Below are 144,179 nucleotides of genomic sequence, written 5' to 3'. Positions count from 1 at the left end.
TTAAAGAACAAGATCCAACAATTTCTTGCCTCCAGGAAACACACCTCAGCCCCAAGGACAAACACAGACTCAGGGTGAAGGGGTGGAGGACAATACTTCAAGCAAATAGCAAGGAAAAAAAGGCAGGTGTTGCAATTCTCATATCAGACCAAGTGGATTTCAAAATAAGACAGGTAAAGAGAGACACAGAGGGGCAATATATAATGATCAAAGGGACACTTCATCAAGAAGAAATAACGCTTATAAATATCTATGCACCCAACACAGGAGCACCAAGATTCATAAAGCAACTGTTAACAGACCTAAAGGAAGATGTTAAAAACAACACAATAATACTAGGGGACCTCAACACCCCACTCACATCAATGGACAGATCATCCAGACAGAAAATCAACAAGGAAATAGTGGAGCTGAATGAAAAACTAAAACAATTGGACTTAATAGACATATATAGATCACTCCACCCTGAAGGAGCTGAATACACATTCTTCTCAAGTGCACATGGAACATTCTCTAGGATAGACCATATGTTTGGAAACAAGACAAGCCTCTACAAATTTAAAAAAATTGAAATAATAACAAGCATCTTCTCAGATCATAGTGCTATAAGGCTAGAAATTAATTACAAGAAAAAAGCTGAGAAAGGCACAAAGATGTGGAGACTAAACACACTACTGAACAAGCAATGGATCATTGAAGAAATTAAAGAAGAAATAATAAAATACCTGGAAACAAATGAAAATGATAGCATGCCATACCAACTCATATGGGATACAGCAAAAGCTGTATTAAGAGGAAAATTCATGGCAATACAGGCACATCTTAACAAACAAGAAAAATCCCAAATAAGCAACCTTAAAGCACACCTAACTGAACTAGAGAAAAAAGAACAAATGAAGCCCAAAGTCAGCAGAAGGAGAGAAATAATAAAAATCAGAGCAGAAATAAATACTATTGAAACGAAAAAGGCAGTAGAAAGGATCAATGAGACAAAGAGCTGGTTTTTTGAGAAGATAAATAAAATTGACAAACCACTAGCCAGACTTACAAAGAAAAAGAGGGAGAAAGCTCAAATAAACAAAATCAGAAATGAGCGAGGAGAAATAACAACAGACTCTGCAGAAATACAACAGATTATAAGAGAATACTACAAAAAACTATATGCCAACAGAATGGATAACCCAGAGAAAATGGATAAATTCTTGGACTCCTACAGTCTCCCAAAGCTCACTCAAGAAGAGGCAGACAATTTGAACAGACCAATCACAAGGAAAGAGATTGAAACAGCAATCAAAAACATCCCAAAGAATAAAACCCCAGGACCAGATGGCTTTCCTGGGGAATTCTACCAAACTTTCAGAGAGGATTTAATACCCATCCTTTTCAAGCTATTCCAAAAAATTAGGGAAGATGGAACACTTCCTAACACATTCTATGAGGCCAACATCACGCTGATCCCAAAACCTGACAAGGACACCACGAAAAAAGAGAACTACAGGCCAATATCACTGATGAACATAGATGCAAAAATTCTAAACAAAATTTTGGCAACCAGAATTCAGCAATTCATCAAAAGAATCATACATCAAGATCAGGTGGGATTCATACCAGGGACACAGGGATGGTTCAACATCCACAAATCAATCAACGTGATACACCACATCAACAAACTGAGGAATAAAAACCACATGATCATCTCAATAGATGCAGAGAAGGCATTTGACAAGATCCAACAGCCATTTATGATAAAAACTCTGAACAAAATGGGCATAGAAGGAAACTACCTCAACATAATAAAGGCCATATATGACAAACCCATAGCGAACATCATACTCAATGGGCAAAAACTGAACGCCATCCCCCTGAAAACAGGAACGAGACAAGGATGCCCTCTATCACCAGTCTTATTTAACATAGTACTGGAGGTCCTGGCCAGAGCAATCAGGCAAGAAAAAGGAATAAAAGGAATCCAAATAGGGAGGGAAGAAGTGAAACTCTTGCTGTTTGCAGACAACATGATCTTATATATAGAAAACCCCAAAGAATCCATTGGAAAACTGTTAGAAGTAATCAACAACTACAGCAAAGTTGCAGGGTATAAAATCAATTTGCATAAATGAGTAACATTTCTATACTCCAGTAATGAACCAACAGAAAAAGAACTCAAGAATACAATACCATTCACAAATGCAACAAAAAGAATAAAATACCTTGGGGTGAATTTAACTAAGGAAGTGAAGGACCTATATAATGAAAATTACAAGGCCTTTCTGAGAGAATTGGATGACGACATAAGGAGATGGAAAGACACTCCATGTACGTGGATTGGAAGAATAAACATAGTTAAAATGTCCATTCTACCTAAAGCAATCTACAGATTCAACGCCATCCCAATCAGAATCCCAATGACATTCTTTACAGAATTAGAACAAAGAATCCTAAAATTCATATGGGGCAACAAAAGACCCCAAATTTCTAAAGCAGTCCTGAGAAAAAAGAACAAAACGGGAGGCGTCACAATCCCTGACTTCAAAACATACTACAAAGCTACAGTAATCAAAACAGCATGGTACTGGTACAAAAACAGGTGCACAGATCAATGGAACAGAATTGAAAGCCCAGAAATAAAACCACACATCTATGGACAGCTTATCTTTGACAAAGGAGCTGAGGGCATACAATGGAGAAAAGAAAGTCTTTTTAACAAATGGTGCTGGGAAAACTGGAGAGCCACATGTAAAAGAATGAAAATTGACCATTCTTTTTCACCATTCACCAAAATAAACTCAAAATGGATCAAAGACCTAAAGGTGGGACCTGAAACCATAAGGCTTCTGGAAGAAAACGTAGGCAGTACACTCTTTGACATCAGTATTAAAAGGATCTTTTTGGACACCATGCCTTCTCAGAGAAGGGAAACAATAGAAAGAATAAACAAATGGGACTTCATCAGATTAAAGAGCTTCTTCAAGGCAAATGAAAACAGGATTGAAACAAAAAAACAACCCACTAGCTGGGAAAAAGTATTTGCAAGTCATATATCTGTCAGAGGCTTAATATCCTTAATATATAAAGAACTATCGCAACTCAACCACAAAACATCAAACAACCCAATCAAAAAATGGGCTGGAGACATGAACAGACATTTCTCCAAAGAAGATATACTGATGGCCAATAGGCACATGAAAAGATGCTCATCATCGCTGATCATCAGGGAAATGCAAATCAAAACTACACTAAGATATCACCTTACACCCGTTAGAATGACAAAAATATCTAAAACTAATAGCAACAACTGTTGGACAGGTTGCGGAGAAAAAGGAACCCTCATACACTGCTGGTGGGAAGGCAAACTGGTGCAGCCACTATGGAAAACAGTATGGAGATTCCTCAAAAAACTAAAAAGAGAACTACCATATGATCCAGCCATCCCACTACTGGGTATTTATCCAAAGAGCCTGAAGTCAGCAATCCCAAAAGTCCTGTGCACCCCAATGTTTATTGCAGCACTGTTTACAATAGCCAAGACGTGGAAGCAACCTAAGTGCCCATCAACAGACGAATGGATAAAGAAGATGTGGCACATATATACAATGGAATACTACTCAGCTGCAAAACAGAACAAAATCATTCCATTTGCAATAACATGGATGGACCTTGAGAGAATTATGTTAAGTGAAATAAGCCAGCCAGAGAAAGATAATCTGTGTATGACTCCACTCATACGAGGAATTTAAAACTATGGACCAAGAACAGTTTAGTGGATACCAGGGAAAAGATGGGGTGGGGGGTGGGCACAAAGGGTGAAGTGGTGCTCCTACAACATGACTGACAAACATTAATGTACAATTGAAATTTCACAAGATTGTAACCTATCAATAACTCAATAAAAAAAAAATTGGAAAAAAAAAGTGCCATGGATGGTGCACAGATTGAGGGAATCAGGTGAGACTAGAAATAGGTCACTGGAGGAAGGTTTATGTACAAAAGGATTATTTACAAAAGTGTGGGTATAGGAGAACTTCAAGGCATGATGCATGGTGACGTAGAGAGAATAATGGTCCCAATGATGTCCACCTTCCAATCCCCAGAACCTATGAGCGTGCTACCTTCCCACGGCAAAGGGGACTTTGCAGGGGTGATGAAGGCAAGGGTCTTGGGATGTGAAGAGTTCCCTGGGTGATCCATGTGGCACCAATGGCATCACGAGGGGCCTAATAAGTGAAAGAGGCCGGTGGTAGGGTCATAGAGGGAGATGTGGTGACGGATAGAAACAGATATCACAGATGAGAGAAGGTGCTGGGTGGCTGGACATGAAGATGCAGGAAGTGGCCACAAGTCAAGGATTGTAGGTGGCATCCAGATGCTGGGAAGTCAAAAGGAGACTCCAGAAGGCACTAGCCATACAGACATCTTAAATTTAGCTCAGTGAGACTGATTTGGGACATTTGTCCTCCAGAATTGCAAAATAATAAATTTGTGTTGTTTCAAGCCACCAGGTCTGTGGAAATTTCTTACAGCGGCAATAAAAAACCAATAGGTAGTAACAAGGGGTCCTTACAGCCCAGTTGTCACCACCTACAGGCCTCAAGTAATCAAGAGAAGAGAGCCCAAGGAAGAGAACCATGCTGAGTCAGCCCTTGAGAGGAGCTGGGCCTCTAGCCACAGACGGAGCCAGTGCAAGGCCATCTTTTCAGGAAGTAGCCAGGAGGTTCAATGCTTGGGCTCACACTCCTGCCTCCCTCCAGTCTGTTCTTGGGCTTCCCCATTGGTGACTCCAAAGGGAGCTGGAAGGATATGAATCTGCTTGTGGCCAACACCCTACAGGTCGGCAGCAGACAGCAGGTGGAGAAGGACAGAGAGTGGATATGAAAGGACATACTGATGACATCTTAGAACAGGAGGTCATGAGCTGTCGGAAGCGAGGGACCCAAGTGCTGGATCAGAGGAAGGCACAGGCCCTTTCAACATAGGCCTAGAGTTGATGGCTTACGACAATGTAATTCATCTTTGCCATGCATCAGAACCCTGAGAGAGACTTGCACAAAATACAAATTTTGGGGTCCCACCCAAGAGCCACTGAATCAGAGCCTGGCAAGGAGGGGCCCCAAAGGAGAAGGTCACTACCTCCCTATCTTCCTCCTTGTGCAGTCTTTCTAGGAGCCCTGTTTTGGGCATAGAACTTCATGACTGTCCAGGGTTGCATTTGGATTTAGATTGAAATCATGCTGTCTATTTTCTCATGAGCTTGTATTTTTTTTTTAAATTTTGCACTACTGTTTGGAAAAGTTTGAACTCATGCAAGGTATTAGTTTGGTGGCCATCAAATTTCTTGTCAGAACTGGAGCCATTTTATGAGTGAAAAGGGGAGCTATCCATAACATGCCAGGCACCCACCAAGCACTGCCTGAGCTGTCCAGGCTGCACTGGGATGTGTGCTCACCCTTGCCGTCCATGACCCAGAGGCAGGAGACAGGGGGCTGAGGGCAGGGGTCAGCCGCACCTTCATCACACGCACGTCCAAGCCTGGCTTTGTTCTGGCCCTGCCTGGGTCATGGGTTAAAGAGTCTGCTGTGTCTGCCGAGAGGAGGTCAATGGGAGGATGCATGGTGACCTGGGCCCCATAGGCAGGACAGTCAGCAGAGCGACAGTGACCCAGGCAGGAGACAGAGTGGTGGTCTGTACAGGAGGGTGTTGGCAGAGATGGAGAGAACAGAGGGAGTTTGAAGGAATAATCTATGGACTGCCCTATGCATTGCATGGAGAGGGTGAGGACGAGGAACAGGTCAGGAGGGGTTCCCAGGTGCCTGGGCTGTGCGAACCGGGAAGGTGGAGCTACCGACTGACTAGGGCATTCTGGAGGTAAAGCAGGTCCTCCATGGCTGGCTTCCCCAAGAGTGACCCCAAGTGTTTGGTTCCTCATGCTCCTCTGAAACAGGACATGAACTTGGGACAGGACCCATCCATGGGAGATAGGAGTGTTTCAGAGGGTAATTGGGGGCAGGTCACTTGCATAAGTTCTACCTCTGCTCTCCCAGGCTGTTTGGAGCTTCGCGTCTGTGCCTGGGCTGAAATGTGGCCAGAAATGGTGCTTCCCCCTTTATCTTTCCCACACTTTTCCCCACAATCATCTCAAGATCCTTGCTATTCTATGTCCAGTCCAAGCATGGATATCACTGGGGAGCAGGGCAGTCTCAGACCCACTCAGGACCTGATGAACTGGGATCTGCCCTGTAACCAGATCTCCAAGTGATTCCTGTGCCCCGGAAAGTGTGTCAAGCACTGTGGATAACTCCTTTTCCCTCAGCATTCAGCTCAGGGCCACCTCCTCCAGAGACCCCTCCCTGACCTCCCACCCACCGCCCAGCCTGCTGCAGGGACAGTTAGAGAGCCGGGCACAGCGCCTGCAGTGGGTGCACACGCCACCTCCACGAGCACTTCTAGTCCGTGTGTCTTCCTCTTCCACTGGCTCTGCGCTCTGCTGGGGTCCACTGAGTGTTCATCTTGGCATCTCCACGAGCAGCATCGTATCGGCTCCACTCAGGGAGCGGATGCATCACCCTTGGGAATCCTCACCGTGCCCTCGAGCCCCTTCCGGAGCTGCCCTTGGAGCCCCTGTTGTGGGAGCGCCTGAGGGGTGAGACGCTCTGATCCCCAGGGCCTTCAGGGATGGTCGAAGCCTCATGGATGTCCAAATGGGCATGACTACTCCCTACTCTATTCCTTCGAAAAATAGGCTTCTCACTGGGTGTACTTCATCTGTGCCCAGCTGCCTTCTTTTCAGATTCCCCTGCAGAGACTGTACAAAGGTGTCCTTAAAGTAGCGCAGGCAATACACAGGTTATCAGAAGCGTTCTCAGTCTTCCTTCGTTCCTCTTCTCAGACCCCACAACAGTCACACACACTCCTCATCTGAATGACAAACACCCCAGTGCCAGCCCCAGGGCTCCCTGCAGACTGCTGTGAGACCCCTCACCAAAACGCTGCGCCTCTCCCCCGACCCACATTCCACTGTCTCCACAGCCACAGACATCTGTGTAGAAAGCACATCACACTATGTCCCCAGCCACCCTGTCTCCCCTCCAGGTCTACACCCTTCCCTGGTGTCACTCCCCTGCACTACAGAGACATCTCTGCTGTGGGCCCTGCTCCCTGCCCACCTCCCCTCCCCCTCATCTTAGTCCCATTTCCGCTGCCCCAGAAGCCACCTCTCAGGCCTCTGTACTTCCTCTTCTGTCTGCCTGGAACATTCTGCCCATGATCTCCCAGACTAACTCCTCTTACCTTTCATCTCAGCATAAATTTCACCCACTGAGTGTTAGCCTGTCACCGCCCTTACCATCCCCCTATAGGAATCGTCTGTAGAGCACGTATTTCCCTCCTTCATCTCTTTTTCTTTATTATGTGACCTTGTCCCTTGCTAGAATGTAAGCTGCGGGTCCCCAGGCCTCATTAGACCGTTTTGTCCATCACTGCATCTTAAACACCTGGAACAGCGCAGAAGACATCACAGAAGCTCCACATGTAACAAAACAATGGATGGGAAGGAAGGCAATGAAACCCTCGCACTTCAGATTCAGCAGAGTCAAGTGTGCTGGTCGCTCTCCAGATTCCTTCGGGGCCCCTCTCTGGCCGGTTCTGTGCCCAGGCTGACTCCTCTGCCTGCGCTGCCCGGGCCTCTGGGGGGCTCGCAGGCTCCAGCAGGAGGTGGGACGACAGGAGGGCAGAGGGTGGGGGCAGTCTTCCCTGTTCCCCTGACAGCCCCTCATGGGCCCAGAGGACACCACTTCCCCTCCTCCCTCCAGCCCAGGGCTGGGAACAGCTTCCCTCTCGCTGGCCCCTGGGAGCCCCGCATCCCTGGCCCTTCCCTCCTCCCTGTCTCAGCTCCAGAAACGGCTGCATCTCAGTCTCTTCATCTGCACCATTGGGGTGAAGTGTTTGTAGTGGGAATTTTGTCGGCTACATCAGGCACCTCTCCTTTTCTGTGTGCAGGACTTAGGATTCTTTTGTGTACATCGCGGTGGATTGCATGATCTTTTTCTTTTATTTATTTTAAATAATTTTTCAAAATTGAATCTCTTAATTTTACATTTTCCTTAGGTACTGAAATAACAAAGTATTCTACATCTGTACTGTAGTTTGTGCATGTCTGTGTGTGTGGGTGTGGGTGCATATGTGATTGCCACCAAGGGAAAACTGCATAAAATGGACTACAAAACATTGAGAAATGTTTTGGCAAGAAACACTATCTTAAACAATACAACAAAGATTTAAAAAATTACAGAACAAAAAACAGAGTGCAAATTATCTAAAATTACCCTCTAAATTAATCTATAAATTTAGGAATAAATCAAAACATTATGAAATGTGAACAGGAGTATGTTGAAGTCTTTTTTTTTTCCTGCTTTTCCATTGGTTTTTACTAACAATCTAATTCATTCAGGCAAATATTGTCACTTCGCAGATTCCTAATAAGGGCTCAGAGCACACAGAAACAGTCTTTATTGTTTTCTACATCTCTATGTCCTACTCTAATGATGGCTTAATGAATAGTGACCTTTCATTTAAATCTAAACTCAATCCTTATACTGTCTTATTCTAGAGGGTCCAAGGACAGAGAATGCAATTGATAAGCAATGTATTAAATGAAACTTTATTTGAAAAAATATCTTACACATTAGAATGCTTTATCTACTTGAATAAGAATAATTAAGTAAGTAATAGGAGCTAAACTAAAAACAGAAAAAATCAAAATTCCTTTGAAAAGAGAACACCCGTGCAGATGTCCTGCTGTGGCTGGGGTGCTGAAGGCCCAGCTGCTGTGGATGCTGAGTCAAATCTGCAGGTGACCCCAGGCCCCTGAGGCCTCATGGCAGGGCCATCCTCCTTCCTGGGGGGGTCCTACCGGCCCAGGGGATCCCCCACACTTCTGGGCCTCTGGGGACCGTGGGAGGAGCAGCTGGAGGAAAACTGCCTCTTGGCAAAGGCTGGAACGAGGCCTCCAACATGGCCAGCCTTTGCCTGTTGTGCTCGTTTTCTCTTCTTAGCTCCTCGAGCTTTCTCTCCGCCAACACGGCTGCCCTCCCGCTTTCTTTGGCTCTTTGCATCTGGAAGAGGTTCTCCTTGTGATAGTAGGAAGTGCACGTCTTCACTTCTTGGGCCAGGTCTTCAGCCATCTTCTTGTAGAGGTTGCGAAGCTGGTACGTGGAGTTCATCTCCCAGCACACGTTGAGGAGCTTCTTGTTCAACTCGGAGCAGACCCTTTCCTCCTCAAAGAATTTTCTGTAAAGTGGCGCAACTTCTTCATCATGTAGCTCATGCAGAATTTGAAGTTTGAGCTTCAGCTGCTGAATCTCACCTTCAAGCTTGGTGTTTTCGTGCTGCAAAGTTGCTTCCTCGGTTTGGAGGGAGAGGATTTCTCCTGGAAGCTCTTCCTCAATTTGCTTTTGTTGCTGCAACCATCTGGCTCTTTCCTGATGTTCCTCTTCATCAGTTGCTTTGGAGACTTTAACAGGCAGGCTCTTCAAAGCCTTTTCCAGAAGGTCGACAGTGTCCTGAAGTGCTGATGTGCTCAGGATTGTATTCATCGCTGCCAAGCACAAGGTTCGTAACGGGAGAGGACTGGCCTCCACCCGAGGGCACTGAAGGGCTTCCACGGCTCGGTTCTCAGGTCCGGTATTCTCCCCACATTCTCCACTGACTTCAGCGCGGGCAGAACACCTTTCGCCTGGAGACTTCCCTCTCGTGAAAGTGTGTCCTGTCTTGACTATCAAAGCCACCACCACAGTACATACCAGGATCTCCCAGGGGAATGCAGGGAGACCTGGACCCTGGCTCAAGCTTTCCGAAATCACCAGCAGAGCACCCCACAGGTGCCCCAGGATCAGCTGGAAAGCAGACGCGATGGCAGGCAGCAGGCCCTCCATGGCTGGGGAGAGCTCCGCAGCTGTGCCTCTGAGTGCCAGTGCCCTGTGGGCCACAACTGACGGCTCGGAACCCTGAGGAGTGTTCCATCTCCAAAGTAAACAGGTGGCTGGAACCAGGGTGTGTCAGTTGGTTGGGGGAGGGGAGGCCAGCCAGGGTCTAGGAAACAGACTCCTAAGTGAGCTCTGAAAGTGGAAGGGGTCTTACTTCTCCAGGCACTGGGGGAGGTGGACAGGGCTGATGGCAGCCTGGCTCTGCCAGTCGAGGCCCACCTGGCCCTACCACACCCCTCAGGGGGCAAAGCAGGGCCAGGCCATGTCCCTTTCATGCACGAGAGCAATTCAGGGCAGAGTGGTGGGGGCCCTCCCTGAGCCAGAACCGGTCTCCTGTGTTAAAGCTCCTTTCTGCACAGGCACACCTTGAACTGCCCGCAAACCTCCCAGGATCTTCCTAGTCTGAGGCTCCCTTTCTTCTCGTGCTTGGTCACTGGGGCCCACGACTGAAGGGTGTCCCCAAGGTTATGAACTAAGAGACTAGGATTCCACTCCAAACAACTCAAGAGTCATTAATGGGAAGTGGCAGTCTTAACATTTGATGGATTTTGGTTCAGTCCAAGTGTTCCTGGGTATGAGTGACTCTCTTGGGGTGACACAGTGATTAGGGCTCCTTTTCTCATGTGACCTTGCCATTTTCACCACAAGCCTCCCAAGGTGGCCCTGAGGAGGGTCCCGTCTGCCACATGGTCTTCAGAAGTGGGCCTCTGGGGAGAGCCCGGGTCCTCTTCTGGCTCTCTTGCCATCTTTTATTTCATCACACCGCCTCACCGGGCCGGGCTCAGACCCTCTAGTCCATCCCTGGGATTCTGCCGTGAGGGGCTGGTCCGTACTCTCATTAGTCCAAGGGAAGTCAGAGAATTGTCATCTGAGTCCTATTTAAAGGTGTTGAGGGTATCAGGGCTCAAGAGCTCCATGGGACACAGAGTGGGCTTGGGGAGAGTGGCCCTTCCCAGGGGATGTCAGACTCCTTTCAGGGCAACAGGAGCCAACTCTGCTACTGCAAGTGGTTGGTCTTTATAAAGGATCAAAAATGGGTCAAAGAAATGATAATATTCTCCCAAAGGCCGTGCCAGTCCCAAAGAGAGTGAAATGGACTTAAAACAGTTCTTATAAAGAGGTCCAGGATATGTTATGACGTCAAACAGGAAGATGCAAAATAACATGTGGACATAGGATTGCAGAAAAAATTCCGGAGGCGTAGCCCATCCACAATCCCCTATACTGGAAACATGGAAAAAGGCATGTTTATGTTTTTAGGGGGTGACAAGGTGGCACTTTGGAGGAATATCAGAAAGCTGCATTCCTTTCCTATCCCTGCTGTAGCAAATTACCCTCACGCATAGCTTAATGGCGGGGTACGTACGTCATTAGGGGATTTCATTTTTGTGCAAAAATCACAGAGTGCACTTACACAAACCTGGATGGTATCGCCCACTACACCTAAGCTCTATGGTACAGCCTATTGCTCCTGGGCTCAAACTTGCACAGCACGTTACTGGACTGAATACTGGAAGGAATCGTAACATAATCGTTAAGTATTTGCACATCTAAACATATAAAAGATAAAAAATGGTGCACCTGTGTAGGGCACTGACCGTGGATGGAGCTCACAGGACCGAAAGTTGCTCTGGGTGAGTCAGTGAGTGAGTGGCTAGTGGCTGTGAAGGCTAGGACATTACTGGACACCACTGTAGACCTTATGAACTCTGTACACTTAGGCTACACTAAATTTATAAAAAAATTTTCTTTCTTCAATAATAAATTAACCTTAGCGTACCATAACTTTTTTACTTTATAAACTTAAATTTCTTTAACTTTTTGCCTCTTTTGTAATAACCCTTAAAACACAAATACATTGGAGGGGTGTAAAAAATATTTTCTTTCTTTAGATCCTTATTTTTAAAGATTTTATTTTTTTTTACTTTTTCTCCCCAAAGACCCCCGTTACATAGTTGTATATTCTTCGTTGTGGGTCCACCTAGCTGTGGCATGTGGGACGCTGCCTCAGCATGGTTTGATGAGCAGTGCCATGGATTCAAACCAACGAAACACTGGGCTGCCTGCAGCGGAGCGCGCAAACTTAACCACTCGGTCACGGGGCCAGCCCCTTTAGATCCTTATTTTATAAGGTTTCTTTTACTTAAAAAAATTTTTATTACAAGGTTTAAAAAACTTTTTTATTAAAACTTAAGAAACAGGGGCCGGGGCTGGTGACGCAGCAGTTAAGTTCTCACGTTCCACTTCAGGGGCCTGGGGTTCCCCAGTTCGGATCCCGGGTGCAGACATACACACTGCTTGTCAGGCTGTGCTGTGGCAGGCGTCCCACAAATACAGTAAAGGAAGACGTACAAAGATGTTAGCTCAGGGCTAATCTTCCTCAAAAAAAGAAAAATTAAGACACAAACACACTCATTAGCCTAGGCCCACACAGGGTCAGGATCATCAATATCACTGTCGTCCATCTCCACATCTTGTCCCACTGGAAGGTCTTCGGGGCAATAACACGCATGGAGCTGTCATCTCCTGTGATAATAAGGCCTTCTTCTGGAACACCTCCTGAATGATCTGTCTGAGGCTCTTCTTGAGAAGGTGTCACCCTTTTTGGAAATATGTCCATGATGCTTTGCTTGATTTGTTTTTTTTTTTCACATCGTAGAATTGCGTGTAAGCAGATACTCCACCATAAACATTCCTCTCTATTAATAAAAACCTTTCAGTGTTGGGGCCCATGTTATCAAATTTTTAAGGAGCCTATTGAGGTCTGCAAAAGTGTCTGCGAAACCCTACCCTGCAAATTTTCTTGGGGGTTCTTCTTTTTCTTCTCTGGTAGTGTAGAGAAAAGGTTCTCTTGCTTCTTCTTCAGCCATGCATTCCTGTTTCAGGTCCAAGAACTCCTCATTCATCAGTCCCTCAGGAACCACCTCTAGGAGCTCCTCAATGTCATCCTCATCCACACCCAGGTTAAAGTTGTTTGCCATCTCCACCTCAGCCTCATTGATTTTTGCAACCTCCTAATACTTGGCAATCCCTTGAAATTACGACTGAATGTCTTCAGCATCTTCTTTCAGATGCCAATCATACACTCCTTGGTGACATTACTCCAAGCCCAAACAAGGTTCCTGATGCAGCCATAGAATTACATAGTGGTAATTCTCCCAGAATTGCATCAGTGTCTTCACAGCATCTTCCTTAGTTGCAGTAATAGCCTGGGCAAAGGTCTTTGTCAGATTGTAGGCCTTATAACTCCCCGATCCATTGTTTGAGTCAAAGAGGTGGTGTTTGGAGGGAGAAACACTGCTTTAATATCAGGATAAAGATCACCAAGAAAAGGAGGATGTCCAGGAACATTATCAGCAATAAGCAAAATCTTGAAAGGGATGTTATTCTCCAAATGGTACTTCTCCATTTTACTCTCATAGTAATTGAAGAGGGCCTCTTAGAAGAGCAGCTGGGTCATCCATGACTTCTCATTGCTCCTGTAGTACACTGGCAATGTGTCCTTATTGATATGCTAGAAGGCCCTGGGGTTCTCACTGTGCCAGATCACAAAGGGTTTCAATTTGTAGCCTGCAATAAGCAAGACTGTTATCCTGTCCTTAAAAGCTTTGAAACCTGGCAAACTTGGCCTCCTTATGGATGAAAGTCCTTTCAGGCATTTGTTTCCAGAATAGGGCGTTTTCATCCATATTGAATATCTGCTCTGACAAGTAATTTTCCTCCTCAATCAGCTCATCTAGAGTTTCCAAAAATTCCTCAGCTGCCTTCACATCAGCGCTCACAGACTCACCGCTCACTTTCACATTATGTGATGAATAAGGATTCTTGAATTGTTTAAGCCGCTCAGAGCTGGCAGTAAATTCAACATTGTAGTCAGGTCCAGTCTTTTCTTTCTACATCAAAAACAAACTTTTTGCTTTGGCTATGATGGTCATGGTGCTGACAGAGACTTGCTTCTCTGTCTGGTCTTTAATCCAGGGCATCAGAAGTTTCTCCGTGTCTGATGTGGGCCCTTCTCAAAGTTGTTTTAGTCTCTTTGCCTTCATAATGCAGATGCTTTAACAGCTTCTCTCACTTTGTTCTTGTTCTTCACATAGCTATGGAGGAAAGGGATATGCCTGACTGGTGAGCAACAACCTTGACTGAGTTTCAGTCTTTGTAGTACTTAGTCACTGAATTTTGTTTCCAGGCTAGTCACTCAATGTGGCTTCTTACTCGCAACATTAGCAGTGGATTTTGTATGCTTAGGGGCCATGATGAACAAAACAACACTAGATTAAAGTATAGTATAGCAAATATGTAAACCAGTAACATAGTCATTTATTATCATTATGAAATATTGTGTATTGTACATAACTCTATGTGCTATACTCTTAGACGATTGGCAGTGCAGTAGGTTTGGTTACAGCAGCATCACAACAAACATGTGAGTAATGCAATACACAATGATGTCACAATGATGTCACAATGGCTGCAACATCACTAAGTGATAGGAGTTTTTGAACTCCATTATCATCTTGTGGGACCACCTTCTTTATTTACTTTTTTTATTGCAGTAACATTGGTTAATAAGATTATATAAATTTCAGGGGTATATCATTATATTTCGATTTTTGTGTAGTTTACATCATGTTCACCACCCAAAGATCGATTACAATCCATCACCACACACATGTGCCTAGTCACCCCTTTTGCCTTCCTGCCTCCTCCCATTCCCTCTAGTAACCACCAATCCGATCTGTTTCTGTGCTTTTGTTTGTCGTTGTTTTTATCCTCTACTTATGAATGAGATCATACGGTATTTGACCTTCTCCCTCTGACTTATTTCACTTAGCATAATACCCTCAAGGTCCATCCATGCTGTCACAAATGGCTGGATTTCCTCATTTCTTATGGCCGAGTAATATTCCATTGTGTATATATACCACATCTTCTTTATCCATTCGTCCCTTGATGGGCACCTAGGTTGCTTCCAAGTCTTGGCTATTGTAAATAATGCTGTAATGAACATAGGGGTGCACGCATCTTTATAAATTCGTGTTTTCATCTTCTTTGGATAAATACCCAGCAGTGGACTAGCTGGATCTTAGGTAGTTCTATTCTTAATCTTTTGAGGAGTCTCCATACTGTTTTCCATAGTGGCTGCACCGATTTGCATGCCCACCAGCAGTGTATGAGAATTCCCTTCTCCAAATCATCTCCAACACTTGTTTCCTGTCCTGTTAATTATAGACGTCCTGACATTGTAGTTTTGATTTGCATTTCCCTGGTAGTTAATTATGTGTAACATCTTTTCATATGCCTGTTGGCCATCTATATATCTTCTTTGGAGAAACGTCTGTTAAGATCTTTTGCTCATTTTTTAATTGGGTTGGTAGGTTTTTTTGTTCTTGAAATCTGTGAATTCTTTGTATATTTTAGATATTAACCCCTTATCAGATATATGATTTGCCAACATCTTCTCCCAATTGTTAGGTTGTCTTTTCATTTTGTTGATAGAACAAAAAGAAGGATAGACAATTTGGCTCAGAAAATGGGTAGGAACCTGGGGAAGGCAGAGGTTAGAACTCCAGCTAAAGAGATGATCTTTAAGTAAGCAGTGCAGTGTGTTGCTACATCCTCACCTTGACACTGGGCACCACTCATGAAGCCCTCACCACCACCACCCGTCTACCCCCTCACCACTCCTTCCATCAGAAAGAATTCTGAATCATTTCTTTCTTTGCCTCATTAGTTAAAGATTCAGTGGGCCTGGGGAAGCATCTGATTGGCAGAGTTCATTCTATGGCTCTGAGAAAGCAAGTATCTGGAATTTTTGGTTTTGGGGGCAGTAGATGTGGCCCTACCTTTCACCAAGACACAAGGGCCAACTGCCCAAACATAGGGTTCAGATAGTGGGCTGCACCCACCCAAGAATACAACCCCTAATACATACAGTACAAAGTGTTTTTTTCTAGAAATTGGCTTTGTTTGACAACATTATTGAAAGAAAATATGCAGTGGATATGAGTTTCAAGAAAGACTTGAAATAAGGGCAGAGAAATCTAGAACATGCAAGTAAGATTATTTAATGGCCAAGTGTACGGCCGTACTTGGCAATAGTTACACAAAGAAGGAGATAACACAAAATGGTTCTGGAGACGTCTCATCTTCCCAGAAGTTGCCATTTATATGCACAGCTGTGGATAATTCCATTTAAGTGGAATGAAGATTCTGCAATGTTCAAGAAGTGTGATTGCCATTCTCAAGGGTGCTTTTCCCCACCAATGTCTCCTACTCACTAGTCTCACTGTTATAGAGACTCTGCCTATGGGACTCCCTACTCATCACATGCAGATAATTGGTTCAAAACAAACACAATAGGTTCGTGATCTTTTACTTCAACTTTCTACGATGCAAAGGGAAAGCTAAGGTCGTTTTTAGTGCCTTCATTCAGTAGGCTGGGACCTGAGGCCTGTGCTGTCAATTACTTCTACTTCGTTCGTTCTCCAAAATGCCACCTTCTCTGTGAAATCTTGCTTCATTTTCTCAGACTGAGTCCATTTCTCCCTCTGACTTCCAGTAATTTGCAAATAAATTTGCTTATTAACAGCTCCTATTCTGTTGTTGATATTCCTGATTCTCATACCAGATTGTGAACTGTCAGAGCAAAGATGTCTTCTTTAGGCAGGGTTAGAGACACCCTATTCCTGGTTTCCTCATTTTCTTGTACGCTAGGACATTGTTTCTATAGCTGACTCCCCACCAGGCTGTATGCTTCCAGGGGGTAGAGAGCATTTGTTTTATTTCCGACTTTGTCCATGGTACTGAAATTTGAAAGAGCCAATAGGGTGGGATCATTGGTTTGTTTTCAGTGGACTTGTCATAAACAAGATGTATGCTAAATTCCATTTATTTGGTAAAATTATCATACTTTTAAAGTTCCAATGAAACTCATGTGTGTGTGTGTGTGTGTGTGTGTTTCTGTTTTTTGGAAGTTAATCCTAACACGCCAGATGAAAAAGAGTTAGCATTACATCACTTACTCTTTGAAGATGGGAAAACATAAATTTGAGGATTGAATATAAGCCTTTGATATAAGAATGCATATCATCTTCATCTGTTACTGCTCTCCTGACAAAGATCTGCATAAGTGAGAGCTAACTGAATACCACCATGTGCCTTTTTGAATTCATTTTGAATACTCTTGGCAAATGAGGCATGTTGCAAAATCCATTACCCTTTTAAATCAGCATATGCCAGAGCTAAGACACTGAACTAGGAGTCAGAAGACCTGACTTCTTAATTTTTTTATTTGATAAATATTTGCTGAGGTATTATGCTAGCTACAAGTTTTAAAACAATCATATATTTGCTGTGTACTGTTGGCAAGTCATTCAACTACTCTGAGACTAGGTTGCCACATTTGTAGAACGGATATAGAGTACGTCCTGCCTTGTCTCATAGCATAGTTAGTGAGATTCAAATGAGACACTCTGTATATTAAAGTGATTTATATATGGCAAAGCATTTAAATAAATATAAAGTTATGGTATTTATTATGTTAGTTATAACACATATATAATATAGCTATAAATTATATTAGCACAATAAAGTTATATTTATTAACTAGCACTAAGGTTATCTCTCAAAGCCAATTCCTTACTCCCATAATTTCATAATTACAAAAATATTATAATAAATTATAACAATATCATACATTTGAATTGCCTTTAACCATTTTCAGAGTACTTTCAAATAATTCATCTTTCAACAACAAAGAAGGTGGTTTCACACATTTTCATCCACACAGTTTTAGGGTTCTACTTTTCTACATGATAATTTCTAAACCTAGAGCTAAACTGGCTTTTAAATGGCACTTGGAGAAGGAAGAAATTTTGATTCAGTTTACTGTATTTCTACCTCACTTTCTCGAAGGATCACAATAGTGATGCATGACACCTGAGAAACATAAAGAGCTGTCAGGTCAGTTTTATTTCTGGTTCTTGCAAAATGCCTGATGACAGTGGAAGTCTACAGCAGTGGGTCTCAACATTTTTGGTCCTAGGACTGCTTTATAGTCTTAAAAATTATTGAGGACCCCCATGAGATTTTATGTCTGTAGGTTACATCTATTACTCTTTTTTGTACACAAAGTTAAAATGGAGAAATTTCAAAAATGTTTATTATTTCATTTAAAAATAAGAAACCCATTATGTTTTAACATAAATATTACTTTTATGAAAAATAACCATACTTCCCAAAACAGAAAAGATTAGGGAGAAGAATGACATTGTTTTACATTTTTGCAAATCTCTAATATTTGGTTTGACAGAAGACGATGGAATTCTCTAATCTTCTGTATTCTATCTGTTATCATACATTGTTTGGGTCGAAGTATACAAGGAAAATTTAGTCTTACATAGACATATAGACTGAAAAGGGAGCATCTTGGCAACCCCTGAAAGAGTTCTGGGGACCCCTAGAAATCCATCAATCACACTTAAAAAATGGGTGGTCTACAGTGCAGGGGGTTTAAATTCAGAAGCTTTGAAGTCAGACAGACTTCCTTTCTGGGTTCAAACGTGTTTAATATGTTTGGGTTGTGTGTCCTTGGGTAATTACTTAAACAATAAGCCATAGCTTCTTCCTCTGTGAAAAGAGTCTAATAACTCCAGCTTCATGGGGTTGTGGTAAAGATCAAATTTCTTGAAGTGTAGAGTGCTTGGCACAGGTCCTGGGACATAGTAAGTGTACACGAAATAGTGGCTGGCTCTGATGTATCACAGACTGTTTCCCGTACGCCTCTCAAAATAGAAGGCCTACAAGAGCCATCCCAACTCACCTGACATAAGGCCAGTCTTAGAGGGAAGGTCCTGAAATTGAAACCAGTAGGATCTAATTTTAAAATAGGCTATCCTATTTTCACTTATACAGGATTTATTCCCAGTCAGTACTCCCATACAGTTATGGGTGTTTATAACACGATAGCTCAAACTTAAAGCTGTGGTAGATTTGAACAGAATCGTTTAATAATCTTCACATAAAAAAATTCCCTGTATTGTTCTCAATGAGAAACAGACCAAACTAATATGCTGAGACAATAGTCGATTACTGTATATTTAATTTTATAAGGTGATAGTAGATATACTGAATATACTAAAAACATTTTCTGAAAGCCTAGGAAGTAGGAAAGGAGGTTTTTAAAATTTGCTTTTATTTTTGTTTATAAATTAATTTTAATTACACTTACTAAGCAACCATTCAGTATAAAGATTTGGATTCTATGCAGAATCCAAAATGAATAGCATTTCTGCCTAATATTTGCATTTTTGGTTTGTTTCTACTTGCTAATAGTTTCATTTATCAAAAAATCAATTTCAGGCTTGCCATATCTCTAGTACGTATTTTTTAAATGTAAAGACATTTACTTCTGAACTTTGCATCTTTTCTACTATCCAAGAGAGAACACCAATAATCACCAAGGGTCTGAAGCTAGCAATAAAGCCTAGGAATAACTAAACAAGTTCTTTTGTACATGATTTGATATATGAAACTATCACAGAAATGTCAGTGGGACAGCCCCTTCTTAGACTGGCAGATTTTGTAAACTGACCTCACTTAACTCAGCTTCTTGCCTTGTTTTCCTGGACACAGAATATTCAGTCCAACCTAATTCTTCTTCATGGTCATTTAATGGTTTTAATTTCTCAATTTATAGGTCAAAAGGAAGCCCTAATAATAATAATAGCATGAACTTGTTCACATTTATTACATACTTACTTTGTGCCTTACAGAGTTCTAAATATCTTACATGTACTTAATCATTTAATCTTCAAAATAACCCTATATTATTATTCTCGTTTTATAGGTGACAGAACTGACCCAGAGAGCATAAGTCAATAATGCTCATGTCAGAAAAATAGAATGCACTGTAAATATTTAAATCAAAGGATACCGAAGAATTGGTTTTACAGGTAATGGAAGACGTCAAAAGGGGCAGTGAGTTAAACTAGGGTTTAGCAATAGCAAGAAATTGTTATGACTTTTAATTTGGAGGGGCGATGGAAGGAGGCAAGATTTCCAGAGCTCAGGGAACTACCTCACTGAGAGGACCCTGAACCAGCATAGGCCAGTCTGGTGAGAGCTGGAACCACCAAAGAGATACATATGGATCCTCGATTCACAATGGGATTACATCCCAATAAACCCATCGTTAAGTTCAAAGTATCATAAGTCGAAAATGCACTTAATACACCTAACCTACTGAACATCATAGTTTAGCCTAGCCTAGCTTAAACATGCTCAGCACACTTACATTAGCCTACGGTTGGGCAAGGCCATCTAACACAAAGCCTATTTTATAATGAAGTGTTGAATATCTCATGTAATTTATTGAATATTGTACTGAAAGTGAAAAATAGAACGGTTGTCTGGGTGCAGGATGGTTGCAAGTGGATTGGTTGTTCACTCTCCTGATCGCGGGGGTGCCTGGGAGCTGTGGCTCGCTGCCACTGCCCAGCATCATGAGAGAGTATCATACGGCAAATCGCTAGCTTGGGAAAAGATCAAAATTCAAAATTTGAAGTACGATTTCTACTGAATGCATATCACTTTCACATGATCATGAAGTCAAAAAATGGTAAATCAGGGATGTGCCCTGTGGCCGAGTGGTTAAGTTTGCGTGCTCTGCTGCAGCAGCCCAGGGTTTCGCTGGTTCGAATCCGGGGCACGGATATGGCACCGCTCATCAGGCCACGCTGAGGCGACATCCCACATTAGAGGGACCTGCAACTAAGAATATACAACCATGTACTGGGGGCCTTTGGGGAGAAAAAGGGAAAAGTAAAATGAAGTCTTCTTCTAAAAGATGGTAAATCAAACCATTGTAAGTCAGGGACCACCTGTATAGCCCAAGGAGATGCCACCCAAGGGGAGGAGGAGAAGGAGAAAGCAAATAGCCTGGCATCTCCCTTTGTCTAATCCCCCAATCCCCAACCTATGCCTCTCATTGGCCAAATCCATTCTGAATCCAGCTGATCTGAGAGCATGTGACATGCAGGGATAGTCAGTTTCTGATGTGTGGGTTTCTCTGTCCATGTATGTCTTAGGGTAATTTCAGGGAAACATGTGCTTACCACTATAGAAGGGGAAGAAAGGTAAGAAATGAGGAAGGGTCTGGGGACTTTAAACCATTTTCAGTGTCAGAGTATGGCTTTGGGCACGTTCAAGGTGAGGGGAGCAAACGATCCAAGAAATCTCTTCTTTTGCGCTCTTGCTTGACAAAGTGTAGCTTTTTCTCTATGTAGCCCTTGCTTTCAAAGAAATCCTTATAAAGAAATAGTTCACATGAGACTAGATTCCTTTTTCGATTCACAGAACTCTTTCCCCCAAACTATTCCAATTGAAAGTGTCAATATTAGCAGAAAATGTGGAGATACTATCCTTTAACACGTTAATGCATCTCTTACGAACCTAAGAGGTTATGGGACGGGGCAGGAAAAAAGACAGTTGATGGCATTTAGGTATGAAGTGGAGGATTAAGTAAAGCAGACTGAACATCACTGTCGTGGGCTGAATTGTTTCCCCTCAAAATTCCTATGTTGAAATCTCAATGCCTAGAACCTCAGGATATAACCATATTTGGAGAGAAGGTCTTTAAAAAGGTAAGTTAAAATGAAGCTGTTAGAGTGGGCACTAATGCAATCTGCCTGGTGTCCTCATAAGAAGAAGAGACCCCAGGCCAGTGTGTACAGACAGTCAAACATCTATGAAGGGCAGCAAGAGGGTGGCATCTGCAAGCCTAGGAGAGGGGACACGGGAGAAAACAACCCTGCTGGTACCTTGGTCTTTGACTTCCAGCCTCCAGACTCGTGAGAAATTACATTTCTGTTGTCAACACCACCTAGCCTGCGTTAGTAAGCTAATCAACTGACCAAAGAAGCGACATCTGGAGACTCAGTGTGTGAGGAACCACTGATGTCTGGAGATGCTAATAATGATATCCTTTATCATATAAAACAATATGGCTGCCAGGACCACAAAGCTGTTCCAGTTGGAATGAAAAGCTGGAGTTAGACATGCACTGTAAAAGCATAAATAAACTTGTTTTCTCTCCTTCATGGCTGCCCATTTAATTCAATCTGCATTGTACTGTGCATGTATTAGGCAGATAGTTCTCTTACAGGTTCTCATCTATGAACACCTTGTCACTGAATGACATCTCTATCACAATGGTGACATCACAGCAACTTCCTCTTTGAATGATTGCTTATGGTTCCCTTATTGGTGGAAATAAAATTATCCCAGAATGTCAATATACATAAAGAAGGAAAATAATTCTGGTCCTCCTCAAAGTAGATTTAAAAACCACTCTTTTGTCATGGAAATTGTTCCAATCTACACTATGAATTGAATGTTTCTCTCTTATTTATGTCTCACAAATGTGCTTTAGCAACATGTTAGACTTTTGGTGTCCAGAAATGGATTTTTCAAAACTTTCTAAATAAAAAGAAATGAATAGCCAAGATAGAAGAATACCAGTTTCCTTGGTTCACATACAAGGCACACACTGAATATTCTTAGAAACATCACTTTGATCCAAAATAGAAAAATAGACTTGGTGTTAAGAACTATATTTTTAATTTTATATGAGATCTACCACTTTACCTGTTTACTTGAGTGTCAACAACCTAGAATAAGGCAACAGTTTAGGAATTATTAAGTAATGTCCTGAGAATAAGTGATTCCAACAGCCATACATATTAAGACTGACTCATGAGCAGCAAAACTGACATTGCTGTCTGGCAATTAGGATATCTGGCAATGGGTCTTATGTACAATTTTATCTTAAATTCCCATCCTCAATTCATTCCAATTGTACACGTTCTAAAAAATATTGTCTACAAGGAAACTTGAAGTTTTCTCCTCGAAGTGTTACAAAAGAACAGTTAATATTAAAAAATAAAAATAAGTAGAAAATCATTAGAAGCAAGCTGGGAAGGTATATCAATGTGGGCAAGTATGACTACACGATAAAGTGCTTTATTTGATGATTATGTAGTGAGCGTTGAGAAGTAGTTTTTTTCATGGAACTAAAAAATTTAACTCAGAGGAACATTTATTGCCAAATTCTTGAAACTAAACTTTAGCATCTGGCAATATTTTTTTAAACCACACTACTAGATTTTTACGTTATATTTAACTTTCTTAAATTCAAATGTCATGAACTGGATAGATCTTTTTTTTAAACCTAAAATACAGAGAAACGTGAAGCGATATGTTGGAAAGAACTTTGGGCTATAAATGAGAAAAAATGGACTGTGGTATGCTCCCTTTGACAAGTCGCCCTCTTTGGGTCTCAGTGCTCTCATAAAAATTTGTGCATTCTATCACGAGTGTTGCATTATTCCTAAAATTCTGGGTTTCCAACCATTTCACAACTTTACAAATTCTTCTAGCAAAGGCATAAGGTATCGATAAAATAAAATTTGCAATTTGTTAAAATCAAATGAAAAAGGTCTTAAAAGGTGGTTGAAGATATCTAGGGTACACAGCCAAGACGGCCGTAAAGCGCACAGATTTGTTACAAAGCCTTGAGTTACAATGATCCATGAAGATTAAATAAAGCCAGACAATATTTCAATGATCATTTTCTTAGCTTGCTTTTCTTGTCATCAGATTAAAAAATATACCTGGATTAGCATATGTGATATTGTATTTGTAACAATGTGCACTGATTATTCCGCCCCTCCCACAGCCGCATCCTCACCTCCTATCCCCGGACTAGCTGTGAAACTCGAGATATTTTTGAGGCCAGAGATTGGTTTCTTAAGGTTAGGTTTTCTCTATAATTCCATATAGAGTCAAATATTCCATGCGGGGTGGTTAACTGATAATTGGCAACTGGGAATTAGAATTCTGTACCATCTAGGCAGTGAAACTTTGTAATGTTGCCTGTTGTATAGACCATATTTCACTTGTATCAAATCTCCGGGAAATAAATCTTATTTCCCCAGAGCCTACCAGTGACTGGCACATGTTTGAATGAATGAAGTAGACGGAGAATGTCAATATTCATTTATGTAATAATTAGTTAAGGAAAAAAGTACGTTTCAGCATAAGAACTTCGGACAGCCCTTTGCATAAATCGCACTTGACTTTTCCTGTCAGGCAAGTTGATGGCTTGTGAAATTCCTAGAAAAGCGAGGGGAGAGGACTCAGAGACGAGCCTGCGTTCCGGACCCAGCGAGGTCTGGGGACCTTACTGGGCCTGAAGGGAAACATTTTGTCGCGGAGGAGTTCGGAAAGCCAGCGATCCCACAAGTCCTGGGCACGGGGAAGAAGCCGCTCTCCAGCCTCGGGTTGGAGCTTCGGGGAGTCAAGCGCAGGCGTCGCGCAACCGGCCGCAGGGGGGGGTCCGAGGCCGGACCCGCGGGGCTCGCCCTCGCCCCACCGCTGGAGCGCCGGGCCCCGCGCGGCGCGGGGGCGGAGCCGCGAGCGGGTGGCGGGGCCCCGAGTCGGCCCCGCCCCGCCTCCCCGCCCCGCGGGTCACAATGTAGGGTTAGGGCGGCCGGCGGGCGGGCTCGGCGGGGCTCGGCGGGGCTCGGCGGGGCTCGGCGGGGCGGGGCGGGGCGGGGCGGGGCTCGGCACGGCTCGGCGCGGCTCGGCGGGGGCCGAGCCGGCGGTTGGGAGGGAGGAGGAGTCGCGGCGGCAGGAGGACAGCGCCGTTCCGGCCGGCCGCTCCCTGCGTCCCCTCTCCCTGCCCCGCAGTGGCCCGCGAGCCGCCGGCGAAGGAGCGCGCGCCTGACGCGGCCCGCCCTGCTCGCTCCCCGCCGGCGTCCGCCGTCCGTCCGCTCCTGGCCCGGGCCGCGGCCAGCGAGCCACTCTGAGGCGGGCCGCGCGGAGTCGTGGGGCCGCCGCCGTGGCCCTCGCTGTCGGCGCCTCGCCGCCCGCCCGCGGCGCCGGCGCACGCCGGCCGCCATCGTCTTCGCGCCTGGCTGGCGGGGGCGCTGTCCTGCCCGGCCGTCCGCGCCGCGCATTGGAGCTCGGCGGAGCGCGGCAGCCAGGGCCGGCGGAGGCGCGAGAAGCCGGCCGCCGGCGCCGCGGGGGCCATGACCGTGGAGCAGAACGTGCTGCAGCAGAGCGCGGCGCAGAAGGTGAGGCGGCCCCGGCCCCGGCCCCGCCGCCAGGTCCTCCTCCCCGCGCCCCCCGCCCCGCCGCCTTTGGGGCGTCGTTCCCAGGGCGGGCTGCGTGTGGGAATCGGGGTGCACTTAGCGGGCTTCCATCCGCTCCCTTCTGGCCGATTGTTTTCCAGGAGCAGACGGTGCCGGGTCTTTATTGGGAGCGACCCTTACATTCCTACACTCCTCTGTCTGGCTGCTTAATTAAACTTCCTGCTCCTCCTTCCTTTTTAAAAAAATAGAATAGCCACTGGTCATCCCTGCTGAGCACGGTTTGTGTTTTGAAGGTGGGAGTCTTCTGGGCCTGCTCTTTGCAAAAGGGTCTCCAGCAGGACCGAATTGCCTGCCTGGCGGGGCAGGTCCGTTTACCAGGTGACTCTCTGTGGAAGTAGAGGGTTCGGTTGGTTCCTTTTCCTCTTTCTGTTTCTTTTTCCCGTTTTCCCCCCCTTGAGTATAGAAACTGTCCTTAAGAAGGGAAACCTTTCTGGCCATGTTTACTCCAGGAATGTTTTGTCCCCTGAGTTTGACCTTGTTCCATCGTTTACCCTTTGCTCTTGACTCAGCCACTCATTCGAATGGTCACTCACCTAAGTTAAAAAAAAAAAATCTGTTTTTGAAGCTTCAAATCTTTTATAGTGAGTAATGAGAAATGCTCATTTTGTTCTGGATTTTGCTTTCAGGATGTCAAGTGCACTATCATGGCTTGCACCATATCCTGAAGAGTAGTTGGCTATGACTTATTTGTCTTTTGGGTGAAAAGCATTTTGGGCAAAAGGATAACATTGCTTTAGTCGTGTTGGGGTTACGGGGGTAACTGGAGTTTATTGTGAGCAGCTCCCGAAGCCGTGTTGGTTTATTGGTGAGTAACGAGCGCCCCACCCTGTTGTAGTTTTGGCATAGTTATCTCCTACCTGTGCTTGGTTTTCGAATAGGGTCTGCTGTCCTAAAATGGACTGTGTATATACTCACAGCCTGCTAACTTTCTGCTTTGAGATTATTTTTAGAATTTTATGGTAGTACTTGAGGTAATTGAAGATGCTCAAGAATTTTGGAAAGCAAGGATAGTGCATTGTTATTTTAGGCACTTTGGGAAAGTTGATTTTGGAGCTCTTGTGTGTTAGTTAACTGTTACTGGTTAAATTTAGAAGATTATTGCAGGCTGCAGTTTATTTACAGGGAAATAATTTTGGATTTAATATTGGGAGTTAGAACAGTTTATCTGCTAATCCCCTCTATTCTACTTTGAATACCTTAAACTTTAGTTTTTGATGTTGAGTATGTGATAAAGTGTTAATACTTAAAGCAGGATCTCGTGGTCATATGTATACTAAGCAATATTTAATAGATTTGGTATCATTTTTGTTTATAGTTGTCTTCAGTGTTGAGTATTTATTCCACACAGCCAATTTGTTTCAAAGTGGGAAAAGTAGCTCATATTTTTCGCATCTCTTAAATGTGAACAGTGGAAAGAAGTTTGTGAGTTTTTTAAATTGGTTTTGACTAGAGTACTTCTTTAACATAGAATCAGATAATGCAGATCTGCCTGCTTCAGAAGTTTAGGCATAAAATTGTAGGATCGAGAATCAAATTACTGAAAGTGGTCTTGGCCATCAAGTTTAATTTCCTAGTTTAATGAACTCCTCCTTACACAAAGGCAGTAGTTGTTAATCCAAAGTATTACCATTGTGCTGCTGTTTTCAGTGTGTGTGTCAGATCGTCTCACTGGTATTGGGGAAATTTTTTTGGTGAGGAGGATTGGCCCCGAGCTAACATCTGTTGCCAGTCTTCCTTCTTTTGCTTGAGGAAGATTGTCGCTGAGCTAACATCTGTGCCAGTCTTTCTCTGTCATGTGAGATGCCACCACAGTGTGCCTGACCACCGGTGCTAGGTCGCCGACCACATAGGAACCTGCAAACGCCTGGCCACAGAAGGAAGTGGAGCCGGAACTTAACCACTACCCCATGGGGCCAGCCCGAGGGGGGAAATATTTTTGGAGCAGTATAATGCATGTATTTTTATACTTCCATCAAGGTATTCATGTGTTTTTTAAAAAGAAACAATATATTTGTTTGCTTTCCATATTAACATAGTATTATATTTTTACTCATATTGGAACTATTTAAAAAATATTTGTATGGGTATAAATACTTTAAGCCATCTACTTCAAATAAGTTGGTAGATTTAAATCCACCAAGCTAGTAACTAGGAAGTGGACTTAAGCTAGTAACTAGGAAGTAAACTTCAAACTTTAGAAGAAACAAAAGTGAAACACTCTGTTTTCACTTAGAAACTTTATGAATTGTCAGTCAAATGAGGTAACTAGTGCATATTGCATAACCAAAATTGAGCCTATTTTCTGCTCTCCTCAAAATACTTGTGTGTGTGTATGTATGTGTACAACATTAGTTTCATGTGAATAGCTGTGTTCTGGGGATTGGAACGCTTCCCTATATTTTCAAGATTCTTTTTTTTTCCTTCCAGAAGGATGACTCTTTCATAAAATAATATAATAATCCTTTATTTAAAAAAAGCGTGCCGCAGAACTTTCATAGATCCCTTTTCACCTGCAAGGTAGCTTGTCACAGTATATTTGTAAGGAGAGGGGCTGTCTTTTCCTCTGATGTGTTCTTTGCGTGATGGCTGAAGTTTGGCCGTGGCCGGGCGTTGTGACATGTAATAAAACTGCAGAGAGCTGCTTTTCTGAGGTTTAAAGGAGACAAGTGAGGTGGAGTTGGGGGGAGATTAGCTGCAGTTAAATCCTGTCAGAATTTTGGTCTTGAACATGTCTTCAGCCTTTGAGCTTAATATTTACCTAAGTGCAGGATCTTTAGATCTCAGAAATTTGATACCTAGATTCAGGTCCCAAAGAGGATTCTTGAGGGCAGCAATAGATGGCTTCGTCCCAGGGACCAAATTAATTTATAGCGTGAAGTGAGCTGGATACCATTTACATTAAATGTATCTTTCTGAGTTGAATAAAATATAAAGTTCCTAAGGGCAGGTATTTTGCCTGTTTTGTTTCACCCTGGTTCCTTGCACATAGTACGTTTCAGTAAATATTTGATGAGTGAAGCAGTGTGTGAATGTTTTCTAAGAAGAATGAGAAGTGCAGCAGTTATTTTAGTTCCCTAACTGAATCTCAGATTTAAGATTATTGAGAAACGGTGAAAGCTCAAGACTGCGGACAACTGTTGGAATTTAGGCAGTGTAGTGAAAAGATGGTTGGATCTGTATCACCTTTCTGTGACCTTGGACAAGTCATTAAATGCCTCTGAATCTTCTTTTAAAGCCTTAAAGTTAGTGTGATTAGACATTAGCAACTTTTTTAGATCTGCGTGTTCGGTGGAGCTAAGCATGCATTTATTCCAGACAGGGACTTTAAAAAAAAATAGTAGGGGATGGCAGCAGAAGGAATTTTATGGATCAACAATTTTCAGTTAATTACGGGTGGGGGGGAGGGAGGGGTTAGGTGGGCAGGATTAACCAATCACAGATTAACCAAATTAAGAGTTTAAAACAAAACTTGAAAAATAATACAAACTGGATTCAGAGTAAATTTCTTAGTTAAAATAATGGAGTATTTTCTAATTGAGGTTATCATCTAAAGTTATAGAAATAAAGTAGAGCCTTTCAAGGGACAGTTAACATTTTGTAAATTGCTGTAAACATTATATACAACTGACATTCGGTAGTACTAAATAGTTGGTTATCTTGTTATCAGCATATGCCTTCGTTTGGGCAGAGAGATGGGGAGCCAGCTGCTTATTCCCACCTATTCCTTCCCTTTCTCACCTCATTTTGATTTGTATACTAACATTGTATGCAGCTGCCTTAATGAATTCTCATCAGATGTGATAAATATTCTGTGAGTTTTCTTTACTTTTCTGTGTATACAGTCCATATCATTTGTGAATAATTATCATTCTGACCTCTTCCTTGTCAATATTCAGATTTATTTTTTCATTTACTATTTTATTGCTTTAGCTAAGATTGCAGAATACTACTAGGATTGATGTTAGTGTCTGTATGTATTGTTTCATTATGATATGGAAATTTCCCTATAGTCCTAAGTTTTAAAAATATTTTGAAATCAGATTTAGATGTTGACTCTTTATCAAATGTCTTCTTTTGTTGTTGTTGCAATGACTGATGTGGTGTTTTATGTGTCAATAAGAACAACAATTGTAATAGATAGCATTTATGGGATATTTACTACGTACTATGTTAAGGAATTGTAATAAGAGCAACAATTGTAATAGATAACGTTTATGGGATATTGACTATGTACGATGTTAAGGAATTGTGCTGAGAGTTTTTTAGACTGTTTTTCATTTCATCTTCCTAACTGCCTTATTAGGTGAGCACTATTTTTTCCCTTCATATTGTGATTGAGGAAACAGTACCAGAGAAGCTAAGAGCTAAAGCAACATTTCACTGCTGGTGTGTGTGAAGGGTGGGCTTTAACTCAGGGCTGTGAGACTCTCGAGCCCCCCATTATGATGGATTGCATTCTGGTAAAATCTCATGTAGTCGTGATGCCTCCAAATTCAATATACTAAATTTTAATCTGGAATTTAATATCTGTATTCTTAAATGAGATTGGTTACACGGTTTGCTTTTGTGTAAGTGGGTAACAAGGTAAAATTAACTCATAAAATTATTAGAAAGCTTTTTGTGTTTTCCTATGTTTTTGGAATTGTTTAATGTAGGATTGGGTTAAACCATTCAAAATTGGGGATATTTAAGCATTTTTTGTCATTCAATCTAAGTACTTGCTACTTTGAAAGGTTGATGAATATGACTATATCAGGCTGACTTTTATTTAGAGCAAATTTTAGATGAACTTTCCAAATTTTATCTTTTTTTTAGGTTTTCTACCTCTTCCAGTGTCAATTTTAAAATTGTTTTTTAGATGTGGATTTTATTTCATTTAGCTTTCTCTCCATATAGATATGTATATGGATCTGATGTTTTCTCTTAAATCTGTGGGTATATAGATAGATCTCTTTCTCATTCCTGTTAGTTTTGTTCTCTTCTCAGTGGTGTTTGCCAGAAGTTGATCTATTTTATTGGTCTTTGCAAAATTCAGCTCTTTGTTTCATTTATAACTTTTGTCTTCTAATTTACTTTTATTTTTCTTTAGTAATTCCACCTTTCTACTCTTTTTGATGGTTATTATTCTTTTTATACTTATATTCAACGTTTAGTGAATTTCCAATCATGTTTAATGAAAAACATTTTGGGCTGTGGATTTTCATCAGTTTTGTTTTGAATTTGAATTTATTTTTTGTTCACTCTTTAAAAGATTTTTTTTTGGTTTACTTTCCAAGATGTTGCATTTTTAAAATTGTTAACTTTTAGTTTCCATCTACTGTGTTTAGAGAACATGATTTATAATAGTTTTAGAAATTTATTCAGATTTTCTTGGGGCCAGCGCCGGGGGCGTAGTGGTGTTTGTGCGCTCTGCTTTGGTGGCCCAGGGTTCGTGGGTTTGGATCCTGGGCATGGACCTGCACACTGCTCATCAAGCCAGCCTGTGGCAGTGTCCCACATACAAAATAGAGAAAGATCGGCACAGATGTTAGCTCAGGGCCAATCTTCCTCACACACACAGAAAAAGATTTTCTTATGTACATGAGGTTTTAAGGAGCATATGAAAAGGATGGGTATTCTTTGAAAGTTGTAGAGTTTGGGGCCAGCCCCGTGGCCTAGTGGTTGAGTTCGAGAGCTCTGCTTCAGCAGCCCAGGGTTTTGCCAGTTTGAATCCTAGGTGCGGACATGGCATTGCTTGTCGAGCCTTGCTGGGGTGGCATCCCACATGTCACAACTAGAAAGACCCAAAACTACAAATACACAACTATGTACTGGGGGACTTTGGGAGAAAAAGGAAAAATAAAAGTAAAATCTTAAAAGAAAAAGTTATAGAGTTCTTTATTTGTATATTAAATGAACACAGTGTGATTTGAATGTTTCATGTTTTTTTCCTTTATCTCTTAAATTCTGAGGGATGTGATATCTCTACTTTTAATATAATTTCATCAAATTCTCTTTGTATTTCTAATGGATCTAATCCAAACTTGTGTGTCTTTGCTGGTGTTTTAGTAGAATTTCATCATTTACGTATATGGTGATAATTGGTAAATTTTTTTATTGTCATCTGAGTTTCCGTTTATTAGTCTTGTTTTCCCTACTCAGTTTTTTTTTTTTTTAAAGATTGGCACCTGAGCTAACAACTGTTGCCAGTCTTCTTTTTTTTCCCCCCTGCTTTTTCTCCCCAAATCCCCCCAGTACATAGTTGTCTATTTTAGTTATGGGTCCTTCTAGTTGTGGCATGTGGGACACCGCCTCAGCATGGCCTGACGAGCGATGCCATGTCTGTGCCCAGGGTCTGAACCAGCCTGCTCAGTTTTCATGGATTGATCAGATTTTCCTTGTGTCACCTCCCTTACCCTTTCTTTTTTACAGCCTGTCATGATTTGGAAATCGCTTTCTCATTTCTGCTCTTTTAATTTTAAACAAATATATCTAAACGTATTTTTCTGGTAGAGTCAAAAATTGATAATTAGCTTTCCCTCCTTCCCTCTACTCTCAGTAAGATAAAACTTTTTAGCTTATTTTTATTTACAGCATTCCTGATTTTGTTGGGATAATATTGAATGTGATTCTGAATGATGACTTCTTAAAAAAGCAATTCTTTTGTTGAGGTCATATTGGCTTACAACATAGTGTAAATTTCAGGTACACATCACTCTGTTTCTGTTTCTGTATAGACTGCATTGTGTTCACTGCCAACAGTCCAGTTTTTATCCATCACCATGTGTACGTGTCCCTTTCCCCCTTCGGCCCTCCTCCCACCCCCTTCTCCTCTGGTAACCACTCATCTGTTCTCTAAATGATGACATTTTAAATTTCTTAGGGTACACCTTGTGTCAAAAATATTACTTAATTGTGTTACACATTAGCAGTTAGTTTTTAAAAATTATTTTATTTTAACTATGTTTTTCTGTATAGTATAATACTGTTTCATGTTACTCTTTGTTTTTATTGTTGACTCTTTGTGGAAGCTTGTATCATTTCCCCTTTGGTTTTGGAATCCAGAAATTTCACTGTGTGTGTGTGTGTGTGTGTGTGGTGTGTGTTTATCTTTTTAACAGTTCTGCCTAGGATTTTTGATCTGAAAATGTTAGTGTTCTTCTCAGTAAAATTATTGCTTCTACTGTATTCTTTTTTTTCCTTCTATAACTGCATTATTTGAATATTAGATACCATTCATGTCTTTTCCTTGCTTCAAATTTTATTTTATAATTTCTTTCTCTCCCTTTTTGTCCTTTATGCTCAGATAACTTTTCAGTTTGATCATCTATGCTACTTCTATATTTACTGCCTCCATAGGTGGTCAGATCTTTTGGGGGTTTGTTTTAATAGTATACATTTTTAGTTGGTTCTAAAGTGCATAATAATAATAATAGAATTATAAACATTGGTTCATAATAGCTGTCCATGAAAATGTTTATTTATGAAATTTCTTATCAATTTTTAATAATAAACACACATGAACCCCCTAGTTAAAACAAAAGCTGCAACTTTGAAGGTAATCTATATCTAACCATAGTCCCCTTATCCCATCCTTCTCTTTTAATTTGAGATTTTAATCATCTTGAATCCTGCGTTCATTCTCCCTTTGGTTTCTTTTTACTGCATCTCTATATGAGTTCTTGAAGGTATATATTTTTAATTTTAGTTGTTTTAACTTTAGGAACGTTTTTTACCTCTATATCTAAAAGATATTCACCTCTGTTTTCTACTAAGAAGTTTAAAGATGTGTTTGCAACACTTAAACCTTATCCATCTTTACGTATTTTTTGTACTTGGTGTGAGATAGGGATCCAGTTTAATTTTTATGTATATGATTTATTGTTGTTAGTCGTAGCTTATTGAAAAGTTAATGCTCTCCCTCAATGAACTGACGTGCCATCTCTGTCATATACAGAAGCTTTATGTAAAGTGTTCTTTTTTCCCCGTTGTCTCAGTTTTGTTTCATCATCCATTTTGTGAATAGCATCCTGTCTTCATTGCTGTAGCTTCATAATGATCTCTACTACTGGAAAAGTAAGTGGGCTCCTCCTCTTCCAAGGTTTCATGGCACTTCATTCTTCCTTGGAAATTTTAGAATAATCTTACCAAGTTCTCTGAAAAACTCTTGTTGGAGTTTTTTATTAATTCCATTGAATCTTAGACCAATTTGGGATCATTAACTTCTCTACAATATTGAGTCTTCCTATTTGTGAACAGAGTATACTTTTTCCTTTGTTTAGATCTTTCTTCATTTCTGTTATTCAGTTTTAATTTTAACTGTAGAATTCTAACACATCATTTGTCCTAATAGTTGCTAATTTCTTATAACAATTATATGTAGCGTTTTAAAATATTTGTTATTGGTTACACGTGTGTACAGATGCAACTGGCTTTTGTATGTTGCTCTTATATCAAGCCACCTTGCTAAATTTTTCTATTTTAACACTTTTCCAGAGATGATTTTGGATTTTCTCTGTAAAAGATTATACTGTGAGTAAATCATGAGAGTTTTATTTATTTCCAATTTTTATGCTTGTAATTTCATTTTTTTCTTGTGCTAGATGAGACGTCTAAGAAGTAATAATACTGACTAGAAGCAGTAATAGTAGATATTGTCTTATTGCTGATTTTAAAGGACAGTTCCTTACTTTGGTACCTAAGGCATTTCTAAAGTATTTACACGTGTTAGTTGTATAAACTTGTATGTTATAAAGAGGGTTCTATTTCTAAAGAACTAAAAGATATTGTAGTATTTTCAATTCTGATGCTTGCACATACTTTTTCCTTTGAGTGCTGGTGACTCTTGTGAAAATTTTCGCTCTAGGCATCCTGGTGTGGAAATAGCTGGTTTGTCAGCCATTTCTCTGTCATCCTAGGGCCTCTAAAGTCAGGCATTGCATTTCTTTTTTATCATGGGCAGTCCTTTCTCTCTTTTCCCAGCGACCACTTCACAATTGTTCATTTCTGCCCTGATATGCTTAGTGTAAGAGTGGTTACAAGAGTCTTTCCCCTGACACTACACACACACTTACTCTCTAATGTCACAGAACTACCATTTTTACTGAAACCCAAGTGGGTTCCTTCCTGGCGAGTTGAATCAGACCCCCACCAGAAGCAGTTGTCACACAAAGTAGGGCATGTTTGCAGCAAAGAGGAGGCCACGCAGAATCATTTCCAAAGTCATGGCATCCCCAACAAAGGGAAGCAGGGGCCTTTTATTTTGGGTGGGAATGAATATTCAAAACAGAGAGGTGGGTATTCGCTTGCGCAGGCTCAGTTGGAAAACATGCTTCCACATACACTGCAGGTTAAGGCAGTAAGGCCTAAGCTCCTCCTAGAGTGGATATTTCAGCATTAAAAATGAGGCAAAGGTCATAGGCCTCGCCCTTGTGCTGGGGCTCAGTCTGCTTCAGGTTGGTTGGTGATTGCATCTCTTAACAGTTAAATGCTTCTGACCCCACCGTTGAGTTCCTTGGAGCAGTGAGTCCCTGACACCATGAGCACTGACTTGCAGCAGTGGCCTGCCTTTTTCCTGCAAATATAAGTGATGAGTATGGTGACATAGCTCATAATAATTGTTGATTTGTGTTATACAGGCATGCCTCATTTTACTGTGCTCTGCCTTATTGTACCTCACAAATATTGCAGGGGGTTTTTTCTTTTTCTTTTTTTCTTTTTTTTTTTTGGTGAGGAAGATTGGCCCTGAACTAACATCTGTTGCCAGTCTTCTCTTTTTGCTTGAGGAAGATTGTCGCTGAGCTAACATCTGTGCCAGTCTTCCTCTGTTTTGTATGTGGGATGCCGCCACAGCATGGCTTGATGAGCGATGTGCAGGTCTGTGCTTGGGATCCGAACCCGTGAACCCTGGGCCGCAGAGCAGAGTGTGCGTACTTAACCACTATGCCACTGGGTTGGCCCTCAAATACTGTATTTTTTACAAGACCCTCAACCAGCAAAAATATTATGACTCATTGAAGGCTCAGATAATGGTTAGCATTTTTAGCAATAAAATATTTTTTATTTAAGATGTGTACATTGTGTTTTTAGACATAATACTCTTGTACACTTAATAGAGTACAGTATACTGTAAATATAACTTTGATATTCACTGGGAAACCAAAAAGTTCGTGTGACTTGCTTTATTGCAGTATTTGCTTGTTGCAGTGGTCTGGATCCAGACCCACAATATCTTCGAGGTATGCCTGTTTATGAAAGACCAAATCTGGCCTCTGAAAGCCAGTTTTGGAATGTCACTATGCAGTGTGGGTAAGTAGATGATGTGAAAGTTGAATTTATGAAATGACCTCTTGCGTTTATTTTGGCAAACTTGTGTAAGTAATTTTTCTAAGTTTTCTCTCTCTTTTTTCCTCCTTGACTATTTTAATACAGTTTATCTGCTTTGTTTATAGTCTTGGTCTTTCAAGCCACTGAATATTTTAAAACGTACGTTTTCCTTGTTTCCTTAGCCTTGTTCAAACAGGTGTAGATCAGAGCTTATTCTTACAGTGTGATTTGTGGACTATCTTCATTTCCTCTAGTGCTTGCTAAAACTGTAGAATTCTGTGCCTCACCCCAGACCTGTTGTTTCAAGACTCTGATGGTTGGACTACTTTCTTAACAAGAATCAGTGATTCTTCTGCACTTAAAGTTTGAGGAGCACTAGTTGAAAGTATTCTTGAAGATGAGAGTGCCTTAGCACTTGTATGAATTGATTGCAGAGGTTGAATTATTACAGTACACCCAATTGAACACGCAAGCAGAGTCTCTTTGAACACATTGGCTTTCTTACATTTCGAGTGTTTGTCCCCATCAGTGTACTTACACTGACCTGCTTTTCTGTTGTAAGGGAAATGCCGCCTCCATCAGGCTATCATGGCCACCATCTCTTGGAAACCCAAAGCTTCAGGTGCCCAGGGGACACTGGAACCCTGAACCCAAATAGGGCAAAGTTAGTTGTCTTTTTATTCATTGAATCATATGTCAGGGAGTTGGGAAGCTATTGTACATGCTAAGGTTGCAGTCTCCCTGTTTCTTTTCTTTTTGGGGTCTGTGTGTGTGTGAATCATTTTTGAAAGATTTTTTTGTGTGTGAGAAACATAGCATATGAGAACTTATGTATACCTCAGAGATACGTAATAAGATTACTGCCCTTTGTACCACCTTAGATGTGAAATAGAACATCTTATTACTACAGAAGTTTTCTTTGTGCCTCATCCGAACTGTCCCTTCCTTCCACATCCCTCTAGCTGCTATCTTGACTTTTCCGGGTTGATGTTACCATAGTGTAATTTAGAAAATATAAAATGAAAACACCCATTTAAACTGTTTTAATTAGATGAATTTTGGCATATGGAACATTTTTGACACTCCAGAAGATTTTCTTGCATCACTTTTCCCATTTAGTATCCCCACCCTCCCTTTCCAGATAACCACTTATTGGATTTCTATCACGGTAGATCGCTTTTGGCTGTTTTAGGTCTTCACATAAACGGAATCATAAAAATTCCTTTTTTTTTTTTTTGCATTTGACATTTCTGCTCAGGAAACTGTTTTTGAGATTCAGCCATGTTATTGCATGTTAGTAGTTTGTTCCTGTTTATTGCTGAGTAATATTTTATTGTATGAATATTTTGAAACTTGTGTAAATATGCACCTATTGGTGAACTTTTGAGTTGTTTCCAGTTTGTGGCTTTTATGAATAATATTGCCACGTGTATGTGTGTAAGCAAGTCTTGAGTAGACATATTTGCATTTCTCTTGGGCAAATACATAGCAGTGGAATTGTTGTAAAATATTGCTAAATGGTTACTTAAAGTGGTGGTATCACTGTCGATTCCCATCAGCAATGTATGAGAGTTCTGGTTGGTCAACATTTTTGGCAGCACTTGATATTGTCAACTTTTATGTTTTAGCCATCTGAGCGAGTATATAGTGGTACCTCATTGTGATATTAATTTGTATTTCTTTAATGGCTCATGGTTTTAAAGTCTTTTCAGGTGCTTATTGACCATTTTTGGATGATTTTTAAATATTGCTTCTCATACATTTTCCAGTTTTATGTTCTTAAAGGATTAGCAATAACAATAGCTAGTTGTTCTTCCAAGTCTGAAAATGGCAAAAAAGTTGAAGATATTGCTAGAGTTAAAACATTTTAGGAGCAAGTACTGATATGCTCTCGAAACAAAATGAAATTGCACAGTTTTTTCTTCATTTTATTTTTTTAAACTAATACGTGATAAAAAGGCTCACTGCTGAAGAAGGAAGTCCTTTCTCTTCTTCATACCTCAAACTAGCATTGAGTTAATCTCTTAGATAGTTAATTGTGCACATAGGAGAAATCTCTATTATGTATACTTTGTTCACAGGGTATAAAATACTTTCACACTGTAGTTGGTTTGGAAGTTTGGAAAGGGCCTGGAGGACCAATGGCAGGTGGGAGGAACTGTGGAGAGGTAAGCAATTGGGCAAAGAAAAACTTTTCTTACAGTTTCTGGTCCATGTGAGAATCAGAAAGAAGAGGAGCTCGTTTTGAACTGGAAAGGAAAACACTTCCTGTTTGCTGGGTTTTTATTGGTGCTGTTCAGCCTGGAAGTGGGTGGGGTGGGCGAGCTCTGCTAGGCCTGAGGGCAGGATTGACTTCGAGCTGAGAGCTAAGTCCTCAGAGAAGCAGGAAGGATGTAGAGGAGTAGGGAGAGAGGGACCAGGAATGAAGAACCATTAGTGGCCAGGATCTGTTACTATGGTAACAGTAACGTGAGAACCACTCACATATACACAAGTTGGTGTGTTATAATTCATGCCACAATACATGCAAGATCAAATGTTTGATTTCTTTGAGGTGGAGCTACAGAAGCGAGTTTGGGCTGGAGGTGTGGGGCTTGCTGTGTCCTCCACTGAAGCATCTGAGCTGGTCTGCGTTTCTCATCAAGTAGGCCCCACTCTTCCCATTAGGCCTTACAGAAAGCCTCTGGGGCAGAACAAGGCCAAGGAAGAGGATTGAAAGGAAACCAGAAGTGATACCACACCTCTCAATCTCAAGTTCGCGTGCCCGATGCACAGCAAGCCAAACACTGAGACATTGCTGTTTGTAGATGGAGACAGATTTTATTCGAATTGGCCAAAATGAGAAGGTGGGAAAGCCCCTGGACAATCTGACTTCCGCAATTCCATGGCTGCTGAGTGCATTCTCCTTCTTCTACAAAACAAACTCACAAATCTTCGAGACCCCTGAGTCACCCCCTCAAGTTAAACAGGAAACAGCAAATTGGTTTAATATCTACAGTGACCCTCAGGTACCCAGCTTCGGCCCAGTCCACTGCCTCAGGTTTAAAATTCCCAGTTTTTGGAGGGCGGAACAGCTCTCTGCACAGGCCTCCTGGGGTCAGTGGACACTCTTTGTGCCTATTCTGGTCACATCATTCAGGTTCTCAGAACTGACTTTTGGGCTTCTTCCCCAGTAGAGCGGGGACTTCCAGTCGGTGATAAGACTGCAGAACTAACAGAACTGACAGTATTTCCGTCCTTGCTGCTGGTGTCAGAGGGAAGGCTCACTGCGTCTGCGCTGTGGGGCTGTGGCTGGATAGATGAAGGTGGCGTAGCTCAGGCTGGAGTCAGCTTTGTGGTTTCTGTGATGTTTGCTGGCTAGGGGCCCAGGCTTCTGGGGACGTGGGGATCAGAGTAGCCCGCCAAGGGCTGGGGTCCCGTGCGAGGAGGTGTGGTGCTAGGGCCCTGTGAACATTGTTGTTGCCATTAGCTTACTTGGCCATCTTGGGGGTTGCCTCAGGCAAATTCTAAACTCAGGGTCTGCAGTTTTTGGATGGAAGTGAATGCCCTTCTGTGCATTCTTGGTTGTGCCTGTGGTGCTCAGGGACCCTTCATACCCCTTGCACTGCTGGAAGAGAGGGTAGAGCTCTCTGGGTTTAATGTGCGAAGGGAGGGGCTGACTAACAGTGCCTCTGTTCCTCCTCTTCCGCCTGTCTTAGGGCCTCAGGGGGCTTTCTGTGGGGGCGAGGGGGAGCGAGGGTGGGAGGTGGTCAGGGAGTGTGGCCGGGAGGTACTGGGAACCTGCTGCCTTTGTCTTTTCCTTACTGACCATTGTTATATCTTCTATAGATATACCTTGTTATTGAGTTGCAGGGATTTATATATTCTGAATATGTCATTATAAATTATAAATATATTTTTTCTCAGCATGTAGGTTCTTTTCATTTTCTTATTAGTTTCTATGAAGTCAAGTTTTTTAACACTGGTGAAGTTCATTGTACCACTTTTTTTTTTTTTACGGTTAATGCTTTAACAAATTTTTGAAAGTTAATTTGCAAAAACTTTTTTCCTGTGTTTTCTTCTAAAATGTTTTATCATTTTAGTTTTTACATATACGTCTGTAATTTATGTGGAGTCCGTTTTTGTGTGTGCTCTGAGGTTGAAGAGTTCAGGTTTATATGAAATAAATGGCCCTTGTGTTATAGTTCATCTTTACTTCTGGATGCACCAGAACTTAACCATCCTACTGTTGGTAAACTATTTGGTTATCTTTTTATGTGTTCATGGACCTTTGAGATTTTTTGTGTGAAATTTACGTTTGTTTCTCTTGTTTGTTTTTTCTTTTGGGTGGTTTTACCTTTTCCTTTTTGATTTGAAGGAGTTCTTTAGTCTACAGATAATTTTTATTTTCTACTTAGATATTTTGAAAATATCTTTTCCCATTTTCAGGTTGTCTTTTTACTCCCTTTATGCTATTCTTTCATGAATAGAAGTTCATTTCAATTTAGTCTCATATGTGATTAGTTTTCTTTATTATTTGAACTTCCATACTCTTTCATTAAGATGGTCTCTCTCTCTCTCTCTTTTTGTTTTTTGGTGAGGAAGATTGGCCCTGAGCTAACATAAGTTGCCAGTCTTCCTCTTTTTGCTTGAGGAAGATTGTTGCTGAGCTAACGTCTGTGCCAATCTTCTGTTTTGTCTGTGGAATGCTGCCACAGCCTGGCTTGATGAATGGGGTGTAGGTCCCTGCTTGGGATTCGAACCACTGAACTGCAGGCCACCAAAGCAGAGTGCTGAACTTAACCACTATGCCACCTGGTGGCCCCAAGATACTCTCTTTTATTGTCCTCTAGTCTTTTTCTTGTTTTGCCTTCAGTATTTGTCTTATTCCACTTGGATTTGAAGTTTGGGCATATTGTTTGCATAGGTGTCCAAATTCATGATTGGAGAACCAGCAACTGTATTGAAAAATTTCTCCTCCTCCTCATTAATGCTCCACCTGATGACAATATTTTTTATCCTTGAATTGGGACTTTTTAAAATAGGTCTCAGGGACTCTCCCTTGAATTAAAGTATTTTTCATTATAGTTTTACTGAAGTGTGCGTAAACGTAAACGAGGCATAAATTTATTATGTTTTATTATATAGCTCTTATGCACCAAGACCAAAACCCAACTAATAACTTAGATATAACCAAAACTAAAAAATTAGTAAAATTTGGAAGAATAAGGTTAACTTAATTTTAACAGAATGGTAGTGTTTTACAGAAGCTAATTTGGCACTTCCAACTTCAGCCAAGGAAATTAATATATGTGCATCAGGATAGTCTTGTAATAGTTATTGTTAAAGTTTGGGAGTAGATTTTATTGCCATTGTCGTCCACTTTACGTCTGTGACCCTGGTACTCAGTTGACAGCCATTGTCTTAGAGTGAGGTTCTCAGCCTTTTTGTTGTAGTTTTCACAGATGTGCCTTCAGGTTTGGTCATAGTTTAAAACTTTTTTTTATTTTTTGCTATACCTCAGTATAGTAGTCCCATTTTATCCGCAGTTTTGCTTTCCATTGTTTCAGTTATCCACGGTCAACCGTGGTCCAAAAGTATTGAGTGGAAAATTCCAGAAATAAACAATTCATGTTTTAAATTGTGCATCATTCTGAATAGCCTGATGAAGTCTCACTCCATTTCACCTGAGATGTGAGTCATTCCTTTGTCCAGCATATCCACACCATATATGCTACCCACCTCTAGTCACTTAGTAGCTGTGGGTTATCAGATTGATGGTCGTGGTATCACAGTGCTTGTTTTCAAGTAACCATGATTTTACTTAATAATGGCCCCAAAGCGCAAGAGTAGTGAGGATGCAATTCGGATATGCCAAAGGGAAGCTTTAAGTGAAAAGGTAAAAGTTCTCAACTTAATCAAGAAAAGAAAAAAATCTTATGCTGAGGTTGTTAAGATCTTGGGTGACTTTTATTATGCCATATTGTTATAATTGTTCTATTTTATTATTATTGTTAATCTCTTACTGTGCCTAATTTATAAATTAAACTTTATTATAGGTATGTATGTATAGAAAAAAACCAGTATATATATGATTTGCTACTGTCTGTGGTTTCAGGCATCCACTGGGGGTCTTGGAACGTATCTCTCACAGATAAGGGGAGACTACTGTAAATGTGCTGTAATTATTGCTGTATCTCTCAAGCAGAATGTTGAACTGAACAGGTTGTGTGGTTTAGTGTAGAGTGGGATACAGATGATCCTCAACTTACTATGTTTCTACTTAGGATTTTTCGACTTTCATTGGTGTGAAATTGATAATGCATTCAGTAGAAACTGTACTTTGAATTTTGAATTTTGATCTTTTCCCAGGCTAGCGGTATGTGGTACACTCCTCTGTTGTGACGTTGGGCAGCGGCAGCGAGCCACAGCTCCCAGTCAGCCACGCGATCACGAGGCTGATAACACTTACAACAGTCCTGAACCCATAAACCATTATGTGTTTCGCTTTCAGTACGATACTCAATAAATGACATGAGATATTCAACACTTTGTTATTAAACAGGATTTGTGTTAGAGGATTTTGCCCAACTGTACACTAATGTGTACTATTTAGTCCTTTTTTCTGGTCACTGTTACAAGGCTCCTGTAACTCTTGAAATTTACTGTCTTTTGTATGCTAACGAGAAAACTTCTGGTTGGAGGACAAGATAAGGAAAGGGGCTGGACCTCAGAAAAACCAACCACTGTGATTAGAGGGTTAGAACTTTCAGCCAGTTCCCCAGTCCAGGGAGGGGAGAGGGGCTGGAGAGTGAGTTCAGTCACCAGTGGCCAATAATTTCAATCAATTGTGCCTACATAATGAAATCTCTGGTGCTTTGTATACTTTTAATAAGTACATAGTAAATGAGAGTTCTAGGATAGAACTTTGCATGTATGGTTAACTTTTTTCCTCTGTATGGACTTAGCTTATAGTGCAGTGAAACAATATTTTTTGCATGTAGAGTTTCTACTTATGATGCATTCTTTTGTCTACTAGTTAATAGGGATGGGGATTCTCTTAGGGGCATGGACATTATGTGGATGTTAGATTGGTTGAAGGGTTGAGGTGGCAGGTGGGGTATGAACTCTGAGGTGAGGAAGGATGGAAACAAACATTTACTGAGGACCAACTATGTCCATTGCTCTTTGCTACCTGTTTCCCGTAAAGCATCTCATTTCTTTACTTTTCTTCCTTTTTCTTTTTTTTGGATTATGTGAATGCTTAAAGATTGTTTGTAGCTCTGGGATTCTGTAAAAAGGTAGGAAAGCGTTTTTTAAATTCAGAAATTCTGGCATTTCTAAGTCTAAATGTAAATAGTGAAGTATGAAAAAGCACATCTTGGGGCTGGCTCCGTGGCCGAGTGGTTAAGTTTGGGTGCTCCGCTGTGGCAGCCCAGGGTTCAGATCCTGGGCGCGGACATGGCACCGCTCGTCAGGCCACGTTGAGGCGCCGTCCCACATCCCACAACTAGAAGGACATGCAACTAAGATATACAACTATGTACGGGGGGTTTGGGAAGATAAAGCAAAGCAGGAAAAAAAAAAAAAGAAGATTGGCAACAGTTGTTAGCTCAGGTGCCAATCTTAAAAAAAAAAACAAAAACTACCTGCTTCATTTATATAAAAAAAAGAGCACATCTTCAGATTTTTACACCCAGAGGGATATATGATTAATTTACTTTAACACTGACGTGCTGTTAACCCAAAAAGGTTGAGATAAACCTTGGCTCTGTGCCAGTAGGAAGTACAAGGTACCCCATCCATTCATGAGATAGCTCTTTGGGGTATTTGCAGTGGAGAATTTCAATAATATTGTCCTGTACACTCACCTTCAAGCAGGATTGACAGGACCAGAACTAAGAAAGGAAGCCTTCTGGGAAATTCTAGATAGACTGTAGGAGAGTGTAGAAAGTTTGTTTAGTAAGTGGGCCTGATTTAGGTATGCCTCTTGTTCCTGTCTCCAGTAATTAGTACCTCTTTCTTGTGGATGAGTTCAAGCCCTGTGATCTGACTTAGTCCACTTACCCTCTGTAAACTCTGCTATGTTCATTTATTCAGTCAATATTTATTGAGTGCCTACCACGTGCCAGCACTGGTACTAGTTGCCAGGACTACAGTGATGAGTGAAATAGACAGACTGTGCTCCTTTTGGACTTAGAATCTGGTGATTAACCGTAGTATATTATTATAATGTGGTGAGTGCCAGGAGAACCTCTAACCTTAACAGAAGGCAACTGAATATACACAGATCTTTGAATTAGGAAGCAGAGTGGTATTTTGTAGACCCTGAATAAAAGTTAGAGGGAAGAGGAAGATGGGAAAGTAGTGCAAGGTGAGGCTAGAGAGAGCCGCAGCCTGCAGACAGCCCGTTAGGCCATGATAAGGATTGTACTGCAGGAAAATTCTCAGAGAGTTCACGGAATATTACATGTGAAGGGAAATGAAAGATCACGTTGTCCTCCTTAAAATGAGAGATAAAAATAAAAGACAAGCCTCGGGAAATAAAAGTTTTTTGTTTTTGTTTTTTGCTTATAGCTTTTAGCTGGCCAGGGGCAGGTTTGGGGCTTACGAAGAGCTATTCGAAGGACACGTGTACTAGGAATTATCTGTCAACGAAGTTTGGGGATTTCTTGTTATGGTGAGATAATACCAACTAGGGCAGTTTAGTGTTATCAGGTAGACGCAGAAGGTATTTGTGGAAACAGATGTGCGTATGGTCATGTACTTTAAAGGCAGTGGTGTTATTAATCCTTTCATTGATAGGTAACTTTGACCTGCTTACCACTCAGTGCCGGAAATACTTTAGTCTTTAGTGTATATGATTCGAAGTTTAAGAATGCCTTGGGATTGTCTATCTCATTGGGGTTTTTTCCTTTTTTCTAAGAGAATTTGGAAGTTTTTTTAGAGGTCATTCTAAGAGTTGCCTTTTTTTCCCCTGAAGAGGGAGACTTTGACTTTGTTTCTTTTGCGCTAAACCAAGTTTTATTTATATTTGGAAATGCAGTTAAAAGAACCAATGACTGACTTATGAGGCATTCACCCCTTAACACAGAAAGCTTTCCTGCCTTCTAGTCAGCAGTGCGCCAGTCTTCTCGTACCGCTATCTAAGTGTTTTACATCAACATGGTAGGAGATTTTTCCACCGCTTACATTTTTTACTGCATCTTTAATCTTCAAACTCAGGTACTGTAGAGGAGAGAAAATATGGAAAGGACATGGGCTGTGGGATTTGAAAACCCCGTTTTCATTGCTGTCTCTGCACTTGTTCATCTCTTGAAGCCCGTTAGCTATAAAATGAGAGGAACTTCCTAGAGGGGGTGTGTGCATGTGCACATTTGCATGTGTCAAATGAGATTATATGCTGGGAACACTTAAAGCAGAGTCTGGCATACAGCAAGAGCATAATTGCTTATCTTTTTCCTTGGCCTAAACCAGTGATCCCCTTTTTTTGATCTTCAAAAAGTTATACCGATGTTAAATATTCTGTAGTCTTTACTGAAACAGATTTAAAACAGACCCAACATTAAGTAGGGTCAACTGAGGGAGGAGAGAATTTCAATGAAACCCTCTGATCTTTAATTTATATTGAAATTACTGATGTCTCCTTCTCCCGGGAGTGTATACTACTGTCTTTTCCACAGAGTAGGCACTTAAGGCTGTCATCATGTAGTAAAAATTACTTTGAAGAAGGAATCTGAAGGTCTGTAGGTAGTCTTGGCTTGTTCCTTATTGATTTTTGTGGTATTTGCAAGCCACTGAATCTCTTTGAACATTGTGCCTGCCCTTCTTGGTTGAGCAGTGTGTTAAACAACAAAAAATTCAGCTCAGGGGGCTGGCCTGGTGGTGCAGCAGTTAAGTTCACGTGCTCGGCTTCGGCGGCCTGGGGTTTGCTGGTTTGGATCCTGGGCACAGACCTACACACCGCTTGCTCATCAAACCGTGCTGTGGCAGGCATCCCACATATAAAGTAGAGGAAGATGGACGCAGGTGTTAGCTCAGGGCCAGTCTTCCTCAGCAAAAAACAGGAGGATTGGTGGTAGATGTTAGCTCAGGGCTAATCTTCCTCAAAAAAGAAAACAAGGAAAAGAAATTCAGCTCAGTCGATTTAAAAAGTCAAATTGACTTTATTGAGCAATTTATTATTGGGCCATAGTTCTTAGCCATAAAATAAACAGGTGTGCCAGAAGGTGGCATGCTTGACTCTTTAGAATTTAAAGATCCCGTTAGCTAAGACTTTGGGTTTTTTGGAGCCAAATTAATGTGTAAAAAGAGTGTGCTGCTGGGTTGAGGATTGTGTGTGTTTTACAGTATACCTCGTTGCATGGAAGTTTTCTTGAGGTTGGCAGGTGGCCTGGTGTCAATCTAACCTGTTCCGTGACCACCTTGTCCTGACAGGAGTCTTTGAGTTAGGTGATGAACTCTCTAACAGCCTTTAAATACTTGATCTGTGCCCATGATTTTTGTGATTTTTTGACTTCAGAGATTCCCGTTAGCCTTTGTCTACATGAAACAAGACAGACAGGTGCACCTTAATGTTTCGGCAGTAACCAAGAGATGTTACTGTTCCTGGCTAAGAAAAGGCCCTGTGTGCAAAACCAGCAATTCCCAACATTGGAACCTGAGACTGGGGAACGACTGAACCAACAGACCTCAACAAATGGGGACTGTGGACTGATTCCAAAAAAATGGGGAAGTGCACTTGCTGCTAGCAGTTCCCACCGTGGAATCTGGGGAAGGATCCCAACCAAATGGGGAACTGCAGACTAAACCACCAGCAGTTCCCAACACGGAATCTGGAAACATAACCAAGGGCTAGAGTTTCCAATCAAATAGGGCATTGTGGTCCAAACTGCTAGCAGCTCCCAACGTGGAACTAGTGATTGTAGACAAATGGGGAACTAACTGGAAAGCCAGTTAGATTGGGAGCTCAGTGCAAAGAGAGCCGAGCTCAGAACCCAGAGGGAACTTACCCACAGCCCTTGGAAATGGTGAGAAAGACAGTGAACTCAAAAACGGGTTTGCAACTACCATGCCTGTGTTTCTTGTTGTCCCTGCATGCCACTGGAAGTCTCCTTTAGTTCTGCTGCTGCCACCAAATCTTCTAAACAACAAAAAATTCAACTGAGTAAATTTGAAAGAGCAAATTGGCTTTATTGAACGATTCATGAATCAGGCAGCATCCTGTCTACCAAATAGAAAGGAGCTCCATAGAGTTGGAAAAGAAATGATTTTAAAGGCAGAGAGGGAGGGGACAAAAGGCAATTATTACCAAAGAATGCATTGTTTTAGGCAAGGTTGCCCTCCTAAGGGGAATGGAAGTGGTCTGTCAGTGGATAACCCACTAGGGCTGACCAGGAAATTCTGTGTTGACTGGTCCAAGGTTACATTCCTGGGGAGTTGAAACTGCAAATTAGGTTAGGTATTAAGTCTTGGTTTTCTGACTGTGGGGCCTTAACATTAGTGACTCCATTTTGGCCCTGCTGTCTCCTTATTTATTTATTTAGGAAGATTGGCCCTGAGCTGACATCTGTTGCCAACTTTCATTTTTTCCCCAAAGCCCCAGTAGTACACAGTTGTATATCCTAGTTGTAAGTGACTCGAGCTCTTCTGTGTGGGTTGCTGCCACAACATGGCTTGATGAGCCATGCTAAGTCCGTGCCCAGAATCTGAAGCTGCGAACCCGAGGCCGCTGAAGCAGAGCAAGTGAAATTAACCATTCGGCCACAAGGCTGGCCCCTGCTGCCTTCTTTTTAACAAGTGTGACTATGTTGCACCCACCTCCTTATGCTTATTAGATATGAAATCTGTACAAGGAAGACCTCAGAGCTCAGAAGAGGAGCTCTAGACATGCAAGTGGGTTGGATCCACCTTGGATCCCAAATTGCTAGTCAAGGAGGAGAGAATCATATGCAAGACATTTTCAGTTGAGGATCAGGGTGTATCACAGACCAGAAGTTTGGTAAATAGGAAAATGCAAACCTTGAAAGAAAGACCAGGGTCTTAATCACAACAGAAATAACAGCAATAAAAACATATGATTACGGGAAATGAAGGTGCAGGTTTTCAAAGACAGGAAAAGCACAGCTGTAAGATGCCAATAACAAAGGGGAAAACCTTACAAATGAGGTGGTTTTTCTGCCATAAACTGAGAATTTTTCTCATAGGTCACCTCTTTCGATTTCTCTCCCATTTCTTGGTAACTTAGCTGAGAAAGTTCTTTCACCTTCTCTCCTTCCTGCTCAGCCTTCTTTGGCACCTTAATCCTTTTCTCTTCATTGTTTCATTTTCAGTCAAAATTCATGCGGTCATAAAACTATGCTAGAGATACATCTGGATTATTTTTTTTCCTAGGTTTTAGCTGACTTAATCGTGAAAGATGGTAAACTACCAAACCATAACAAAATTTCAAAGATGTTGCTTTTCTTGATAAAATACTCAGTGTTCTTATTGCACTCTGTATCGGTCAACTAACATCATAAGAGCTCACTCCAAAAGTTGGTGACATACCAAAATATTATCATCACGTTCACAGATTTGTGGGTTGATTGGAGTGGCTTTTCTCTACAAGCGCCTCATTCTTCTGGGGCAAGTGGGCTTCCCAGGTCGTGTTCTTCTTAAGGAAGAAGATGAAGAGGGCAAGCCCAACCATGTAAGCACATTTCATGTTTGCTTGCATGCTGTCTGCTATTATGTCATTGGTCAAAGTGTGTCACATGGTCAAGCTCCTCAATGCAGCAAGGAAATATATGGTATCTCTAGTGAGAGAAAGGGAAAAGTTGCAAAAGGTGTGAGAGCAGAGATGGGAGAATTGGGAGTCTAACACAGGCCCTGTAATGTTTTCTGGGTTTTACATTTGTATTTACATTTCATCTTGTCATTAATGTATATGTATACTATTTTGTATCCTACCACTTCAGCTTAATGTGATTTTGTAAAGATAACCTTCTATATAGATTCACTACTTAAAAATATACAGTTGTTTGGATTTGTCCATCTGTATCAAAATCTTTTGAGATGCTTATTAAAAATACAGATTTATTAGCCTTAACTCACACCCTCCTGGAATCACAGTCTCTGGGGTGGGGCCGGGGAATCATCATTATTAGAAAACTCATCAGGTCATTCTTCTGTACATTAAAGTTTAGAATGTCTTCCTTAGTGGAAGGACATTTGCATCTTTTTTCATTTTTCTAGCCTTATAAATAATAGCCAGCGACGTTTGTACAAATGAGTAGTTTCTTTGGGGTATTCAATAGTCTTTCCCGATGCACGATTGAATAATTCGCAGTTGAGGAAAATAATGGTCTGTGTAAAGGATGGAGTTTGGAGTGCTGGTGGTGGTGAAATTGCAAACAGGCTTATAAAATCTTTCAAGTATTTTATGTTCACTAAAATAAAGCCTTGAATTAGATAAGGAGAATTTCTGTAAAATTTTTATACATCTTTAATTTGTAATGTTGGGTATTATGTAACTTAGTCATGGTTCTGTTGCTTAGTTATTGTTAACTTTTTAAAAGAAAGTAGAAAAGTTGACAAGTTTAAAAAGAATTTTATTTTTCTTGTATTTCAGCCCTGGAAATTTGGCAATTTGGTTCTTTTATTCAACTATTTTGATTCTTCTTGGCATTTATATGACCTTGTTTATGTACTTTATTATCTATTTTATTGTTAGATAGTCTTGGTTATCTCAACTCTTTAATAAGATTTTTATGGAAATGAAAATTCATTGATGGCATGGCAGATAGTGCCAATGCCTATGCAATATACGTTCTTTCTTTTCCCTAACAAACAGAGCCTTGATTTCATCTTCAGAGTGGCTTTTTGCGTTGCTGAAAAATACATTTCCCAACCGCTTTTGCACTTATGAGTGGCCAGGAGGCTTTGTTCTGTTCAGTGAGGCATTAAGTGGAAGTCGCCAGAAAGGGCTTGATAAAGAAGGCAGAATCATTTGGCAGACACCTTTTGTCCTTTGCCCTTCCCTTTGTCCTACCTAGAACTTGGACAGGATGCTGGAGGAGGAGACATGGAGTGACAGACACTTGCTGAATGTCATATATAGGAATGTTTAGTGGGAAGACAGAAGGAGCTTAGATCTTTGATATCTTGTGGGCTGTCCTTATCAGATCTGGACTGCCCACCTCCAGTCTAATTATATTAGGAAAAGACACTGCAGTATGTTGAAGCTACTATTTAGATGGGACTCTGTTACATGTAGCTGAATATAATTTGTAACTTATATGTGTGGCTTTTGTAAAAGATATCTCGACTACGTTCTCTCAAACCTGACTTTCAAATTGCTTTTATTTATTTATTTTTTTCATTTCATTTTGTAATTTCTTTTGGACCCTTCACTTCTGAATGTATATACATTATGCATGTTTAAATTGTCAAGCATGTTTTGAAACGCACATTTTACAATCCTGACATCAACAAATCTGTATGCATAACATTTTAAAACTTTATATTTTGAAGTAATTTCAAATTTAAAGTTGTGAAATTAGTACAGAGAACTTCCCATAACTTTTTTCCTGAACCATTTGAGAGTAAGTTGCAGACATCATGTCCCTTTACCCCCTGAAATACTTCAGGGTGTATTTCCTAAGAAAAAAGATATTTTCTTAAATAACTGTAGTGCATTATCAAATTCAGGAATTTAATATTAATAAAATATCATTACTAAGCAGTCCACATTCGTCTTTCTCCAGTTGTCCGAATAATATCCTGTATTGCGTTTAGTTTGAGATGTAATGTGGTCTCCTGCAGTACATTTGGTTACCATGCCTTTTTGGTCCCCTTTAATCTGGAAACTTGTCCTTTGTCTTCATGATATAGACATTTTGAAGATAACACAATAATTATTTTGCGAAATGTTCCTCAGTTTGGATGTCTGATACTTCCTCAAGATTCGATTCAGGTTATGGTTTTTGGCAGGAAAACCACGGGTGATATTGTCTTCTTGGTGTATTGTATCATATCATATATCAAGAGGCACACGCTGTCAGTCCCGTTATTGGTAATATTAGCTCTGATCACTTGGTTGAGTTGGTATCTGTTAGATTTCTTCAGTATAAATTTACTTTTTCTCCCTTTATAATTTGTAGGAAGAATTTGAAACTGTGTAACTATACTGTTTCTCATTAAACTTTCACCCCATAAAATTCTTACTGAGATGACTGTAAAACATTTTCAAGAAAGATTTCTGCAGATCCTTTCATTCTAGTGACGACTTGTCTTCCAGATCATATCCCTTGAGCTTGCATTATGTCGTGGTGCTGTCTTACAGTTTTTGGGAATTTGTTTTGAGAAATACAGAGATGTAGGGAGGAACATGGTTCTTAATTAGGGAAGTTCAGGGAAGGGTTTGGTAGTGGGATGCTATCCCCCCAATAGAGTGTAATAGATTATATGGTACATAGACCAGTAGACTGTAAACAGATCTGAAGCAAATGGGGGCAAATGATCAATTCTGTTTAGGATCTTTTATGACGGATGGGAGGATGAGATGGTCCTCTTTTTCCTCAGACAGATCGTAGGATGCCAGTGATATAATATACTCACCTAGTGCATGGCCTGCCAAAAGCGTGTCTTTTTCACATATCCCAGGGGCCTGGATGCTGGCTGTCCATAGGGACAGGGAGAGATTACCAGAGCTGCCTCGATCTCCATCACTGGTCCCATGCCCTAGTTAAAGTAAGCCAATGGATACTTGTTTCCTTAGTTTCTCAGGGTTAGCCTCGTGCTAACCACTCCTTTTCTTGTTGGGTGGCATAAATGAGGTGGTGAAGAATGGACCAGAAATTGTTAATTCAGTAAGACTTCTTCTTGGGAAGTAATGTAGAAGTTCCCTTTTGGAAACATGAAAATGGAATAAGGGCTCCCCACAGCATGGTCCCTTCTTCCTAAAAGAATGAAATTTGTTCAGTCTCTCTCAAGTTTGTTTGTTTTTTCTTTTTGAAGAAGATTAGCCCTGAGCTGACATCTGCTCCCAATCCTCTTTTTGCTGAGGAAGACTGGCCCTGAGCTAACATCTGTGCCCATCTTCCTCCACTTTATATGCGGGACGCCTACCACAGCATGGCTTGACAAGTAGTGCTATGTCTGCACATGGGATCCAAGCCAGTAAACCCCGGGCCGCCAAAGCAGAGTGTAGGAACTGAACTGCTGTGCCACCAGGCCTGCCCCTGATTTTGTTTTTCTTTTTTACTCTAGTTTATTTTGTTTTCTGTTTGTTTGCCCAAAGGTCATTTATTTTCTTGTCCTTGTATATTTTCAGATTTCAGAGTGTAATGATTTTGGTTTTTCCTCTCTTCTAGCACCAGCAGACATTTTTGAATCAGTTGAGAGAAATTACTGGGATCAACGATGCCCAGATACTACAGCAAGCTTGGAAGGTATGGCCTCTGTTTTATGACCTACAGTTGTGTTACACCCTCATCTCTACTGCCTGCCATATTTGAAAGTTGAGTTTTTTAGTTATACTGTGTGGTAGTAGTAGAGATATAGGAAAGAACTTGTATAAAGTAAGAGCCTTAGCTAACATATACTGCAATTTTGAGCATGTTAGCTTTCAGCAACCTAATGTTCCAAGATACCTTGGAGTGACAGATGACTTCTCTCCATAGGAAACACTTTTCATGCAAAATAGGGGGATGTGAATCCAAATGCTAATGGCTGGTTTTACTCAAGAACCATGATTTTAGAGTTTAAATAGGGGCAGAGGGTGCGGGAGAGTAGAGAGAGGAGGAGGAGGGAGAAATAGAAAATTAATAGAGAGTCAAAAGCTTACATTTTTTCCTTCCAAGAAGGAGAAATAGAAACTGGCTAACATTCAAGTAATTTACCTTAAGAACATTCAACATCAAACTTTTGAGTATATGCAACAGATAAGATGCATCATTTTGTTGTATCTTATGAAGTACCCTCATTTCCACACAGAGGCACTCACATGAGTTAAATCACGTGGGTATGCACATGGAAAAGATCAAGCGAGTGAAAGATGTTCAAGAACTATATATATATATAGCTACAAAGGCTAGCAGTGAGAGCCTTTTTGCCACTGTAGGCATGCACACAGCTTCAATCCTTTGGAATTTGCTCCATGAGACAAAATTATGTAATTTTTGATGTTGACACAAAAGTTCTTCATTTGTGTCTGGAAGCAATTTATCTTTTAGGTGAGTGTAATCATAATCCTCATAATAGTAGTGATAACAACAAGCACTTAGTAAGCACTTACAGTACTAGGTGCTATTCCTAATAACTCCATGGGGTATTATTTTCATCCCTTTTTAAAAGATAAGGAAACAGAGGTTAAAGTGACTTGATCAAGATCACACAGCTGGTATGTGGAGGAGTTTGAAATAGAAACCAAGCGGCCTGATCCCAGAGCATCACACTTAATTTCTGCTTTCACTAGAGGCTTTGCTTCGTTTTGGCCTCATCAGGACAGTGATGAAGCAGTACTGTTTAGAGCATTAATGCAGGGTTTATGAAGCCACTGTAAGCATTTAGGGAGGAAACAAATGTGTTGTATGTCAGTTTATATGATGATGTTTAGATGATTGCCAGTCCTTTCTTTTTTTTTTTTAAAGATTTTATTTTTCCTTTTTCTCCCCAAAGCCCCCCGGTACATAGTTGTGTATTTTTAGTTGTGGGTCCATCTAGTTGTGGCATGTGGGATGCTGCCTCAGCATGGCTTGATGAGCGGTGTCATGTCTGCGCCCAGGATCCGAACCAGCAAAACCCTGGGCTGCCAAAGTGGAGCACGCGAACTCAACCACTCGACCGGCCCCACTAGTCCTTTCTTTATTGTGATAAATATGACTAAATCATGTCTATTTTCAGAATGTACTTTTTCCATTCTGTGTCAGTGAGTGTGACACTACAGTCGGTACCTTGTCAGGGCACTTTTCTTTTTCTTGACTTGGGAAACATGTAGAATATGTTTAATTAAATAAATGTAAAGAATTAATCCAATTACTTCTTGTCCACATTTCCTTTGAGGTAGGCTGTGTGACCTTAGTTTTTTTTTTTAACTTTCATTTCAGTTCTCGGTAGCTGGAAGTGAAAACAGTGTACTTAAACCTTAACTGTTGCCCGGTATAAATTTGTAAGAGGTTTATTAATGAGTTGAGTCTCTCAGTAAAATACTGATATGGAGTCTACTTTTGGGAACCACATGTCGTTGATTGATTTCAGCACTTTTATTTATTTTGAGCATCTATTTTTAGCTTCGCCAAGTAAGTGACCTTCGCGTTGTGTAAGTCCCTGTTGTAGTCAGCTAATTATTATATGAGGTAGTCTGTGAAGAGTACTTGGCACATGTTTTGGCACATATTACTGCTCAGTAAATCTTAGCCATTGTTATTGCAAGTTGTTTTACTATAGTTTACTTATCTAACTATGGGATATGTTATACCTGTATTTTGGATGAGTCATTTGAGAATCTTACAGTGGTTGTGACACCTAACAAAGGTGAAAGCAGTGGTGCTTTTCCAACTGTACTCTTACTTTATCTCTTCAGCAGCTCCTAGAGTTGGAGTCGAGGTGGGTTGGGGACTTCATTCTTCTAGTTGTTCACTCCTCAAATCTTGGAATCATTCTAATCTTTCTCCTTCTATCACCCGCTACATTTAAGATGATAGCAAATAATAGACTCTCTGCCCTTTCTCTCCTATAGTCTCAACACACAGCCAGAATGATCCTTTTAAAATGTAAGTCATACCAGGTCATTTCTAGGCAGAACCCTCGACTGGCTTCCTATTACACTCCTCTCGTATCCTAAAATTCTTAAGGCCTACACAGTCTTAATGTGTTCTGGCCTTGTGTCACAGAGATAACTTCATTATTAATACCTGGATTTCCTAATGTTGTTTCAACTAGCTGTCATAGAGCTAGTGTTATATTTATTGTTAACTGGACAGAAAATATAGAGATATAACTGGGCAGGTCTCTTATTATTTTACTGTTTCAAAAATTCTTAGTTTTTTAGCAGCTACTTCCTTCTAAATTAACTTTAGAATTTTGTCCAGGTATGCTTTTGATGAGAACTACATAAAATTTATATTTAATTTGGGCAGGATTGTTATCTTGACAGTATTGAGTATTTCTGTCTAGGAGTTCTTTGTGTTTCTCCATACTGTCAAGCTTCAGGACATTTTGCTCTTTTCTTCCTATAAGTCTTTGACATTTCCTTGTTAAGTTTGCCTTTAGGTATGTGTTCAGCACCCATTTTAAAGGGAATACCTTTTTTTGTTCTTATTTGCAGAAGCACTGTTTTAAATATTCATTTTTCATCCTTGTGTATGGCAAGTTCCAGAAAACATGTTTTAGTTTGTTCATTTGTTTAGAAGTACAAGTTTGTGATTGGCTTTTGTTAAGCAGATATGAAAGTAATGGAAAACTGAGAAATTAGTTATAGAGTTGATTTTTACGTTATATTAGTAGTTTTAATTAATAGAGAAAGGAATTACCATTGATATGGTGTTCTTTGTTTATGATGAATTTATACTATAAAATCAGAATCACACAGAATGATTTTGAATCTGAAAATGATTTTTGCTTTGAGAATTAGTTGTTATGGAAAAGCTTACATAAATCATGTGAGAATGTACAGAGTTATTCCAAAATATTTGATGTTCTGTTCTGGATCTTTGAAAGATAGCAATGGAAACTTGGAGTTGGCAGTGGCTTTCCTCACTGCGAAGAATGCCAAGACCCCTCAGCAGGAGGAGACAACTTACTACCAAACCGTGCTTCCTGGCAGTGATAGATACATCAGTGTGGGAAGCCAAGCAGATGCGAGTAAGTTTACTTCTTTCTTAATATTTTGACAGGAATGTAATGAAAAATTTTCCTTGGGGATATATTAATTTTGTTGAAGCAGAGGTAAAGGACAAAAGAAAAGACTACTTTAACCTTGGTTCTTCTTAGTGTATTTGAAAGGAGCATGTTTTAATTAGCTGCATTATATTTTTTTCCAGATTGTATTTCATTGGTATATCCTTTCATAGAGCACCTCATGGAGTATTCATTGTTTTGAAATATGGAACAGCTACAGTGTTACTCATTAAAGAAACAAAAATTTCTAGAATTTTAAATGGGCAAAATCATTTGTTTTATGGATTTTAAGTGTTGGTAGAGGCTTAGTATTATTTTTGAAGATAAAGTAGTATTTTTAATTACTGATAGCTTTACCATTTAGTAGAATTTCCCTTCTTTCAATCCCTGCCCCTCCCCAAAATAAGCACACATACATGCGCACACACAGGTCCATATGGAAAATTTTATGGACTAATTTTTATTCATAACATGAATACTTTGTGCTTATATAGCACTGAGTTTTTCAAAATACATTCAGTTACCTCCATATCTCATTGTGGTGTAACTGTATTCTATAAAATGTAGGTATTTATTTTTATGCATTCTCAATTAGAGAAGTTTGATTACTAACTTGTATTGGAAGAGAATTTCTGATTTTGTTTATAGACTTTCTCAAAGTTAGGAAATAACCAGGAAGAACCCATTCACATAGATGTTTATAGCTATTAATTGGCATTAAATACTGTTTAATGTTGGTTGATGTCAAGTTTTCAGGATAATCTTAGTATTTTTGCTCTACAAATGATCTTATGTCGGCTAAGCCTGGAATACTTCTACTTCACACAGATAATAGGTGATAATCGGGAGAAGTTTTATGTGTGTAAGACAGACCCAGTTGCTGTGTCCAAGTTGAAGACACACTGTGGCTTGACTCCTGTCTGCATCTCTGACTTCGTTTTCTACTGTTTTGTTCTTTTCTCTTTACACTGTGATGACGCAGAATGGCTTGAAGTTCTCATCCACCCAGTGCTATTTAATTTCTTTTGTCTTTATGCTTGCTTTTCCTTCGAAGGAATCCCTTCTAGCCTTTATCCCCAGCCTAATTTCTTCTGGCGTTGTAGGATTTAGCTCAGGAGCTAATGGCTCTAGGATGTTTCCCCTGGCCTCTAGTATGGACCAAGTGCTTTTCCAGCCCCCAGAGCATACCTGTGTCTTAATGAGTACTGTGTTATTTTAAAATTATTTGCTTGTGCCTTTCTTGCTTACCAAACATGAAGCCTAACAGGGCAAGAGACTATTGATGTTCCCATCATCATATTAGAATGTCAGAGTTTCTCAAAAAGTGTTTGTTGAGTTCTTTTTGATAATATGTGTAAAAACGCCATCCCCAGAGGCCCACCTCTGAAGACAATTTGGTGGACTGGACCCTCCTCAGGGCCACCTTGGGAAGCTTATACTGAAGATGGCAGGGCCACATGAGGAAAGGAGCCCTGGTCACTGTGTCACCCCAGGAGAGTCACTTCCACCCAGGAACACTTGGATTGAATGAGGACATATTGTCTCAACCAAAATCCATAAAATGTTAAGATTGCCAGTTCATATTGATGACTCTTGAGTTGTTTGGATTGGAATCCTGGTCTCTTAGTTCATACCTTTAGGGACACCCTTCAGTCTTTGCCCTTGCTTGTCCCCAGTGAGCAACCAGAAGGACAGAGGGAGCCTCAGACTAGGAAGATTGGGGAGCTGTGTGGGCAGTCCCAGGCGTCCCTGCACAGAAGGAAACTTGAAAACAGGAGGAGAGTGGGCCTCACCCAGGGATGGCCCCCATCACTTGCTCTTGTGCACAGAAAGGGACGTGGCCTGGCCCTGCTTTGTCCCCTAGGTGTGCTGTAGGGCCAGGTGGGCCTAGACTGGCAGAGCCAGGCTGCCATCAGCCCTGTCCACCTCCCCCAGTGCCTGGAGAAGTGAGACCCCTTCCACTTTCAGAGCTCACTTAGGGGTCTGTTTCCTAGACCCTGGCTGGCCTCCCCTCCCCCAACCAACTGACACACCCTGGTTCCAGCCACCTGTTTACTTTGGAGATGGAACACTCCTCAGGGTTCCGAGCGGTCAGTTGTGGCCCACAGGGCACTGGCACTCAGAGGCACAGCTGCGGAGCTCTCCCCAGCCATGGAGGGCCTGCTGCCTGCCAACGCGTCCGCTTTCCAGCTGATCTTGGGGCACCTGTGGGGTGCTCTGCTGGTGATTTCGGACAGCTTGAGCCAGGGTCCAGGTCTCCCTGCATTCCCCTGGGAGATCCTGGTATGTACTGTGGTGGTGGCTTTGATAGTCAAGACAGGACACACTTTCACGAGAGGGAAGTCTCCAGGCGAAAGGTGTTCTGCCCGCGCTGAAGTCAGTGGAGAATGTGGGGAGAATACCGGACCTGAGAACCGAGCCGTGGAAGCCCTTCAGTGCCCTCAGGTGGAGGCCAGTCCTCTCCCGTTACGAACCTTGTGCTTGGCAGCGATGAATACAATCCTGAGCACATCAGCACTTCAGGACACTGTCGACCTTCTGGAAAAGGCTTTGAAGAGCCTGCTTGTTAAAGTCTCCAGAGCAACTGATGAAGAGGAACATCAGGAAAGAGCCAGATGGTTGCAGCAACAAAAGCAAATTGAGGAAGAGCTTCCAGGAGAAATCCTCTCCCTCCAAACCGAGGAAGCAACTTTGCAGCACGAAAACACCAAGCTTGAAGGTGAGATTCAGCAGCTGAAGCTCAAACTTCAAATTCTGCATGAGCTACATGATGAAGAAGTTGGGCCGCTTTACAGAAAATTCTTTGAGGAGGAAAGGGTCTGCTCCGAGTTGAACAAGAAGCTCCTCAACGTGTGCTGGGAGATGAACTCCACGTACCAGCTTCGCAACCTCTACAAGAAGATGGCTGAAGACCTGGCCCAAGAAGTGAAGACGTGCACTTCCTACTATCACAAGGAGAACCTCTTCCAGATGCAAAGAGCCAAAGAAAGCGGGAGGGCAGCCTTGTTGGCGGAGAGAAAGCTCGAGGAGCTAAGAAGAGAAAACGAGCACAACAGGCAAAGGCTGGCCATGTTGGAGGCCTCGTTCCAGCCTTTGCCAAGAGGCAGTTTTCCTCCAGCTGCTCCTCCCACGGTCCCCAGAGGCCCAGAAGTGTGGGGGATCCCCTGGGCCGGTAGGACCCCCCCAGGAAGGAGGATGGCCCTGCCATGAGGCCTCAGGGGCCTGGGGTCACCTGCAGATTTGACTCAGCATCCACAGCAGCTGGGCCTTCAGCACCCCAGCCACAGCAGGACATCTGCACGGGTGTTCTCTTTTCAAAGGAATTTTGATTTTTTTCTGTTTTTAATTTAGCTCCTATTACTTACTTAATTATTCTTATTCAAGTAGATAAAGCATTCTAATGTGTAAGATATTTTTTTAAATAAAGTTTCATTTAATACATTGCTTATCAATTGCATTCTCTGTCCTTGGACCCTCTAGAATAAGACAGTATAAGGATTGAGTTTAGATTTAAATGAAAGGTCACTATTCATTAAGCCATCATTAGAGTAGGACATAGAGATGTAGAAAACAATAAAGACTGTTTCTGTGTGCCCTGAGCCCTTATTAGGAATCTGCGAAGTGACAATATTTGCCTGAATGAATTAGATTGTTAGTAAAAACCAATGGAAAAGTGGGAAAAAAAAAAGACTTCAACATACTCCCGTTCACATTTCATAATGTTTTGCTTTATTCCTAAATTTATAGATTAATTTAGAGGGTAATTTTAGATAATTTGCACTCTGTTTTTTGTTCTGTAATTTTTTAAATCTTTGTTGTATTGTTTAAGATAGTGTTTCTTGCCAAAACATTTTTCAATGTTTTGTAGTCCATTTTATGCAGTTTTCCCTTGGTGGCAATCACATATGCACCCACACCCACACACACAGACATGCACAAACTACAGTACAGATGTAGAATAGTTTGTTATTTCAGTACCTAAGGAAAATGTAAAATTAAGAGATTCAATTTTGAAAAATTATTTAAAATAAATAAAAGAAAAAGATCATGCAATCCACCGTGATGTACACAAAAGAATCCTAAGTCCTGCACACAGAAAAGGAGAGGTGCCTGATGTAGCCGACAAAATTCCCACTACAAACACTTCACCCCAATGGTGCAGATGAAGAGACTGAGATGCAGCCATTTCCGGAGCTGAGACAGAGGGGAGGGAAGGGCCAGGGATGTGGGGCTCCCAGGGGCCAGCGAGAGGGAAGCTGTTCCCAGCCCTGGGCTGGAGGGAGGAGGGGAAGTGGTGTCCTCTGGGCCCATGAGGGGCTGTCAGGGGAACAGGGAAAACTGCCCCTGCCCTCTGTCCTCCTGTCGTCCCACCTCCTGCTGAAGCCTAGGAGCCTCCCAGAGACCTGGGCAGTGCAGGCAGAGGAGTCAGCCCGGGCACAGAGCCGGCCAGAGAGGGGCCCCGAAGGAATCTGGAGAGTGACCAGCACACTGGACTCTGCTGAATCCGAAGTGCGAGGGTGTTATTGCCTTCCTTCCCATCCATTCATTGTTACACTTGGAGCTTCTGTGATGTCTTCTGCGCTGTTCCAGGTGTTGGGGATGCAGCGATGCATGAAAGAAAACAGCCCGATGAGGACTGGGGGCCCCAGAGCTTACATTCTACTGAGGGGCAAGGTTAGATCATAAAGAGCAAGAGACGAAGGAGGGAAATACGTGCTCTACAGACGATTCCTATAGGGGGATGGTAAGGGCAGTGACAGGCTAATACTCAGTGGGTGACATTTATGCTGAGATGAAAGGTAATAGGAATTAGCCTGGGAGGTCATGGGCAGAATGTTCCAGGCAGACAGAACAGGAAGTATAGAGACCTGAGAGGTGGCTTCTGGGGCAGCGGAAATAGGACTGAGATGAGGGGGAGGGAAGGTGGGCAGGGAGCAGGGCCCACTGCATAGATGTCTCTGTAGTGCAGGGGAGTGACACCAGGGAAGGGTGTAGACCTGGAGGGGAGACAGAGGGTGGATGGGGGTATACTGTGATGTGCTATCTACATAGATCTCTGTGGCTTCGAGACAGTGGAATGTGGGGTGGGGGAAGAGGGGGCAGCGTTTTGGTGAGGGGCCTCACAGGGGTCTGCAGGGAGCCCTGGGGCTGGCACTGGGGTGGTCATCACAGAGGTGGAGGAGCAGGACTGATGGGGCTGTGTTTGACTGTTGTGGGGTCTGAGAAGAGGAATGAAGGAGGACTCAGAACTTTTATGATCACACGTATATTATCTGCGGTACTTTAAGAAAATCATAGTAAAATCTTTGCAGGGAAATCCGGAAAAAAAATCAGCTGTGTGTGGATGTAGTACACTGAGTGAAAAGCTTTTTTCGAAGGAATAGAGAGGGGAGTAGTCATGTCCATTTGGACGTCCATGAGGTTTCGACCATCCATGAAGGCCCTGGGGATCAGAGGGTCTCACCTCTTAGGCGCTCCTACAACAGGGGCTCCCAGGGCAGCTCCAGGAGGGGCTCGAGGGCAGGGTGAGAGTTCCCAAAGTTGATGCGTCCACTGCCTTAGTGGAGCCGATATGATGCTACTCGTGGAGATGCCAAGATGAACACTCAATGGACTGCAGCAGAGCGCAGAGCCAGTGGAAGAGAAAGACTCACGGACTATAAACGCTCATGGAGGTGGCGTGTGCACCCGCTGCTGGCGCTGTGCCCGGCTCTCGAACTTTCCCTGCAACAGGTTGGGTGTTGGGTGGGAGGTCAGGGAGGGTCTCTGGAGGACGTGGTCCTGAGCTGAATGCTGAAGGAGAAGGAGGAGTTATCCACGGTGCTTTACACACTTTCAGGGGCATATGAATCACTTGAAGATCTCGTTACAAAGCAGATCGTAATTCATAAGGTCCTGGGTGGGCCCGAGTCCCTGCACTGCTCCCAAGTGATGTCCATGCTGGGAATCCACATAGAATAACAAGGATCTTGAGATGAATGAGAGGAAAAGTGTAGGGAAGATAAAGAGGACAGTGCCATTTCTGGTCAGGGTTCTGCGCAGACACAGACAGGAAGGTACAAACAGCCTGGCAGAGCAGATGTACAACTTCTGCAGGAAATCTGCTCCCAATTATCCTCTCAAACGCTGCTAACTACATGGACGGATCCTGTCCCAAGTACACGACCTGTTTCAGAGGAGCATGAGGAACCACAGACTTGGGGTCGCTCTTGGGGAAGCCAGCCACGGAAGACTTGCTTTAGCTTCAGAATGCTCTAGTCAGTCCACAGCCCCCCACGTCCCCTCGCTTTCAGCCCAGACCTGGAAACCCCTCTTGACGTGTCCTTTTTCCTCACCGTCTACATCCAATGCATCAGGCAGTCCATAGATATTTCCCTCAAACTCCCTCTGTTCTCTTCTCTCCATCTCTGCCACCACCCTCCAGTATAAACCACCACTCTCTCTCTTCCCTGGGTCACTGTCACTCTGCTGACCGTCCTTCCTACTGGGCCCAGGTCACCGTGCTTCCTCCCATCGACCTCCTCTCGGCAGACACAGCAGACTCTTTAACCCATGACCTGGGCAGGGCCAGAACAAAGCCAGGCTTGGACGTGTCTGACCAAGGTGGGGCTGACTCCTGCTCTCACCCCCATGTCTCCTGCCTCTGGGTCACAGATGGCAAGGGTGGGCTCACATCCCACTGCTGTCTGGACAGCTCTGTTGGTGCTTGTTTTGTCCCTGGCATGTTATGGATAGCTCCCCTTTACACTCATAAAATGGCTCCAGTTACGACAAGAAATTAGATAGTCACAAAACTAATACCTTGCACGAGTTCAAACTTTTCCAAATAGTAGTGCAACATTTTAAAAAGTATATAAGCTCATGAGAAAAATAGACAACATGATTTCAATCCAAATCTAAATGCAGCCTCGGACAGTTGAAGAATCATCACTATTTTGTCAATTTAGCCAGAGTGAGGACATCACGTTTTTGGTTCAGATGATTTCACATTCCTTCTTCCAGGCCAAATAGAAGCCATCTTTGTTTTGAGAAGCTCACAGTAAGAACTGAATGATATCAGGCATAACATAACACCAAATATGTTGGATTCAAGTCAAGGCCTTTCCAACTTATTGAGGAACCAGAAGGGACTGCTCTTGAAAATCTTTTTTGCAAGAGTCCAAGTAATGTAGATTTCAAAGATTGAAATCATCTTGTGAATTATAGATAAATAACGCCTATGTTTGTTCGACTCAGTTACAAGCACGTTTTGTGGGGAAGTAAGAGATTGAGTCACAAGGTAGAAGGTAAAGACATGAAGTTGCTATACCCAGAAAAGGGCTCCTAGAAAGACAACACAAAGAGAAAGACAGCACAGTAGTGATCTCCTGGTGCTGGGGCTCCTCCCTGCCAGGCTCTGATTCAGTGGCTCTTGGGTGGGGCCCAGACATCTGTATTTTGAATATATTAAATATGAATTAGTATCCTGGTTAGAAGCACAGCACATTTTATTGACAAAGAAACCACAACAGCAAGCAATCTGCTCAGTATGACAATTAATTGAGATAAACCAGAAACTCCATTTCTCTACCATTTCTTTCAAGTGGAATATAAAATTACTTAGTGGATATTTTTCAAGAGCTACACACACATACACACCCACGGTGAAAAGATGCTCAACATCATTAGCTATCAGGGAAATGCAAATCAAAACTACAATGAGGTATCACCTCACTCCCGTCAGAATGGCTATAATTAACAAGACAGGAAACAACAAATGTTGGAGAGGATGTGGAGAGATGGGAACCCTCCTACATTGCTGATGGGAGTGCAAACTGGTGCAGCCACTATGGAAAGCAGTATGGAGTATCCTCAGAAAATTAAGGATAGATCTACCATATGATCCAGCTATTCCACTGCTGGGTATTTATCCACAGAACTTGAAAACACAAAGGCATAAAGATACTTGCACCCCTGTGTTCATTGCGGCATTATACACAATAGCCAAGACTTGGAAGCAACCTAGGTGCCCATCAAGGGACGAATGGATAAAGAAGACGTGGTATTTATACACGATGGAATACTACTCAGCCATAAGAAATGACGAAATCCAGCCATTTGTGACAACATGGGTGGACCTTGAGGGTATTATGCTGAGTGAAATAAGTCAGAGGGAGAAAGTCAAATACCATATGATCTCACTCATAAGTAGAAGATAAAAATGACAAAAAGAAAAACCACATAGCATTGGAGATTGGACTGGTGGTTACCATTGGGGAAGCGGGGAAGGGGGAGGGCAAAAGGGGTGATTAGGCTCACATGTGAGGAGATGCACTATAATTAGTGTTCGGGTGGTGAACATGATGTAATGTATCCAGAATTTGAAATATGATGTACATCCGAAAAAAATAAAAATTAAAGAAAAAAAAGAATTCACTAATTTGGATAGTGTGTCCATAAAGTTGCTTTGAGATTATTGAGGAAAACTGTTGTAGAAATATAATGTTGTGATTTCATTATAATAATGTTAGTATCAAACTGGGAAAAAGTAGCCGATGAATAACAATAATTCTTTTCCAGTTAACAAATTTGTATCATATTTTATCAAGTTCTAAGAAGTACAGCTGCCTTTTGGAGATAGTCTTGATCCAGCATTTAAATTTGGCAGCGTCATAATAGTGTTTCATAGTTTAAAACTGAGAAAGTAAGGAGATGTCATGCATTTAGCAGATTCTTTAAATTATTATGCTATATTGCTGATAAGAAATGAAATCTTTCATGTATTTTTAATTCTTGAAAGGAGTGGTAAAACGTGGGAAGGAAAGATGTATATTCAGACACAGGCCTCCTTTGAAAACACTACCTGCGCGCTGAAGGAATGTGGAGTATTGGAGTGATCAGAGTCTGAGGAAGTTTTCAAGGCAATGTTCTAGATACAAAAACTCTTTTTGAACATTTTCTTAACTTTATGTGAAATATATTTTTATTTGAAAGTTGACCATGGCTTAACTAATTCTTCAAATATGGCAGGAGTTTTTATTTTTTTTAATTGCTTGTTTTCTTTTTTAAGTAAAAAGTCTATTACAGACAGGACTATAGCATAGACAGAGCCTGGCTAATTTTAAGTGTGTCATCTATTGGTTGTAGTAGTGACAAAACATCTGTATTTTGACGTGAAAGTCTTTAATGCTAATACATATGATTACTTGTATAAGCTAGAATATAACTGTTTATGACTGGGCGTCTCTTTTAGAAGGAATAAAATACATGTGTTTTTAATGACTAGAAAAATTTAGCTTTTAAACTAAAATATCCCATAGAAGTTACATTTGGGGCTTGTGGGGAAATTTTCATTTATTCATACCTGGGTACATCAGAAGATAAAGTAAATTATGTCACTTGATTTGAAGAACATATATTTTTGAACCTTCACTTAATATTCAAGAAGTTGTTACATTTTCACTAGTTAGTAGGACAATGATTGGCCTTTAGTGCATTTTCACCTTCCATTTTTGAGAGAAGAAAAAGAAACATTTCAAGGAAAGCTTGTATTCTGTATCATAGAGAATTAAGAAGTGGTGTACCTGGTGTTTGATATTGTTTTGGTAACATTCTATACTGTAATTTAATACTCTGTTGAATTCTGGGAAAAAGCCCAAATCATTTAGAGTATTAACAACACTTTTAGGTACTTTTTTTCATTACTTGGATTTCCTGTCCAGATTGGATATTGTGAATTGTCAGATGAGTGCCTCCCACCTCCAGCTTAAATTGGAAATAAAATTGTGTTGGAGTTTGGCAGTAAAAAATGCAAATGCAAGGAGGCAGCAATGCAGGATACTAAGATATCGTAGGTGAACTTAATAGTCAGAGGAGAGATTCTTTGAAGTTTTTGTGTGATGGCAAACTCTGTCATAGACATGACCATACCAGGCTTTTGCCCACTTGAAATTAAATAGTAATATTCTTTCTTTCATGATCATTAAATTCTTTTGAACTTTTTTAAAACAGGAAAGAAACAGTATATGCCCACCAGAACGAGATGTGCTACAATTGAGCAATCAAAGAATGGATCAAAAGATAAGAGGGATTTGGGTAGGTAATTTTAGCACAGAAAATAATGCCACATATTGGCTTAAGTTTTAGAGAAGTTGATATAACACATTGGAGTAACTGTTAAGTGTTACCAATTTAGAATCGGTTTATTTGGTAAGGATTGCATAGAAAGTGAGAAAAATGTTGAAGTTCTGTCCTAGAACTCTGCTCGTAGCTATGTTGCTTGGCCAGCCTCAAAGTGATCTAAAGGACAAGTGACAGATCCAGGTCTAGTGCTCTCATCTCTGCTGAGGGCAGATCACGTATGTTCAGCAGTTTAGGAGTTTATTAACTGAACCCTGGTATTTTTCCCACCCCCCACATTTGTTAAACAAGTAACTTCAGATAGAAAAAAATTAATGCCATGAAAGTTAAATCTCTTTTTCCGTAGAGATTTCTAATGTAGAAAACTGTTTTGATGATTCACTGAAAGTTAAGGTTAAGCTTAAAAATGAGATTGTACAATGCTCTGAAAGTTACTTGTAAATGATTGCATGCAATTAGGCTTACGTTCTATTACAATGTTCTGTAGAATGACTTGTATAACTTTGTGAGTTTTCTTTAATTTTAGGGAAGAATGGTAGCCATGGACCTTTGTACTTTTTGTTGACTCATATAGAATGTTAACTTTAATTTTTTTTCACAATTTTAGTTTGAAAACATAGTAAAGTTGATGACAGAATTCCCAAATGGCTCCTTTGCTATTCACTTTGCCTTCTTACCAATGCTGCCATTATAATTTTAGCAGGAATTATTAAAAACAGAACAAGACCATTTGGAGCTGAGCTGTTCAACATAGTTGCCAACGGGCACATGTGACAACTTAGATTTAAATATAAATTAAAATTAAATAATATTAAAATTCAGTTCCTATGTTGCACTAGACACATTTTAAATGCTCAGTAGTAGGCAGATGTGGCTAGTGGTCACCCTACTGGACAGCGCAGATAATAGTACATTTCCATCATCATAGAAAGTTCTAGTGGAGAGCACTGTTGTAGAGAACCTGAATTCCGCAGTAAGAAGATTAGAAAAGTAGGAACATCTTAAGAGAGCTGACTGAGGGCAGAGGAGAATGGGAGAGTCAGGTAGGAAACACAATTTACATTATTTATGTCTTCTTGATTTTAAGTATTCTTTTAACGTGATACCTTATTCTATTTGTCCTTTGACTTACTAGAAAAAATTTTATATGGATAAAGCCTATGTTCTTAAGTCTTCTAGTTAGTGCCACTATGAAGATGACTCACTAATTTTTATCTCTATTCCATAGTCTAGATATCAACCTTTATTTGCTTAACAAATATTTATTGATTGCCTAATATGTATTAGATAGGTTTTTAGGCCATTAGAAAAAACACAAAGTGTCAGTTTACATAGGGGGAAGACAGACAGTAAGCAATAAATAAATAATGTCAGGCAGTGGTAAGTTCATGAAGAACAAGAGAGCAAGGTCAAGGGACAGATGGTGACAGGGTTGCGGTTGTAGGTCAGGCATGGGATATGCTATTTTAGATAGAGGATCCGTCAGGGAATGTTTCTTGGATGAGGTCACATTTATACAGATACCTGAGTGAAGTGAGGGAGGGAAGCTCGTGGATGTCTGAGGGAAATGCATCCCAGGCTGGGGCCTCCAGGCAGGAGTATATTTGGCTCAGGAGATGAATAGGGAGGACGTCACTGTGGCTGAAGCAGAATGAGTGAGGGCGAGAATGGTAGTATTCTCCCTTCTCAGCTCCTGCTGACCATCCCTGTGTTCGTATTTGCCTTTCTCTCTTAAGGGCATCCCCATCCTTCTGGGGACCCAGTGATTTTATTTTGTATTAAAGGTTTAGTTTTTTTTACTGCTCTTCGTAATCTCCCAAGTCAGCCATTTAGTCTGCAGTTCTATGAGTTTTTGTCTGCGTACTTTTCCTTTAGTTGCTCCTGCCCTGATACATATTCTTACTACAACTCTTCTCCAACTGTTGTTCAACACTTAACCTCCTCACTCCCAAAACAGAGTTCTTTCTGCTCATATCATTCCCCTGCCTAGAGATCTTCGCTGGTGGTAAATATAAATGTGGTTATATAAAAAAGTGTTTCACCTATGCCTGGGCTTATGTAAATAAGGAAAGCAAGGAAAATCACTTTCTTCTAAAGTCAAAATCTCTGCATATATTGTAGTTCAATTAGATTATGGGCTAAGTGGATTTCTTTTGAACTAACTTGGAAGGCTTTTGTCATTTCATACACTGTCTTCATGGGAAAATGAGTTATGAGTTGTAAACAATGCATACAGTTAAAGTCTGCTTCATTGACCAGTTGATGATTGCCTGTATTTCAGATTTAGCAGAAAAATGTTTGGTAGTTGGTATTTAAGTTTTACTCAAATGCTAACTCTTTGGAATGTACAAGATTTTTTTAGGTTGAGTGTTATGTTTTGGTATATATACTTGTGACCTTACAGAAAAAATGTTTTAATTTGAGCAGTCTTGAACATGTTGAAGATTCCTGTTCATAGGCTTTTGTAATGTGTGATTTTCTACACTGGTGTCCAACTAACACTAACATGCTTGTGCCCTTGAGTTGTGTTCACACTAATACTAGAGGGAGGGTTGGTTAAAACAAAGTTTGAGTGTTTTGCCAAGGTCCTCGCTTGGTACAGATATAAAAATATTTATAACACTTTGGTATTTGGATGGGATTTTTGCATAGGCTCAACTTTTATTTAGTTTGGCCAATTAGAAATTGTTTCCGCCAAGTTTATTCTATGTTCCTTTTTGAGTGTGAGCGTGTAAGAAAATCACAGAGGGCTAGTTTTCATTGTGAAATTGATAGTTCATTACGTGTTTTTGGAAGTCATTCCCCTAACTCCAGAAAAAGAAGAAATTCAGGTTTTACCATTCTAGTGAAATAGCATTTTATTTTCTTAATATCTGGTTTTAAAATCTTATCTGTATTTAGTATGCGAGTAAGTTATAATAGTCTTTCACGATTGCTGTATTGTTCTAAAATATCTTCTGGAAAGAAGAGGATTTATGGAGTAATGGGAACATCCTGGAAAAAATTATGATAATTATAGTGAAGCTACAAATAATAAATAAACTTTCTCCACTGCTTAAAGGAAAACGTCTCAGCTTTTCAGTTAAGGACCAATAACTTCTCGCCAACCAGCCTTTCTAGCATCAAAGGCTACTATTGCTTGTTTCTTCCTCTGCCCTCACTCAATACTTTTGACACCAGATATGTGAGTTTTTACCCCACACCCGACCAATTTTCTGATACCAGCTGAGTGTCCTGCAATTCAGTTCAATTCTGACACTACCTGGAGTTGGTATCGGATCCCACAGGTTAAGGGCTCAGTTGCACACAACTGCCTCCACCTAAGATGCCAGTTACAAGTAATAGGTTCCCAAGTTACTCACACTTCTCTCTGACTGGGCTACAAATTGAGGGTTCCCATGACCCCCTCCTCAAGTTTGATAATTTGTTACAGTCGCTCACAGAACTCAGGGAAATACATTTACCTGTTTATTATATAGTAAAGAATATGATAACGGATACAGATGGATAGCCAGATGAAGAGATGCATAGGGCAAGGTCTGGAAGGGTCCTGAGTGCAGGAGCCTCCGTCTCATGGATTTGGGGTACGCCACCCTCCCACCATGTGGATATGTCACTAACCCAGGAGCTCTCAGAGCCCTGTACTTCAGGGATTTCTATGGAGACTTCATCAGGTGGGCTTGATTGATTATTAATTTAATTTCCAGCCTCTCTCTCCTTCCCAGAGGATGGGAGATGAGGCTCAAAGTTCCAAGCTTCTAATCATGGTTTGGTTTTTCTGGTGATCAGTGCCCACCCTGAAGCTATACAGGAGGCCACCAAGAGTCGTCTCATGAGAACAAAAGATGCTCCTATCACCCAGGAAGTTCCAAGTGATTTAGAAGCTCTGTGTCAGGATCCAGGGTCAAAGACCGAAGATGCTAGAAGCGTCTTTATGGCTTACCTTGCTCTTTGAATGGATTGTTTACCTATGCATGATTTTGTAATACTGTGCATTGGTAATTTGGAAAAGATTTCCTTCCAAATCTTGGAAGAACGTCTGCATCATAAAACAAATTAAAATTGTCAATATCACCTGATTTCACCAGAAATCCTTTAAGTATTGGGGAAATATCAAGCTCATAATGGTAGAAACAAGTTTTCCAAAATTCTGATTTTTGCTTGAAAATTCTGTGTTAATCATTGTCAACAAATGCTGTCATTCATTCTCCCTCATGTGACAGGTTCACTTTATTTTCGAGAAAACATCTGTCAAATACTCAAGTCTGCATAATCATAGTTTGTGGTTTGTCAGTTGTTCTTTCAAGTAAAAATAGTGTTCCATGAAAAAAAATCAGTTCAGTTTGCAACTCAAGCGTTGCACTTGTGTTTTTTCTTTAGCAACAGTGTGCTTTGGATATACAGCAGAAGTACTGTGCATACTTCTTATTTGTCATGTAGAATTAAAAGAAAATTTAAATCGGTATTTGAGATTTAATAAAATTGATTTTTCCATTTTTATCAAGGACTTAAGAGAAACTGGCTTTTTCTTTTTTGAGTAACGAGTGTGCCTATTTGTGAGTAATAACAATGAATTGCTCACACAACTTGGTGCCACTGCCTTGATTTGTGTGCTAAGATGCAGCAGTTTAATGGCATTGTTGTTTCGTATCATCAGTGCCAATATGACCACGGTAGAAAAGGCAGATAACACCTTAATATTATTATGAGAATATATTTTACTTAAAGACCTCCTTTCCCTCATAGGGCCATAGGGGATCCCTGAGGATCCATGGACTCCACTTGGAGAACTGCTACTGTGGAGGAAAGCCCACTGGATTTAATAGAAGACTTAAATTTGAAGTCTCGCCGCCATTTTTTATTCTTATGATGATATACTTCATTTCTCACAATGTCAGTTATCTGTCTCTTGTATCAGATAGAGTTAAAAATATCTTGCCTTGTGTTTTGCTTTTGTGTTGCTTGAGTTACAATTGATAAATTATGAAAAAGCTCTAAGTTTAAGTTGTTGCTATTTCTGAGTGAGTTTCTGCCTTAGCTGGTTTGGTTTACTTGTCAGTCACGAAACAGTAAACACTCTAGATAGTTTCATAGAAGAAATTTAATCCAGAGGATTAGGTTCTTAAAGAAATCACTGGAAGCACTGGAGAGAGGATCTCTAGCTCAGCTTTCAGAAATCACTCCTGGATTCTTGTGGGACTCGCCAGCCAGGGAAGCTCTCCCTCTGCCACAATCAGGAGGGTAGTGAGTGAGTGAATCAGGAGGCTGCCTCTGGGACTCCTGGGTTCAAGAACATGCTTCTGTAGCTGCAGCCCAGAGAAGAATAAGCATCCAAGATTAGGGAACTGCCGCTGACCTCTGCCCGGACATTGGAATGCAGAGTCTAGTTGCCGCTTCTACTCTTATCTCTTGACATCCCTGATGCTGGAAATTGGACACTGGAATGCCACTGTGGAACAACCCACATCTCTTCAGTCATGCTGGAGAGAACAGCCAAAAGCAGCAGGAGTAGGGCTTCCCCCTCACTCTGCCTTCCAAAGCTCATGTTAGTGCATCCAGTTGGTGGAACCTAAATTTTATCCAGAACCTTAACTGCCCATGAATTGGGAAAATAGATTTGTTTGTATCTTTTAATCTTTCCAGCTTCTATAGTTGAATAAAGCATACTTGGAGGATGAGAGAATGGAGTCTGAGGGCTAATTGATCATATCCCCAAAACCTGTTTTTCTGCTGCTTGGTGATTTTCAAATTGTTTCCCTTACTTCCATTATTCTCTCTTTACTCACCTCTATTCTAGTCATTATTTAATGACCAAGGTAGTTCTCATTTTCATAAGGCCATTTCATCCCTCTCTAGTCCTGACTTCTGCTTCATCAATATTTAAGTTGTTATACCCCGGTGACACCCATGTTCAGCCGTGGTCGACCTGTACTTAGGTCTTGTAAGCCGGACTCAGAAAGCCTTTGGCCTGCTGATAGATCTAGGCATGCTCCATCGTTTCAGTTACCTTGCTATGTGTTCTACATTTTACTTGACTGAATTTTTTTGGACCCTACTTACTACATTTTTGTGAGGTTTTATTATACTTTCTAAGAACATTAAAAAAAAATCTTCCATGGCCAGTTATTATTTCTAATATTTTTAATATCCTTGTAAGCTACCCTTTGGAGAAAAAGTGTGGATAACAATAGAAATAGGCCAATATATATTATTTATTTCTTATTAAGTGTGGAATATTCTTTTCTAGCCTCTGTATGTAACCCTATAGCTAGATGGTAAAATGCAAGCATCTTATCTCCCATCACCTACTCCTTTTTGTTTGTCTCCCTTTTATAAAATTCTAGGATTACAATGAAAAAAAATTAGTTTTTAACATGTCTCAAATACAAATAAATGAAAGGAATACAAAACTTGTCCAAAATACCCAGAAGCAAAATCCCAACCACACAAAGATAAGGTAATAACAGATATGGTTTTTTCTTTCTCATCATATTGTTTTATAATCCCCTACTTGGCAACATATTATGGTTCTTACCATTGTTTAAACAATAATGTGAGTATTATTGGCATCTTTTGGGTTAAGGAAATTGATGAATATCTACTGGGAAATTGGTTAAAAAGTGTTTTTTCTGTAGGTGGTAATAGTTGTAGCCTTTATTCTTTGGAAAAAGAATACTTATAGCATCAAAACTATTTTCTTTGCTTAGTGTATTTCTTTTTGTGAAATGCAAACATTTTTAAATTAAAATTATTTAGTAAACTGAATGATTATTAAATAATTCAGATGGTAGAGAAGTGTTTGAAATAGAAAGTGAGAGATCCTTACACTTCCTCCTCCATAACCCTCTTCATCAAACTTAACCACTGTTGACAATTTGGCACATTCTTCCAGACTTTAAAACAATGTGTATATAAACGTATATATATCTACGGTCAGTTAGTTTCTGAAACATAATTTTTGAGAGCTCAGTTGTTAATTATTATACTTTGATAGACAACGTCTAGGTGGTATTGTGGATGAACTGTAACGTGTGTATATTTGGATTAACTTCCAAAAGCGTAAATGTAAATGTTTAATTATGTTAATTTCAAATTTGTTTGGTAAAGAAATTTTTTAGCAGTCTTCCTGCTTATTATATACTTTTAATCAGGGACTTCATAGTAAATATTGTTTCCTCTGTAATGAAAAATATTTATGCCCTTATTGCTTTTAGCTATATTTTACAGAGAGGAACATTGTTTCGAAGTATGTTCCATTTAAAATGTTTGTATTCTCTTCAGAAAGGATCTTATAGAGAATTATGTTGGTGCTGACTTTGGTTTGAAAGGGTATAGTGGGTGTAAAATCTCCATGATAAGAATTACCTTTCATTCTGTTTGACTTTTCATTTTGAGAAAGTTAGTTTTGCTTTTCAGATGTGATTGATCTCACTGGAGATGATAAAGATGATCTTCAGAGAGCAATTGCCTTGAGTTTGGCGGAATCAAACAGGGCGTTCAGGGAGACTGGAATGACTGATGAGGAGCAAGCCATTAGCAGGTAAAAACCTAATTTATATAAAGTGGATATAAGTTCTGTTTATAATAGAAATAATAATTGGCTTTAATTAATTTCAAGAGGCATAAAATATACTTTGTTATTCTAAATAAATTATGAATATATTTCAGTATTTTTTTTATATTTTATGTAACCAAAATTTTCATTTTCTAGTTCCAATTGCGTTTGAAGCTTAGATTTTTAGGACTTTGGAGTGGCATTATGGGCACTAAATTTAGGTGTATGTTTCAATGTTTCTCTGATTTTTTTTTTCCCTCCTAATCCGTTTTGGATACATCGTCCAATTCAATTTATAGTCGTTTATAGAAGGCGTCTGCAAACATTTTCCTGTAAAAGGCCAATGGTAAATATTTTAGGCTTTGTTGACCATATGGTTTCTGTTGCAGTTACTCAGTCTGGTGTTGTAGTATAAAAGCAGTTATAGATAATACATTATTTAATGAGTGTGGCTGTGGTCCAGTAAATCCTGATTTACAAAAATAGGCTGCCAGCTGGATTTGGTCCATGGGCTGCAGTTTACCAACCTCTGATCTATAATATGGTAGTATGTTTATAGGGGTTTTTTTTTTTTTTTTAAAGAATTAGGCAAGATTCTAAGAGATGTGATAAAGTGCATCTTTTGATTTAATAAGGAAAACTTTTTAGTTTAAAGCAATTTGATCTACTGAAGGATCAAATAAATAAATTTGATTTTATCACAAAAGAATGTTGACTAAAAAAAACCTTAAATTATAACTAGCTGCAGTCATGTGCTGCATAATGAAATTGTGGTCAGTGATGGACCGCATATATGATGGTGGTCCCATCAGATTAGTACCATATACCCTAGGTGTGTAGGAGGCTATACCATCTAGGTTTGTGTAAGTACTGTCTAGGATGCTCACACGATGGCGAAATCACCTAATGATGCATTTTTCAGAATGTATCCCTGTCGTTAAGTGACGCATGACTGTGTAATCTTCTAAACAACTCTTTGCAAGCAGTGATAACTCTGTCTTACTGAAGAAGAACTATATCTTTTAAGAGGTTAAATGATTTTCCAAAGGTACACAGCCAAGATGGGTCTTATGACTCCAGTGTTCTTTTCTCTGTAGCAGAGTTGTTTGGTAGCAGAATGTGCCAGCTTCCTCACATAATTTCCCTTGGCACAGTATCAATAGTATATGTCTTTCTAAGTAATCTGAGATTACTGTATTGTAGGAGTTGTCTCAAAATGCTATGTTTAGCAAAGGCACATAATTTTTATTAGTAATACTTTTTAATGTTTTTAAATGATACTTCGGAAAGTACTTTTTAAGACGTTATTTTAAGATGGAAAGACAATTAAAATTCATTATTCTCTTTCATTGCAGTTAATAGTATTTAACACCAGTAATTTTAAATGAAAGCCAAAAATACATAAACTATCTTTAGACATTTTAGTTAGGCTTATTTTGTAAAGGATTTGGAGAAATTATAAAATTAGGTTTTGTCTTAAAGAAATAGATTGGAATGAAATAATTATCTTGAATATTATAAAACTTGACAGTACTTCAGCTTTGTTGAGAAATATTTGAATCATGAAATCCATGAGTTGGATTTCATATTTAAGGGGAATGATCTATTATGTAAAAAAGAGGTTATAAAACAGAATATATACTGTGTTACAAATATTATTTTAAAGAGTGTACTTTTTATGAATTTATAGTAGTATATAAATTTTAAAAACTCTGGAAGCTTATATACCAAATGGTATCAGTAGTTTTATATTATGTGTTTTCTCATTAAAAGAACATGTACTAATTAATTAGATAATAAACAGTAGAAATAACTTAAAAGTTAAGGGATTAAAACTATTCCTAATCTGTTACTAAGTTCAATGTATATGTTATATATTGTTTTAGATACTTATCTTTGTCCAAATGGAAAAGAAAATAAGATACTGCTCTTTTTTATTCTTGGTCTTTTACATTTTAATGTACTTTTAAAATAGTATATATTTTATAAATACTTTTATTGTAGATAACCTTACAGAGATTTGGCATAGTGTAATATGCTGTAAAATTTTACATAAAATTATACTCTGTAGAAGTAAAAAGTCATATTAATTTACTGTTGCTAAATGTTATTTTTTTGTTATGTGTAAGTTTTATAATTTACAGTTAACAGTGTCAAATGCAAAATAGGCAGTTAATAAGCACATATGTAAATCACATTGTATCAGTAAAAAGGAAATGTCAGGATTCTAGCTAAACATTTAGCAAAGATGTGTTTGTTTCTATGGGTTTTATTAAGGCTTGGAAGTCTAAATTCGAAAGGGAAAATGATGCAAATTATATGTCATGCTTAAAAGTAAATTTAACTACTTGTTCGTTACCCAAGTTCATATGACAAAATCTTGCCAAAATAAAATCCTAGAATCATCTGACTGTGGTTATATTTCAATAGATATACTTTAATATGAATTCACACAATTGGAATACTACATTATTATGTATAATTAGATGAGATAAAGCCTATTTTTTATATCTTACAATCCTGTGTTTAGGCATTCATAAATTTCATGGTAAAATTTTTTATGTTGAACATCTTGGAAGTGTAATTCTTAATATAATTACTCCTTAATGTCTGCATTGGATGTATTATATTATAGTTATCTCTTGGTTGTCATTGCTTAGATAGAGAACAAGTAGAGTATGGTTAGTTGAAATTTACTAATGAGCTACATTGGGACTGGTTTGTGTCTCTGGCATATTTCTTGTGAAAATGGCTTGCCTCGTGAAATGACTTTGAACTAGCTGGATAGAAGGTAGGGCTAGGTTCTAGTTAAAACCGTTACAAAAAACACATCTCCAACTATTTCAAGAAATATAGTAGACTAAGACACATTTTCTAGTGGAAGCAACCAGAATTTTGTGTTGTTTCTGTTGGATATAAAATATTGTAAAATTTTACTGAAATCAGGGTGAAAGCAGGAACCCAAAGAAGTAAGTTCAGCACACTGAAAGTCAGTTTTTGACATGATAATATTTGCTTGTATATAAATTGGCTTATGTGTATAAACTTCAGTTATGATATCCTTGTTGAACGTGGAAGAAATAAGTCAAAGAACATTGTGTATGGTAAGGATCTTTAATAGGAGATCTTGCCCCTTATTAAGTTGTTTGTCAAAGGGTGACATATTCACAATAAGGGTAAATCAGAAGTATCCCCGTCTTTCAGAACTCCTAGAGCACTGCAAAGATGGTTACCTTGGCTCTGAAGGGTGCTGTTGGAGGTGATGAGACTTGCCCCTGAGAAGTTGTACCATGTTTTGCAGCTAATTTGTGTCACTTCAATGGTCCAATAAATACCGACTTGGGAATTTAGTTTTAAATGGTGTTGGATTTGTGTTGTCCATAGGTCCTGGCAGAATCAAAAATGCGTTCTCTCTCTAGGAAGTTGTCTTTATCCTTGGCCTCAAAGAATCCCCTTCAGTAACTTTAGAAGTTCTGCAAGTTCCACTAGTCAAAATTACCAAGCATAATTGGAAAAAAGTCACTGTGAGAATCAGCAAAAATAATAGGCAGCAAAAATGCACTCATGTGTTTAGATATGGTGATCGATAGAACTATACTTTAGCTTTTAAAGGAGACAAGAAATGCTTGAAAATATGCCCTGACGAATTTGAAAAAGAACTGAAAATATATTCTGAAAATGAAAACCAGAATTACTGTAGTAAAAAAAAATGTACAGGACCTAGGTTTAATAGCAGATTGGATGTAGTTAAAGGACATATTAGTAGACTGGAAGATATGTGAGGAGAAATTATCCAACTTCTAAGACAGCTAAAAGGATGGAAAATATGGAGAAGAAAGTGAGTAGGTCTAACACACATTAATTGGTGTTACACACGCGGAGAGGAGAGAGTGGGTTAGGCAAAATTTAAAGAGAGAATCACTGAGAATTTTTCAGAAGTGAAAAGATAACCTGTAATTTCATGAGGCCCAACAAATCGCAGTCAGGAAAATTAAAAGAAACCGTTACGCAGATTCATTATAGTGTTAGTCCAGAGCACTTAAGACTGAGAAAATCTTGGGCCAGCCCTGGTGGCCTAGGGGCTAATTTTGGTGTGCTCCTCTGTGGCGGCCTGAGTTCAGTTCCCAGCTGTGAACCTACATCACTCCTCTGTCAGTGGCCATGCTGTGGTGGAGGCTTACATACAAAAAGAAGAAGATTGGCGACAGACTTTAGCCCAGGGTGAATCTTCCACAGCAGAAAAGAAGGAAAAAAGGAAAAGACTAAGAAAATCTTAAAAGTTTTCAGAGAAGAAAGGTGGAATTATCCTAAAGTTAGTGACAAATGAAACAAATTGACGCAGCAATAAGACGCATGAAAATAATAAAATGGTTTTCAAAAATGAATGGAAAGAAAATAACTGCCAGAATTTTATACTCTGAAACTGTGTGGGGTAGTCTCACCAAGGCACTTTTCTTTGTGACTAAGGTTTCAAGGGCAGTTCTGAAAGACAAAGATTATTACTATCCCTCCTGTTTCCATGTTTCCTACACCCCTAGACGTGGGGTGCTTCTATTGCCTCCCCTGCCACAAAATCTGTGTGTCCCAGTAATTTTACCTTTTTTCCCAGTAATTTCCTACTTGTACCTGACTTTTCCTCCAGAAGGGCAGGTACAAGAGGAACAAAGACATTTTTATAAAATTAACACGGACTCGTTGTGCCTCCCACTTTGCCACTGTAGGGGAACTAGGTGAGCAGTGTACTCAACCAAATAGTGGTTATCTTCGCATTCTAAGACCATTCAGTTCAACACAGAAATCCAGGTATCTGAACTGGAGTTAAGTCTGGGAGCCTCCTGGAGGGTTTACCAACCAGGACGGCCTAGAGTTGCCCTTTGGAGAAAGAAAAGAGCATCATATCCAGGAATGGTTAGGGTAGAATTCTGAATTTTTAAGTTGGTCTCCATAACTCCTCTCATTTTCATTCTGATCATTACCTGGGAAGCAGCTGTGAGGGGGAGCTTCCCTAAGAATATGTGTGGAACAGGAGTAAGTGAGGGAGGCAATTACAGCCTTTTTAAAGTTGATTTATGAGGAGAATTCTAATGCTCAACAATACCAGTTGTCTGGATGATAGGGAGCATAGGAGGTCCATTGACTGCTTTGACTATCATTCCTTTTTGAGTGTTTTTTATGGTAAGAGGTACACCAGTGTCAGATTACAAGTGGTCTGGAATGGTTGAAAATATGAAGCATATTAGTTCTAAGGGCCAGAGTTGCCTGATCAGACTGGAACAGCACGAGTGTCACTTGAAAAAGTGTCAACAACACTGAAGTACCACTGATAGTCCTAAGAAGGATTGGGGCAGGAGGGGGCTGTTCAAAGGTTTGATATAGTCAGTCTGCCAGGAGTGGGCAGCCACACCCCATGCAATGTGGCCTCCTTCACCATGAGAGAAACAGGTCAACTTTTGGCAGGAGTCACATGTCTGACATGCAGTGGTAGCTTCTATGTTAGAAACAGAGAGTCCCTTAAATGGTACTTAGTATATGATTGTGGACATGTTGCTGTGGTGGATGTGATGATAGATTGAAGCAATGGTGGCGATCTGGGTAGTGCAAGCTCGAAAGTCATCTCATTAGAGAACAGGCACCGCTGTATATCCATCACAATGGCTAAAGTTAAAAAGACTGACAATACCAAGTGTTGAGCATGTAGAGCAACTGGAACTGTCATAGACTGTTGGTAGGAATGAATAATGGCATAACCACTTTGGGAAACTGGGAATTTCTAATGAATTTCAACACATACTGTGCTAGGACTTAGCATTTCCACTCCTAGGTGTGGACCCTTGAGTGTAGAGTAGCTTTATTCATAATAACTAAAAACTGAGCGACCAAATATAAGAACAGAATAGTAAACAATGGGTGGTATATTCACACAATGGAATAGTAAGCAATATAATGGAAAACATTTTCCTGGTACTGGCAAAAATGTGGAGGAATCCTCAAAGCAAAATGCTGAGTGAAAGAAACTTGACATAAAAGAGTAACTGCTGTGTGATTCCGTTTACGTGATGTTTAAGGACGGGCAGAACTAATTTATGGTGATAGAAGTCAGGATGGTGATTATTGAGGGATGGAGAAGACGGCACTGTTGGCTGAAAAAGGGCATGAGAGGCTTTGCTGGAATAATGGAAATTTTCTATATTTTCGTCTGTGGTGGTCACATGGGTGTATGAACTGTCCATTTAAGATTTCTATATCTTATTATATGTAAATTATCCCTAAAGTACTCCTACCAAGAAAAAAAGAATATTTAGCTATGTTGATTAATAATCAATATAAAAAAATTATATTTCTATGCATAAGAAAGAATGAGAAAGTGAAATTTTAAAAGCTACCATTTAAAACACATAAAACTATTAAAGACCAGGAATAAATCTAATAAGAAATGTGCAAATACTCCAAGAAAATTGTTAAATATCATTGAGACACATTAATGAATATGTAATGATTGGAAATATAGTCTATTTCACAAATTGGAGGACCGAACGTTGTAAAACTGATCAGTTCTCCTTAAATTGACTTAGAGTTTAGTGTGATCTAATCAAAATACCAATAGGTTTTTTTTTTTCTTTTAAGACTGGCACCTGTGCCAACATCTGTTGCCAATCTTTTTTTCCTTCCCCCAAAACCTCTAGTGCATGGTTGTATATTCTAGTTGTGGCATGTGGGACACCGTCTCAGCATGGCCTGATGAGTGGTGCCGTGTCCTTGCCCAGGATCCGAACTGGCGAAACCCTGGGCTGCTAAAGTGGAGCGCGGGAACTTAACCGCTCAGCCCCAGGCCAGGTCCCGCAATAGGTTTTTTTGAAGGCAGTCAACAAGATGATTCCCTCCACTCTCTTTCTCTCCTTCTCTCCCTCACTTCCTGCTTTTTTCTTTTCTTTTTGGATGATCTATACAGCTTAAATGATAATACTTGTTTTCCAGTGAGTATGCTGCTTCCCCAAAATGGACTTAGATAATCTAAAGTGGAATGTTTTCAAGATTACTGCTATAATTCGGTTTAAATAACAGTACAAAACAAAGTAAAACAAGCAAACCCTCCCCCCCCCCCCAATCACTGCAATAAAATTTCACTGGGAAGGTGAACATTTACCCTAAGTTCTCTGAACATTCAGTATGGGAGAAAAAGAGACACAAAACATTTTGTCGTCTTTTTCTATTGCTGAATGCCATGGTCATGACCAGTGTTGGGAAGATAAGAAAGCAGGTGATGTGTAGGGGGTTTGGTTTTTGATTGTGGCTTTTGGGGTTGCCTCTCTGGGCATTTTGTTATGAGCTGTTTCTGAGCTCTCTGAGATTTGCATTGTTTTTTGTTTTTCCTTTTTTTCTCTCTCTCTCCTGGCAGCTTTAATGCCTAGAATATAGTTCTTGCATACTCTTTACTAGTTTAAAGCCTGGCTGGTATCACTGGCTTTAGTCTGGTGAGTCCAGGGAAGGGACCCTTATGTAGAAATTGGCGTTATAGAAAGTTTATGTTCATTAAACCAGTACTGGACTATAGAAGGGGTCAAGGGCTTGGGAATAGAGTAATATTTAGCTGGAGATGGGCTTTAGCTAAAAAATAAGAGAGGTATAGCATCATCTAACATCTTAATCATCCATTTACTTTAAACACTCGTTTAGCCCCTATATTTATCATGTAAGCTCTAGCGAAGAAACAGATGTGTGTTTCTACCCTCCACATGCTAATGGGAGAGACTGAGTAATTAATAAATATTTTTGGTGCAGTGTAATAGATGTGTTTGTAAAGTCCTTCATGATCCTGGAGGAGGCGGTAGGAGGAAACCCACTGAAGCATGTTGTAAGTCCCTGGTGATACAAAACTGAATGAGTTGTAAGCTCTAAATCAAGGAGATCACAAAGTCATGGCTTTCTTTCATCCACTGTCTTTTAGTACCATAATTTCACCATATGGTGTGGCTAAGGAATTTATAATAAACCTATTTCTTGAACACCTATACTTTTGTGATAATGAATGATATTTACCATATGACAGAATTGAGTTATATGAATAATTATATATATGTACACATAATACACACAAAATATAATTTAGGAAATGGATATTCTTTTATTTTTGTATCTTAGGTAACTTTGAGCAGCAATGAGCATGTATCTCTTGAGTCCTAATCAAACAGTTATTACAGTTTGTACCTAATTTTACCTCTGTAAAAAAGGGTACATAGGAATGCTGGGGAGATGGTATCTTCAATTTATATCCTTGACCTTCTTTCCCTTCCCACTTGCTTTGAGGAATAGTATAACAAACAGTACAGGCAAGCTACTTGGTCCTAGGAAGTACATTTGAGGCCATACGTTCTCCCAGTCCTACGGGGAGAGATTAGGCAAGGGAACCAAAAAGTTGACGTAAGTTAGCTCATGCCATTAATGTAATGTTTAACGTACAAATTTGTGTGTAAACATACAAATCAAGAGGTGTATTTTCTGTGTAGGAGGGGGCAGAAAAGGAGGGTGAGGGAATTGATTGCATCAAAACATTAAAAAAAACCTTCCTGGATTTTAGTAATCTTAACCAGATCTAGAATAAGAAGAATATCATTATCTCAGGGCAGTCTGGATTGTAGATTTGGGTTGGGTCGTTGACATTTGTGGGCAATATGAGACCTAGTTTAAGTCAATCTGGTCTTGAGGCTGAATTTCCTTTTGTTATTACTTCGTGTGACTCATATATGCATTTTAATTTTTGCAGATTGGGTGTATTTTGTAGAAATTAGGTATTCTCATGTTTTTCATAACAAATGTCTATGTGACCCATTGCCTGGTCGTTATGATGGATGTGATCTGGTCTGTTGACATTATTAAGGGTTCATTTCTTAGTGGTATTTTATTATAATAGTAGGTTAAAAATATGTAATGGTAGAGGTTTATCCACCAGGAGATTCAGGATTGAGTGTAGTTTTCCTAGACTTTTGACCAGTTTATACTTTTAGAGTATGTTGTAGAATCCTCCTTTTAAATGGTGATTGTACATGCCCGCAGGTGCTGGTCAATTGCCGGATGCCTCTTCTCTCTCTTGTGTATGACCTCTGGCACTAATTCTTCTTTCCTGTTTGTGGTATTGTTGCTTCTTCCCCCAGAACTCATTGCTTGTTTTTGTTCATTCATCTTGAATTGCCAAGATACAAATAAGATCCCTTTATTTAAACTTCTAAATGTACATGTGCATTACAAAAGGAACAAAACTTTCAAATGAAAACACTCCCGTTTGTGAAAGTCAATAAGAAATTAAATATACCTTTCTATATACAGCAGTCTTTGTGTTACATATACGTTTTGCATACTGTTAACTTTTCTCTTTTGAGCATAACCTAGTTGCTTTGTACATAATCCACTGTATTATTGCTATTGTTTTGTATTATCCTGAACTGTGCAGTTGAACAGTAGGAAGCCTCTCAAGTTGGCTCTGACTTTTTATCTTCCCTTAGGTTCTTGAAAACTTGCTTTCTGGCCACAGTGGGATGTTCTAGATAAATTCTGATTTTCTTCTGACCCAATTTATCTACCTAAATACCTTCCAAGAAATTCTGGTATACTTTAGTAGTAAATAGTTTAAGAGAAAAAGCCCAGGGGTGGAGGGCGCATGTGAGAGTTAGTTTTGGGGCAGAGAATACTGCTGCTAATGATGGATCACACTTAAAAGTGACAGAGGTGTAACCTGTTTATTTTTAAGTATATAAGGTTACTTTGACCTTTACATTTTAACAACTGTTGTTGTTACTTACTTTCTTTTAGTATGTGGTTTCGTTGTGTCCCAAAGAAAGACTTTATTCTATTTTCACATAAGTTATTTTAAGTAATGATGATTTGGAGTCCTATTACATTGTGTCTAATGTCATGTTGCAAATACTGCAGTGAGAGCTAATACAACAATTCACTTTTTCCCCATCATTAAGAAACATAGCTATATTATTTTGACATTGATCTAGTCGGGCAAAATCTTGAGCATAAAGATGATGTAGCATGAATGAGATTATCTCAGGAAGCCAAAAAATTGGAAAAACTCATTCTTGCTGAGGTTTTTGTAATTAACATAAAATGGGTTAAGACACCTGAATATTTCTTAAGGCTTATTTAGAACACTAAGTAACACATGTCTTGAGCAGGCAGTTTTCCAGCATGTAATTTCTTGCTTAAGAGCAAGAAAAACGTCATTGAGCAAAGTAGCATTACTCTTGCTGCGTTTAGATATATTTAAGATATTCTGTAGGCTGAGTTTATTTTCAGGAGGTTAGCCTTTTATTATTCTGACGTGTAGATATTTGTTTCACTAGATTTTTCGCTAGGCAAACTTTTGGGTGAAGAAGTGAACACTAAGTATTCTCTGCCTTTATTTAACTGTCATAGAGTCATAGATATCTAGAACTGAAAAGAATCCCAGAGTTTACGTTATTTAACATTTTTTATAGGCAAGGAAATTAATGGTCAGAGGAGTAAAAGTGTAGTTTGCCCAGTTTTTGATGTTTTCTTGATGACTCAAAGTAATTGTTATAAAAACGAGTCATTATGTTATATTTTAAATATATACTTTAATAAAGTGATTACTCAGAAAACTTGTCTAGGTGCTATATTCCTGGTACTAAACTTGTAATTGGTTGACATAATTTAACATACTTTCTATATTATGTAACATTGTCTTTTTGTGTTTGAAATTTCATTTTTCTGAGGAAAACTGCATGTCTCTTGATCTGTTGGCATTGCCGCTGCTATATTCTTAAAGAAAGCTAACCTCTACTTGAGTAAAGTTGGCATTAAATATTACTTCCTCAAATACGTTATCCAGAGCTTAAGTAATTAAAATAGTTAGTTTGTGATATGCTATTTCCTAGGGTACGGCACTAGATTAATACTTTATTTTTTTTTTCATCATTTTCTCCCCATGGCTTAAGAGTTCTTGAAGCCAGCATAGCGGAAAATAAAGCCTGTTTGAAGAGGACACCTACGGAGGTTTGGAGGGATTCTCGAAACCCTTACGATAGAAAAAGGCAGGACAAAGCTCCTGTTGGACTAAAGAATGTGGGTAATACTTGCTGGTTTAGTGCTGTTATTCAGGTAAGGGTCTTTTTGCAGATCTGATTTGGTGGGCACGATAGCAATAGAAACTGGCTTGGGGTTGTGTTTCTTTTAAGTTGTATACTTGAAACATAACTGCAGGCTAAGTTTTAATATGCCTTTCTATCTAATAAACTAGTTTGGGGATTGCAGTATTCCCCACCCCACTCTGTTCCTTCTCCCGGTATGGAGTTTTAACACTAGAGTACTATCTGTGCTTTATTTGAAATTATTTTGAATTAATTTCTCCTCCTTCCCGGCTAAGAATTGTTGTCAGAATGTAAAGAAAATATTTTTGTATGTCTTGCAAATTAAGGGAAGGATGTAACCAAGATGTGAAATTAGAACTGCTTTTTTTGTGATTAGATTTATTTGTATATAATGGAAAGTGTTATTCATAGAATTATAGTCATTTAAATACTATTTTTAATACAAGGAAGCATTTCATTTGAGGAGGGTATAGATTGGCAGATAATTCTCAATGTATAGGTGAAAATGATGTAAAGAATAAATATTGATGAATCAAGAATAACACATGTTCCTTCTAACTTGGGAAGCCCTTAATGGAATGTTTTTTGAGCCCCTTATTCTAAAATGAAAAATCTTTGTATGCATAGATATCTGTCCTCTTCTCAATTTTAACTAATTTTCTTTTCTTTTTTTTCTTACTCTTTTATGTGATGACTATTGTCATAATTCTTTACCATTCTCAGTTAGACATTAATAATGTTATTAGATTGCAAAACCTTAACAATCTCCTTAATCTATGAATAATAACCCTTTAGGAAAATTAATATTTATGTTTATTTTGCTAATACAGTAGAATTGTAGCTTATTAATTAGTGTTCCTGATGAGTACTTTTTAAATCATTAAGATGTAGGGGCCGGCCCAGTGGCACAATGGTTAAGCGCGCATGTTCTGCTTCTCGGCGGCCCAGGCTTCGCCGGTTTGGATCCCGGGTGCAGACATGGCACCACTTGGCAAAAGCCATGCTGTGGTAGGCGTCCCACATGTAAAGTAGAAGAAGATGGGCATGGATGTCAGCCTTCCTCAGCAAAAAGAGAAGGATTGGCAGTAGTTAGCTCAGGGCTAACCTTCCTCAAAATAAATAAATAAATAAATAATAAAATCATTGGATGTCTATGCCACTTCTTTTTATATTAAAAATATCTCTTCATTTGTAGTTTTCCAAACCTGTATGTATGACAGTGTAAATTTTCATGTGATATTAAAGCAGCTAACTTGGTTATGTAGTTCATTTTCTATAAGGTTAATTGTGTTCTGTAGGATATTAATTTGTAATTTTACCATTTTTTCCACTTCAGTGTAATAAATTTCAACCTTTTCCCCCACTTTTTTTGCTTCTGGCACATGATACCATGCAATTTGAATTCCTTTAGCTTTCTGGATTTATGCCTCACTCTTCAATATACTATGGTAAACACTAGTTAGCATGTAGTATGTATGTATATTTCTTTTCCAAGCTATTGAAATATTAAGGAATACCTGGATTAACCTAAATCTGTAATAATAGCTTTGTTCCTAGCCTTGATTGCACATTAATTATTCACTTACATCCCAACAATATCTAACATTTTCTTTGCTATCTTAGAGTCTCTTCGATCTTCCTGATAGGCTATCTTGCTTTACTTTACTTGCACTATTAGTAAGGGGTTTTACATTTCACTGTCCAATCTAAATTTTATAATTTAGACATCATTTTAAAATATGAAGCTCACTATGAAGGCTGTGATCTGAGTGTTCATGAATATGCTTCGCTGCCTCTATTTGGACAAGTGGATGCTATCTCTGCGCTATTATGGCCAATAAGTGAGGCTCATTGATTAGACGCTTCTCTTAGAAAACTTTAAGAAGAAAGAAAGTACTTGGAAATAATCAATATTTGTTTGTTAGAAGAGGAGTTCTTTATTTTTCCACAGCGTATTGTAAGAGGCCTGTTTGAAATGATAACTAAATTACTAATAATAGGTATGGGGATCATAACCTATCATTTTCATAGGTTAAACTCCTCTCATATCTTAATTCAAATTTGAATCAGTTGTTTATCTATTTCTATCTTAAGTGTTATTTGCTGACCTTAGATTTTGCTTTACATTTCAAATTTTTGGTGTTTTTTGGTAGAGAGCAGAATGAACTAGAAAAATCGCTTGTTTTCAAAATTTGAAGTAATTTTACTAATTTTTAAGTTTTATCTTAGATTAGTGGCTACTTAACTGGTAGCATGGCTTTACCACACTCCTAACATAGGCAAGTATAAGGTTTTCGGAATTACTTATTTTTTCTTTTGGAGAGATTTAGACACCTAGGAGAAGTAACCTCTAACCTTAAAAAATTTGAGTTATAGTGAATTATTAAGATATTGACTTGGGGATTTGGAAAAAAATGTTAAGCGTCAAATTTTGGAAAATTGTGGACGGGAAAAAATTTGTCTGAAGATCACTTCGTGGTTTTTTTTTTTTCCTTACTATAATTATTCTAAGTAGTTTTTTATTTTCATCTCTAGTAATAAAAACTTTTTGTTTTTTCATTTTCTGACATTATTCCTTAATTCCATAGACATAATCTGAGATATAACAGTTTATCATCATAATTGGAACTTCTCACTTATGAAAGAAAAGTTGGGCAGGAAGTCTGTATTAGTGTTGGAAGTGTTTTATTATATTTTCCAAAGTGAGTTGGAGCTTGTTCAAACTGTGACGTAAATGTACTGTAAAGTTTCAATTACAAAATTTCTCAGGGATGGAATTTACTTAGTTGGCAGGACTTGCAGGAAGCAACTGGGATTCTTTTCCTTCTAAGTATATCTACCAATTATAGAAGGTTACTGAGATTATAAACTGCTAACTTTGGAGTAGGTAGTGGGAGTAGGCTACAAAAGGTAGAGCTTTATTGTACTTGTTCTTTTAGCTATTGGGACCGATAATTTGGGAGAAAAGTGGTAGAGTATCAGAAAGGGATTATAAGAGGCAAAGAGAAGATTTTACAGAGAATAGCTTAAATAGTCTTTTGGATGCTAGCAATATTAGCCTGACTGTCTTTAGATTGAGCATCGACCCCTTATCTAGTCAGGACTGTTTTAATCCTGTTCAAATGAATTTTTATGTAAAAAGCACTAAGTGGGGCTACTTTCTCCACTAGGGTATCCGTGAGTGAGGTAGTTATTTAGAGGTATGTATTCTCCTCTCTCTCTAGTTTGGAGTGTAATCCGTAGATTCTCAGGATGATCCTTAGCACCTTTCCTATTTGGATGCTTCTGAGATGCTCAGAAGTAAGGTGCTCATGCTTCTCAGTTTGCCTGGTACAGTCCAGTTTATTCCTCTTGTAGATCCACTAGTGCCTATTAATTAGTCATAAAGCCCTCTTTCATCCTTGGATAATGAAGGATATGGTCACCCTACTCATAAATCATGTAACTACAGGTTGACTAAAATACAAGCATCCTGAGGGCAGAGAACATATCTTCTAGGTTATTGTTCTATACCAGTATACAGTACAGTGTCTGACACATTGGAGGAGCCTTTTAAGTAATTATTGAATGAGTGAGTGAATGAACCAAAAAGGACCATATATTATTTATGGTGGAATTGAAGACTTTAATTGCTTCTATCACCCTAATGCTGTATGGGATTGAAAAGATGTGGCAAGTTTTCAAAAAATCTCAGGATATCATTTAACATGTTTATTCACATTACTTGCTCTTATCTCTTTAATCTTCATCAAAGAACGTAAGTACATAGTTCAAACAGAAAACCAAAACCCCATAGCAATAAAAGGCTTACAGTGAAAAACAACAGTAATCAGCCTCAATCCTCCCTATATCATACTCCTTAAAGGCAACTACAGCCACTTCTAGCTGTTTCTCCTATCTCATTTTTCTAAATGACATGCCTTCCTGCTGAGAAGAATGAGGATTTAGCTCTTTCATTTCAGCTACCTAGAATTGCCTTTCCTTTCATCTCCCAACATAACTTATATTACAAGTTAAAAATAGTCAGTAGTGTTGATGTTTTCTGTGACTTTACATATTACACTGATTTACTACGACTACCCCTTTGAAATCTTTTGTTTTCCTGGAATTGTCAATTGCCATTATTTTTCCTTTCTGTTTTCTATATACTTGTTCTTAAAACTTTCTATATGCTCCAACATCTCTGTTATGGTCTTATCAATAATATGTTTTATTTGCTCGAACATATTAGATCCATTTTTAGGGGGGTTGGGGGAGTACTTTCCCACAGAAGATTGCCCTGCCTCAAATCCAGACTGGATTGTGATTCTTTTTGTTTTAAGCACTGTTGCTGGCTTTCCAGAAGCAGGTCTAGAGAAAGGGGATCCGGGAAGGGTCGATTGGGGCTCAGTTGGCGAGTTTTTACTTAATCCTCCTGTTTGTAGCCCAGAATCTCATGCCCTCTCCTACCATGGCACACACTGCGACTGATTTTCCTGAACCTCAGTCACTTAAGTTCAGTTATATCCAAAGACTAAACTTTCTGTATGCCACGCACGGAGGGAGTAGTTGTCTGATCTTCTGGGTCTGGGAAGGACAGAGGGACTTAATTGCTCTGTATCCAGACTTTCATCTTGTAATCAGGCCATCTACGTTTAGTCCCTACCTTACCTTGAAACTTACGTGGTACCATTTCATTTTTTTTTTAAATCTACCAAGGAGAATTTATCTTGCTTCTCCTTGGTATCCTCCATTACAGACAGTTGATGTCTTCCTTTGCTCTCTTGTCATTATTCTTTTTGTTTTCCACAAATTGTTTGAATTCTCATCTCTCATAGCTCTCTGCTGTTAGCAGGAGTTTAGGCAAAGTCCATTTCGGCAAGTGCTCTTCAGAATTCACATTTTAGCTTTAGACTGAATGAAAGGATACTTGTTTTCAGTGTGCATCAATCATAAACACAATTTAGGCAGTAGTGATATTTACCCTTTCCCACCCCTTTTGGAGGAATATGTTGACCACTACTATTATGACTGTGATTTAGAGTACAGAGTGTTTTGGACTTAAAAAAGTTAATCTCTATGATTTGTGTGATGGTCACAAGTTCTACTTCGGGTGATAAGTTGTTAGGTTGTTCTAGACCAGCTTCTTGATGATATTTTCCTGGACTGCAAAACAAAACAAAACGAAAACAAAAACAGCTTTTTGAAGACATCGCATAACCCTAAACCAGTGAGTAATTTTGAGGCTAAGCTTTGAGAAAACAAGAGGTTCAGAGAGTAAGCTTCACATTTTGGGCTGATTTTATTCTCGAGGCAATTCCAGAAATAGATGCTGAATGGCTGGGAAACTAAGAAAAGTTTTGCACAGATTTAGAGCCCTAGTAAACACCTCAGACTTTCAGTTAGAATTATAAAGGGCTGGAACCTAGGATTAACTGAGACCCGAAAATAAAGCGTGCTTTATGGTTTCTGAATTCCACCTTCATCTCAGAATTGATTGGATGAAATTGATCTTGGATTGCAAATGGCCTCACTCTTGCTTTCTGCCAGAAGCAAATGTAAATTCTTTTGGAAGATAATATCATCATTGAATTTTCTCCAGTTTGTCGTGTATAATGTCTAGCACTCACATCAGCTGTAATCAGTCATATCAGCAAATAAGATGTGTCTAAAAATTAATAGAAAATAATGGGCAATAGAAATATGCCTACAGGAAAACCTGAAAATTGAATTGATATAATAACTATTAATATGCTCAAGGAATTAAAAACCAGAATGAGGATTTTTTTCTTGATTTTTTTTTTTTATTTTATTGAGGTCTAACTGGCTTTTAACATTGTGTAAATTTCCGGTTTTCCATTATTATATTTCAGTTTTTGTATAGATTGCATTCTGCTCACCACCAATAGTCTAGTTTTTATCCATCACCATTCACATGTGCCCCTTTACCCATTTTGCCTGCCCCCTATCCGCTTTTCCTCTGGTAACTGCTAATCTGTTCTCCTTATCTATGTGTGTGTTTGTTTCAGATTGAGAATTTTGATAGAAAACTAAAAACTATTAAAAAAATAAAAATTTTAGAACTGAAAAATATAACAAAGTCACAAAATCAATGGATGAATTATAGCAGCATATTAGAAACAGCTGAAGAGAGAATTAGTCAGCTAGACAGTTGGTCTGAAGAACATTTTCAGATTAAAGCCATGAAATGCAGATAAGAGCATATAAGAGATTTTGAACATGGTGAATAGTACTAACATAGTGTATTTGTGGTTCAAGGGAGAGTAAAAAGAGAATAGGGCAAAAGTAATATTTGAAGAAATGACTGAGAGTGTTCAAAACCTAATGAAAGAGATTGAGCTACAGATTCAGGAAGGAATAGGAATCAAGTAGTATGGACATAAAGAATACTGTGACAAGGCATATCATAATAAAACGGAAAAAACTATAGACAAAGAGAAAATCCTAAAAGTAGCCAGTTGGAAAAGATATATATCACCTCCATGAAGGAGCAAAAATAAATCTAACAGCTGACTTCCCAACAGAAATGCGATCTTTAAAGTGCTGGAAATACTAACTGGCCATATAGAATTCTAGAACTAGCAAAAATATACAAAAATGAAGTAAGAACAATTTTGATTTTAGCAGATGGTGAAATAATTCACCACCAGCAGACCTACACCAGATGAAATTCTACTGGGTATTCAGGAAGCAGGAAAATGTTCTCCAGCGGGAACTCAGAGCACAGAAATAGGACTGGGATTCTCCTCATTTGTCCATATTCTCTTTCCAATTTAAATTCCTCATAAGAACAGCCCATACGTTGCCCCCCTTACTTATATCTCATTTCTTCAGTACTTATTACTGCTGTTCTTCTCCCATTCTACTGAAAAGATGGTTTTCTAATTGACAAATCCAAAGGTTGTTTTTCCTGCCCTTACTTTACTGGAATGTGGCAACCTTTGAGAGTAATGCTCATCTTGTCCTTCTTAAAATTTGCCGGTATTCTTTGATGTGCTTCAGAATCTTCTGTGGTACTTTGTGTCTTTGCTGAGAGGCCCCTGGCACAGGTTCCTTTTAAAGCTCCACTGTTATTCTGATACACAGCTATATGTGAAAGCCCTTGGTTTCTCTACTCCTTTTTCTTCTGTGATCTCATACTCTCCATTTCCCTTACTATTCTTATTTTGTGTTTCTCATCATTCCTCTGGCTTTTAAATGATTCTTTTTCCCTAGGATTCTGAGCTTGGTCTACTATTATTGTATTCACATTTTTTCTGATTTATAATGTCTATACTCATTGTTTTAACTTGTAATCACAAGATTGTGATCAGGGCAGAGACTTAATATATTTTATTCTCTTTTGCCTGTCTTCCTTGTGTCTGGCCATGTAGTGAGTGCTCCATAAATATTTGCTAAATGAATAAATAAATGAATTATCTCATGTTCATATTGTTGCATTAAGAAATACTTCCAGATCACAAGATAACCAAAATATTTTCCTACAGTTCCTGTTATCAGCTTTATGGTTTTACCTTTCATATTTAGGCCTTTAATCCACATCTATATCTATATATCTATATCTGACTCTATTTCTTATATATACTAGGCCAATTTTCCAAACACCCACCTACTAAACAAAACTTTGTTTTTATTTGTAGTGCCACCTTTATCTATGTGTTAGTCAAGTTGGCTAACCCATCTTTACTAAGATTTAATACATCATTGCCTCCTGTCCAGTGATTTTCAAACTTTATCAACTGTGATTCTCAGAAAGGAAGACAGTCTACGTTGTAAAACACTTTACATGTACACATGTATATAAAATCTATACAAGAAAAATTTTACAAACAGTATCCTGTGGTGAATTTACAGTGTATGATATGTTCTGATGTTTTCCATTGCATTTTACTTCATGTTTTAAACATGTTCATCGTGATAACATTAATGGATTATAAGTTATAGTTTAAAAAACAGCTCCAGGAAACCTTCCCACGGACGTCTTTCATATGCTCTCGTTATGCTCTGTATGATCTGAATTAGAGTATCTTGGAATCATATTTCTATTGTTATAATTATATGTGTGTCTCCTTCTAGGTTGTGTGTCTCCTTGAGCACAGAGATAATATGTAATTTCTTTGCTCTGCTATCACTGAGCATCTGATTTATTTATTTATAAATAAATTTGTTTATTTTAAATGAATTAGAATTATTTACAAAATAAATTATTTATCATTATATTATAACAGATAATATAATAAATAATATAATAATATATTATAATATAATATACAATATATTATTATTAAATAAATTTAAATTATTATAAGTTTATTTGTGCTATATCCTTGTAGAATTGATACGTCTAGATAACTCATAGTGAACATAACGTGTCTGAAAAGTTGTAGACTTTACATTTGTTTATCTTCTATTTTGAGGAAACTGTTAAGCACGTAGTAATATAAGGAAAGCTTTAGTAATATAATATGGTGTGGGGTTTTATTTTTGCATTGTCCATGTATACTTTTCTGCTTTGCAACACAATAAATATTGTTAATGATCAAGAATAGTATGTTAAGGTATAAGAAATTTGACTTTTTCTTGGGGAGAAAATAGTCTTATGCTAATTGCATCTGTTCTGTGTATAAGCAGTATAATTGTCAAAAACAAATCTCTAAGACCCGTCATATTTTTATGGTTTTGTTAATAGAATTTTCCCTTAGTTATCTTAAATTGTTGTTCTTTTTCAGTCATTATTCAATCTTTTGGACTTTAGACGATTAGTCCTGAATTATAAGCCTCCATCACATGCTCAAGATTTACCCCGAAACCAAAAGGTAAAATACAAAAAGATTTTTAAGCAGAGCATGTATGATATGGTCTTCCTGTATTATCTGTGCTTGTTTTAGGAGCACTTGCCCCGTCAAGTGTGAAACAGTGTCAAACTTGAAGGTCAACCCATTAATCTCACTTTAGTAATTGCTTTTTTCCTTCCTTTTGAGTTGTCAAATTTCAGTAAACTTTATAGGTTACAATTTACACTTCAAGGTCTTTCCTCAATTGTCTGCTGAAAACTTATGTAGAAATCAAAAAGTTTTTCTATTGTTTCTGTAGATAAGCCCTTGAGAAGATTAGTTTTGCACTGGCTGTCTTTGCAGTACAAATGTATAACTTATATTTTGTAAGTTAATGTTGTTAGGCAATATAATGTGAGAGCTCAGACACAGGGCCAGATTGTCTAGGTTCTGGCTGTGAAGCTAGAGCAAGTTACGTGATCTGTCTTTGTTCAGTTTGCTTATCTGAAAAGTGTAAGTAACAACAGCAGTTATTTTATAGAGTTACTGTGAGAATCAGATGAGATAAAACACATAAAGGGCATAGAAGGGCCTGGTACATAGTAAGTACCAGATGTCAACTCTTGTCTGTTATTATATTGTTTATATTAGCTTTTAAAAAGATAAGACTTGATTTGCATGCAGAAATTCATACTTAGTGGAAAAAAATTGCTTATGGAGATAGTATGCTTGAGTATAGGGCTTTTCTGGTCTTGTCATTAAAGAATTTGTAGCCCTGTAGGGAACTAGTCTCAAAGATATAGAAGTTAAAATTTTAGGTTTCAGTAAAGTCTTGAACTTTGTGTGACCTATTGTTAGTAGTAATGATACATTATTAAACTATAGTTTTCTTTTACTGTATAATTTTGAAAACTACTTTTACTGTAAACATAGGAAACATTTATAATACAAGCCAGTGGGAATATAATTTGATTTATAACTAGCTTTTTAAGCTATAATCGTTGGGCTATAAAATGTCAGGCTGATAAACAAGCCGTTTTTTGTTTTTTTGTTTTTTTGTTTTTTTTTTTTAAGATTTTATTTTTTTTCCTTTTTCTCCCCAAAGCCCCCCGGTACATAGTTGTATATTCTTTGTTGTGAGTCCTTCTAGTTGTGGCATGTGGGACGCTGCCTCAGCGTGGTTTGATGAGCAGTGCCATGTCCGCGCCCAGGATTCGAACCAACGAAACACTGGGCCGCCTGCAGCGGAGCGCGCAAACTTAACCACTCGGCCACGGGGCCAGCCCCTAAACAAGCCGTTTTTAAAAGGGAACTCAGATCACCTGACAACCCCTCATACCTCCAGAGAAATTAAGAAAAACTCGTTCAATCATTACAGTTTGTACATGAAACTTTTTGAACCTCTTGCTTCCTGTTATTGCAGTTTGTTATTATCGGTGGTTCTTTCTTTTTCATGTCTCAGTTGAATTATATTTATAATTTATGTGACATTATTTAGAATTATTACTTCTGGTTAGGTATTCATATGTATATTGACCTTTTTTTTATGTTCCGGGATTTTAGGGCTTTACAGAGTTTTAATTTCTCAGTTGTAGCAGATTTTTGGCAAACTGAATCCTCAGTATATATAAAGGATAATATCTCACTTGCAAGTGGGATTTTTGTAGGACTGCAAGATTGGTTTAGTGTTTAGAGTTCAGTGTAATTCACCGTTTTAACAGACTGAAGAGAAAAAACCATATGATTATCTCAGTAGATGAAGAAAAAAGGATTTGACAAAAGCTAGCATCTATTCATGACAAAATCTCTCAGAAGCTAGGAATAGCAAGAAACTTTCTTATCCTGATAAAAGCTCATTTATGACAAATCTACAACTTATATAATATTTAATGTTGGAAAGGCTGAATGCTTTTCTCCAAAGGTCAGGAGCAAGCAAGGATGTCGGCCCTCACTACTTCTATTAAGCATTAGACTGGAGTTCTCAACCAGTTTTATACAGCAAGAAAAAGAAATAACATGCATGTTGGAAAGGAAGACAGAAAGCTGTCTTCTTATGTATATGACTTGACTGTCTATCTACAACATCCTAAGTACTCTCCACGTACAAAAAGATGCTAGAACCAAGAAATGAATTCAGCAATGTTATATGATACAAGGCAAACACACAAAGATCAGTTGTATTTCTAAATACCAGCCGCACACAATTGGAAATTTAAATTAAAAAAATACTTATATACAATAGCATAAAATATGGAATATTAGGGCTAAAGTGGACAAAAGATATATATGAAAACAGCAAGATATTGTTGAGAGAGGTTAAAGAAATAAAGTGATATATTATGTTCATGGATCAGGGGATTCAATATTGTTAAGACATGAATTGTCCTCAATTCAATCTATAGATTCAATGCAATCCCAGTCATAATCACAGCAGGCTTTTTTATCGGAATTGACATACTGATTCTAAAATTTATATCGAAAATCAAAGGATATAGAATAGCCATAGCAATTTAAAAAAGAAAGACAATGTTGGAAGAATTAATTCTCAGGCTACAGTGATCAAGACACTCTGTTATTGGTGAAAAGATAGCCATATAGCTCAATAGAACAGAATAAAGAGTCCTGAAATAGACCTACATGTACAGGGTGAATTGATTTGAGTCAAAGTTGCCAAAACAATTCAATGGGCAAAGGGAAAATCTTTTAAACTAATGGTGTCATAGGCAGAAAAATAATTCTCAACTCTTACAGGACACTATATATGGGAAAAGAAATTCATAATAGGGTATAAACCCAAAAGGAAGAAAACCATAGGAATTCTTAAAGAAAACACAAGAGAAAATTTTAGTGTCCTGAGTTAAGAAAAGATTTCTTAAGTAGGACATTAAGAAGGCACAAATCATAAAAGAAAAAAGTGATAAAATGGACTTCATCAAAATTAAAAACTTTTAATCTTTGAAAAATTCATACAAAATAAAAAGAGAAGCCACAGACTGGGAGAAAATATTCTCAAAACATGTATCAGATAGAGAGGGTCGGAGCAAAATGGCGGGGTGAGCTGACCCGGGATTCTCTCCCCTCCAAAATACAACAAAAGATTGGAAGAACTGAATTTCAGAGAATAAACATAATGCCAGCTCGTTAGAGACCTACACTACCTAGAAGGCGGAGATCATAACCTTGCTTACACCCTGGGAGGCGCTGGAACGGTAGGAGAGAACATCGCTCCTTCCCCTAGAGTCTGCGATGCTGCGTCGCGGGTCGGGCAGGTGCAGGGGAGGGGCCGCGTGACCAGGGGATCATCCAGGACTCCTGCCGCTGATTCAGTGGAGACCCGCTGATGGGGGGGAAAGCTTCCGTCCGTGGGGACCGTATAAATCAAGGGCCTTGGGAGACCAGAGAACAGAACTGATCTGAACCCAGACCAGCACGTAACAGCCACTCCCCCCCAGCAAAGCCAGTGGGCGCAGCCATCTTGCCCCAAGGCGGAGAGCTAACGCCACTCCCGACCCCCATTTAGTGGCGACAGGCTGTAACTGCAACTGAATTCTACCACCATGAGAAAAAACCGCTCCTCTACCATCCAGCAATTTATAAAAGCCCCAGACCAGAAGGAAAACAATAAAAACACAGAATTAAGTCCTGAGGACTTGGAATTAGGTAAACTAAATGATAATGAATTCAGAGCAGCTATAATCAAAAAACTCAATGAGGTAGAGAGAAAGATAGAGAAACAAGCCGAGTTCTGGAGTTACTTCACAAAAGAGATTGAAATCATAAAGAAGAATCAAACAGAATTACTTGAGATGAAAAACACAATGGACCAGATAAAACAGAATACGGATTTCCTGAATGCCCGTGTAGGCAACCTAGAGGAGCAAATCAGCATAATCGAGGACAGACAGGCTGAATGGCGCCAGACAGAGGAAGAAAGAGAACTAAGAATTAAAAAAAATGAGGAAAATCTCCGAGAGATAATGGATTCAATGAGGAGTAAGAACATAAGGATCATAGGAATTCCCGAGAATAGGGAAAAGGAAAATGGAGCAGAAAGTGTGCTTAACGAAATTATTGAAGAGAACTTCCCAAATCTAGGGATCAACGGGGAAATGTGTGTAGAGGAGGGTTTTAGATCTCCTAGATTTGTCAGTGTAAAAAGACCCTCCGCAAGGCACATAATAGTAAAGTTGGCACATAGGAATGATAAGGAAAGAATACTCAGGGAAGTAAGGAAAAAAAAGAGAATAACCTATAAAGGAGCCCCTATCAGACTGTCAGCCGATTTCTCTACAGAAACCCTACAAGCTAGGAGAGAATGGAGTGATATATTCAAAGCTTTAAAGGATAAAAACCTTCAGCCAAGAATACTCTATCCAGCAAGAATTTCCTTCAGATATGAGGGAGAAATTAAATCTTTTCCAGACAAGCAAAGGTTAAGGGAATTTGTAACTAAAAGCCCTCCATTACAAGAAATCCTCAAGAAGGCTCTCATACTTGAAAAAAGAAAAAAAGGGAGAAAGGGGACACAAGCCACAGACTAGGGAGACCGATGGATAGAACCAGAACAGGATAGCAAATATTCAACTATAGCATTAGGGTAAAAATAAGGAAACTACCAAAACAAGGACGATCTTAGCACTCTAACTACCAGTTAATAAGACAAGTTGGAATAAAAAATGAAAATAATTATTTAGGAGGGGAAGAGCAAAGGGTCTAAATCAGTATTGGTCGAGTAAGTAAGAGACCACCAGAGAATAGACTATATTATACACGAGATTCTAAATACAAACTTCAAGGTAGACACTAAAATAAAGTACAGAACAGAGTCACAAATCATAGATAAGGAAAAATCTAAGAAACCCAGTATAAGAAATTGCAGTATTAAATGGATAGTCTAAAGCACACAGGAAAAGAAACACAGGAAAACAAGATAATGAGCGAAAGATTGACAGCATTAAGTCCACATGCATCAATAATCACTCTCAATGTGAACGGGTTGAACTGTCCAATAAAAAGACACAGAGTGGCAAAATGGATTAAAGAACAAGATCCAACAATTTCTTGCCTCCAGGAAACACACCTCAGCCCCAAGGACAAACACAGACTCAGGGTGAAGGGGTGGAGGACAATACTTCAAGCAAATAGCAAGGAAAAAAAGGCAGATGTTGCAATTCTCATATCAGACCAAGTGGGTTTCAAAATAACACAGGTAAAGAGAGATACAGAGGGACAATATATAATGATCAAAGGGACACTTCATCAAGAAGAAATAACGCTTATAAATATCTATGCACCCAACACAGGAGCACCAAGATTCATAAAGCAACTGTTAACAGACCTAAAGGAAGATGTTAAAAACAACACAATCATAGTAGGGGACCTCACCACCCCTCTCACATCAATGGACAGATCATCCAGACAAAAAATCAACAAGGAAATAGTGGAGCTGAATGAAAAACTAAAACAATTGGACTTAATAGACATAGATAGATCACTCCACCCTGAAGGAGCTGAATACACATTCTTCTCAAGTGCACATGGAACATTCTCTAGGATAGACCATATGTTGGGAAACAAGACAAACCTCTACAAATTTAAAAAAATTGAAATAATAACAAGCATCTTCTCAGATCATAGTGCTATAAGGCTAGAAATTAATTACAAGAAAAAAGCTGAGAAAGGCACAAAGATGTGGAGACTAAACACACTACTGAACAAGCAATGGATCATTGAAGAAATTAAAGAAGAAATAATAAAATACCTGGAAACAAATGAAAATGATAGCATGCCATACCAACTCATATGGGATACAGCAAAAGCTGTATTAAGAGGAAAATTCATCGCAATACAGGCACATCTTGACAAACAAGAGAAATCCCAAATAAGCAACCTTAAAGCACACCTAACTGAACTAGAGAAAAAAGAACAAATGAAGCCCAAAGTCAGCAGAAGGAGAGAAATAATAAAAATCAGAGCAGAAATAAATACTATTGAAAAAGGCAGTAGAAAGGATCAATGAGACAAAGAGCTGGTTTTTTGAGAAGATAAATAAAATTGACAAACCACTAGCCAGACTTACAGAGAAAAAAAGGGAGAAAGCTCAAATAAACAAAATCAGAAATGAGCGAGGAGAAATAACAACAGACTCTGCAGAAATACAACAGATTATAAGAGAATACTACAAAAAACTATGTGCCAACAGAATGGATAACCTAGAGGAAATGGATAAATTCTTGGACTCCTACAGTCTCCCAAAGCTCACTCAAGAAGAGGCAGACAATTTGAACAGACCAATCACAAGGAAAGAGATTGAAACAGCAATCAAAAGCATCCCAAAGAATAAAACCCCAGGACCAGATGGCTTTCCTGGGGAATTCTACCAAACTTTCAGAGAGGATTTAATACCCATCCTTTTCAAGCTACTCCAAAAAATTAGGGAAGATGGAACACTTCCTAACACATTCTGTGAGGCCAACATCATGCTGATCCCAAAACCTGACAAGGACACCACGAAAAAAGAGAACTACAGGCCAATATCACTGATGAACATAGATGCAAAAATTCTAAACAAAATTTTGGCAACCAGAATTCAGCAATTCATCAAAAGAATCATACATCAGGATCAGGTGGGATTCATACCAGGGACACAGGGATGGTTCAACATCCACAAATCAATCAACGTGATACACCACATCAACAAACTGAGGAATAAAAACCACATGATCATCTCAATAGATGCAGAGAAGGCATTTGACAAGATCCCACAGCCATTTATGATAAAAACTCTGAACAAAATGGGCATAGAAGGAAACTACCTCAACATAATAAAGGCCATATACGACAAACCCATAGCGAACATCATGCTCAATGGGCAAAAACTGAACGCCATCCCCCTATTTCTAGTCTCACCTGATTCCCTCAATCTGTGCACCATCCATGGCACTTTTTTTTTTCCAATTTTTTTTATTGAGTTATTGATAGGTTACAATCTTGTGAAATTTCAATTGTACATTAACGTTTTTCAGTCATGTTGTAGGTGCAGCACTTCACCCTTTGTGCCCACCCCCCACCCCACCTTTCCCCTGGTATCCACTAAACTGTTCTTGGTCCATAGTTTTAAATTCCTCATATGAGTGGAGTCATACACAGATTATCTTTCTCTGGCTGGCTTATTTCACTTAACATAATTCTCTCAAGGTCCATCCATGTTATTGCAAATGGAATGATTTTGTTCTGTTTTGCAGCTGAGTAGTATTCCATTGTATATATGTGCCACATCTTCTTTATCCATTTGTCTGTTGCTGGGCACTTAGGTTGCTTCCACGTCTTGGCTATTGTAAACAGTGCTGCAATAAACATTGGGGTGCACAGGACTTTTGGGATTGCTGACTTCAGGCTCTTTGGATAAATACCCAGTAGTGGGATGGCTGGATCGAATGGTAGTTCTATTTTTAGTTTTTTGAGGAATCTCCATACTGTTTTCCATAGTGGCTGCACCAGTTTGCCTTCCCACCAGCAGTGTATATACACAGAGACGGATAAATAACAACTTCCAGGTGGAAAGTTTCATTCTATTCTTTTTGAAATGAGTGTCAATGGACTTGAAGCCAATTATTTCCATGAGTGTTAACTTTTCTTTAACATTATTGGATTCGCAATTGGATAGCATTTATAGTGACTTAATATAAAAATGAAAATAAAAGAAGACCCCGCTTACTATATGAAGAAAATAATACTTTAACTGTTTCATAGAAAACCTAAATGCACTTACCTGCTGTCGAGAAAGAGGCCACCACCCTCCAGTTTCTCCACAACATGGGTATAACTGGGAGCCCAAGCCTCTTACATCTAATTTTGTAGCCCTGGAGACTCAAACTCTGGATAATCACTGACAGCTTATTTCTTACAAGCATCAAAACAAGTAATTAAGGCAAATGACAGCTCCCTTGTGCCATTTTCAATGACTGGAATTTCCTTCAAACTACACAGAAAAATGGCATCTTGAAACTGACTACTAGGCTTTGTTTGCACATAATTAAAATGCCCTCTTGAATTAGTAAGACTAAGGTAAGGCAGTATTACTCAAAGCCCCCCTGATCTACAACAAAATTCAGTGGGCCTCTTTTGATTTTATAGGCAGCATATACCAATTTTAGACAAGTTATTGCAACCCATTTATGAAGTCACCCAAATGGTGTACATTTTGAGTGGATTCCTAAACAAGAGAAAACTCTCACGAGTCCAGTCTCCCAGCAAGCTGCTGTTGTATTTGGGCCATATGACCCGGCATAGATGGTTGTTCTTGAAGTGTATTTGCAGATGAGCATTGTTCAGAACTTTGGATAAACTTTGAATTACAGATCAGACCTTTAGGATTTTAAAGCAAAGCAATAAGTGCCTCTGCAGTTAACTAGTCACCTTTTGAGAAACAGCTTCTGACTTTTTAATGCACCTTAACAGAGACTCAGTGATTGACAATAGGCTACTAAGTTACTATGGAGCCTACACTTTCCATCAGGAACCGGCTGTTGTCTACCTCACCAATCTGTAACATTAGGCATGCACAGCAGCCAACAGCACTCCTGTTCCTGAGCAAGTGGCCACAATGTTTGCAGTCAATACTTTGGTTACATTGCTTTCTCTTTCACAGCCTCAACTTGTAGCCTCATAAGGTATTCCCTATGACAACCTGAATATGGAAGGAAGCATTGGGGTCTTATTTTCAGATGATTCTGCATAATATGCGGGCACCACACAAAAGTGAACATTTGTAGCACTACATTCCTGCCGTTCAGTGTTCCTGAAAGACAGTGGCAAAGGAAAATTCATCTAGTATTCAAAAATTCAAAAAGTATACTGGGAAAATTGGAATAAGATTTTTTAAATTTAATTATGGGAAAAGCTCTGTTCACAATAGTTTAGAGGGATAGAACAAATGCCCTCCGAATGTGTTATATGCTTGAAATTGGAAACCACTATACATTGCTGTTTCTCTAATAATTTATGGGACCCAGAATTTATGGGTCCAGAGTGAAAATAGGAGTGGGTCTTCTACATATTATCCTTAGTGACAGCCAGCTAAATCTCTGTTTCTCATAAGTGAAACTATGAACTCTAGTAGTTTAGAGTAGTGATGCTTCTACTAGGGAACAGAGTGATGGATCCGTTAAATGGGAATCGTGACTTGCTTGATCAAGAAAATTTGGTGGGGAGTAACCTATACTGTGGTTTGCTCAAGGCTTCTATATTCTCTAGAGCCTTCTATATTCTCCAGAGCCTTCTATATTCTCTAATATGTATTTTCTGTATTTTTAAGGTAATATGATAATAAACACCAATGATTACATAATAACCCTCCAAATTTCTGGTGATGTAAACGTTGGTTTTGAATAAAGCTACATATGCGATTATCTTGTTTTGAGGCATGCGATCTTTGTTATATTTGTATATGTTATTTTGAGAAAACAAAAGCATTTGTATTCTCAAGCAGTTCAAAAGATCAAAAGTATTTTTAATCATTTAACAATGTTTGTAAAAGTAAGTTTATAACATGTGTCATGTGTCAGTAACAAGCAATGTCTGACATGTTCAGGTTAACAAAAGACTATTAGCATTATTCCCATAGATGAAGACACCATTTTAGCTTTGTCTGACCAGGTCAAGATAGAAAGAATCTATCATCTCCTTCACAGCTAAATGCTACTGGTGACACTCAAAAGAATGTATTTCCCACATGTAGAAAAAGAATGGGAAGGAAAGTAACAAAGAGCTAATGACACACCAGCATAATGAAAGAAGCATGGGCTTGGAAACGTAGATTTAAATTCAGTTCCAGGCTTTGTCATTTACTGTGTTATCTTTGGTGAATTAATGAAATTTTCTCAGCCTCAACTTTTTTATCGGTAATAAAGACATGATGATACATATTTCACACGTGTGTAAGTATTAAATTAGGAAATGATGTTAACATACCTACCACAAAGTCTAACAGTTGTGGAGTCCAGGATATGTAAGTTTGTCCACACTTCCCCCTTTAATTCTTAGTACTATAACAGATTGGTATTATTTTAGAATTCTTATATTATTTTTAAAAATCTAATAAACAGATCAAGAACCAAAGTGGGCAGTAATGAACATGTGGGTACAATTTGGGATGTCAAAGGGTATCTCAGCTCTTTCTTGGATCTTCTCTTCACTCTATTTTTCTTAATTCACCCCTTACTGTCCTTCAATAAATTGTCATTTTTTTCCCTTGCTTTCTCATTATTATAATGACTGTCTTGTCCTCTCTTTCTAATCTCAGGTTGGTGCTTGTGGGAAACTTAGCAGGCTGCAATCGTGACTCAGGTGGATTACTGTAGCTGAGGTACAGCCAACTTTCCTGTGTGAGAACATCAGCTTCTTCTTCCCTTGATTACTGTGGTTATTATGACAGTCTTTGGCTCTGAAAGCTTTGATTTCTCCCTATTAGCTAATTCTAAATGTCTCTTCTCAGTTTTACCTAAAGCCTTACTCCAGCTGTTCCCTACTGCTCAATCTTCTTCAATCACGCCGATATTCTCAGCATATAATGAACAACCCTTGCTCATTTATTCCTTGGGTTATTTTACTTTTCTCTTTTTTTATCTTTAACTTCCTCTTTTCCCAGTGTACTGATGCAGCACTTACAATATCCAAAGCTTTAAACGAAAATCACCATCACAAAGAGACTTTCCCTTTCACTCCAGCAATATTTTCCACATTCCTGGTATACCTACAGACATTACTCAGGAAATTGAAATTTCATGATATATTCTGTTCATTATTACTTTGCATATATACTTTACACATATTTACATAATGTGTGAAGGTAGGGAGAGATCAAAGCTCAGCAATGTGAGACTTTGGGAAAATAGACTCAGGAGACATTATGGCATTTAGACTAAGCAAGAGTGTTCCCCACCTCAAAGGTTGCAGAGCTTCAGTCTCCACGTAAGAGAAAGATAACACAAGATAAATCACCCAAACTGAAACTACCTCACCTTAAGATCCTGTTCCTAGTATTAATAGTCATGAAATAGTTACCACTCAGAATTCAAACATCATTTAAAACATTAAGAAGTTTGCAAATATAGCAGGAGTCAACAATAAATTTTAATTAATGTGATGAGAATATTTCCCTTAACATCCCAAAAAAGTCAGGAAGAGACAGAGAGGAAGGGAGAGAGATTTGGAAGCTGAATCTGACTCCTAGGAGTCAAACTGTAGGGCTTATGTACGCCTCCATGACATCAGGGATTTAGACTCTAGAGAATCTTTGCTGAATTGTTTCGTCTTATATCACAAACTTAGAAATTAGATTGAATGCTCTCCTATGTTGGATTTTACAAGAATGTAATTCCTTGTAAATTGCTGGAGAGAATGCTTCCTCAAGCCCACTTCATGAATATGTTTTAAAATATTAATTAAAAGCGCCAGTCCAGTGCCATAGCGGTTACGTTCTCATGCTCCACTTCAGTGGCCCGGGGTTCACTAGTTCAGATCCCAGGCACAGACCTATGCACTACTCATCAAGCCATGCTGCAACAGGCATCCCACATATAAAATAGAGGAAGATGGGCATGGATGTTAACTCAGGGCCAATCTTCCTCAGCAAAAAGGGGAGGATTTGTGGCAGATGTTAGCTCAAGGCTGATCTTCCTCAAAATAAATAAATAAAATAGAATATTAATTATGGACAAAATACAAATTGACTTAGAATACCTGGTGACCACAGCAAACAGCAAGGGGAAAGCTAAATCAGCTGAAATGCAACCATTCAGAGATAATTGCTGTTAATATTTGCTGTATTATTTTTCTGGATTTTTCTATGCATAATACGTGGGTCTTGAAATCCATAAGCAACATAAGTTGGATTCTATCTTTTTCATTTAACATAAAATAATCATTATTTTTCTTGGAATCATTGATTCACTTCATTGGAACTAATTTGCATTTCTTCCAAATATGGGCAATCTACTCTTCCAAGCTTCTATTAATACAATTAATACAATTAATCTATACCTTCTTAAAAATGACAAATGTATACTAGAAGCATATTTAACTATCTAAAACCACTGGGTGTCAACCAATCTATTGGTTCCACCACACTCAAATATCACCCAATTAGATCCACTTATGCTTTCTCTTGGCCCCTGACAATCTGACTAACCCTTTCCAGACTCTTTCAGAAAGCCATAACACAACTGTGGCTACTTATCACAAGGCATAGAATTATTTATTGTAGATGAAATGGCCTTGCTTCAGAATCCGAGGGATCTGCATTGTTATGTTCCCACTGGGATAGACATGTGTTCCACACTGCATGTTGTTCCCACCACTAACCTCTGCACCCTGGACCAGCTCTGAAGCCGATTTCTGACCTAGAGCCAGTCAAAGATGAAAACTTTTGTGTCACCTGATATATGAGTATGATGATATGATGATTCCATGATGCAGAATAAATTACTGCCTACTGATTGGCTTAAAGTAATACACATTTTTTTTAAAGATTTTATTTTTTCCTTTTTCTCCCCAAAGCCCCCTGTACATAGTTGTATATTCTTCGTTGTGGCTCCTTCTAGTTGCGGCATGTGGGACGCTGCCTCAGCGTGGCTTGATGAGCAGTGCTATGTCTGCGCCCAGAATCCGAACCAACGAAACACTGGGCTGCCTGCAGCGGAGCGTGTGAACTTAACCATTCGGTCACGGGGCCAGCCCCAAGTAATACACATTTTTATATCACAGTTTCTACAGGGGAGCAGTCCAGGCACCACTTACCTGGGTTTTCTGGACTCTGCAGGGTGTTATCAGGCTGCAATTCAGATGTCAGTCAGAGTTGTGGTTTGATAAGAAGCTCAACAGGGGAAAGATCCCCTTAAAGCTCTTCAAGTTGTTGGTATATTTAATCTTGCAGATATAGGGCTAAGGTACCCATTTTCTTGCAGGCTGTTGATCCGATCCTAGAAGCCACCTGCAGTTCCTTGTTACATGGTCCTCTCTGTAGGCCCTCTCACAGCATGGTCTTCAAAGTCAGCAATGAAAAGAGTCTTTCTAACTTCAGGAAGGACCTAGTATTTCTTTCAATGGCTTTCACTAATTAAACCAAGCCCCCCCAGGATAAACCCCCATGTAATTAACTGAAAAGGAAGAGCTTTTGGAGTTTAATTGCACATGCAGTATTCTTCTTCTTGCTATATAACATAACTTAACCAAGGTGATGACATCCTATTACATTTGCCATATTGTATTGTTTAGAAGCAAGTCACAGGTCTCACCTGCACACAATGGGAGGAGATTATACAAAGTTATATACTCCAGAAAGTGGTAATCAATTACCTTAAGGGTTGTTTATCAGACCCGGTATAAGAGTAAGAGCAGTATTTACAGGAAAGTATTGCCTCTAAATCTTAAAAGAGTTCTTCTAAGAGTTGTGCTTTCTCACTTCTGGTGGGGAACAGAAAATGCAATAATTTGTCTTTTATTTTGGGGAGGATATGTTGGACTATTTCTCTTTACTTAAACCCTAAACACATCATTGATGTTGCAGTTCTCTGAATCTTTTCATTCCTTTGTGTCTTACTAAGACCTTCAGCACACTAACTACCTCTTGGTAGCTGGAGAATTAACATGGCCCTGAGTGAAACTTTACAGAAATACTTTTATCCATCCATGGAAATGTGAATTGTTTCTGCTTTTCTTTTAAAATTAAAAATGAAAATAATGCATTTGCCAAATCAGTGATTGAATACTATGTTCCATAAGCCACATTCATCTGCTCAAGGGCAACTATTTGGTTGAGTTTTCCATAGTCAACAGTCATGCTCCAAGATCTATCAGGTTTCATTCTGCTTGAAGAACTCTTCTTATGATTTCTTTTACTGTAAACCCACTGAAGACATTTCTTTAGCTTTTTTTTTTCTGAAAAGGCTTTGTTCCATCTATATTTTTAAAGAATATTTCTTAGGCGTAGGATCATAGTTTTACAGTTATTTTCTTCACCAGTTTAACAATGTCACTCATTGTCTTCTACCTTCCATTGTTCATTGGAGAGTCAGTCCTTGTCTTCTAATTCAGGTAGGATGAGAAGATACTGCAGATCCACATTTCCCCTGAAATAACATTTTTTTTTTTCTGTATTAATGAAAGTTTTATTTATAGTATATTTTTTAAAATGCAGGTTTACTCACAAAAATGTAAATGCAATAACTAAGAACTTAGAAGAAATAACATTTTTAAAAAGAGAAATTGCAAAAATTATTTTAAAGAGAAAAATTAAAAAAACTAGGACAAACAAATCAAAATTTCATAGAGGAAAGAGATCCTCCTTGGTGAACCTGCTATCACCAGCTGTTTCCTTTACTGCCAACTTTTTCTGATTCTGAAAAAATGCTGAGTTTCACATTTGGGGCTTGCAGAGGGATACTACTGAGAAAACAAAGAATACAGCAATGCTTTGTGGACACACAATAATTTATTCATGAACCAAAAACTAAAGAAATCCAAAAGTCATGACCAATATTTCCCACAGGGCATGTGTTATATTCTAGGGGGCATGGGGGGCTGGGGACCTGAATCAGAAAGGCAGACTGAAACGTTCTACATAAATGTCATGGTACTTAGGAGAAAAGAATCTGACTAGAGAATTGAGACCTTTCACAAAACCTTTACCATCTCCCCCTCACAATATTTGTCTGGCTATTAAGCTGCATGGGGTAGCAAGAGAGTGGTGAACTCAAATATCAGAAGGTAGAGCTCAACCATTATGAGCCTTTCATAACTGAGGGAGCTACATATCTGTCAGGTCTCAATCAAAACCCCAGCCAACTCAAAGAGCAGCGAAGGCAATAGGAGGGCTGAGTCTTGAGAAAAATTTTTGCCTCCAGCCTGCTGAGTTTGATGGCTTCTTTACTAATCTCTGGAAGATCTCTTTCCCCCTTTTTCTTCCAGCAGTCCTTCCAGTACATTTAAGACAAATCACTGTTCTAATTTCCCTCTCCTTAAAAACCAAGAATAGTTGTTTTATGTCTTGACTAGACATTGACTCATATAAACAGGATCTGATTGTTCTCAGTATTAATAGCAATTTGAAAATTGTTCTTTTATGTACAAACTAAACTCTCATGAACCTCAAAAGGACAATTACATGAGAGGGCAATTATACCTCATCAGTAGGGTTCTGAAAGGCTTGGTAACATAGATATTATAAGAAGGCAATCATAGTCACAACGTAGGACAAGATTTACATATGCTAACAAGTATATGTATATAGTACCATAATTTATTTAGGTGTGTATAAATTTATGGATGTGTTTGTCCATATATATATATATATATATATATACACACATATTTCTCTATGTTAAGAGCCAAGATCTTTCCATATCTCTTCAGTCATTTCCTGTTTAACCTTGATAGGTCTATGGAAACACGTCTTCATGGATAGAAAATCCACATTTTCTAGGAAAATCACTATTTTTTGCTTATTTTTTGAGGAGGGTTAGCTCTGAGCTAACTTCTGCTTCCACTCCTCTTCTTTTTGCTGAGGAAGCCTGACCCTGAGTTAACATACATACCCATCTTCCTCTAATTTATATGTGGGATGCTTGTCACAGCGTGGCTTGACAAGCGGTGCATAGGCCCGCATCTGGGAACTGAACTGGTGAACCCTGGACCGCCAAAGCAAAACGTGTGAACTTAATCATTGCACCACCAGGCCGGCCCCCAAAATCATGTATTTAAAATCAAAAAGCCAAAAAAAGTTCATAAAAGCACAAAAATATCCACAAACATCACTCTCCTTACTCTTTTCCCTTCCCTATGTCATATACTCTAGAAATCAATTTTCTCCTAAGCTAAAATATTGGATTTCATTTCTCATGGGTGAATACCTAGGAAAGGAATTGTTGAGCTGTGTTGAAAGTTTTTGCACAACCTCTTACGATATTGTGAACTATTTTAAAATTAATTTTACCCTTTACTCCCATCTGAAATGTATGAGCATTCCACTTGCTCCACATTTTCATCAATACTTAGTATTTCAGTCTTATTCATTTCAGCCATTCTAACTAGTATGCAGTGGTGTCTCATTGTGGATTTAACACAAATTTCATTGATAACTAATGATGTTTAGTATTTTTTCATGTGTTTATAGATGATTTGTATATCTTGATTTTTCAAGCGCTAAAATATTTCTCCAATTCTTTAAGCAGATTGTTTGTCTTGTTTTGAGTGTAAAAAGTTCTCTATATCTTCCACGTACAAACAATTTGTCAAACATCTATATTGCAAATATTTACTCCTGGCCTGTGACTTACATTTTTCTTTTCTTAATCATGTCTTTCATCAATAGGAAACTCTTACCACAAGATACGAATGTTGATGGAAGTTTCTTTTCTCAATTTTTGGGTGATCTATACTTTTCACATTTTATCTGAAAAAATTGCTGCCAAAAATTTCAAATTTTAAATACTAAAATTTCTAGTTTTAATTTTTATGTTAGATTTATGATTGATTTCATTTAATTCAAGCTAATAGTTGTGTATTGTGTGAGGAAAAAATTAAGGCTCATTTATCCTTATGAATATCCAGTTATCTCAGCATTATTTGCTGAAAATCATCTCTTCATTAAATTATAATGGCATGTTTATTTAAATTTAGATGAATGCATATGCCTGAACCCATTTTGGGACTTACTACTGTAATATCATACTGCTTTTACTACACAATTTTTTGGGAATAAAATAATATATGAATTTAGGGATGAACAACGAATTAGTTTTACTTTGGAAACACACATATATAATTAACTATATGATAAAGCATCCAAAGACAATTTCCAAATATTGTAAAATATAGTCCAAGAATTTTATTTTCTAAATTTTTAGTTTACATGTGGTTTAGAGCTATTTCACTGAAAATTAATGTATGAAAAAATACATAATCATAAAATGTGCTGCCACAGATATATTAACTAATGGCCTATTGATAAAATGATTGGAATTATCAATTACACTACAAGAGTTGAATAATCTGTAGCATAATAAATCTGATTTTTTCAGAAACAAAATAATGAATCTAACAATATTATATTGAGTTAGAAAGCAATGTTGTGACAACTAATTTTCTGAATGTGTCTTTCACATCTTTGTTCCTAAGACTGGAGATGAAGGGATTCAGCATGAGAATCACTGCTGTGTAAAACACAGAACCTATTTTAACTATGAGCAAAGATGTTTTAGGATTAGGGATACAGTAAAGGAAAAGAATGGATCCCAAAATGGTGATGACTGTGAAGTGGGAGGCACAGGCAGAGAAAGTTTTCTGGCGCCCACTTACTGGTGGCATCCTCATAGCAGTGATAAAATTTAGTATATAGGACAGCAGAATAATCATCCGGCTGCTCAACCCACTGAATATGGCAATGATAAAACACAGCATCTGGCTGATATAAGGGTATGAGCAGGAGAAAGAAACAATTACAGAGTGGTAACAGATAAAATTATATACGATGCTAGACCTACAATAGGATAGTACAAGAAGAAAATATGTGAGTGTCAGGGAACACACTATATCCCATGAGTAAGACTCGGACATCAGCAGCACACAAAGCTCCTGAGACATAGTAGTGGGATAGAGCAAGGAGTTATAAACTGCCAGAAGATGGGTGATAGGCCATCGCTGCTAACATGAAAGTTTCTGTTACTACAAATATGCAAGCAAAACAAAATTGTAGAATGCAACCAGAGAAAGAGATGGTTCTGTCTTCCACAATTGAGTTCTCCAACAGTTTAGGTGTAACTACAATAGAATAACAGAAGTCTATAAAGAATAAGTGACTAAGAAAAAAGTGTATGATCGTATGGAGATTTGTATTGATCTTGATGATTATTATCATGGCTAAATTCCCACTATAGTGACTGTGTAGGTAGACAAGAAAACCAGGAAGAGTGGAATCTGGAATTCTGGATGTTCTTTTTTTTTTGAGGAAGATTAGCCATGAGCTAACTACTGCCAGTCCTTCCCTTCTTTGCTGAGGAAGCCTGGCCCTGAGCTAACATCCGTGCCCATTTTCCTCTACTTTTTATGTGTGGGACGCCTACCACAGCATGGTGTGCCAAGCGGTGCCATGTCCGCACCCGGGATCTGAACTGGCAAACCCCAGACCACCAAGAAGCGGAACGTGCAAACTTAACCGCTGCGCCACCAGGCCAGCCCCTGGAGTTCTGGATAGTCTGAAAAACAATGGATAATAAAAATAGGTATGGTACTTTGATTTCCTTTAGATAACATCATGATTCCTATTGAATAAAGAACTAATAGTTATTCCTAAAAATATAAATGAATAGAAAGGAGAAACAGAAAAGAAAGAGGCTTCATATTTCTCTCTGAAGTTGGTATAGAACAGTGATTCTCAAAGTATGCTTCCCAAGCAGCAGCAGCAGAAGCACCTGAAAATTTGTTAGGGGTGCAAATTCTCTAGTCACATCAAAAATTTCCCGAATCAAAAACTCTGGTATGGGGCCCACAATTTGTGATTTAACCAGACCTCCAGGTGATTTTGTTGCATGCTAAATTATGAGAACCACTGATATAGAAAATATGTAGTAATGAGCCTATTGTTTAAAATTCAGCTCTTGTTAGGATTTTTAATGTAGTACTGAAACATGAATTTCCAGAATGAAAGAAACTGTAAAAACACAGAAGAGCCAGAATAGAAGCACAGGGTACGTTGTTACGGTTCTAAGAATCACACTATCAAGGAGATAACTTGGCATTGCAAGTGGTGCCACATAAATTTTAGCATTAATTATTTTATATTTTGACCATTTCTAGACATAATGCAGAATTAAATGCCCACAGAATTTATCTGTTGGAATGAATCTTAAAATGTAACTAGTTTGTGCCTTTCACCTAATGCTTGAGAATTCGTTACAGAATTTTATCCCTGAAATGATTTCAAATAGTTTTCATGAAAATCAAAGATTAGGATTAGTTTTGTACTCAAATTTAAACTAGGCCTATAAAATTTCAAAAATCACCATATATCACATAAATTTTCTATGACTTACCCATTGCTAACTTCTGCTAGTTTCTGTAATACAAAATTTAACTGTCAGAAACACTTCGTGCCTGTTAGTGACAATTAAAATATCTCTGACCATAAGGCCAGTCCACTGATGTAGTGATTAGGTTTGCACACTCTCCTTGGGTGGCCCAGGGTTTGTGGGTTCAGATCCTGGGTGTAGACCTACACACCACTCATTAAGGCATGCTGTGGTGGCATCCCACATACAACATAGAGGAAGATTGGCACACATGTTAACTCAGAGGCAATCTTCCTCAGGCAAAAAGAGGAAGATTCTCAACAGATGTTAGCTCAGAACCAATCTTCCTCACACACAAAAAGTCTCTCACCATAAAAAGGATCATCTATAATTTTTGGAATAATCTATATGAGCTGTAGCTCCATGTTTTCCGCCTAAAGAGAAATTTAACAAAAGAGACATGAAATGACCTGAAGCCAGAAGATCTTGATTATTTTACTGAGCATTTCTTTTGACAGTTAATGAACTTCAGGCATATTCCTTCTCTGTAGTCAAACATTCTTTAAGACAGCAAGGTTTGACGTTTGTAACACAAGTGGCAATATATTTCAATGTGTATACCAGTAAAATGGCGTTATACTTCCAAGACATAAGAAATATCAGAGAATATAAGGAAAAAGCTAAAAGCTGAAACCACAGTCTAAACTCTGCAAAGCTCTGCATCTTATATCTGCCTGTATGACTGTGGAGATATAAACTACAGAGAATCATAATTGAAGTATTACTCAGTGGGTGATGAAACATACAATTAGTAGAAACAATATCCCTTGTGTCATTGTGGTAGATGCATTTTCTTCTAAATCATTAGGAATAATTACATCACCGAGTCTATTCCATTAATTTCTTGTAGATATTAAATTATTGAAATAATACATATTGATTAAAGATAATGTAAACTGTTGAGTTTTAAATGAGAAAAAAAAGGAAAATTCAGAAATAGCTGCTATTAACTCAACTGAGCTTCAAATTCCACATTCAAGTTTAGAGTGGAGAAACTTGTCCAATGCTACCTTAAACAAAGAATAAATGTGGCCTTCATCAGTGATACAGTGTGGATATCATTTATGCCCTGATATGATGTGATGCAAAAGACTTCACATCCGTGATATTCTTCCCCTAAAATCCGTAATCCCAGTTTAATATCAGAAAGACATCAGACAAATCCAAATTTGGAAGCCTCCTACAGGCTAACTAGCCAGTATGCCTGAGGCCTGTCAAAGTCGAGAAAAACAAGAAAAGAATGAGAAATTGTCACACACCAGAGGAGACTTGGGAGACATGACAACTAAATGGAAAGTAATACCCTGGGTTGGATCCCAGAAAAGAAAAGTGAAATAATGGGAAAAACTGATGGAACCCAAATAAAGTTTGGATTTTAGTGATCATAATGTACTAATGTTTCTTTCTTTAATTTCATTTTCTTGTGGTAAGAACACTTAACATGAGCACTATCCTCTTAAGAGATCCTTAATTATACAATACGATATTGTTGACTACAGACACAATTTTGTACAGCAGATCTCCAGAGCTCATTCATCTTGCTTAATTGAAATTTTATGTATGTCCCTTGTTTTGTAATTCTCTATTTCTCCCTCTCCCAGCCCCCTGCCACTATCATTTCACTCTTTAATTCTATGAATTTGATTATTTTGGATGCCTCATGTAAGTGGAGTCATGCAGTATTTATCTTTCTGTGACTGACTTATTTCGCTTAGCATAATGTCCTCAAACTTCATCCAAGTGGTCACATATTGCAGAATTCCCTTCTTTTTTAAGGCTAAATTTTATTCTATTGTATATATTTACCCCATTTTCTTTATCCATTTATCTATCCATGGACACTTAGGCTGTTTCTACATCTTGAATATTTTGTACAATTCTACAGTGAATGTGGGGATGTTAATATCTTTTTGAAATCTTGACTTCAATTATTTTGCATAAATGCCCAGAAGCTGGATTACTATTTTATATAGTATTTCAATTTTTAATTTTGTGAAGAACCTCCATACAGTTTTCCATAGCAGCTGCACCATTTTGCATTCCCACCAACAATGCACAAGTCTTCCAATTCCTCCATATCCTAGCCGACACTTGTCTTTTGATTTTTTAATAGTAGTCACCCAGACATTTGTGGGATGATATTTAATTATGAATGTCATTTGTTATTCCCTTATGATTGGTGTGGTATCACACATTTTTTTCATATGCCTATGGCCATCGGCACATTTTCTTAGAAGAAATGTCTAAATCAAGTGCTTAGTCAACTTTTTAATTGGATTATGATTTTTTTTGCTATTGAGTTGTATGAGTTCTTTATATAGGTATTGGATATAAATCTTTTATCAGATATATAGTTTGCAAATATTTTCTCCCATTCTGTTGTTGCCTTTTCAGCACTGAGCTGATATTATAGTGAGAAATAAAAAAAGAATTGATAAGCCAACAACAAAGATAATATTAATTTTTATTTTTTAAACTTTTCAAACTTTGTGCATGTCTACCAGTAAATAAACTTATAGGTTTATCTATCTATCCATCATCCACCTATGAAGTGATAAAGAAAGTGTGGATTTTTTAATATATTAAAATCTATATATCTTTGTTGCCTCTCCCCTCCATCATAAACTTGATCAAAGAGAGTAATGATAATGAAGGAATAAATCAAATAACAAAGTCACACTAATAAAGACAGCGTTTAAAATAAAAACCAGCTCATATTTCAGAAAGACGTAAAGAGGATGGAGGAGTATAGATTAATGAAGCAGAGAAGGCATAGCTACAGCTAAGAATGCATTAAAGTGGAGATCTAAAGAATAAGTATAATAGTTAGAGCCCACAGCGGGCTCAGGCTTCAAAAGTATGTAATAAATGACCAAAGTAAATCTTGAAGTTTGTATGAAAGTGCAAATGATGAAAAAAATTTTCTAATTGATTTATTTCAAACTAAAATAATTAAGAATATGTAGTAATGACAAATACTTCAATGAAATGCAATAGAGAGTTAAAAAGCTGCCTGAAGTAGATTGAATGATTGGGTCCAGTTACCCACCATCTCCTTGCATCTGTAAAGTCTACATACTTTATTATCGATGGAGTGTATTTCTTCATCTTTGGATTATGAGTCCAGTCCTGTGACATGTTTAATGATCTGCTGGCAGAGAAGAAAGTATGGCAGTTCTAAGCCTAGGCTTTAAGAGATCTAGAATGTTTTCACTTGTTCTACTGCTTTTCTGACATTTCCACAAGACAAATAGCCAAATATTCTAAAAATGATAAAAGACATATGGAGCAATCTATATTCACAGAACTGTGGTGCGAAGCAAAACATTCCTAGTCTCATAGCCTAGGGTAGAGCGACTTCAGATGACCTCCTGATGTTTGAAAATAAATAATTGTACTTTAAAGCTATTGGTTGCTTGCTGTTTTTTTTTATCAGAGTTATTGTGGCAACAGCTAACAATTATACTGATAAACACACATATGGGCACTTCATTTATGACAAGATTGTATTACAGAGTAACAAGGAGAGAATGGATTTTTTTCAGTAAACAGCATGTGGCAATGATATATCCATCTGCTTAAAAACGAAGTAGTACCATGAATGGTGGTGATTGACCATAGCTCTGCTATGCTGTGTTTGGTTAAGTTTGGCTCAATTCCCTTGTTTTCTCATTCCAGGACCAGGCTGAAGGAACATGCACTATTTTGTGGTATGCTCTTCTCAAAGTTGAATGCATAAGCTCAAGGAGGAAAGATTCAAACCATGTAGGGGCATTTAAAGCTTCTTCCATTATGGAACTTATGACACATTCACTTTCCATTGTCCCAAGCAAGCCACATTAGAATTGTTCTCTCTTTGCCTACAGAAAAGCATGACGAAGACGAAGAAAGAACAAACAATGTTGAACAAGTAAAACAATCTACTATATACCCAAACCTCATACCACCACAAAAGTGAATTTCAGGAGACTCCTAGAGCAATATGAAGAACAACAAATATCCTTGAATATGATATAGACAAATGTCTCCTACACCTCAAGGGTAGATAAATATAATCTTCAACAATTAGAAAAACATTACAAAGTAATACATTTGACTAAGTTAAAATTAAAACTTGCTCTTTATTTGAGGACGTTAGCTGAGTGAAAAGTAAAGCCAAAATGCAAAAATACTTTCAAGGTACTTAATGGCCAAGATTATTTTCATAATATGAAATAAATTTTTGAATAAATAATAACAATGGCATAATAATTTAAATGAAAACTGGTAACCGCCCTAAGAAGTCACTGTGAAAAGAAAAAAAAATCCACAAATATGTTAAAATGTGCCTTACTTCAATGATCATAAATATTCAAATTAAAACCACACATGAAATATTCTAAATCAAATAAATGGGTAAAAATCATAACATCTAATAATACTAAACACTGCCAAGGAAGTGAATTATAACTTTAGAACTTTCAAACATTCCTTTTAGGAGTCTAAATTGATAAAATCATATTGAATAATTAAGATCTAAATAAATACATAATACTTCTGGGTATAAATCTCATTCTAAAGAGTAATTATGTGCAGTGTAGTGGTATACATGCCCCCAAATTGAAACACCCCAAATGGAATAAAGAAAAATCAGAAATATTTATAATATAAAATATATAATAGAAGCAAAATTGAATAAACTATAAATACATGCAACATGATTTATAAAACATAACATTCATTCATAAAAGTCAGATACACAAGATACAGAACGCATGATTTCCTTTACATAAAGTTTGCAAAGAAGGAATATTAATTTGTAGTTTTGAGAGGCGTAGGTAGATATCAAATCTATATAGAAAAGCCACTGCATCATTTGGATAAAATCCATCCCTTTGACTTGCTGAGAGAGGGAGGAAAGGGCCAATAATTGACTCTGGGGTACTCGTGTTCTATGTATTGATCTACTTGAGAGTTACATGGATGTTTGTTTGAAAAATATGTTTCAGAAGGTTTAAATCTAAAATGATGAAGCCAGAGAATTAAGCAGATCCTACATTTTGCAAAGAGTTAGATTAAAATAATAAATGTAATAAAAACTATTGTACAATTCTAAGCTGATAAGTAAAATAAATGGTTTTATATTTTTAAAAAATCACTACAGATTATCTGAGATTCCTGCCTTATATAAGGTTAAGAAATGTGGGAAGTATATTAATTTGGTATTAACTACTAAAAACTCCCTTAATGACAATGATAACTCAGAAAACATGAACACATATTTCCATTTTGGGGACAGAAACAATACAACAGACTGACAGAACCTTGAGAGAGTCTACAGAATAGTAAATCAAAATAAATAATGCCTTCTCCTTTTCTTGTTTAAGCAACTGAGTAGTTGTGGATGTCATGTACTGATACAAAGAAAATTATAGGTGGGAAGAGTTTACTGTTGAGAATGGATGATTGAAAATTATATTTTATTAATATCAGTCTTTTTATCTCTGAGAAATGGATATGTCTTCTTAGAAATAAGTTAAACTTTTCCTTATTATTCAGTATTATTTTCAAAACGTTCTAATGAATAAAATATTACATTGATACTCAAAAATAAGTGGTACATATGGACAGTAGTTAATATTTTCAGAATGTGCTCAAAGTCAGATAATATTTCTCATAATGCAAACTCCCAGGTCCTCACTTCACTTGGAATGCAGTAAAGTAGTAAGAGGAACAAAAAGTTCTGTTTTATAGAACTTTCTGGGTCAAAAGAATTGGTTATGAGAACCTGAGTGCAGATCCAGTAAAGGCAGTTATTGTCTGTGTTTTTGCAGCACTTTTATAAAGCACAACTTAAACTATAGCATAAGTAATGAGTCTCTAAATATATATCCCTTCTTTGTCATTCTGACTCTCATAATGTCTAACCGGAAGATTTTGAAATACGTTTTCTTTTCTGAAACCAGCTGAGATTAAGTGTGTTAGAATGGATTATTTCTACATTAATTCAGAGTGTCCTGACCACCAAAAACACGGAAAGTGCAATATTTAATTGATTTAAAACATAATCGTATACTTACTTAAAATAAAGCATCAAAAATATATATGAAAAATTGTTGGATGTAAGTACAACATAAATAAATATATTCACGTGAGTTATATTGAATGAGAAAGCAGTTTGGAGTTGATTAAACTCCTGGCCATCACTCTCACATTTTCATTTCTAAGGCTGTAGATAAGGGGGTCCAGCATGGGGATGATGAGTGTAAAAAACACAATGCCCACTTTGACCAGGAGCCAGGAGCTTTTGGCGTTGGGCACACAGTAGAGAAGAAGGATGATCTCATGGACAATGATGATGGAAGCCCGCTGGGAAGCACAGGTGGAGAAGGGTTTTTGGAGTCCACCAGTAGAAGGCATCTGGATGATTGTGACAATCATGACAAGATAGGAGAAGAAGATAATCAGGTGGCTACAAGCCTCACTGAATATAGAAATAACTAAACATGTCGTCTGACTAAAGTAGGGGTCATAACAGGATAAAGAGAGGATGGCAGAATACTCACAGCTGAAGTGACTTATGATATTAGAACCACAAAGGATAATTCCAAAAGAGAATATGTGATTATCATGGAATATATTCCACCACATGTGTAGGTCCCAGCTACCTAGAGAGTACAGAGTTTCTAAGACACAGTGACTGTGTAGAGAAGAGGATTAGTAACATTCACAAACTGGTCATAGGTCATCACTGCCAACATGAACATTTCTGTAATCACAGATGTGCAGCCAATGAAAAGTTGCACTATGCATCCTTTGAAGGAGATAGTTCTGTCTTCCACGACCAAGATTTCTAGCAGTTTGAGTATGAATACACTGGAATAACAAATTCCCTCAAAAGATAAATGGCTAAGAAAAAAGTACCAGTGTGTGGAGTTAGGGATTGATCCTTATGAACACAATTATGCCCAGGTTCCCCACCAGAGTGACTGTGTAGATGGTCAAGAACACTAGGAAGAGGGGTGATCAAAGGTGTAGGTATTCTGAGAAGCACAGGAGGACGAAAATGGCCACAGAGATCTGATTTCCCTCATCTAGTACCATGGCTCCGATTTAAAAAAAAAGGAAAAAAGAAAGGGAAAAAAAAAAAAAAACCTGATCAGCTTAACTTGAGAAGGTAGGGTAAGAGGAACTCAGCAAAGTTCCACGTAAACTGTTGAATGCAATGCAGTCACTGTGCATTTGTGAGTGTTCTGCTCTACTTTGGAGTCTTGCTTGAAAACTTAGTTTTTGATTATGGACAGTTAGCTTTGTCCTTCAGTACTTTAGTTTCCTCATCTGGAAAACAAGAAAAAACTAGTACTCATCAATAGTATTATTTTATAAGCGATCTATAAATGTGTGTGCTATTTAGAGCATTGAATATCCTATGATAAAATATAACTATACGAGAACAAAGTAAACATGGAGTGAAATCAGAAAAATGTCAAATAGATCATAGTAGTCATATGATCATGGCAGAAGTGGCCTTGGGAAATGAAACACTTTTACATTAAAAAAATAGTAAATTTCTTTGGGGAAAAATGTATCATCAGACATTCACAATTCTGTATTGATAGATTGAATGTTTGTGTATTCCAGGTATATCCCATTATCAAGGACTCATAGAATATCTACTTGAAATGATCTTTAATTAGTCTGGACAAAAGTTCCACTGATAATTAAGTTTTCTCAATTACATACCCACTGTATGTTCACTAAAGGCTCAAAATGCTCAATGATTTAAAACTGTCTTCTGAGGAAGAGTTTTAGAGATCTTCTTGAAAGTTTCACATTGAATATCTTTTGTTGGTTATGCAGTCTGTTTATATTGCATACTGTATTAAAAAGAAAAAAATATGCTTATTTGTTAGCGATTATAAAACAAACAAGTAGTACTAAAAAAATATCTCTTACAACAATACACAAAAATCTTTTTTGAAGTGACAAACTTAGGTGTGGTGGCCAATGAGGAATGAAAAAATGTGTAAGCTTCAAAAATATAAATATTTCACTTTTGTAAACCAAAAAGAATTTAAATATTAGAAATTTCACATGATTAAACCTAAGAAACCCTGACTCTGGAAATGAATGTGGAGCTGTAACAAGTATAACAGTGCTGTCTTAAACCCATCTATGAAGTGGCACCGATTTTGGCTTTGTTTGCAACAAGCAACAGCCTGTAATCAAATCTACCACTAACCCCAGGCAAAAACCATCAGCTGTGCAACCACATTTTCCATTACATGGAAGAGTGGGTTGACCTTTTGTGAACTGCATGTATTTAGTCACATGTGTAGATAAAAAAGGCTTCTCTATTTTGGTAACTTAGATTGCTTTCATTGGATCACATCTCTGCAAGTTAAAAATTTTGAGCTACAATCTGCTACCAGAAAGTAGGAAAGAAAGAAAACTAGATGAATGCATTCTATCAGCAAAGATTCTGGAACTTAGATTGGAAAGAATCCCTGGAATTGTTAGATCATGTTAGAAACTAAGATCTTCTTGAAAGATTCTAAACCAAGATTAAGACAAGACTTGGCACAGTTAAAAAGCATATCATTCCTGAATATTCTCATTCACCTTGTGTTCAGTCTTCATTAGCAATACTTCTGCTGCTCCTCCTTACATTAAGGCTCCATCCTTGCAGCTAATGATCCCTTTTCAAACTGTAAGTGAAACTTAGCAAAGCAGAGACCATCATAGTCAATTCTATGTTGAAAATTTCTGTTAACCAGTATTCTTCTTAATGTATTTTCTGGTGCTTTCCAGATCCAAATGGGTCTAAATCTATCTCTGGAGTTCACAGAAATTAAATCTAACACCCTTTTATGTTATAGACATTCAAATATTTGAAGATACTTAAAATTAATCTCTTGCTCTTTCTTTCTAGGTAAATATTTTTACTGTTGGTTTCATGTATGTGTGTGTTTTCCATTTTCTTCCTCACACTGGTTTCTAAATATTCCAGAGGATCTACTCAATGTTTTGGGTATAGCGCTGACCCTTCTGAGCTGATACTGAAACTAGAACTAAACATATCTTCTCAGGAATTTCCTTTCAGGCCAAGCAACATGGAACTCAGCAATCTGCTGTTATTCACTACCTTTCTAATATTAATGTCTAACTGAGCATTTGCAGTCAAATATTTGAACAGTGTTAGGTCAATTTACTGCCTCGCCAAACTTTGTCTATGATTTACCAGTAACAAATCCCATGCATATGCAATTGAAGTTTTCAGACAAAGTTGAGGATTGTGCATTTATTATTAAATCTCATGCATTGTTTCATTCTTTTATTCTCCTCTTGCTCCTTGCATGATCTTCCATTCTAGGCAGCTTGACTGCTGACCACGTTGTTTCTTGTTTTTACTCAGGCCGCTCTGTCTACCTCAATTGCCTTTGCCATTTCTTCAGCTTCCTTCAGTATTACCAATTATCATTGCCCATTCCATTCTCCTTGCTATTTGGGCTATTTGTTAAATTTTTGTTAAATGTTCTTTTACCTCCACTTTTAAACACTATGCAGGTTCTGTTCAACATGTTGTACTCAACACCAACTTTAAGTCGAATAATCACAAGGAGTCTTAACAATCCGGAAGAGTTAAAGATCACTGATAATGAATGTAACACTTCCTCACCCATCTCACAATCATTTGAGAGCCAGGCTCACGTTGTTTATTTATTAGTTTACAAGTAAAACAGGTACTAAAAATGAATTAATAAGATAATAATTGTTAAGATAATGTTATGGCGATAATTTTATCAAAGTAGTTAGAGTATTGTGTTTAACTAACTTAGCTTGGTACCTGAGGGTATAATTGAGTTTGAATGAATAAACTACTTCTTTGTTAACAGCACAGAAAAAAGAAAATAAGCATCCCATTTATTTTTTCTTATCTGAAACTTTCTTATAAAATTCTAATATCAACCATTTTTTTCTCCTCATTCAGAGATGAGATTTGAATGGATGGAGAAAAAGCGCCATCACATCATGCCATTTTGTAAAGAACATGGACTTTGGAAGCAGATCCCATTAGTTCAGATTCACCCTCTGTCATTCATTACTTATGTAGTTTTAACAAGTTGTTTAATTTTATGAGCCTCAATTTTATCATCTACAAAATGTGGATAACAAAACCATGCTAGATCATTTAATATTTAGAGTGAACATCTTAAATGAGGTTTGACTTTAAAATATCTGAGAATAAATCCCACACTTAGCTAAAGCCTCCACAAATATCAGGTCCCTTCCATCTTGATTCTTTAATGCTGTTGATCTCCAAGAAAACAGCATCAGTTCCAAGTCTTGAAAAAGTTTGCAGAGCAAATTTGGGAAGCTATTTTTAAAAGACTCTCATATCCTGGACTCCTTCTAATTTCAGATATTTCACTCAATCTGGGACTCACAATTGTATCCATTTTTAATCCACTTATATATAATCTTCATTTTTCCCTTGCTTTCCTAATCCCATCTTGTCCTCCCTGACTTTCTTTGTGCCAGCTTATGTCTTTGACTGTGGAAAAGGCAATCTTGGAAAAATGAAAAAAAGAGAAATAGTCAAAATGTCCTTCCTCTTCATTTCCACTGTTACCAACTATCCACTCATCTGGATATAAGATTCCCAACTATGCTGCTAAACTACTGTCCAATCTGTAAGATTAAGTTCTGTTTACTCTCACTCAGCCTGGAATGCAATAGGGTAGGGGTTTGTGAAGATATTTTATACTAAACAAATCAAATTGAAAATCTTCAGCCTGGATTTCTATAGTATCTCCAGGAATATATATATATAATCACATCCCTTTGTCACTACCATACTGCTTCATTCACAACAGTATTTAAAAACTTTATTGTACAAAAACAAGCCATTTGTATCTTCTAATCTTCCACTGTCTATGCCTCTGAAATGGCACTTCTACACTTGTCCTTTTACACTGTGCCATCATTCATGAGTTACTACGTAACTCTCCCAAGAAAACATCGCTGGGTAATCTACATGTCTTTTCTCTTACTCTATTATTTTCCCACTCATATCATCACAACGTTTGTACAATGGCTCACATATTTTGCTATTTTTACGGGTATGTGTTTGTGTGCATGTGGGTGTGTGTGTATGTCTGTGTGTTAGCCTTTTCCCTGAAGAATATAATTTCTTTAGAATAAGACTTATTAACATTTCTTCCATGACACTGAATGTGCTTAAAATAGACATATTTCGAGTTCAGGACAATGGTCCTGGGAACAATGAATGTAGAATTTAGCCTGTTGATTATAACCATGAACTAAGTAGATATTGCTCTTAGCTCATGTAGGTTTCTCTTGTCAAAAATTTGCTAGATTCCTGTATCCCTCACTTCAGAATGAAAAGAGGATCCCAGGTAGAATCAACTCACCAAAAGTCAGATATTCCTGATGTATCTTTTTTTTTTCTTGAAGGCTTCCTTGCTAGTGTTAATAAACTGGATAAAATATTGACTCAAAATTGATTTTTTCTAGATTTTCCCAATCGTTTAGTTAGACAGTTGATGGTTCTTGCAAAACATTACTTAATAAAGATACCAAGAAACATAATTTTTGCAACTGTCAAGAAATTTTGGAGGAAGCATAGACATGTCCTTGAGGAATAGACAGACCTGGATCCTATACTCCATGATCAGGGTGTTTGTTTTATGTCTAAGTACCTGACCTTGGGGACATAGGCCTTGGAGAATCCTGACAGAGTCTTTTGTCATGAACTACAAACAAAATAATTAGAAGAAACTTCCTCTTCTGCAACTTAGAATATAATTTCTTCTCAATCATTAACATGTGGATCTTTATGTCTTAAAAATAATTTACCTTTGTATAGAGGCGATACTTCTTAAAATCATGAAAAAATGACAGTCACATCTACTCCAATGACTCCAACTTCATTATAGTTGATATGATATGCTCTTTAATCTCTTTATTTTGCTTAAGTTTTGGCACATGTATTTTTATGGAAACACATTTAACATTATTGTACATATTTTTACATTCAACCATTTAGGCTTATTGTTTGTTATAGCCTGAATATGCATTTCTTCAGCTGGGAGTTGGGAGAGGGGCTATATGCTATTTACCCCCATCTTGTCTATAGATCTAGCTGTATTCTTCAGTTCAGCCATAGAGACCATAGTCCTGATGTTTTAAATCCATCTATGTGATTCTTGTACCTATTCCTCTAGGACACAAATTAGTTAGGAAAGAAAATAGTCCTAATTATTGACCTGTCTTGACACAGGACTTCAAGGAAAAACAGCCACATTCATACATACTACATCCAAAATTTCAAAAGAAGAGCATCATATAAATTCATTAGTAGGAAAAATAGTAAACTAAAACCAACATTTACTAGAACCATTAGTGAACTAACACATTATGTAACATACATTTAGCTGTAGACTTAAAATGTCTACTTTTAGGCTGAAAGCATAACCTAAGAGTTTTTGAAAAGAATTTTGCATTACATTTGTGTAAATCAACTTCTCATTCAAGAGTGTTTACAAAAATAAAAGAACATCCTGTTCTAAAAGGATTTTGCAACTGTTTACTATTTTTTTGTTTTTGTTTTGCTGAGCAAGATTCACCCTGAGCTAACATCCGTGACAACCTTCCTCTATTTTATATATGGGTCACCTTCACAGCATGGCTGACGAATAGCATAGGTCCATGCCCCGGATCCGTCTGTGAACCCAGGCAGCCAAAATGGAGCACACCGAAATTAACCACTACATTGTGGGGCCAGCTTCATGCTTTTGTTTTACTTTCCATTACAAGACAGAAAACCGGAGTACCCAATTACAAGTTATAACTTCAAATTACAAGTATACAATTACAAGTATAACTTCAAAATCAATATTTAAGAATAATATATTCTAATATTTACCCTATAAACCTTACTGAATATACCAAATATTCCATGATGCATGCTCAAACCTCCTAAATACTTTTTGCTTTTTTAAAGATATTTACTAAACTATGCACACTCATACAAACACACAGATACACACACACACACACACAGGTTTTCATAGTACCTGATATGAACATTTACTTACATCCCCTGGTTGAAAAAGAATTAAAAATTACAGTAAATTCTTTGTTACCATTGCAATTCACTGAGTATCGAGAATGTTGCAGTATATCCGTAAAGAGTAAGTTACATAAGACACATGATTTGATGTAAAGCATTCTGGAAAAGAGCATTCAATTTCTATATGAATATAAAACTCTAAATCATGGAGAGAAACAAGTAACATTTAATGGGTTGAATTAGAACCACAACACATGGATATCACTCTATTCTCTGCTTGTAAAGCTTAATCATGATTAGCAAGACACAAGTAGAAAAGGCAAGTTCTTATATTTGATCTAAACCAGTCATTTGCTTAAAGCAACCCAATGACCTATCAATTATTAGAAAGCTTTGGTAAAATATGTCCAAGTCATGAGTTATGTGTTATCTGCCATAGAGTTATCTGGCCTTATCGAGAAAGAATGTGTTCCTTGAGATAAATGTTTTAATCACTCTTTGCTAGAGTTTGAACCAAACTCTACACTTCTCCATATAACCCTGACCATTGACTTGTAACTTTACAGTTCTCCAAGAGGTAGGTAACATTCTCACACTTTGACTTCGGGCCTAGCCATGTGTTTTCCTTTGATTCATAAAATAATAGCAGGTGAGACTCAAACAGGAGCTTGAAATATGTTCTTTTGTTGGGCATACATTACTGTGATTCAGCATTCAACACAGACCAGTAGCTAAATGGTCCAATAAAGATGGTATACAAGCAGGCCTGTAGATTGAAGGTTAGTTCATCTGGTGAGCTCAGTGTTGACACTAAAGTGACCCAGTTGGTATCAGCAGAGCGACCTCTGTCAAGTCACTGATTCAAAAGGATTGTTATTGCTGCATCCCAATGGAGTTCAAGACTGTTTGGTTTTTGTAAGTAAATCACTGGTCCCTGAATAAGATTGATGCATTTTATTATCAATATCCTGGTTGCTGTATTGTACTGTCATCAGGGAAACTGGGTAAAGCACATCAAGATCTCTCTATATTATTTATTGTAACAAATAAATTAAAATTACCTCAATAAAATTTCAATAAACAAATAAATCAATCAATGAAATATACAACCACCTTGACATAAATGGAAAAACTAGAGTGATGGGCCATATTTCCAACACATGTACCATTTTCTTGTGCTAGTGCATGGAAATAAAATATTATATATTTGATTATACTACCAATTATAATTTACATCATATTTGGAACTTTTTATAGGGTAATATATTCCTTATTTATTTATGCTTGTCTGTGACTCTTCCAGTGCTAAGATGTTTCTTATGGAACTAAATATAATTTTTTTAGATATTTAGGGTTTTACATTGAACAGCTCTTAATGTACCACTTTTATATTAAGAAGTATACTTCCTCATTGTAGCCAATAATCCCTCATATCTTCTCAAAAATCCCAAATGACTTAAATTGAACTGAAATCTGTCCTGAGCAATCATACTGTGATACACACCATACAGAACCCTTTATATTCCAATTTTTGAATCAAAGACTTAGTTTAAGTAGTCTATGGTTTTATACCTAGTATTATTTGTAATGTTATTTTACTAAACATTAGAACAAATAGATATTGGACCGTCAACTACAAGGTTATCGTAGATTTGTGTACTGCTTTGCTATAGAACAACTCTATCCACTACTTTCAAAAGAAACAAAGAACATTTCTATTTTTATAATTCATCACACAACAATTTAGTATTGACTAACTTGTGGGCTGTATCTTTCACATCTTTGTTCCTGAGGCTGTAGATCAGGGGATTCAGCATTGGGATGACCACTGTGTAAAAGACAGAGGCTACTTTGACCATGAGCCATGAACTTCTGGAGTTAGGAACACAGTAGAGAAAAAGGATGCTCCCATGGAAAATGGTAATGGTGGTCAGGTGGGAGGCACATGTGGAGAAGGCTTTTTGGCGTCCCTCAGTTGAAGGCATCTTCATGACAGTGATAAAAATGAAAACATATGAAGTAAGGATGATTATTAAGCTGCTTATTTCATTGAATGTGGCAGAGACTATCATGATCTTCTGGTTAATGTATGGATCTGAGCAGGAGACAGCAACTATGGCAGCATGCTCACAGCCAAAGTTATTTATGAAGTTATTACCACAAAAGGATAAGGTCAACAAAAAGCATGTGAATATTAAAGAACAGGCTATACCCCAAGAGTAGGATGCAGACACCAACAAAAAACAAAGCTTCTGAGACATTACAACTGTGTAGAGAAGAGGGTTACAAACTGCCACAAATCGGTCATATGCCATTGCTGCCAACATGAATGTTTCTGTCACCACAAAAATACATCCAAAGAAGAATTGCATGATGCATCCTGTGAAGGAGATGGTTCTGTCTTCCACAACCAAGTTTTCTAATAGTTTGGGTGTGACTATGGTAGAGTAACAGAAATCAACAAAGGATAAGTGGCTGAGGAAAAAGTACATGGGGGTGTGGAGTTTGGGATTGATCTTGATAATCACAATCATGCCTAGGTTTCCCAGCACAGTGACTGTGTAGATGGTCAGGAATACCAGAAACAGAGGCAACTGGAGTTTTGGGTATTCTGAGAAGACCAAAAGAACAAAGGTGACTCCACCACTCTGATTTTCTTGGTTCCTGTGGATAAAAGATGAAAGTTGACCCAGAGAAGTAAGAACCAAAATTTGAAATTGGTAAGAGAATAGAAGAGAATAGAAGAAAAGAGAAAAGAAGAATAGAAGAAGTTGAGAGGCTCAATGGATCTCTATTAAGGGTGATGCTAAAAATGCTACATTCCACTGTTACATTATTTCAAAAGGTCGTCTTTTCTTATGTGATTATTACACAGTGAATAAGGATTTTGTGTGAGTGGAATAATCAAAAACAAAGTTAAGACAGGAAGAATAAAAATGAGAGTAGATCCCAATATATTTCAAATAACAATACTTTTTCATCATAGGCAGCTGACATAATGAGAAGGGGCAATCTAACGTGGTTCAATCTCGGCTTAGTAAAAATAGTTGTATTGGAGGAAATGTATATTATGAGTTTCTACAATTTCTTCCCTGCCTCACCTCTTAAGCTGTGAGATAATTAACTTACATCTCTTAAAAATTTTTTAAAATGGTAACATTCTTACAAAATGATCAATTTAATACTTTCTTACTTGTACTACGTTCTTTTCAGTGCCCTTCTGACTCTTAGTAACACAACGGTCTCAATACATTCTGGTCCTGTGCTGTAGAAGTATTCTAATCTTTTCACTCATGTTGAACTAATTTTTAAAATAGTTAAATGTTATTATTGATGGCGTATTGCATTATTCTTCAGGAGGTGTTCACAACAAAATATGTGCTGTGTCTTCAGTGATAATAGTTGAAACAATATTGAACAAAAAGATCTTCATTTTCCAATGTGGTAAATTTTGTAAGTTGGGTAAGTGACAAATAATAGAACTATGAAAATACTGGATGATGCATGTAAGTTTCAAGTTGCAGGAAAAATTAAGTTTAAATCTTTTCCAAGGACCAGTGTCAGGATACAGACCCACCTCAAATAGTGCACCATAATATTTCTTGAATATTACCTGATGCCAGTAGGTATTTATTCAACAGTAAAATGAGCATGGTAATAATACAAAATCTAAGTTACTAGAAAGGAAATAGGTATTTTGATAATGAAATTAAAAGCTGTAAGATGTGATGTGATGCACAGCAGATATCCAGCTTTCTTATTTATTGGATTTATGCGTAGTTGATATGATTTCAAAAACCTTACTTGGTTGTGAAAATCAGGCCCAAGCATGGACACCTGTCAACAGGTGGGGTCATTTGGGAATACAATGTAGAAATTCTTTCCTAGAGAATCCACACAACACAAACAATGTAGGATTTCTTTGGGCACTTCATCTAAGATGCATAATAAGTATTCCCCATTCTCCTACAGATTTTTTCATTACACTATAGTTTTCTCTGATTCCCACATGCTTTGGCCCATAGGAAAGTTATTTTCCAAAAATCACTCCCATGGCAGATCCTTCCTCTGTAAAAATGCTTAATATAAATCTAGCCACTGGAAAGATAGATTATGGACATATTTCCCTATCACATTCCTTCAATTTAAAATGTTCTATGCAACATTGCCAGAACAATTTTCCATGATTAATTTAGCTGAGAACCAATGAATTTTAAGATGCCAAATACTTTTTATTAATTAATACATGAAATTTACATTGTTCATCCTTGCTTTTCCAAAAATTCTTGTATCTATAAATTCAACCTCATTAACATTTAACACATTCTTTTTTAGTCATGGCGGATTTGGCAAGTTCAGCTACATAGCACATGCTCATTTGTTTATAGTTTATTGTCCCATTTTATTCTCACACTTATAATGTTTTATTTTATAACCTACTATTATAAACATTCTCATTGTTTCTTCTGTTTTGTACACATACATACTTAATATTTATAACTCACAATTCCATATGCTGTATCTTGTCATTTCCAAACATGGTTATTGTCACTTTTTTCCTTAGAGATCATAAGAAGCGTGAATACAAGGCCCATTTTTTTTTTATTATTGTCTATTTTCAAAAATGTTTATTTCATTGCAGGCTACATTGTGGCCCCCCAATGAGAAAACCAGGATGAATATCATTTGAAAGAAAAAAGGAATCAGAATATAACACCATAAGCCCTCTCCTAGTCAAACTAAGTGGATTTGTGGACACTGTTCCAAACATGTATTTATCTACTGCAATGATTCCTGGGAGCCTCTATATCCCTTCTAAAGTAAATAAAAGAAGACTAAATCAACTCACCTAAATACAGAAGCACTTGAGTGAGTCATTTACTGAAGAATTCTCTGCTAATGTTAAGGAAATCCAGGACTGTTCCTGCTTGGTATTTGATTAATAGAAACAGATCTGAAAACAGTAGTAGGAGTCCCAAGAATATTTCATTAAATGTTTCCTATAAGTTACGTTTTTTCCAACATATTAGGAAAACTCAGAGATATCAGATATAAGATCACATCTGAAAACTAAATTCTAGCAGCAAACTGTGTTGCAAATATATAAATCAAGACCTTAGGGATGTAAAGACTAGAGAATATCATTGAAGGATTGTGTTGAAGACTGCAATTCTAGTAATTAGACATAACATTGTCCGGTGTGACATCTTCGGTGTATATTATTTTCCCAAAGTTCTCCTGGGGCATTTGTATTATCAAGTTTGCTCAATTAATCTTAAGAAAAATAAACAAGATTTTATATATCTTAACTTTACATGGATGTAGAAAACAGAAATGGGCAAGGGAAAAAGTGTCTATAAAACAATAGCTAGAGAGAGCAATTATTAATTCATGTTTAATTTATTTTTCTATTATGAAGGTATTTTTATCTTCCCGTGTTTCTAAATATAGAGCTGCCTACACAATAAGCCACATTGTTTATTTTTTCTTTGTTAATTAGTAATATATTGTAAAAGTGATTTTCTATTCACACTATTCATTTCTATTGATTTTATTAATAGAAAACAATTTGCATTGGCCTTTTAAATGTAAGTAGAGTGCTCTCAGATGTTCATATTTACTATTGAACCTTGAAAAAAATTTTGGATCATATGTTTTCTAAAAATATCAGTTTATGAAAAAGATGATCACTAATTTTGGTAACACTTTCCACAGTGCTTTTAAAGACAAATCAAATTTACCAGTGACTTGATGAAGTAGATGATTATTTCTCACTAAAGCAAGACCAAAAATGCATTCCTGAACATTCATGGCTCTGCTCCTTATAATATTATAGGGGCTCAGGTTTCTCCCTATCTGTGGCTCACCATCATTATGGTGCTTCTGAGGTTATGGTTCTCTTTTGTAAATGAAGAAGAGGCAATCATAGAACAACCCTGTAAATACTTCTTTAGAAAAGCTTGATCTCATTGAAGCTGACCTCACACAGCACAGAGGAAAATCAAGGACAAGCGACACTCAGCAGTCTCAGAAACACTACACCTGAGGAACTGCATCTATAAATATTTATCTATGTTCATCAGAGATATTGGCCTATGCTTTTATTGTGGTATCTTTGTATAGCTTTGGTATCAGTGTAATGTTGGGCTCAGAAAATTAGTTTGGAAGTTTTCCCTCTACTTTTTGGAAGACTTTAAGAAGGACTGATATCAATGATTCCTTAAATGTTTGGTAGAATCCTCAACAAAAGACTAGCAAACTGAATCCAATAGCATACTGAAAGGATTATATAACATGATCTGGTGAGATTGTTCCAGGAAGTTAAGTCTGGTTCAACATAAACAACCAATCAGTGCACTGTAACATTAAGAGAACAGAGGAATAAAACCACGTGATCACCTCAATTGACACAGGGAAAGCATTAGACATATTCAGGCACTCTCTCACGATAAAAGCGCTCAGAAAACTATGACTAGTAGGGAACTTTATCAAGCTAATAAAGCCTATTACGAAACTAATAAAAGCTGTTCATGAAATTCCACCAGTAGCATAAGAAATGGTTAAAGACTGAAAGCTTTCTACTAAGATGAGGAAGAAGACAAGGATGCAACTTTCACCACTCCTGGCCTTTTTGTACTGGAAGTTCTAGCCAGTGTACTTAGGCTAAAAATAGAAACGAAAGGCATCCAAGTTTGAAACAAGTTAAACTATGTCTATTCATAGGATACATCTATATCTATATATATATATTTATATCTCCCAAAGAATTAATGACAACAAAAAACTAATAGAACCAATAAACAAATTCAGCAAAGTTACATGGTACAAAATAAGCGGGAAAAAATCAGTTGTGCTTCTATAAGGCAGAGATGAGCAATCTTCACAGAAATTAAGAAAATAATTCCACTTAAGTAGCACCTAACAGAATGAAATACCTAGAAAACTTAACAAGGAGGTGAAAGACTTGTACACTGAAAACTAAAAACCACTACTGAAACAAATGAAAGAACAGCTAAATAAATGAAAAGGTATTGTGTGTTCATAGTGAAGGAAACCAGATTATATTATCCTAAAATATGCCTTTTACATAAACATTATTTTGAGTTGAAGGCAAGTAGGAGGCAGCAAATGCAGGAAAAGCTCTCTCTAGTCTCCCTTTTTCTCCTAAAAGGCAAGATATTAATTCTTCTTTTACTGGAGACAGACTCTTACCAGCTCAAAGGCACCAAAGACATTTGTAAACAAACCTTACTCAATCGCTTTCCATCCATTTACTTACCTTCCAAGATTTTGCTGTCTTACAAAGCCAAAAACAGCTTTCCTTTGTCTTGTCATTTCTCTCTAAATTTATTGTTCCTTCTTGAAGATGCTACCTAAGCCACAGTTCTAATGTGTCCCTTTGAGTTTCTCTATGTTGAGTTTTCTCCTATGTGATGTGCATTGTATGCATTAATTAACTGTTTTTCTCGTTAACATGTCTTTTTGTTAAAAAGCTCAAACTGAAAAATTAAAATGGGTAGAGGTAAAGTTTCCGTCCTCTACAATAGCTTGGAAGACTTAATATTGTTAAACTGGAAATACTACCACAATTTGTGGTATGCAATCCTTATCAAAATTCCCAAGGGAATTTTGTGGAAATAGAAACTGATCCGCAAATTCATAAGGAAATCTAAGGGACTGAATAGCTAAAGCAAACTTGAAAGACAACAAATTTGGGGGATTCACAATTCCTGATTTTACAACTTAACCACAAAACTACAGCATAGTACGAGGAAAAGGATAAATATTCAAAGTACAGGAATAGGATTGAGAATCCAGAAATAAACCCACATATCTATGGAACATTGATTTTCAACAGGCTTCCTAGGACATTCAATGGGGAAAGAATAGTTTCTTTAATAAGCGGTGCCAAGACAACTGGAAATTCACATGTAAGATAATGAGGTTGGGGTCCAGCCCAGTGGCGCAGCAGTTAAGTTTGCATGTTCAGCATTGGCAACCCAGAGTTCACTGGTTCGGATCTCAGGTGTGGACCTACATGCTGCTTATCAAACCATGCTATGGCAGGTGTCCCACGTATAAAACAGAAGAAGACGGGAATGGATTTTATAGCTCAGGGCCAATCTTTCTCAGCAAAAAGAGGAGGATTGGTGGCAGATGTTAGCTCAGGGTTAATCTTCCTAAAAAAAAAATAATAATAATGAGGTTGTACACCTACATACCACACAGAACAATTGACTCAAAATTGAATGGACCAGAAATTTTCACATATTGAAGTATATGAGGTAGTTATTCTCATTTAAAACTGATTCAGCTTGAAGTATAGAAGCTTGACTTATGACCTATCAAATACACATTGTACATCTGCTTTAATAATGAAAGTAAAAGAATGCACTCTTTGAAGATAAGAATACATGCTTCCCCTCCTACAACACCAGTATGGGTAACACCTGTATCAGTACTACTCAGGATATATTCCTTTTCCTGTACATCAAGGTCATGTTGTCCTGCTAATTTGCAACTGAATACCTCCTTGAAACTTTGATGAATATGTATCCTGGGCATGTTTAATGTGTGTTCTTAGTTCTAAAAAGGTATAAAACTGTACTGAAAACAATGCTTCTCTGGAATACTTTCTTCCTGTGTGGAAACTGCTTCCCAGGTTATAATCATCAGCTTGGCTCAAAGAAAATCTCAAGTTATCTCTTCTATCTTTAGAATGGTAATTGCTAAACTGCATTGACGGAACAAATCCCTACATGCAAGAGCAAAAACTATAAAACACTTAGAAGAAAAACAGGGGTACATTTTCATGGCCTTGGATTTGGTAATGGATTCCTAGATATGAGAACAAAAGTATAAGCCACAAAAGGAAAAAATAGATAAATTGGACTCCTTGAAATTTAAAATATTTACACATCACAAAACATTATCAAGCGGCCTGCTCAGTGGCACAGCAGTTAATAAGTTCAACGCTCTGCTTTGGTGGCCTGGGGTTAGCTACTTCAAATCCTGGGTAGGGGCCTACACACCACTTATTAAGTCATGCTGTGGCAGTGTCCCACATATAAATTATAAAAAGATGGGCATGGATATTAGCTCAGGGATAATCTCCTTCTTCAGATAAATTATTAATAAGGTGAATAAAAAGCCTACAAAATAAGAGAAAAGCTTTACAAATCAAATATCTGATAGCAGTCTAGTATCCAGAATTTCTGTAGCACTCTTACAACTCAGTAACAAAAAGTCAAATAAGATATATAACAAGGTTTACAAATGTCAAAATAGCACATGAAAAGATGCTCAAGATCTTTAGATTTTAGGAAAATGCAAATCAATATTATAATGAGATGGCACTTCACATCCACTGGGATGACTAAAAAACAAACATATATTAGCAAGTGTTGGCAAGGATTTGGAGCAACTTGAACTGTCATACAATGTTCATGGGAATCCAAAACGGCTCAGACACTGTGGAATTCAGTCTGCTGGTTCCTCACATAGACAAACATAGAATTACTATTAAATCCAATGCATAGTAAAAATTTTTGCCTTGGACAAAGAGAAGTTGGCCTTTGCCCTCAATTTCTGGGAGGAAATCTATCTCTTACCTAATAGTAGTGTCTGTTTAGGGAGGGCATCTGGCCACCCCTGATATCAGGGTGGAGCTGGTCATATTAGACAATCTTAAGGTAGAGATTGCTCATACCAGAAAGATTAACCATATAATTTAGGGCAGAGGCCTTTAGATATGGGTTATCAATCAACCTGGAGGCTGAGATCAACCATTTGGACAATCAACCCATCAAGCCCATGTGATAGAGTCCTAATAAAAACCGAACACTGAGGCTCATGTGAACCTCCCTGGTTGGGAATAACTCATGTTTATTGTACAATGTTAATGCTGGGATGATAACATATCCTGAGCACTATGGGAATTTCTCTTGTGGACTCCTCCTAGACTCTGTCCAATATGTCTCTCCCCATGTGTTATTGATCTGTATCCATAGCTTGTGATAAACTATAACTCTGAGCATAGTTTTCAGTTAGTTGTTTGAAATATCTTGGAAATTAGCATACCTAAGAGTGGTTTTGGGAATTCCTCAGGCTTTCATTTTGTGTCAGAATTGAGTGCACTACTGGACATTGTGCCCTCAAACCTCACAGTTTGGCTAACTCTAGGTACCCAGCAATTCCATTCTTAGCTATATATCAAATAGAATTGACAACAGGCACACAAACACTCACACATGAATGTTCCCCACAGCACTATTCACATTAGACGAAAGGTCAGGCAGACCAAATGTCCTTCAATAAATTGATGGATACCCTAAATGTAGTATTTATAGGTGATGGAATATTATTTAACCATAAAAAGAAATAAAGCGCTGATAGATATGATAATGTGGATGTATATTGAAACAGCATGCCAAATGAAATAAGCCAGGCACAAAGATCACATATTGCATGATCCTCTTTATATGAAATGAATAGGATGGGCAAATACATAGCGACAGAAAGTAGATTGCTCATTATTAGGACCTGGGAGGAGGGGAAAATTGGGAAAAAATGTTTAATGGGTATGATATTTTTTGCAATGATGAAAATATTTTGGAACTAGTTAGAGGTGTGGTTGCACAATATGGTGGGTATTTTAACATGATTAATTTTTTTACTTTAAAATTATTAATATTGTGAGAATTTCATTTCAATAAAAAAGCCAGCTATGAAAAGGGAATGAGATTTGATCCTATATTTTTCCTCAGCCTCAGTCTCTGCAGTAATTGAGTCAAATTTGTCAAAGGCAAAAATCTTGTCCTTCCCTTAACTGAAATTCCATTGCTTCAATTTTCCATACTATTGATAATTTATTATCCAGAAAGAAGGAAGTAAATGAATTTTTTGTTATAACACTCTGTCCCTTGTGTTCCTAGTTTGCTGAGTATTTTATCATGAATAGTTGCTTAATTTTATTAACTATTCTTCACACATGTTGAGGTGACTATATGTTCTTCTATTTTATTTTGTTAATGTGATGAATCACATTGATGGATTAGAAATGATATACCAAACTTGAAATCTTGGATTAAATCCCTCTTGAATGTGATGGACTATCTATTTTATATCTTGATGAATTGATTTGATATTTTAACTATTTGTCAGTATATATTTATGATATGTTGTTCTGTAACTTACCTATCTAGTGATGCTGGCATCATAAAATGAATGGGAAAGTGTTCTCTACTTATTCTGTTGTTTGTGTAAGTTTATGTAAGATTGGAATTACATCTTCTCTAATGTGCCATCTACATTGGGGATAAGGCTATAACTTTTTTTTGAGGAAGTTCAGCCCTGAGCTAACTACTGTCAGTCCCCCTCTTTTTGCTGAGGAAGCCTAGCCCTGAGCTAACATCCATGCCCATCTTCCTCTACTTTTATATGTGGGATGCCTACCACAGCATGGCATGCCAAGTGGTGCCGTGTCCATACCCAGGATTTGAACCGGCGAACCCCGGGCCACCAAGAAGTGGAACATGCACACTTAACCACTGCACTGCCAGGCCAGCCATGGGGATAAGGCTATAACTTTTTATAAGGCTTTCCTGGAATTTTGATGATAGTAGTAGGGAAATAAACACCAATTATAACTAGAAAATCACTCCTATGTATTGCTTTTCTCAGATGCACAAGTTCATAACTAGTTTCATATACTTTCTATTGGGTTTTATCTTTGTGCTTAGAACACAACTTTTTTCATCAATAAGGTTGTCCTTGAACTAGAATCAACTAAGTGTTTAGGCAGTAATATTTAAGAAAGAGCATTTATCTAGGTGTTCCACAATCCTTCCACTAGCTGTCCATCTAAATTTCCTTTTCCTCTTTCAGGGTCAATCTTTTTCTAAGATGACGAATAGTAGGGAAGATCAGCCATGCAGCAAGAATATCACCTAAGAACTACCCCTGGAATGCTCATAGGAAAATTTTCCAGCATTGCAAATTTCCTTAAGTCTTGATTATTACTAAATCTTATATGAAAATTAATATTTACACACTGTAGTCTACATTCAACTTAGAACATTTTCACCATTAAGTGACTATTAATTATGTAAATTCTTCCTATAATCTTGTGAACACCTTCATCAAAAAACTTCACACAGCTCTTCAGAAATGAAACAAAAGAGCTGCACCTATCCAAACCACTAATAAGAATTTAAAGTAAGAAGAGTAAAATTCATACTGAGAAATGAAAATCCCATCATGAGTACTTTGTAGAACACTTAATGAAATCATTTCTATTAACAGACATACACTCATTTCATCATTTAAAATGTGTGCATTCAGATTGAAATTATAATTTTGAAATTCTGGAGAATATCTGAATTATATTTGTGTACATAAATATCTATTCAAAAGCATTTTCCACAGTAACTAACAATATATTCTAAAGGAGTTTGCAGCTATTTAGAAGTTTTTTAAAATATATAATTTGTTTTGTTTTCGCCTGTAAAACAGAAACCTAATCATAGTTTCAAAATTATAATTTACCTAATTTATATAATCTATGTTTTCTTTTAAAGGTTAGCTTCTTAAATGCATGTGTCTATAGTATATGTCAAATATAGTTCACTCTACACTGTGTTCACACCCTATAAATACTTTTTTTTCATTAAAATATTTTTATTAGGGGTTGACCCCATGGCCAAGTGCATCGGTTTATACACTCTGCTTCAGTGGCCTGGAGTTTCCCTGGTTCAGATCTTCTGCGCAGACATGGCACCACTCATGGAGCCATGCTGGGGTAGCATCCCACATGGTACAACTAGGAGTACATACGACTATGTACTAGGGGGCTCTGGGGAGAAGAAGGACAAAAAAAAGTCGATTAGCAATGGATGTTAGCTGAGGTACAAATCAAAAATATGCGTATTTTTATTAACATACACACAGACTATTAAAAGACTTGTTGACTTAGTTGAGTGTGTATGACATCTGGTTGACAGAGAATTAGAAGTTAAATAAATTATGCAACTCTATAATTGTATATCACAAATTGTTGAAAATATTATGTATTGCTAAACAATCAAGCAAATAGGTTAGGTTACAAAGTTTGACAGCAATCTTCATTATAATAGAAATTAGAATTTTGTGTGTGTGTGTGTGTGTGTGTGTGAGGAATACTGGCCCTGAGCTAAAATCTGTGCAAATCTTCCCCTATTTTGTATGTGGGACATTGCTACAGCATGGATTGATGAGCAGTGCGTACGTACACACCTGGTATCTGAAACCACGAACCTGGGGCCACTGAAGGAGAGTGTGCAAACTTAACCACTACACCACCAGGCCAGCCCCTGGAATTTCTTATTTGGAGATAAAATACTCATGATTTGGGTTAAGCCAGTAACATCATTCATAGTCTGCAGTTGGACTGAAACCATGATACCTGGAAAGTTACCAAAACTTTGTCTGTCCTGAGAGATGTCAAACGTGATCAGAAACAATTAGCAAAGATAGTCACCTAGTGAAGCTAATCTAATGGCCCATCAATTTATGGAAAAGTCTGTCAAACTACAGCACAGTTTTTATCTGAAATATACAAGAAGAATATTTTCCATTCAGTAAAATTGAGCATAAACTTTAGGTATATTGAAATATCGGGCCCAGTTCTTCATTCCTCTCTGTATCTAAGCTCATTGTCCTATAAGTTTGCCGTTCTACAAGGAAGATATACTTTCTCACCCATTGGCTTTGTGTTCAGCTATATGATTTGCATTGGCTAATAGAATGTTAAAAGACGACACAAATGGGAGCTTGAACTAGCTTTTGTTATAGCACATTTTGTCTTGTGACTCAGCCATTGACAATGCAAGAAAATACTCTAGCCCATTGGTACACAGAGCAGAGCTATTCAATCACCACACAGATCTACAGGATAGAGGTGACTTTGCTAGTTAGGAAAGACTTTAACAGGTTAACCAAGATGCTGCGGCTGATATTAGCAGGGCTGCTCCAATAAATCCCCCAATAAAAAATAAAAATTGCCTAATGTTACATATGAATTAACTTCGTTCATTATAATGCATCAATAATTATATTATACACAACTCAAGATTGGCAAGACTGACAATTTTAGATTAAGCAATAACTACTTCTGAAGTGTGCGGTTTTTAATTTTTAGTTTTTGATGTTTTGTATACAAAGCGCAAATAAAATTTATGTTAACAAATACAGTTTAAGCAAACAATATTCTGGATGGTGTCAGGGCAGAGATATGCTTTCTTTGTACTTGTAATGTACCAATGCTTCGTATGTGGATTTAAATATATATATATATATATATATATATATTTCTTTTAAATTTAATGTCTGAGTGTGGAATAACTCTTAGTTTACTATATTGCATTTGATGTATCCTCCCTGATGGTAAGCTATAAATTTTTAGAACAACTTTATAAACCCATTCTGTGATGACTTAGAAAAAGAACGAAAGATTTAGTGGGCAGTCAAATGGTAATGTGTACTAACTCAGAAATCTTTACATGACAAACTCCGTGTGTAGAGACTTCATTTAAGTTCTCGGAACTTTACTTATCATTTTATGGCTAATTTACTAAAGTTTAAATTGAACAGAGGTTGAATGATCTGTCCCCCAAGAAGTTACATTAAACATATGTTTTGCTTTGCTTTTTTAAATTATTTAAGTTAATTTTTATTGAGTTAATGATACTTTACAAACTTGTGAAATTTCGGTTGTACGTTATTGTTTGTCAGTTGCATTGTAGCTGCACCCCTTAACCCTTTCTGCCCATCCCACACCCTACCTTTCCCCTGGTTGCCGTTAATCTGTTCTCTTTGTCTACATTTTTAAATTCCCCATGTGAGTTGAGTCATACAGAGATTGTCCTTCTCTATCTGGCTTATTTTCACTTAACATAATTCCCTCAAGGTCCATCCATGATGCTGCAAATGGGACAATTTTATTCTTTTTTACAGCTGAGTAGTATTCCATTGTATGTATATACCATATCCTCTTTATCCAGCCATCAGTTGATGCATACTTAGGCTGCTTCCAAGTCTTGGTTATTGTAAATAATGCTGCAATGAACATTGGGATTCATGGGACTTTTGGAATTGCTGACTTCAAGCTCTTTGGATAGATACCCAGTAGCGGGATGGCTGGGTCATATGGTATTTCTATTTTTAATTTTTTGAAGAATCTCCATATTGTTTGCTTTCCCACCAGCAGCGTATGAGGGTTCCTTTTTCTCCACAACCTCTCCAACATTTGTTACTAGTTGTTTTGGTTATTTTTGTCATTCTAATGGGTGTAAGGTGATATGTTAGTGTAGTTTTGATTTGCATTTCCCTGATGATCAGTGATGATGAACATCTTTTCATGTGCCTATTGGCCATCTGTATATCTTCTTTGGAGAAATGTCTGTTCATGTCTCCTGCCCATATTTTGATCAGGTTGTTTGATTTTTTTGTTGTTGAGTGGTGTGAGCTCTTTATACATTATGGCTATTAACCATTTGTCAGATGTTTGACTTGCAAATATTTTGTTCCCAGTTAGTGGGTAGTTTTTTTGTTTCAATCCTGTTTTCATTTGCCTTGAAGAAGCTCTTTAGTCTGATGAAGTCCCATTTATTTATTCTTTCTATTGTTTCCCTTGTCTGAGAACACATGGTGTCTGAAAAGATTCTTTTAATACTGATGTCAAAGAGGGTACTGCCTACGTTGTCTTCTAGAAGCCTTATGGTTTCAGGTCTTACCTTTAGGTCTTTGACCCATTTAGAGTTTATTTTCATGAATGGTGAAAAAGAATGGTCAATTTTCATTCTTTTACATGTGGCTTTGCAGTTTCCCCAGAACCATTTGTTGAAAAGACTTTCTTTTCTCCATTGTAGGCCCTCAGCTCCTTTGTTGAAGATTAGCTGTCCATAGATGTGTGTTTTTATTTCTGGGCTTTTAATTCTCTTCCATTGATCTGTGCACCTGTTTTTGTCCTGGTACCATGCTGTTTTGATTACTGTAGCTTTGTAGTATGTTTTGAAGTCAGGGATTGTGATGCTTCCAGCTTTATTTTTGTTCCTCAGGATTGCTTTAGCAATTCGGGGTCTTTTGTTGCCCCATAGGAATTTTAGGATTCTTTATAAAGAATATCATTGGGATTCTAATTGGGATTGCGTTGAATCTGTAGATTGCTTTAGGTGGAATGGGCATTTTAACTATATTATTCTTCCACTCCATGTATATGGAATGTCTTTATATCTCTTTATGTCATCATCTACTTCTTTCAGAAAAGACTTGTAGTTTTCGTGTATAGGTCTTTCACTTCCTTAGTTAAATTCACCCCAAGGTATTTTATTCTTTTTGTTTCCATTGTGAATGGTATTGTGTTCTTGAGTTCTTTTTCTGTTAGTTCATTATTAGAGTATAGAAATGCTACTGATTTATGTAAATTGATTCTATACCCTGCAACTTCGCTGTAGTTGTTGTTGTTTCTAAAAGTTTTCCAATGGATTCTTTGGGGTTTTCTATATACAAGAACATGTCGCCTGGAAACAGTGAGAGTTTCGCTTCTTGCCTCCCTATTTGGATTCCTTTTATGCCTTTTTATTGCATAATTGCTCGGCCAAAACCTCCAGTACTATGTTAAATAAGAGTGACAATAGAGGGCACCCTTGTCTTGCTCCTGTTTTCAGGGGGAAGGCGCTCAGTTTTTGCTAATTGAGTGTGATGTTGGCTGTGGATTTGTAATATATGGCCTTTATTATGTTGAGGTAGTTCCCTTCTATCCCCATTTTGTTCAGAGTTTTTATCATAAATGGCTGTTGGATCTTGTCAAATGCTTTCTCTACATCTATTGAGATGATCATGTGGTTTTTATACTGCAATTTGTTGATGTAGTGTATCATGTTGATTAATTTGTGGCTGTTGAACCATCCCTGTGTCCCTGGTATGAATCCCACTTGATCATGATGTAGGATCCTTTTGATAAATTGTTGAATTTGGGTTGCCCAAATTTTGTTGAGAATTTTAGCATCTATGTTCATCAGCGATATTGGCCTCTAGTTCTCCTTTTTCATGTTTTCCTTGTCAGGCTTTGGTATCAGCGGGATGTTGGCCTCATAGAATGTGTTAGGAAGTGTTCCATCCTTTCTAATTTTTTGGAATAGCTGGAAAGGATAGGCATTAAATCCTCTCTGAAAGTTTGGTAGAATTCCCCAGGAAAGCCATCTGGTCCTGGGGTTTTATTCTTTGGGATACTTTTGATTGCTGTTTCAACCTCTGTCCTTGTGATTGGTCTGTTCAAATTGTCTGCTTCTTCTTGAATGAGCTTTGGGAGGTTGTAGGAGTCCAAGAATTTATCCATTTCCTCTAGGTTATCCATTTTGTTGGCATATAGTTCTTCGTAGTATTCTCTTATAATCCATTGTATTTCTGGAGAGTCTTGTTATTTCTCCTCTTTCATTTCTGATTTTGTTTATTTGAGATTTCTCTCTTTTTTTCATTTTAAGACTGGCTGGGGGTTTGTCAATTTTATTTATCTTCTCAAAGAACCAGCTCTTTGTTTCATTGATCCTTTCTACTGCCTTTTTTTGTTTCAATAGCATTTATTTATGCTCTGATTTTTATTATTTCTCTCCTTCTGCTGACTTTGGGCTTTGTTTGTTCTTCTTTCTCTAATTCAGTTAGGTGTAGTTTAAGATTGCTTTTTTGGGATTTTTCTTGTTTGTTAACATATGCCTATATTGCAATGAATTTCCCTCTCAATACAGCTTTTGCTGTATCCCATATGGGTTGGTATGGCATGTTATCATTTTATCTTTTCTCAAGATATATTTTGAATTCTTCTTTAATTTGATCAATGATCCATTGCTTGCTCAATAGCATATTGTTTAGTCTCCACGTCTTTGTGCCTTTCTGAGCTTTTTTCTCGTAATTAATTTCTAGCTTTATAACACTATGATTAGAGAAGATGCTTGTTATTATTTCAATTTTTTTTAATTTGTAGAGACTTGCCTTGTTTCCCAACATATAATCTATCCTTGAGAATGTTCCATGAATGCTTGAGAAGAATGTGTATTCTGCTGTTTTGGTATGGAGTGTTCTATATATGTCTATTAAGTCCAACTGTTTTAGCTTTTCATTTACTTCCACTGTTTCCTTGTTTATTTTCTGTCTGGATGATCTGTCCAATGATAGGAGTGGGGTGTTGAGGCTGCCTACTATTATTGTATTATTTTTGATATCTTCTTTTAGTTTTTTTTAATAGTTGCTTTATGAACTTTGGTGAACCTCTGTTGGGTGCATAGATATTTATAAGTGTTATTGCTTCTTGATGAAGTGTCACTTTGATCATTATATATTGCCCCTCTATGTCTCTCTTTACCTGCCTTATCTTGAAATCTGTTTTGTGTGATATAAGCATTGCAACACCTACTTTCTTTTGTTTGCTATTAGCTTGGAGTATTGTCTTCCACCCCTTCACTCTAGCCTGTGTTTGTCCCTGGAGCTGAGGTGTGTTTACAGGAGGCAACAAATTTTTGGATCTTGCTCCTTAATCCATCTTGCCAATCTGTGTCTTTTTATTGGAGAGTCTAATCCATTTACATGGAGGGTGATTATTGATGCATGAGGGCTTAATCCTGTCATTCTGTCACTTGTTATCCGGTTTTTACTGTGTTACCTTTGTTTCTCGTCCTGTGTGTTTTAGTCTACCCATTGATTTCTGTAATTTCTTATGCTGGGTTTCTTAGCTTTTTCCTTATTTATGTTTTGTGGCTCTGTTCTGTTTTTTAGTTTAGTGGCTACCCTGAAGTTTGTATTCAGATTCTCATGCATAACATAGTCCATTTTCTGGTGGCCTCTTACTTCCTTAGCCTAAACTGATTCAGTCCATTTCCTCCTCCCTTCCTAAGTTATTATTTTCATCTCTTGTGTTGTGAGTTTGTGTTTAGATTGATAAGACTGTCTTTGTTTTTGGTGATTTCCTTCCCTTTATCCTAATGCTATAGTTGAATATTTGCTATCCTATCCTGATTCTATATATTTGGCTCCCT

General features: G+C 38.1%; 2 protein-coding genes across 2 annotated transcripts; one reads left to right on the top strand and one right to left on the bottom strand.

Annotated features, from left to right (window-relative positions):
- Nucleotides 1-24,769: 24,769 nt before the first annotated feature.
- On the top strand, nucleotides 24,770-116,664 carry LOC123282499 (ubiquitin carboxyl-terminal hydrolase 25-like). The gene is made up of 8 exons (XM_070487755.1): nucleotides 24,770-25,114; nucleotides 51,832-51,909; nucleotides 55,178-55,321; nucleotides 65,348-65,431; nucleotides 72,893-73,016; nucleotides 83,990-84,152; nucleotides 92,872-92,958; nucleotides 115,719-116,664. Exons 4-8 carry the CDS (start codon nucleotides 65,362-65,364, stop codon nucleotides 115,881-115,883), a joined length of 609 nt encoding a protein of 202 aa, XP_070343856.1. The 5' UTR covers nucleotides 24,770-25,114; nucleotides 51,832-51,909; nucleotides 55,178-55,321; nucleotides 65,348-65,361; the 3' UTR covers nucleotides 115,884-116,664.
- A 7,433-nt stretch (nucleotides 116,665-124,097) lies between these two features.
- Nucleotides 124,098-141,666, bottom strand: LOC106825916 (olfactory receptor 5D13-like). The gene is made up of 2 exons (XM_070487317.1): nucleotides 141,588-141,666; nucleotides 124,098-127,894 (listed from the first exon to the last, which is right to left on the bottom strand). Exons 1-2 carry the CDS (start codon nucleotides 141,664-141,666, stop codon nucleotides 126,837-126,839), a joined length of 1,137 nt encoding a protein of 378 aa, XP_070343418.1. The 3' UTR covers nucleotides 124,098-126,836.
- Between the last annotated feature and the right edge of the window lie 2,513 nt (nucleotides 141,667-144,179).

This window comes from Equus asinus, chromosome 17 (genome assembly GCF_041296235.1).
Source record: "Equus asinus isolate D_3611 breed Donkey chromosome 17, EquAss-T2T_v2, whole genome shotgun sequence".
In the NCBI taxonomy this organism is placed as follows: Eukaryota; Metazoa; Chordata; class Mammalia; order Perissodactyla; family Equidae; genus Equus; species Equus asinus.
This window is presented reverse-complemented; position numbering and strand designations above follow the sequence as displayed.

Coding starts and splice junctions, on each gene's coding strand:
- LOC123282499 (XM_070487755.1), top strand. CDS start 65,362: ATGCCCACCAGAACGAGATGTGCTACAATTGAGCAATCAAAGAATGGA. Junction 65,432..72,892: donor AAAAGATAAGAGGGATTTGG/GTAGGTAATTTT, acceptor TTTGCTTTTCAG/ATGTGATTGATCTCACTGGA. Junction 92,959..115,718: donor ATTTACCCCGAAACCAAAAG/GTAAAATACAAA, acceptor TTCTCATTCCAG/GACCAGGCTGAAGGAACATG.
- LOC106825916 (XM_070487317.1), bottom strand. CDS start 141,666: ATGTTCTTGTATATAGAAAACCCCAAAGAATCCATTGGAAAACTTTTA. Junction 127,895..141,587: donor AACTACAGCGAAGTTGCAGG/GTATAGAATCAA, acceptor AGATCCATTGAG/CCTCTCAACTTCTTCTATTC.